This window comes from Delphinapterus leucas, chromosome 5 (genome assembly GCF_059928025.1).
Source record: "Delphinapterus leucas isolate spDelLeu-1000000601 "Yukka" chromosome 5, BTC_Dleu_Yukka2, whole genome shotgun sequence".
NCBI classification, from domain to species: domain Eukaryota; kingdom Metazoa; phylum Chordata; class Mammalia; order Artiodactyla; family Monodontidae; genus Delphinapterus; species Delphinapterus leucas.
In genome coordinates this window covers 71,826,265-71,954,701 of record NC_143133.1, presented here as the reverse complement: position 1 = coordinate 71,954,701, position 128,437 = coordinate 71,826,265, and the positions used below count along the sequence as shown (strand labels likewise).

At 42.1% G+C, this 128,437-nt stretch overlaps 1 protein-coding gene across 6 annotated transcripts; it reads right to left on the bottom strand.

Moving 5' to 3' along the window:
• Positions 1 to 24,040: 24,040 nt before the first annotated feature.
• DCUN1D4 (defective in cullin neddylation 1 domain containing 4) lies at positions 24,041 to 92,766 on the bottom strand. 6 transcript variants are annotated; one of them, XM_022564507.3, is made up of 13 exons: positions 92,615 to 92,766; positions 78,774 to 78,892; positions 73,829 to 73,899; positions 73,614 to 73,653; positions 65,309 to 65,331; positions 65,099 to 65,213; positions 62,137 to 62,228; positions 54,173 to 54,243; positions 48,848 to 48,939; positions 42,244 to 42,352; positions 29,720 to 29,824; positions 27,443 to 27,545; positions 24,041 to 27,337 (listed from the first exon to the last, which is right to left on the bottom strand). In XM_022564507.3, the coding sequence occupies exons 6-13, from the start codon at positions 65,167 to 65,169 to the stop codon at positions 27,282 to 27,284; spliced, it is 699 nt and encodes a 232-aa protein (XP_022420215.1). In that variant the 5' UTR covers positions 65,170 to 65,213; positions 65,309 to 65,331; positions 73,614 to 73,653; positions 73,829 to 73,899; positions 78,774 to 78,892; positions 92,615 to 92,766; the 3' UTR covers positions 24,041 to 27,281. The 6 variants fall into 6 exon arrangements, with proteins under 6 accessions (XP_022420215.1, XP_022420197.1, XP_089768037.1 ...); XM_022564489.3 differs by lacking the exon at positions 65,309 to 65,331 and having other exon boundaries at positions 92,615 to 92,765; XM_089911911.1 differs by lacking the exons at positions 65,309 to 65,331; positions 78,774 to 78,892; positions 92,615 to 92,766 and adding an exon at positions 92,149 to 92,177 and having other exon boundaries at positions 24,041 to 26,255; positions 27,243 to 27,337.
• Positions 92,767 to 128,437: the final 35,671 nt, after the last annotated feature.

The following is a 128,437-nucleotide window of genomic DNA, read 5'->3' as shown; positions in this document are numbered from 1 at the left end:
ATACAAAATCATCAGAATTGTGTTATCATTACCGGGCATGTTCTGGAGCCCAACTTCTCGAGTCTGAAGCCCAGCTCGGCCACTTTTCTACTTGTTTGGCCTTCAGATTACTTCACCTCTCTGTGCCTCAGGACTCAAAGCAACTCAAGTTATCATCCCCAACCGAAAAATAGGGATATAGTGATAGTAGCTCCTGCACAGGGTTATTGTGAGCTTAAAATGAGAATGAGGTGGATAGACCTAGAGTCTGTCATACAGAGTGAAGTAAGTCAGAAAGAGAAAGACAAATACCATATGCTAACACATATATATGGAATTTAAGAAAAAAAAATGTCATGAAGAACCTAGGGGTAAGACAGGAATAAAGACACAGACCTACTAGAGAATGAACTTGAGGATATGGGGAGGGGGAAGGGTAAGCTGTGACAAAGTGAGAGAGTGGCATGGACATATATACACTACCAAATGTAAAATAGATAGCTAGTGGGAAGCAGCCGCATAGCACAGGGAGATCAGCTCGGTGCTTTGTGACCACCTAGAGGGGTGGGATAGGGAGGGTGGGAGGGAGGGAGACGCAAGAAGGAGGAGATATGGCGATATATGTATATGTATAACTGATTCACTTTGTTATAAAGCAGAAACTAACACACCATTGTAAAGCAATTATACTCTAATAAAGAAGTAAAAAAAAAAAAAATGAGATCATCTATTTGCCTCAGTAAATGTAAGCTATTACCTGGGAACACCACACCCTCCTTTCTGTGGGAGTCGAGGAGTGGCTGCCTGTTCATACGGGCCAAACATACTCCAGTTCACACAGTTCCCATCGGGTCCTCTTCACCCATTTCATTACCTGCCTGGCCCCTGTGGGCACCTGCAGTCTGCAACCTCTGCCTTAGAACCACGGATCTGGCCAAACAGCCACATTTCAAGATAAGAAAGAATGACCTCCCAATCACGAAGTTAGTGAACAGCAGTGCTGGCCAGCTGTCTGCCCATCCAGGGCCACTTCTGATGTTCCTTAGACCTATAATCTTGGCTCTCACCTAGTACTCCCGTGAATTATAGCAGGCCCACAAAATCACTCAAAAGCCACGCAGACTTGGAGAGTAAATGTGCTTTCTTTCCTTCGTCTGTAACTGATATTCTTCTGGGCTAGCAGGAACAACTTAGATTTGCCAATTCAAAAATATTTCTATCTCTTCCAATCTAAATTGTCTTCTTTCTGAATAAAATTTTAGTCTGTTGAAAAGTAATTGAACTGTCAGGACTGGCTTGAGCAGCCTCGTTAGAATGACTTCATCTCTCTGATTTTTGTCTCCTCTCTGTTCTTTTCCTCCTGTCAGTGCCTGGGTATATGAGGGACACGCTCTGTCTTTGGGGCTTTTGGGAGAAAGGGTTCTCAAATTGGGCTTTGCAGAAGGTGTCCCTTGACTGCCCAGTGGCTGCACATCTTATTGTCATTCTCTGGCTGTCCCTTCCTTGGCTTTGTCAAGGTCTGTCCCTCACAGGCCAATCCTCACCCAGGCTCTCACAAACAGAGGTCGGCCTGACTTGCCTGCGCTTCTAGCCCTAAAGCCCTCCACCGAGGGCCACCCAGCCCAACGTCTATGATCTGCTTTGGGGCGAGATCCCCAGGAAAAACCTTAACCAACCTCTACACTTGCTGCCTGAGCCTGGGGTCCCTAAAAAAAACAGGTATGCAGGAAAACTTAAAAGCCAGTGTATTATTGGCAGGGAGGGATGGGGTTGGAGAACAATCCGCGGGATAACAGAGTGAGAGGAAAAGGTCACTGAAGCAAGGGACAGGGAATGTAAATATCAGACAATGCTCACGGAAACACAGCTGGCTGCCCAGGCACATGGACATCTCCAGAGTGGCTGCTTAGATCTTGGAGTCATGAACTAGTCAAGAGGTGGGATGGGGAGGGGGTGGGTTGAGGGGAAAGGAGGAAAGGCAAGGAATGCATCCGCTGGCTCCTTCCACTTCCTGCCCCTCCCTGTTCAAACTCTACCTCACAAGCCAAGACTCTCCTGCGCTTCTGTGTTGTGTTCCAGGCCCCTCGGTTCAGCACTCAGGGAAGCCAAATCCCTGTCAAATCATGCTGCATCTGGACTTGAAAATGGTGGGGCCCTGGCGTCAGCCACAATGGCTCCCATGGGGCCCACATTTCAACAGTTACGGGGTGAGGTCAGTAACAGGTCACTAACAATAACAGGCTTGCTGGAGCTGTGCATTACTGGCGCAGGCTGCCTACCACGAGAAAAGAGCAGCAGAGGGTGGAAAGGGTCCAGCACGGCTGGCAGCAGCCCCATGGCTGGGCCCAGGAGCACGTGGCCAAAGCAATCCGGGGAGGACGTAAGTTAGGTCCAGTGCACCCCCTTCTGGGTCGTTGCGGGATTGCCTGGTCTGAGCCCCAGCACAGTGGTACAGAGAGCAGCTCTGGAAAGCTACCTTCCAGCTCCCTCCTCCTGGCCTGGCTGAGGCAGTTTGGTTCTGGTGGACCCAGGTCGGTGGGAGGGGGTAGTGTCTGAGGCAACCCCCTCCCAGAATCCTACCTGATGCCCTCAGTGTCCCCTGGTCTCGTGTAACCCAAATCCCTCCCTCCACACCTCTCTTTTCTCCTCCTTCTTCGTCTCTTATCCCCTCCTACAATCCTTCAAGGCTAGAGGGGCAGGTTCTGACCTTTCATTTCCACTATTTCACATCGTCCTGTTCAAACAGTAAGCCCGTGGCCCAGGCCTGGTGGGCAGGAAAGCGATCTTCCCCATTCAACGGAAGAACTCTCTGGGCCGGGTCCTCTGAGACTGGTTCTTGACCTTGTCGGGAGAGGTGCTCGGCCATGTGGGTGCCTGCAAGTTCCTACTGCGTGTACCAAGAATGCAAGCTCTCAGCCCCTTTCCCAGGGCACTTCTCAGGGTTGTGTCTGCTGGGAGCAGCTCAAGGAATGAGGCGATGCCTCCTCGAAGACAAAGAGCAGGCTTGCTCTGAAGGAGGTGACTCCCTAAACTCAGTGTTCCTGGCCGTGATCCAAACCATCGTCACTGTCCTGTCCCCAGCCTTTCTGTGAGCACCTGGTGAGCTCCAGTGAAGAACCTGCAAATCGGTGCAAATTCTGTAGCTCCAAGGAGTTTCATATTTTTATGCTAGTCACATTCAGCCCTTAGCAATTCATTAAAAATCTTAGTTGAATTCTTCTTACCAACTTGTACTGTATCTAGAAGCATCTGCCCTGGCCAAGTAAGTGCTCACAGCCCATTCCTCCTTGGAGGTGCCTGTCTTTCCTTAGATTTCTTTTTTGGCCGTGCTGCACAGCTTGCGGGATCTTAGTTCTCCGACCAGGGATTGAACCCAGGCCATGTCAGTGCAAGCACGGAGTCCTAACCACTGGACCACCAGGGAATTCCCTAGATTTCAAGATAGTTGGTTGACCTGCAACCTCAGCTCTCTGATAGGTTCAAGGAAAGGGAATTTGCAGATTTTCTGCCAGGTCATCACGTATTTGATTAAGGCCCAAAACATTAAAGAGAAAGATATGATAAACCAACTGAATAACATGACTCAGTAGTAAACAGAGAAATTGGAGAACAAACCATCAAACAGCAAGAGAAAACTCTTGCATATTAACTCTTGTATATTAAGCTGTTAAGCACATTCTTGCATTTGCAAAGTTTCACAGTTTGGCTTGAACTGAGCTGGGAATGAATGAGTGATGCAGGTGACTGTTGGTTTTCATTAGGATCCTCTCTGAATTATATAATTCATAACTATGCTCACTTATTATTTTAAAAAAAATTAAATTTAGGTAAGGGACAAAGCATTTTATCACTAGGTCATAAGCAATAAGCAAAGCATCCCAGTCGTATGTTCTTGGTTGCTGCTGCAATCTGGGGACGCAACAGGAAAACAACAGAATCCAAATTCTGTTCCACTGAGAACACTGGAATCAGCTCTTCTCCAAGAAACAGAAACTAGAATCTGGGAAGGGCTGGCTCATAGTAAACTTGTCATTCTATGCCTCTTCTTTTTTTTTTCTCAATAAATTTATTTACTTATTTATTTATTTTTGGCTGCATTGGGTCTTCGTTGCTGCACACGGGTTTTCTCTTGTTGCGGCGAGCGGGGGGCTACTCTTAGTTGCGGTGCGCGCGCTTCTCATTGCGGTGGCATCTCTTGCTGTGGAGCACGGGCTCTAGGCGCACGAGCTTCAGTAGTTGTGGCGCACGGGCTTAGTTGCTCCGCGGCACGTGGGATCTTTCTGGACCAGGGATCGAACCCGTGCCCCCTGCATTGGCAGGTGGATTCTTAACCACTGTGCCCCCAGGGAAGTCCTCTATGCCTCTTTTTTTTTTTTTTTTTTATGCCTCTTCTTAAACTATTTGATGACATTTGAGTTGTTTGTGGCACCAAGTAGGCATCTAAGAGAATCCATACAATTAGTATTCATATAATGAAGTTGCATGAAATGAGCCAGACTAGCAGGTCTCACATATTGAGATCGCTGCCCAGACAAGCAGAAACACCGCAGCAGTTACAATTCACATTGGCTTCGGTCAGACTTTATCCCGGCAAACACTTTGCCATCTGCTGACACCCAACAGTTACCTGGGCTGGAATCAGACTTCCCAGACAGCCCGGCACCCCTAAACAATCTGAGCTGTGTCAGGGTTGACTTATCTTCTCTTAAGTCACTTTCTTTAATCAACTATTTCCAGAAACACATTTCCAGAAAGAAATGAGTCATAAGGACATGATGCATAATATTTTAGCTATTAGTGTATCCTTGGACACTTACTTGCTTAGAACTTAATTTGAAGTAACTAGCTTTCAGTTACTATAAGATAAAGTCAGATCAAGCCAAAATGTGAAACTTTAGAAACGCAGAATGTTTTTAACAGCTTAAAGGAGGAGGGAAAGTGTCAAAATCTGGATTTCTGGTCCCTACATTGGCCCAGTTGCTCATCAGAGAAACAAAAAACAGATTCACAGAATTTCATGTATCTTCAAATAAAGAGATAAATAAAAACCAAAAAAGCCCAGAACAAAAAAACCCAAAACACTTAAACGGTGTTCCACTGAGGAAAGTCTGATGTTACAAAATGATTCACAGTCTATAATCTCTTTTCTTCCTGAAGAATCAGGGTTTGAACTGGACAGGCGGCTGAGCAGAACAGGGCTTTGTAAAGAGAGGGTTTCTATTGCTTCCAGAAACGGGTAGAGTTACTCACTGTCACAGCCAAGCTCTCCTGAGGTCAGAAGCTTCTAGTGGGTCAGCAGCCTCCCCTAATCGCAAGCCTCCCCCTCGACTAGGCAGGAAGATGAGTTTTCTATTGTAAAGCTTGCTAAAGCAAGGGCTTTCCACGCAGATGAGTTTCTAACCACAGCCAACAGAGGAAAAAATATATCATATGTTCTTTGGGAGGGAAAAACATTCTACCAGTGCATAAAAAAAATTGTATTCCTTCCATCCCATTACTGAGATGTGTGCAAGAGTAGTTTGTAAAGCTGCTAATTAGCCTGGAGCAGCTACGTGGATAGAAGTTAGGCATAGGGACCCTGTGGCCAGATTGGTGGGTTCAAACCTTGTCTCTTCACCCTGTGGGAATAGCTACACCAGTCTGTGCCTCTGATATTTTCATCCATGTCATGAGAATAATAAGGTTATAGTGAGGACTAAGAAAGTTATTGCCTGCAAAGTGGGCCTGGACCATAAAAAGAGCTCAGCAGATATCACGTGCCGTAATTTTGGCAGCAAGCTTTTCATGCCTCGATTGCTTGTGATCCATGACGACCAGTCAGCAGAGGAGGAGAGTGCCCATGGGATATTTGTTAACTGAGACTTCTTCGAAGCTCTTGGCGCATAAGGGATTTTCTTAAATCATCTTCTGGTCCTTGAGGTTCCTGGCAGCCCTGTGGCTCTGTTGTGACAGCCTAGGGATCTATCTGGATGCTTCACATTCCACATACATTGCAGCCACTGCCTTGATTCTTGGGCTATGTTAGGGTTTATATACTCACAGGATGAATTGTTGCTGCCTTTCAGAAAAAGAAGCCAGGGTAGGGACTTCCCTGGTGGCGCAGTGGTTAAGAATCCGCCTGCCAGGGCTTCCCCGGTGGCGCAGTGGTTGAGAGTCCGCCTGCCGATGCAGGGGATGCGGGTTCGTGCCCCGGTCCGGGAAGATCCCACATGCCGCGGAGCGGCTGGGTCTGTGAGCCATGGCCGCTGAGCCTGCGCGTCCGGAGCCTGTGCTCCGCAACGGAAGAGGCCACAGCAGTGAGAGGCCTGCGTACCGCCACAAAAACAAAAACAAAAACAAAAACAAAGAATCCGCCTGCCAATGCAGGGGACACGGTTCAATCCCTGGTCTGGGAAGATAATACCACATGCCGCGGAGCAACTAAGTCCGTGTGCCACAACTACTGAAGCCCGCGCATCTAGAGCCCGTGCTCTGCAACAAGAAAAGCCACCGCAATGAGAAGCCCGTGCACCGCAACGAAGAGTAGCCCCAGCTCGCCGCAACTAGAGAAAGCCCGCGCGCAGCAACAAAGACCCAACCCAGCCAAAAATAAATAAATTAATTAAAAAAAAAAAAGAAACCAAGATAGTATTTGTATGGCAATGCAAAGATTTTAGAACTTCAGTAAAATGGACAATTTCCTATGCTATTATGTTAATATAAATTATTTTATTGAAGCAGAATATAGATACCTAAAAAGGGCACAAATATTGTGTACATCTCCACGAGTTATTCCAAGTGAAAAAAGACAATCATCCTAAGACAAACAAGTCACTACCGGAACCTTAGAACTTCATCCCCGCCCACCACCTATTCTCTCTCTAAATGACGAGTCCTTCCCTCTTCCTCAGAGGTAACGACTGTCCTGACTTCTAACACTACAAATTAGTTTTTCTGGTTTTGAAGGGAATTACAGAGAGTGAGGTGCATCTTGTTTCTTTCACTTGGTAGTAGAATTGTGATAATCACCAATGCTGTTGCATGTAGGGGTGGTTTGCTCTGAACTTGCATTTCAGTATCATTTGGCACAGGTGCGTGAGCATGTCTGGTGAGTTATACCTGGGGGGGAAATGATGAATCACAGGGATTGTGTATGTTCAAGTTTAATTGATAATGACAAATGATTTTCCATGGCATTTGTACCAAGTTTACTCACACCAGCCATGGATAAGAGTTTCAGTTGTTCCATCTCCTCACTAACCTGGGGATTGTCAGTCATTTTATGTTTCATCGTAGCCACTCCAGGGTTTGAGTAAAAGCATCTCACTGGGTTCTAATTTGTATTTCTCAGATGATTAGCTGTATGAATCATCAGATACATAATTAATGAACCTCAGATGCTTGACTGAAATTTTTTTTAACTCTTGAGATTATTATATGATTTTCCCCTTCATGTTGTAAATATAGTAAATTGCATTGATTGATTTTCAAAAGTAACTTTTCACTCTTGGAATAAACCCAACTTTATACTCTTTATCAAATTTGATTTAATATTTTAAGATTTTGCACATATGCCACAAAAGAAGTTGACCTATAGTATACTTTCTTGTAAAGTTCTTAGATTACACTGATTATAAAACAAGATTCAAAATGTTAGTGTAATCTCTTCCTCAAATGTTGGGAAGAATTCATCGGTGGGTTATCCAAGCTTGAAGGTTTGCTTCATTTTTTTTTGTAGGAAGGTTTTTCTGTTGTTGACTTCTTATTAAGAAAAACATACAGGAAAGTGCACAAAAGGATACAGTACATTTTTTTTTTTTTTTTTGCGGTATGCGGGCCTTTCACTGTTGTGGCCTCTCCCGCTGTGGAGCACAGGCTCCGGACGCGCAGGCTCAGCGGCCATGGCCCACGGGCCCAGCCGCTCTGCGGCATGTGGGATCTTCCCGGACCGGGGCACGAACCCATATCCCCTGCATCGGCAGGCGGACCCTCAACCACTGCGCCACCAGGGAAGCCCTCAGTTTTGAATTTTTTTAATCCTAGAATTCTCATTTTGTTGTATTTACAAGATATTCTAATTTCTCTGTTGCGATTTCCTATCCTTTCCCTTATTATGACCACATTTTCTTTTATGTTGAGCTAGTTATAATATCCACTTTAAAATTCTTGTCTACTAATTCTAATATTTGGATCATCTCAGGACCAGTCTCTGCTGATAGTCATCTTTTGAGATTCCGTTATATTTTCTGGGTTCTTCATAAGTAATTTTAGACTGTATCCTGGATATTGTGACTGTTTTGTTGTGGAAACTCTGGGTTCTGTTAAGTTCCTCCATAGAGTGTTAACCTGCTTCCATTCAAATGGCAAACTCTATTGTGTGGCAACTCAAAATTCATTTTAGCAGTTTTATCTTGAGCTGGGCTCCTTGCAAACTGCACTGCACATGCATGGTTCAGGGATTAGGTGAAGATTTGGGCCGAGTTTATACTCAGAATTTGGGCTTTCTCCTTTTGGCTCTGTTTCTGGGATTCCTCTCTTACTTTCTAGGGGCTATGGTTGCCCTGAAATCTTTCCTCTGGTTATTTGAAAGATTGTAGGATTTCTAACAACGTTTTACTCATCCCACGTGGTACAGACTTTGGCATGCCCTAGACTAAACGCTCTAAAAAATGGCATCAACTTCCCTTCAGATTCTGCTTTTGCTTACTCTCCAGTGCCTCTGGTTGTTGTTTGTTTTTAATTTGTCTATAATATTTTACAGTTGCTACCTACAGGTGTGGCTACTTTTTAAAATTTTCTTTGTTTTTTCGGAAGTTTTCCTTGTATGTACTTAAGTCTGGTTCCTTTATATTTGTCCTGCTTGGGTGTTTGTAGGACTCTTTAATTGGGGCTTGTCATCTTTCATTATTTTTGGGAAATTATTGAACATTATTTCTTTAAATATTGTTTCTGCTTTCTCTCTCTTTTTCTAGGACTCAAATTATGTGTATTTTAGAGCTTTTCGCTGTGCCATAAATCTCTTGACTTGTCTCTATATTTTCTACATTTTTTTAAGTTTCTCTGTGCTTTCATCTAGATTTTTTCTGACATCATCTTCTAGTCACTAATTCTGTCTACGTCATGTTTAATCTTCTGTTAAATCCGATCCACTGAGTTGTCAGTTTCATCGAATTAAGTTTTCCAGTTTTAGAATTTCCATTTGATTCTTTTTTATAGTTTCCAGTTCTCTGCTGAAATTGTCTTATAAATATTCATTTACAGTTATTTAAATTCCATGTCAGATAACCCTAATATCTGAATCTCTGATGGATCTTTTTTCTATGGATTTTTCCCCCTTAAAAAAATCTTGTCCTTTTTGTAGGCCTGGTTATTTTTTACTGATTGCTAACACTGTGTACAAGAAATTGTAGACATAGCATGAGGTTCTGTATGATATTTTTTTAACTAATAAAAGACAGTTTATTTCAAGTCTTCAGTAGTCTTATGGATATTAAAAAGACATTGAAAAGCAGAACAAAGAGCTGGGAAAATGGGTTGTGGACCTGGAACTGTGGGAACAAAGCTGCCCCATCCGTCTCTCAGGCAATTGTACATCCCATACCTGCTTCTTACTGTTGCTCTTTGCTAAACGGCTTTTACTTCTGACTTATTGACATGTAAACAGTGTAAAATGTCAAGCTACCCCAAATCTTCATGATATTATAGGTCTCATACTCACCTATTTCCTCCTGACTGATTCAGTATATCTTAGTTCAAATTCCTGAGGAAAAGAATATGAAAGACTCAGCCAAGGCGGTGGATTGGTACCTGTCGGGACAGGTTTGTACCCAAGGTCCAGTCACCGTAGCTGGAGAGGTGTGAACTCACATGTTCCAAAAAGGCAGCAAGATCAAGCTTAGAAGTAAGTCTCAGCAGAAACCAAAGATACTCATATCTAGTATGAAAACACCAATGTCAGCATCACTAGATTTTGTGTTATTTTCTTCGTCTGTTAGCGCTCCTGAAGATAAATTACATCTCTTTGCTTTCCGTTTTAATTCTCTTTTCATGAGTGAATAGAATTTTACTTCATTTATGTATCACTGTGGATGACGTATTTTTTCCAGAGAAAATTTACTTCTGGTTCTGTCAGGCAGTTAGACTGAGGCAATTAACCTAATCCCATGAGGGACTGAATTGATTTGGAACTGAGCTCTAGTCCTGTGAGTACTGGTCTATTTCTAGCTCATCCTTACTCGTAGACCTCACCATGCCCCCAGCTTCTCAGGGTCCAAACCATAAGTCTGGTTACCAGAGCCCATCCTCCCTGGAACACTCCGAACTCTAGTTTTGTCCCCCTTGTCCCTGTGAAACCCCAAAAAGGTCTTCTGAGCCCCTCAGCCTCTGCTTTTGCTTTCAGAATTGACAGTTGTCTGAAAGGAAAAAGATGAGCCTCGGATACTAGGCTCATTTCTCTTGGCTTCTTTCTTCCTCTAGATCTTACCTAACAAATGTTCACTTCCTTAGTAGCTTTTCAATCCCTTCAAACAGATTTTTATTATTTTGCCTAACTTTTCTAGTTATTCTTAGCAGGAGGTTGTCCAAAACAACTTAGCCACTGCAGGAAGCCAAACTTCATATGATATCCACATACTTCCTAAGAGTGTTATCATTTTAGAATAAGAATTGGTCTTATTTCCCACGGTCTTTGGGCCCTCCGTATTATGAAAGGTCTTATAGCTAACTTTTACATTAATTGTTGCACCTGATGGTTTTTCTCAAGAGCTTTCTGAAAACATAGGCCAATATGGCACATTCTCTGCTCTTGTCCCATTGTCTCAAAGAGAGACCCCAAGTGCAGGAAGTGTTACCTAGTGTGAACACTTGAATGTGAAATATGGAATATGGACTATGAATATGAATGAATGAATATGGAAGTGTTATCTAGTGCGATATATACGTCCTCCTCTACACAACCACCACTTTTGTTTTTGATGAGGGCTGTCATTTCCTCCACTCTGCCTGCTGTATAGGTAATGACAAAGTGTTAAACTAATGGGACAGTTGAGGTAAGGTGAGAAGTTTTGAGTGGACCTGACCCACCATTATGACATGGATTTTCGTGTAAGAGAAGAAACTGTCACTCCCCCACTTGTTCCCTAATAGGGTCCACAATTCATGCTGGCTGGTCTCCCACAATCACAACCACCAAATAATGGGTTCTAGACAATCTGGCTCTTATGCAATGTGTCCTTCCAGCTTCTCATCAAATAGGAGACACATTTTGAAAATGACAGGAGTTATTCAGCTATCATTTGACTTCTCATATTGAAAAAAACCCCAGAATATGTTTCCAACCCCTCCACTTTACTAACACCTTGAAGGAGGTAGAGTCTCCTATCTTCTGATGGGCCTGATATTAGGACCACCTGGGTCCATGGAGCTCATCCAGCTAGGATTTGGCGAGTACAGGATGGGATAATGATGGAGAAGGTCAAGCTTTCCTTCTTCTTTCTATATTTCTTAAATGTGTTGTCATGCTTATGACGATGTCATAGTCCTGGGGTCAGGCCACCAGACCCATTCTTCCGTTTCCTCCCACTGACCGTCAGTTCCATTTCTAGATTGCTCCCCACCAGACTAATTGTCTCCTACCTAGTTAGAGTCTTGGTCTCCTACACTTCCTTCCTCCAGAACATCCTTCAAGATCTCCTAGATGCCAGGCAGGAATCTAGCCCTGGAGATGGCCCACTGGAGCACCACTGGATGAGTCCTCTTTACCTAAGCAGTCATTAATTGTCCTTCTACCTTAGTATCTCACTTGGAAAAATTGAGATAAAAAAATTTTTGCCTTGGAAAAATTTGACCTCCTCTGATGTTTGTTCCAAATTAGTAAGGAGTAGTCTGGTATTCCTGGAATTGTAATTCTGAGGCACAGCATGCCCCTTGTCCCACTTTTCCTTTTTAATCCACCAGCTGATCCCCTCCAGTGCCCCCAAATAATCACACAGATGCCATCTTCCATCGTGCCTGCAGCTCAAAAGCCACAGAAAGCCCTGGCTGGATTACAGCACTCCAGGAACTTGGGAAGTTTCTCATGCCTGCCTCAGTCTTTCCCTGCTAACTTCTTAGACTTGAGGTCATTCTGCCCCAGTCTTTTGGCCATTCAACAGGAACAGGGCTGACCACAGGGCTGGTCTGGATTTGAAGACTGGTAGGAATGGCAACCCAGCTATGGAAACTTCTACTTTGTTTCGCCGTCCCTTCACCCAGAAAACAATGCAAAGTATATGCAAGCCTTCAAGGATGTCAGGGGCCATGGCTTCACTGGGTCTCCCTTATTTCTCAAAAGGCACGTCCAGAGGCGGGTAGTCTCAGCAGTCTGCAAAGAGACAGGAGCTTCCCAGGTCAGAGGAGCCCAGCGTCCAAATCCTGCCGCCTTTTATATCAGTTCCAGCTGGGGGCTGGAGCCTGCTGGCCATGCCACCTGGACCTAATGTCCTGGACCCTTCACTTCTTCCTGTGCCACAGTTACAGAGCCTAGTCTTATTTTTACTTTTTATTTCTCTCAGGGCAATGAGGCCTATTCCTTAGTCATCTGTTCTCATTCTCCCCAGAGGCTCTTCCAAACTTTCATCTCTTTCCTTGAAACTCCTACCTCTTCTTTCTCCCTCTCAGGAGAAATCTCTGAGTCCGTCCCTGAGAAAATCAAGGCCGTAAGGCGAGAACTCTTTACTACGTCCTACCCATTTACAAACATCTGCTGTCTCGGGAAAACTGGTCCCTCTCCTAAACCTCCACCTGTGCTTTGGGGTCCTTCCTCCTTCTTCCTTCAGTCCTTCACTCCATCACCATCTCTTTTCTCCTCTTTATCTTGAAAATACTCCGAATTCGAAACAGGAGGGAAAAGTGGATTGTTCATTGGCCATAGGAACGTGTAACTGCTAGAACTCATTTTAAACTTGTCTCTATTGATCAGTGACAGCCTTGTATCAGGATCCACATATGATATTGGGATTTATAAGAAACATATATTTGGTCTTCATCCCAGTTCCTGACACAGAGCTCCTAAAATCCTTCGAATTTCTCTAGGTGGCTAGAAACTATGGTGTCTTTTGCTATGTTAATGAGATGGGTTTTAGAAAGCCCCTAGGTAACTTAAGGAGGGGCTGGTTGCCAAGGGAACCAGCCCTGTGATTAGAGGGTTGGAACTTTCAGACTTACCCCCTCATCTTCAGAGATGGTCTGGAGATTGAGTTCAATCACAAATAGCCAATGATTTAACTAATCAGGCCTATTATTATGAAGCCTCCTTAAAAACCCAAAAGGACAGAGTTCAGAGAGCTTTCAGGTTGATGAACACGTGAAGATTTGGGGACGGTGGTGCTCAGGAAGCATGGAAGCTCCCCGTGCCCCACATACCTTGTCCTAAGCATCTCTTCCATTTGGCTGTTCCTGAGTTATATTCTTTTACACTAAACTGGTAATGTAAGTAAGTGTTTCTCTACGTTGTATGAGCCACTCTAGCAAATTAATCGAACCTAAGGAAGCGGTGTGGAAAATTTAGCAAATTTATAGCCAGTTAACTAGAAGCCCAGGTGATAACCTGGATTTGGGATTAGCATCTGAAGTGCGGGTGCAGTCCTGTGGGACTGAGCCCTTAACCTGTGGGATCGGATGCTGTCTCTGGGTAGACAATGTCAGAATTAATTGCTTGGTGCTGTTGGCAAACAGCCACACATCACACCATGCCTCTGGAAGGCAGCCCCAAACTTCTGAAATCGGTCAGTCAGCAACAGCCTCGCTCCAGTGACTTCAATTCCGTGGCTGATGCTCACCCAATCCCTAAACATCCCCACTTCTGAAAAATTGGCCAAAACTCTCTATAAAGTTAGCAGGAGAGGGGCAACAGTAAGTCCATCAGAGAAACAAGCAGCACACGTAGGGCTTACACGCTTCCATCTGCCTCGTGGCCAACTTTCTCCACACCACGTGGGCACCCCGGCAAATTGCTGTCCTAAGCTATGTCACTTAGGACAAGTTACTCAGAGACTAACTGATCTCCTGGAAGATCAGTTAGTAGATCTTCAGTGTAGATCAGTGTAGAGCACATTGCCTGGCTGGCCGCCTTATCTTCTGAAAGGAGCTCCACGATGCTATTAAGCCAACAACTGGCCTTCTTTACTGCACCCCTCGAATCCATTACAGCCTGCTGGCAACCAACTCTCAAGACAAAATCCACGTGCATGCACTTGGTATCAGTGTGCTAAAGTCACGACGATGACCGCGATGAACCAGAAAGACGAAAAGGCTCATTTTCTCTTGTTCAGGATCCTGCACTGTCATCTCATGGTGGTCAGAATTTTAAAAATACTCTGCCTAAAAAGACCCATGGAAGTCTGCTCCCTTATCTCCGAATCTCCACCTCTGGAGCAAGAGATGGTTACAGGTGCCTTCAGCAACCTATTCTTTTATAATAGCAGGGAGGGTGGGGCTGGGGGGCAGGGGGAGTTCTCAGCAATGCAGCTGCCTAGCTGCAAAGATTTTGACACTCATTGCACAGAAAAACATATGCTGTATGAAAATTATGCCCTTTCTGATGAAGAGGGAAGAGCACAGGATCTCCGCTAGCCTGCATGCCCTCTCTGTAAATGAATGAGGGCAGTCAATGCCTCTGTGGGAGGTTTGACCCAAACACAATACAAGCTCTGGGTCTCAGGTGAACTTGCTGCTCGCCCAGCACTGGCCTCCCATTGCTCCCCACCTCTCCCCACGGAGGTGCCCTCCACTAAGCTGTGCTGTCTGACCCTTCTCACCTCCCAGCACCTCGGCTCCCCACTCCCCTTCCAGAACCTTTGGGGTCTTCCTCTCATGTGTGTCTTCCCCTCTATGAAATGCCTAGCAGCTGGGCCTGGGGAGGGTGCTCCCGGAGAACTGGCCTTCCACCCCCTCCTGCAGGGACCGTGCTGGGGTGTCCTGCATCAACTCCTCCCATCAGGTGGGTGGGCAGGCTTATGGCCAAAGGCTCCAGAGGACAGCAGACGGTTATGCACCCCCTGCCTCCCGTGAGAGGGCAAAGAGAGCATCTCGTGCCTGGTGGAATCCTTGCACTCAACTAGAGCTGGACATCCCCATGGTGAACTCTGGGGATCTGGGAAGCAGTTCCTCCACCAGGGACCACCAGGGAACATGCTTTATCATCTCTTGCTTTAGACGGCTGCCTCAGTACATTCCATATGCTTTACCATTAAAGGAGATTTCTTCTGTTGGCATCTTTTCATCAATTATATTGCTATCTCTTGGTGACAACCACAAACTCTTCAGTCAACCTCTCTGCCACCTCCATCGCTATCTTTGTGTGCACTGCTGCACCTCCCTAGGGACAGTCCTTGGATGAGTCCCCATCTGTCCCTATAATGCTCAACCCTCCAAAAGGAACTCTCAGCTCCAACTGAGTCAGTGTCTTTCTGGTCTACCATTTATAAGTGGTTGATGCCACTTATGCCCAATTAGCAGAAGACCACCCGTCAAGAGGTCCTTCCTAATTCTTCAGTCTGTTGATTTTCTATTTACCCTCGTCCTCTCTCTGCACGCTTATACATTTTAATGCTTATGGTCCCAATTTCACATAGGAATTCTGCCTAAACATACAATTAAAGTTAATAAAGATGATTATATTGAGAATCTGAAAATCAACCTTGATGGAGGAGGAATAAGGTTTGGAAGGATTTACGAGCACTTTAAGACATGCAGAGTAGGTTGTTAAAAGGTACCTATTATTTTACGCGGTGACTCTGGGAGTACATGCGAAGGATAACCCTTGTCCAAGTCCTACTCTTGAGACGGAACATGTAGGAGCCATGACAGGTAATGAAGCCAAAATAAATAATAAGCAATTAGAGACAAAATGCAGCGGCTTTCAATATACTTAAAAGTTGGTCCAAAGCTCTTTTTTTTTTTTTGGTCCAAAACTCTTTGGTGAGTTAGTTCATTGGTAACGAGTACAGCTGCAGCTCTCTTTAATCACCATACATTTATCCTAAGACTTCTAGAGAACAGTAGTTTGAATTTCAGATATTCAAATTTAGGCAATTCTGAGATGTCTCTGCTGGAAAGTGTCAGAGGAAAAACCAAACTGCTTCAGCTTACCTTCTCATGGCCAGGGTTCTTCACAATCCACATTCTTCAGAGTGATTACAAAAGAATTTCCTTCAATGGACTGAATACATTTCTTTGGGAGAAGAGATTTACATTTTAAACGGTGTTTTAAAAAAATTTCCATTTAATGACTAGAGTCATTTTTTTTCAGTTTCCCATTATTATTCTCAGCACATCCTACTTACCCACTCACCATAATTTCTAAGCAAGTACTTCTATACTTGGGATGATTTTTCGTTAAGACAATCGAAGATAAATGTTAGGAACAAATTCAGGGGGAAAAAAACCAAACTATTTTCTGCTGAACGTGCCAAAAGTGGCGAACGTGCCTTACTTTGGATAATCTTCTGCCCTGCAAGCTTAGCTAAGTAGGCAGGGCCAGAAAGCTTGATGTATTATTTCCTCACATGATAGTTTTTTTTTTCCCTTCTAGCTATAGCAAAGTTCCACAGGCAATTCTTTTCTAAAGGAATCACAAAAGCTTTTCTCTAAGCTTCTGCCTAAAAGCTATTTTTCACATCAGAATTTGGGGATAACATTCAAATGAGTCATTTCAGTATGATGTAACCCACCTTACAGCATCATGGAAAACAGGTCCTGCCTTCCCGTAGGTTCAGACATATGAAGAAAGTCCAGAAGTAGCTATTTTCCTCCTCACTTTTATAGCCCTGGAGCCGACTCAATGATCTTCCCTTTTCGGGGGGGGGGGGGGCGGGGGGTTATGTGGTTCATCTTTTGGTTCTCTTTCCTCTTTGTTCCATCATTTCAAAAAGCTATCTTTAAAAACACCCTTCCTTTAGAGTGACCTCCCTGTAAATTTTTCCCTTATAGGTCTGTCTGCAATGCACTTCACCTGGGTTTTTCATCTGGAGCAGGCATTAGTGACTTAATCTCTCTCCAGTCTACCTTGTTCCAAACACCTTGCTGGAGAACTTTATTTCAATTCCTGTTAATTTTTAGGTGGACCACTAGTATTGCCTGGAGAATACATCTCGTGTTCCTCTTTCCTATTAGTGGATAATTGCCTCATGACTTCCTACTGTTTGCTGTAGCCCAGGTTAAGAATTCCCTGTCTTAAGATTTGTTACCTCCCACTGCTTTCCAACAATTTAGGGTCAGAATTTTCCTTTATCTACATCTACCACCCATCCCCAATCTTTGTGGATGTCTGGAAGACCAGAGATTTTCCTGGTCTGACCCATAGCTTTTGGCCCAAGCTATAGTTGAACGAACCAGCTACATCACCAATTAAAAGACTGAGGACTTCCGGTCACGCCATCACTGCGTCGTGGCGTTTCTTCATCAAGCCGTGTGGCTGACAGGGACTTGGTGCTCCGGCCGGGTGTCAGGCCTAAGGCTCTGAGGTGGGAGAGCCGAGTTCAGGACACTGGACTACCAGAGACCTCCTGGCCCCACATAATATCAATCGGCAACAGCTCTCCCCAGAGATCTCCATCTCAACGCTAAGAGCCAGCTCCACTCAACGACCAGAGAGCTCCAGTGCTGAATACCCCATGCCAAACAACTAGCAAGACAGTAACACAACCCCACCCATTAGCAGAGAGGCTGCCTAAAATCATAAGTTCACAGACACCCCAAAACACAACACCGGACGTGGTCCTGCCCACCAGAAAGCCAAGATCCAGCCTCATCCACCAGACCACAGGCACCAGTCCCCTCCACCAGGAAGCATACACAATCCACTGAACCAACCTTACCCACTGGGGGCAGACACCAAAACAACGGGAATTACAAACCTGCAGCCTGCGAAAAGGAGACCTCAAATGCACTAAGTTAAGCAAAATGAGAAGACAGAGAAATATGCAGCAGATGAAGGAGCAAGGTAAAAACCCACCAGACCAAACAAATGAAGAGGAAATAGGCAGTTTACCTGAAAAAGAATTCAGAGTAATGACAGTAAAGATGATCCAAAATCATGTAAATAGAATGAAGAAAATACAAGAAACATTTAACAACGACCTAGAAGAACTAAAGAACAAACAAAAGACGAACAACACAATAAATGAAATTAAAAATTCTCTAGAAGGAATCAATAGCAGAATAACAAAGGCAGAAGAAAGGATAAGTGACCTGGAAGATAAAATAGTGGAAATAATTACCACAGAGCAGAATAAAGAAAAAAGAATGAAAAGAATTGAGGACAGTCTCAGAGACTTCTGGGACAACATTAAACACACCAACATTCGAATTATATGGGTCCCAGAAGAAGAAGAGAAAAAGAAAGGGACTGAGAAAATGTTTGAAGAGATTATAGTTGAAAACTTCCCTAATATGGGAAAGGAAACGCAGAGAGTCCCATACAGGAAAATCCAGGAGAAACATGCCAAGACACATATTAATCAAGTGATCAAAAATTAAACACAAAGAAAAAATATTAAAAGCAGCAAGTTGGAAAAGCAACAAATAACATACAAGGGAATCCCCATAAGGTTAACAGCTGATCTTTCAGCAGAAACTCTGCAAGCCAGAAGGGAGTGGCAGGGCATATTTAAAGTGATGAAAGGGAAAAACCTACAACCAAGATTACTCTACCCAGCAAGGATCTCATTCAGATTTGACAGAGAAATTAAAACCTTTACAGACAAGCAAAAGCTAAGAGAATTCAGCACCACCAAACCAGCTCTACAACAAATGCTAAAGGAACTTCTCTAGGCAGGAAACACAAGAGAAGGAAAAGACCTACAATAAAAAACCCAAAACAATTAAGAAAATGGTAAAAGGAACATACATAATTACCTTAAATGTAAATGGATTAAATGCTCCAACCAAAAGACATAGACTGGCTGAATGGATACAAAAACAAGACCCGCATATATGCTGTCTACAAGACACCCACTTCAGACCTAGGGACACATACAGACTGAAAGTGAGGGGATGGAAAAAGATATTCCATGCAAATGGAAGTAAAAAGAAAGCTGGAGTAGCATTCTCATATCAGACAAAATAGACTTTAAAATAAAGACTATTAAAAGAGACAAAGAAGGACACTACATAATGATCAAGGGATCAATCCAAGAAGAAGATATAACAATTGTAAATATTTATGCACCCAACATAGGAGGACCTCAATACATAAGGCAGATGCTAACAGCCATAAAAGGGGAAATTGAGAGTAACACAATCATAGTTGGGGACTTTAACACCCCACTCTCACCAATGGACAGATCATCCAAAATGAAAATAAATAAGGAAACACAAGCTTTAAATGATACATTAAACAAGATGGACTTAATTGATATTTATAGGACATTCCATCCAAACACAACAGAATACACTTTCTTTTCAAGTGCTCATGGAACGTTCTCCAGGACAGATCATGTCTTGGGTCACAAATCAAGCCTTGGTACATTTAAGAAAACTGAAATCATATCAAGTATCTTTTCGAACCACAACGCTATGAGACTAGATATCAATTACAGTAAAAAAACTGTAAAAAATACAAACACATGGAGGCTAAACAATACACTACTTAATAACCAAGAGATTACCGAAGAAATCAAAGAGGAAAACAAAAAATACCTAGAAACAAATGACAATGAAAACACGATGACCGAAAACCTATGGGATGCAGCAAAAGCAGCTCTAAGAGGGAAGTTTATAGCAATACAATCCTACCTTAAGAAACAAGAAACATCTCAAATAAACAACCTAACCTTACACCTAAAGCAATTAAAGAAACAAGAACAAAAAAACCGCAAAGTTAGCAGAAGGAAAGAAATCATAAAGATCAGATCAGAAATAAATGAAAAAGAAATGAAGGAAACAAGAGCAAAGATCAATAAAACTACAAGCTGGTTCTTTGAGAAGATAAACAAAATTGATAAACCATTAGCCAGACTCATCAAAGAAAAAAAGAAGACTCAAATCAATAGAATTAGAAATGAAAAAGGAAAAGTAATAACTGACACTGCAGAAATACAAAGGATCATGAGAGGTTACTACTACAAGCAACTATATGGCAATAAAATGGACAACCTGGAAGAAATGGACACATTCTCAGAAAAGCACAACCTTCTGAGACTGAACCAGGAAGAAATAGAAAATATAAACAGACCAATCACAAGCACTGTAATTGAAACTGTGATTAAAAATCTCCCAACAAACAAAAGTCCAGGACCAGACGGATTCACAGGCGAATTCTATCAAACATTTAGAGAAGAGCTAACACCTATCCTTCTCCAATTCTTCCAAAACACAGCAGAGGGAGGAACACTCCCAAACACATTCTACGAGGCCACCATCACCCTGATACCAAAACCACACAAAGACGTCACAAAAAAAGAAAACTACAAGCCAATATCACTGATGAACATAGATGCAAAAATCCTCAACAAAACACTAGCAAACAGAATCCAGCAGCACATTAAATGGATCATACACCAGGATCAAGTGGGGTTTATCCCAGGAATGCAAGGATTCTTCATTATACACAAATCAATCAATGTGATACACCATATTAACAAACTGAAGGATAAAAACCATATGGTAATCTCAATAGATGCAGAAAAAGCTTTCAACAAAATTCAACACCCATTTATGATAAAAATTCTCCAGAAAGTAGGCATAGAGGGAACTTACCTCAACATAATAAAGGCCATATATGACAAACCCACAGCCAACATCGTTCTCAATGGTGAAAAACTGAAACCATTTCCACTAAGATCAGGAACAAGACAAGGTTACCCACTCTCACCACTATTATTCAACATAGTTTTGGAAGTTTTAGCCACAGCAATCAGAGAAGAAGAAGAAATAAAAGGAATCCAAATCGAAAAAGAAGAAGTAAAACTGTCACTATTTGCAGAGGACATGATACTATACATAGAGAATCCTAAAGATGCTACCAGAAAACTACTAGAGCTAATCAATGAATTCGGTGAAGTAGCAGGATACAAAATTAATGCACAGAATTCTCTTGCATTCCTATACACTAATGATGAAAAATCTGAAAGACAAATTAAGGAAACACTCCCATTTACCACTGCAACAAAAAGATCAAATACCTAGGAATAAACCTACCTAAGGAGACAAAAGATCTGTATGCAGAAAACTATAAGACACTGATGAAAGAAATTAAAGATGATACAAACAGATGGAGAGATATACCATGTTCTTGAATTGGAAGAATCAACATTGTGAAAATGACTATGCCACCCAAAGCAATCAACAGAGTCAATGCAATCCCTATCAAACTACCAATGGCACTTTTCACAGAACTAGAACAAAAAATTTCACAATTTGTATGCAAACACAAAAGACCCCGAATAGCCAAAGCAATGTTGAGAAAAAAAAAAAAGAGCTGGAGGAATCAGGCTCCCTGACTTCAGACTATACTACAGAGCTACAGTAATCAAGATAGTATGGTATTGGCACAAAAACAGAAATATAGATCAATGGACCAGGACAGAAAGCCCAGAGATAAACCCATGTACATATGGTCACCTTATCTTTGATAAAGGAGGCAAGAGTATACAATAGAGAAAAGACAGACTCTTCAATAAGTGGTGCTGGGAAAACTGACAGCTACATGTAAAAGAATGAAATTAGAACACTTCTTAACACCATACACAGAAACAAACTCAAAATGGATTAAAGACCTACATGTAAAGCCAGACACTATAAAACTCTTAGAGGAAAACATAGGCATAACACTCTAGGACATAAATCACAGCAAGATCCTTTTTGACCCACCTCCTAGAGAAAGGGAAATAAAAACAAAAACAAACAAATGGGACCTAATGAAACTTAAAATCTTTTGCACATCAAAGGAAACCATAAACAAGACGAAAAGCCAACCCTCAGAATGGGAGAAAATATTTGCAAACGAAGCAACTGACAAAGGATTAATCTCCAAAATATACAAGCAGCTCATGCAGCTCAATATCAAAAAAACATACAACCCAATCCAAAAATGGGCAGAAGACCTAAACGGACATTTCTCCAAAGAAGATACACAGATTGCCAACAAACACATGAAAGGATGCTCAACATCACTAATCATTAGAGAAATGCAGATCAAAACTACAATGAGGTATCACCTCACACCGGTCAGAATGGCCATCATCAAAAAATCTACAAACAATAAATGCTGGAGAGGGTGTGGAGAAAAGGGAACCCTCTTGCACTGTTGGTGGGAATGTCAATTGATACAGCCACTATGGAGAACAGTATGGAGATTCCTTAAAAAACTAAAAGTAGAACTACCATACGACCCAGCAATCCCACTACTGGGCATATACCCTGAGAAAACCATAATTCAAAAAGAGTCATGTACCACAATGTTCACTGCAGCACTATTTACAATAGCCAGGACATAGAAGCAACCTAAGAGTCCATTGACAGATGCATGGATAAAGAAGATATGCCACATACATACAATGGAATATTACTCAGCCATCAAAAGAAACGAAATTGAGTTACTTGTAGTGAGGTGGATGGACCTACAGACTGTCATACAGAGTGAAGTAAGTCAGAAAGAGAAAAACAAATACTGTATGCTGACACATACATATGGATTCTAAAAAAAAAATGGTTCTGCAGAACCTAGGGGCAGGACAGGAATAAAGATGACGTAGAGAATGGACTTGAGGATATGGGGAGGGGGAAGGGTAAGCTGGGACTAAGTGAGAGAGTGGCATGGACATATATACACTACCAAACGTAAAATAGATAGCTAGTGGGAAGCAGCCACATAGCACAGGGAGATCAGCTCAGTGCTCTGTGACCACCTAGAGGGGTGGGATAGGGAGGATGGGAGGGAGATGCAAGAGGAAGGAGATATGGGGATACATGTGTATGTATAGCTGATTCACCTTGTTATACAGCAGAAACTAACACAACATTATAAAGCAACTATACTCCAATAAAGATGTTAAAGAAAATAAAATGGCCCCCAAGGAAAAAATAAACAAAAGCGTGTACCTGGATCCTGTTTTTTAGGAATCTTGTTCTCTACTTCCTCTCTTGCTTTCAAGCTTCTAAAAATCTTAACATCTGTATCAGTCCTTCCTGGATTCTCTGATCTCTACACGAGGTTTCTTAGGTCCTGACAATTCCTGGCCATGTGACTTGCTTCCTTCCTCATCCATTTTCTGGGCATCCACTCTGAGCTGGAGGCCCCACCACAGGGAAGTAAGATTCTAGTGTAGGACAGTTTTAGAAAGTGGTGACCAATGCTGACACACACTTACAAACTAAGTGGGTGGTAGCCTTGGAGATAGTAGCCAGGTCATTTCTACCTGGCTCCTGGCACATGGTAAGCACTAGGTTATTAGCTCGATATTTAGAAATACTCCACAGTAGTAAATTTTTAATTTTACTAAAAGAATTTTAATTTTTTTTCCTCTTTGGCTGAAGACTGTTTGTACTGTCTTATTAAAATACTGTATCTGGAACTATTCTAAGTTAAAGGAAACTGAAGATGCATGACGACTAAATGCATTGCTTATCCCTGGATTAAAAATAAAATAATTCTCAAGCCCATTCTTGGTACCAAGGGGGAGGTTTTCATCTGGACTGTATATTAGGTAATAGTATTGTATCAATGTTATATTTCTTGAGTGTGAGCAGTGTATTGTGGTTATAAGAATGCCCTTGTTTCAAAATACGGAGTGTCATAATGTAACTTACTTTAGGATAGTTCAGAAAAAATTCCATCTCTGTATCTATAGGGAGAAGTACACACATACACACACACACTCTCAGAGTGGCACAGAGAATGTGGCAAAATGTGAACGGAAAACGTAGGTGATAGGTATATGAGTGTTCATTATGTTATTCTTGCGTTTTTTCCGTAGCTTTGAAATTTTTCCATATAAAAAGTCGGGGAAAAGCAAAAGAGATTAAAAAACGAAATACGTTGAAACTACCGTAAGTGATTTTTAAAGAAAAATTCAGAGAAGAGAAGAAAGAATTGACAAATCAGTTCTGAAACCAAACACAAATACTTTTTATTTATGGGGTATCGTTTTACATCAATTCCATTAAAACCTAAAACCAGTTTGCTGTACTCAAGTTAGATGGCATAACAGTATTTCAGTTAAGCTGGGAGTCACAGGACTTGCACACGTTTATGAAGGTAATGCAAATACTGACGACACGAAGCATTCACAGTTACAGGTTAGCTGCTGTTCACTAACAGTAACCCCCAAGAGAAATGACTTCATGAAAAAAAGCAACCCACGTTTTGGTCTCATTTACAGACACCCAACCTTTCAGTTGGTCAATGAATTCTATACATATATTATACAATGTATGAAAGAATAAAAGATAAGGCGTACAGAGGTATTTTAGCAGTTGTAAGAATAAAAACCAAGGGCACACACTAACTTTTAAAGCTTTCTGTATAAACTTCAAAAGCACTGTTAAGATGGAGACTGAGAGGCAACAGAAGTTTGTTGTTAATCCAGAATCTAGAGGTCTGTCTAGTCAGATTTATAAAAACTTAATTCAGAGGTCATGCTTCAAATAAGCTGCATGTAATGTTATAGAAGGTGTTTATGGCAAATCAAATAAGGGAATTTCCAACCTACTGCAGCAGTAAACATCTAAAAGTTGCATTCTATTATGACAGAGTATTGCAACGTGGAGTTCAAAACATGATGGAAAGAGAAAGGGGGGAAACGTAGGTGAGAAAGAAAAACCAGAAAAAGGCACCCTCATTCACTTGGCATTCACCCATAAACAAGTGCTTATGTAACTGAGGGACATTTTTAAGAAAAAGTGTCTTATTACCCTGGCCCCTCTTCTTCCCCTTAAAAATAACTGCACAGAATCAAGAAAACCAAGGGCAAGCACTCTGCAGTCACAAAGATTTATTTTTCAAGGGAGTTCAAAGATTACTTGGACTTCTCTAAATACGCAAGATTATCCCTTTGGAATACTTATTTCCATATTAGGTACATCATGAAATAGTTTTTACTTGGCTCTTCCAAAACCCCTATCATCAAAATGTCCATTGTGGTTAAAATGTAACATCTTCCCTGTAACAATCCTTTTATTTTAGGATTAACTGTGCTTTAGTGTTTAAAAAAGTCTCCAGTTTCTAACAATACCTTTTAAACCAATTTCATCTATGATTTATATTTGCTTTAAACAAAACTAGAGTTGATCAAATTTAAGAACTGCTGCCTTTAAAGTGTAATTTTTTAACTTTATTGGATCCTTTTGAAAATGACTCAAGTTTTCAACAGATTGGAACCTGCCTATGGCCAATCGCCACTGGAGTAGCAGGCGCCCGTCAGAACGGAAGCCCTTTCAACGCGTTGGTCTCAGGAGCAGTGCTTGCTCAACATCTTCTATGCTTTGCAGATAGGAATTTGTGCAAACTGGTGCAAAATGGTGTGAATGTGTAAGGTAGAAGGGAGTCTACAACTTCTCAACAAGGAATGGTTAAGTATGCTTAATCACTACAGAGTTTTTCCAACTTCTGGTTTATTTCACAGCAAACCAAACCTTTCTATTCGGTAGAAAAAGGAAGTAATTTCATTCTACCATATCATGATTTTGTATATGCACACACACTGTATATACATACAAAATTCCTGTCTTCGGTGGTTCAGTTAGGGAAAAAAATAATATATGAAAATCTGAACACTGTTGGCAAAGAAACTGTGAAATCATGGTCAAGAGTAGCACTGTCCGTGTGCTTTGCTCATTTAGTGCCATTTAGAGGTTCACATTTGACCCAAAAGGTTTGGGGGCCAGATTTTGAAATAATCGGAACCTCTTCCAACCGCTGCACGTTCAATCATGGATTTTGCTCACAACTAGTGTTTAAATGCACCATTAGCTTTCACTTAGTTTAAGTCGTTAGACTTTTGTGTTTTCACGAAACTTTAGGGACTAAATTAGTCATTCAATAGCACCAGATAGTTGAGGGAGAAACATGTTATTTATACATTTCCTTGGGTAGGGTAAGACAAGGGGGAAAAAAAAAAGAAGACATAAAATACAAACCTAAAACTACCGTCCTGTTTACTCTTGTTTCCTCATCCACATAAATAATGGCTATCACCTCTCTGTACACATTACTCAGGTAATGATGAGCGGCCCCTCCAGGAAAGGTGTAATAGAGATTTTAGCTCAATGCTGGTGGTGTCGTGTCCACTGCCTGCAATGGACATTCTGCCAGTAAAAGCCTAGCGTGAAAGAAACAAAAATGGAAAACAAAACACCTCTCACTTATAGTATAGTTCTTTCCCCCTCAAAACTAGAGAACTAAACACCATGAAAGCTTAACTAAAAATTCAAGCCACAACTAAAGGTGCTCTGCAGTTACAAACTGCCAGCAAACCACTAGGTTATCGTGGAGGCGGCAAAATAAATTTTACTTAGAATGGCATAGAAAGCATCAGCAGACCAAACACTGGCTAGAAGAATGCACAAGAAAAAAAAAAAAAAAACACGCTAAAGTTGCTTACAAAAGTTTAAAACCAATGAAAAAGAAAAAGATGCAATTTTAATTTGTTCATCTGTACCTATAGGCAAACCACGCTAGCTTTCACATTAGAAAATCAAAACCTATACCCTGCATGGTGGAAATGATTTGTGGCATAGTATGTATCTGTATGTTCAATTATTCTAACTTCCATCATTTAAAAATGCTAATATTTAAGTAAACCAAATTATATTTGGCATATGCCTCTGAAAAGTTATGACTCCCCCCTCCTTCCAAAGTTGGCCTCTTAAACAATAAGGTTAATTCTGGCAACATTTGCATATGGTAACAGTTGTTCTGTCTTGTTTTCTGAAATGCTACATTTGAGACCAAATAAATGTATAATTGGTTCATCTGAAAAAAGGGACTAGAAATATGCCACAAAAATTATTTTACAATACATTTTTGCAGAAATAATCTCTAGGTGAAGCTTCTTCTTTTTATACACATATACAAAATTTAAACAGCAATATACACATAATCACAGTGAGGACGTTGGCAAATTCACCAATCTGTAGTGTAAATACAAACTGCAAAGCAGCCTTCCAAGAGGACAATGCTACACAGCAAGCAGAGCTGGCCCATTCAATAGCAAACACCAACACGTCCCTGCCAAAGGGAGACAGTGCAAGAAAAGCAGCATGCGCTTGGATACAAACAGCAATTTATGGCTAATGGTTGACATAACTGTGGTAACAGTGACTCTCTCGCTGCTATGCATAAAGTCCTAGGACATCTGTTTGTCTTTATACCATTCCACAAACTCGTCCAACAAAACTGGCCCTGAAGAGAGAGAGAGAACACGGCTATGAGGCTTCTCACAATGAGGCAGATGAGCAAATGTGCAGGGGCGGGGGGAGGGCGGGGGAACACCTGCCCCGTACTTACATGCTCCATCTTCATCGTAGTTGCTGAGGTCAAGGTTAATTGTTCTGCTAAACTCTAGCACATTGCACCACTGGTCTTTGTTAATAACTTTATATTTTGATTGCTGGTGGAGGGAAAAGTAGTATGAATTACTGACACACACAATTAACAAATGAGATGGTTTCAACTGCTGTAACAATCAACTTAATAAAGTTCACGAAGGTTAACTCTTTCCATCTGAGGTACGCTAAGCACCAATCTAACCACTGGACCACCAGGGAAGTCAGCACTAATCTAGGAGAAGGGTGAGAGAGGGCAAGAGGGGAGCTTCAGATGACAATTTTCATTACAAAAATATTATGGGGGCTCAACACAAAACAACAAATACATCAAAAAACACAATTTTACATCCCCCAGAAGTGAAATTTCTAAACTGGCAGAAACCCTTTTACGTAAAAGAGCGATAATTCCTATCCCACAGAGATGTGGCAAGGATTTAAAGAGATAACTTCTCTAATTCACGTAAAGTACTTTATTTAGTGCTTGGCACACAGTAAGTGCTAAATAAAGAGTTGCTCCCATTAATAGCCCCTGACATGAACGGCATGCTCACTGCCAACTGTTAGCTTACAGCGCACGCAGTGGTGGGCTGAGTCAACGAGACCTCGCCGAGTGCTGCAAGCGGTCTCAGGACCAGGCGGTCTAGCCACTGAAGGGTTACTCCTCTAATAATTCAGAACTTGAGTCTGATCATAAAAGAACTCAGAATAGCGATGAACTAGTTTTTCTCTTCCTCCCAGACAAGAAATATGCCACATGCATATTTTAAAATACAGTATTCCTGTATAAAGATTTAAAAATAAAACCCAGTCCAACAATGTTTAAAAATCCTCACCACTAAAATCAGGAACACTGGAAAACAAAACAAGTACTTAAAAGCAAAGAGAGCTGCACCAACGGTTTGGAGGATGCAAACACAAGAAAAGCTCAAATGAAAGGATTATTGTGCCCTTTTCAAAGAAAAATGCAAACTAATATAAGAGAGAGAACAAAGCACAGACCACAAGTTTAACTTTCTAAGCAACTAAAAGCAAAACCCAGTCACCGAAACAGTTGATGGTGCTCCTGGAACTGTGCGAAGTCAAATTTGCTGGCGGCAAGGTCTTCAGCTACAGAACCCTTCACACCCGGGCTCAAATTCTGCCCAACTCTCTGAGAACAGGAACCTGTTTCTACTCATTTTCCAAACAAAGCTAACACTTCTTAAGGCTGTCAGAGAAACTGGAACAGATCACCGGTAAATATGGGTTGTCACAAGTACAAGTAAACAAGTACTTCTTATATTAAAAACTAGTTTTTATACCTTTCTTTGGGAGTCCCAGTTAGTAATGCTAAAAGCAATTTTTAATAATATTTCCCAAAGAATCCTATCAGTTGGAAGTTTTTCTGGACCATTACACCAAGTAAGTTGTAAGGAAGATCATTTCAAGAGTGAAGCTGGAGTCAGGGGAAGGCCCAGGATCTTCTCAAAGATGCAACACCCTCATCCTTTCAAGCAGAAAGCATTTTTTAAAGGGGTCTGGGACTGGAGGGCAAGAAGGATGCTCTATATGACATGACAACCCATGTAGCTCAAATTTACATCTCAGATTCTTTCAGGTCCTGCAGAGTTATTACACTGCAACAAAGCCAGTTCTTAATAACCAACAGCTCAAAATTTCTATCGCTAATACTTAAAGCAAACGAACGACAATGAGAGAGGAAAGTGCTGGATTACTTCTAACACAAACGTGAAGAAAATTTTAACTGCAGGAGATGCTGCCTGAAGGAGTTTGCCACTTAGATTGATCTAGGTCCCCAAGTTACTTGGAGATAAGCGTAGATAAGAATACATTACAAACTTAATTTAGTGAGAAGGCAGGTGGCTGTTCCCTAACCTTTGCTTCAGAAAAGTAGAACTTCACCTAAAGCCACAAAAGAAAGTAAATCTTGTTTTACTCTTTTTATAAAGAGCAGGAAATCTAAACAAAAACTAGCTTTTAAAATGGGGACAAGAGAGGAAAGGACAGAGCCGCGCTGTCTCTGATATGTTTGTACTGGGGAGCGATGCGGCACATGCAATGCACACACGGGCACACTCAGAACACAGGGAAGTGCTCACTGACAGCAATTACATCACCACAGTTCCTACAGGCAGAAAAGTACAACAAACAGAAAATTACATAAAAGAGTTAAATAAAGTATACTTGGTTGTTCTAAGCAAGCAAACATACATTCCATAAAATAACAATTTAGTACCTCTAAGAATTGGTGAAAAACTGGAAAAAGGGGCCAGATTTTTCCTAATAACAGTCCCAACATGCACTTGGCAGTGTTTATGTCTAGGCTGCGCTGGTCCTTTTCCTGTTTAACAAACAAAAACAAGGATGAGCCAGGTGCCCCCAAATAATAAATCCCAATAATCCAAATTTCTGTTTTACTTCAACAAAAAATTAGTAAACAGCTCATTTATCATACACTATAAAAACCCTGAATTCAGACTAAGGTGGGGGAGGGGAGGTAGTCAGGACACAGTGGGAAGAGTAAACGGTTTTGTACTATATAATTTTACTGTGAGAAAGAGTCATGTCAACTGATTGATCACCCTAATGCAAAATACATTAGTTACATGGTAACAATCTCTATATGATTATTTCATGCGATAAATAAAAATCTGTAACTTGCTGTTTGACATTTATGATTATTATCAACATCATAATTACTGATCCCAAAGCCCATAACTTTGACTAAATGGAGTTTAAAGGTTTCTAATTCCATGCTTAGGAATCAGGTTTCCTTGATAAAAATCATTTTTCCACCAATTTTTATTTCTTTGGTAAATGTTTTTCTTGTAACCTAAAAATGTTGTTAAATTGAGCTCATAATGAATGCTGGGGCTCTGGAGGGTCTTCCCAAATCAGAGGATGCATTCACTCCCCCACTCTGGGAGAAAGCAGTCTGTCTACCCGTTACAGTCCTTACCTTGGAGTCGCTGGATGTGAAATCTAGCAGAACACCCCTAACTAACAGCCAAGTGAAAGACAACATTGCATAAGGAATCCAGAAAACACATTTACATAAACCTGAATATGGGCAGATTAAGCTCATTTTACTTATACTCGCAATTAAGAATCCTAATTTCTCACTGATCTTTCTCACAAAGTTCCATTCGGGAACTACAGGTGGGCAGTTTCTATGCAAAAGGACAGAGGACGTGGGGCCCTAGGTGGTAAACTTTATATATCCAGAGCTAGCCTCCTTGTGGTATCTCAACTTCAAAGAAAGTTTGCAAAAGTACTTTTCTACAAAGGGAAAAGGAAAAGTGCCTGGCTATCCCACATGGGGTGGAATCTAGATGTTCACCAAATTACGGGGTGATGCCATGACCACCACTGTCAGCCACATATGCAGGCTACACACACCTCCTCAAAAAATTGTTACCGCAAGGATTCTAACAGTGAAGTGCTCTTTAGTATACAGAGAATTTCTGGCCGTGACACTGAATTTTAAAGTGACGGACTTAAAACAATACAGCAAATGTAAGGGCCTAACTCAACAGCCAACAAAGTAGATGAAGATTCGGGAAGATGTGTGATGGGTCTGTCTTTTGGTCCTGGTGGTACAGCACAACGACCGTTCACCCACAGACCAGGTCAGATGGCTCCGAGTCAGCCTTCCCTGTTCTGGCCACACAACTGAAGTCTGAGGATGGCGGGGGACCCCCACTCCACAGTGCAGTGCCAATAGGGGCCTCCTCTCTACAGCCTGCTCTGCGGTCCCCGGCCACGCATATCATCCTGCTCAGGGCTGCAGTACTCACTCCGTGGAGAGGACGACGGCAGGAAAGGTGCCCTCGAGGGGGCCCACCTTCTGCCACCAAGCCTCACAGGTCTGTGGCACTGCACGGGCTCTTGCTTCTGCGGTGCACTGTGCAAGGAAACGGAAAGCTTCCTCTCACCGTGTCACGTGGGTGGGGCAGCAACGGCACACCCCGCTATGGAGCATCCACAAGGAAAACGAGGGGACTGTTGAAAACACACGCGGCACCACAGGACCGGGCCCCCAGGTCACCTGCTGAACAACAGCTCCGGCAGCACTGGGCTGAGGGCACGGGCGCTCTGGAAATGCTCTCCCTTGGAGGAGTTCGTAATCCTTCACTCAACCTAAAGGCGCTAGTCTCGCCCTGATAACATACTGTGCCTTCTTCCAACATCATCCATGTCCCCGTCACAATGGACATACACTAAGGTGACAAAAAAAAAAGATACAAAGGACCTGGACAGACTCTTTGAAACAGTGCAATCATCTGACAAACTGATGATCATGAAGGATTTCAATGCATGTGTTTGGCAGCGATGCCAAAACATGGATGAAAGGCATCAGACTCACAGGACTGGAAAGCTGAACAGCACTCACTTACTCCTGCTCTGCAAGGGTGCCAGCCAGCAGCTCGCAATCACTAACACCATCTTCTGCCTAGCAAATAAGAGAGAGATATTATGGATGCACTCTCGATCTCAACAGTGGCATCTCGCTGATAACCAACATTGCCTGTGGGTGGATGTGAGGCTACGTGCAAATGACCATGACTGGGGGCATTCCGAATTCCTGGGGACAGCACAGCTGAGAGACCCCAGAGCAAACAGCTACTGAACAGCAAAATGGAGACATGCCCAGGGGGTTCTCTGACAATGATCCTAATGGCATTCTCAAAGGGCTTCCCAATTAAAAGTGAAATGAATCTCCCAGAATGCTATGAAGCAGCCATCAACATTACAAGTATTAAAAAAAAAAAAAAATCACCTTAACAAATTCAAGGAATACAGCAAAGACATCTAGAAACCCCTCGCAGGAAATTCAAATAGTACACTGTCAACACCAACGCTGTGGACTCTGCTCGTGGAGCACCATGGAGCGAGAGGCAGATTTCTGCATCTCCAGGTCAGAATTTAAGCAGAAAGTACCTTGAGACAGGCTGTCCAGAGTCAATAAGCATCCCCAGAAGGCCCACCGAGGTTAAGGGAGAAGAAGTGAAACTTTTCTCCCTGCCTGCCTCTTAACCCAACTTTCATTTTCTAAGATAACAAAATAAAAAGCAATTTTATTTTTCAAATAATAATAGGAACTGAACAGGTTCTATGCACACACCAAAGATGTACTAACCCCCTACAATACACAACTAGATTCTGCCTTGTGGTCTTCCTTAAACACAGATTTTAAAATTCAGTTACAGATGAGATCAGTCCTCTTATTTGCAGCTGCAAGACCAAAGGATCCTTCTCTGAATATTCTATGAAGTTATGTTTCGTATATGGAATGCACTACTCAAGCTAAAGACTACTAACACCTAATGCAGAGTAGAGAATAATGAAGTTTTACCAAGTTCTGATTTGACGTTCAAAAATGAAAACAAATATTGCCTTTGTTTATGTAAGACTGTTCCAACACAGGTCTTCCTGCAAGATGTGAAAACTAAGCATTTTTTTTCTTAAATGGCACCAATGACACAAACTGAATCAAAGTAATTAAACAGTTAATTGTCAATATGCAAATATAAATATATTACAAAAATTAATCTTCAAACATCTAGGTATCCAGATATGCTGTATCATCGACCCTTGTGTCAAGTTATCTACTTCCAATTTTCACAGTTTTAATAGCTTAAAGACTTGCACTCGAAAAGGGGAATGTTGAATTACTAAAATTATAAAGAAAAAATCTTCAACATTAAAAAAGAAATCCTTAAGATTTTCGAGAGAGACTAGATGAACTTGAGAAACAGTATATAAATGCCCATGATCACAAACATTTTAAATGGCGACAACCAAGTCATAAATCAGTACATGAAATCAAAAGGTCTTCACTGAAGACCTGTAATATAGGTCACGGAACTCTCATTTGAGACCACAGGATTACAAAATAGAAAGAGAAAATGCAGTCTTCCTTACCACAGTTCAACAAACATAAGGCAAAAATAGCGCTAAAGAACTCAAATCTTAAAGTGGTTGTTTACAAAGCTGAAAATACAGCAAATCAGTTTTTTGAATGAGAGTTTTTTTTTTTTAATACACATTAAAAACGAGCAAAAAGGTCATAAAACCCATGAGTGCCCTCCCACTGGGAAAAGTGAAACTAAACCATGATGCTCTTAGAACTTACCCCAGCATAGTTTTCAAATAACAATGTTTGCAAGGCAATTACTTGATTAAGCTCAACTACTGACAATTCCTTTAAAACAAAAGAAAAAGAAAGATCTGCCAACAGGCATAGCCTCCACAGTGTTTTGTTTGGCATAGATTCTATTACTGTATGCACTACTCTTGGAAGGTAAATTATTATTTGAAACCTAAGTAATGTCGCGAAGAATAATTCAACAACCATTTCTAATTCTGTGGTTAACTTTTACTGAGAACTTAAACTGAGCCAGAAACTGTTTTAAGTGCCTCATACTTCAAACCCATTTAATACAACAACCGTGTTAGGATAGGCATTGTTATAATCCCCAATTTATAAATAAGGAAACTGAGGCACAGGAATGAAATGACAATCGATAAGAGCTGGGGCTTGAACCAGGAGTCTGATTCCAAGCCTGAGCATTTCATCGTGTACCACCAATCCACCTCCCCAAGAAGGAAGGGGGGAAGACAGCTCTCAATGTTAAGAGACACACAGCCCAATTCACTTTACAAACAACTGATGAGCAAATCTGGGCAATAACCAAACAGTAATCTTAAAGGTAAAGCTGACAAGATGTCCAGGGTAACAGACCTCAGATTAGATGACCGCATATTCTTCCTACTTCTGTCCTCGCCCAGGCCCACCTTCTGTTTTCCTCATAATTTACAATGAAAGTACAAGGTAGAAGCAGAGAGGAGTACGTACGTGTGTGTGTCTGGCGCGTTGGCGGTTGTGTGGAAAGGGAAATTAGACAAACACATCGGTTAAGAAGTAAGAAACTGACTCAGGTTAGAAGAGAAAATGAATCAAATGGTCAGAGCAGATGTCAGATTAGAGCCAGGCAGAGTTCTCTGATAACAGGGGGTGTTGAACACAAGACCCAGCAAAATATTCCTTCGCAAATTCTATGAGTAACATCCACAACCATTCCATTAAATGGAAGCGACGTAGACGTTGGCTTTCACCTGTGACCTCTTACACTTTCTTGAAACACCTCCTCAGAAACTAAATAAAAGCACTGGTACCTGGAAAAGTGGGTGCATCAAGGGACAGGCTGTGAGGACTGACTTGTAACAAGAGATTAACTGTCACAGGATCACCTCTCAGGAAGGGGGATTCCCACTGGTACCTTCGGCCTCCACAAAACCCTCCGTTACAACTTCTTCAAGCTTTACTGCAAGTAATGAAAAACAAGGACTTGCCCCTAGAGGAATCTCCCATTCTTCTCTTGCTCACTGCCCTTCCTCTCCTTCACCCTGAAGGCCTCCCTTCTCTCCATCCAACAATTCTCCACCTCAGTCACGTGGGAGGGCTCCACTCAGCCCCCATCTCCCCAACCCCACTTCCGAGCCCACTGAGGCCTTGCCTCAGTCCTCCCCATCATTCTCGCCTTCCTACACCAAGGCTGTCGGATGCAGCACTGCTGGAAGATCTCCGATAGCAGCATCACCGTCAATTCATGGTGTCCACTCTCAGCCAGATGCCAAGATTCTGCTGCTATCAGCACTTCACTCAGCCCAACATTCATCCTTCTCAGAACCCCAAGAGGCAACTCTCTGTGGCTTTCAGCACAGTGCCCTGTCTCTGCCCCAGAGAATGTAGAAAAAACAAATTTAACTCATATTTAATAACTAGTCCCAGATTAACCAAAAAATTCACTATATTTAGTCTTTTTATCTCATTCTATTTGTCCAATCTTATTCTCACTAGGTCCTTTTAAAGGAGTCAAGGCAAAAATGGCTGTTTTACTTAAGGAATTCACACAACCATATTTGTTTATACAATAAATAAAATCTACATTAGGGGGAAAACGCTAAGCATAAAAGTACTCAGACAAAATTCCACTTGTAGAAGGAACTGGCCATTTCAGCTCTATGAGTCTCTACCCCACCATCTTCGTGGAACAGGACACCACAGGACGGTGGACAGTCTGAGTCAGGAAGGTGGTGTGGCTCCATGGAGAGGACACGGTCTGCACTCAGGGGCAGAGCCCAGGCCCTCGTGTTGTCCCCTCCCCTCTGGCCCTCAGCCTTGTTGTCTGCATTGTGACAAGACTGGACCAAGTATCCTCTTGTGGTTTCTTTCAACTCTCAAGTTTCATGATTCTCTGCCATCCCTAAGACTACACATAAGTTCAAGTCAAAGTAAAATCAGGAGAAAAATAATATAACTTTACAACCAAGTACTATTTTTAATTGCCTACAAGGTTCTAAGGTGAGGGGAAAACAATCACACTCTTAGGATTATAATTTTGGTGGAGAGATGTTAAAAGGGGCATTTTATCACTTTCTGGTACTACAGTTTCTTTCCTGGTAATATTAAAGGGTAATTCAGAATATTTAACATATGTCATTGTTATTTCCAATAGAGAGTACTTAGGATATTAAAACTATAACAGGGATTCTCTGGTGGCGCAGTGGTTGGGAGTCCGCCTGCCGGTGCAGGGGATGTGGGTTCGTGCCCCGGTCCGGGAGGATCCCGCGTGCCGCGGAGTGGCTGGGCCCGTGAGCCATGGCCGCTGGGCCTGCGCGTCCGGAGCCTGTGCTCCGCAATGGGAGGGGCCGCAGCAGTGAGAGGCCTGCGTACCGCAAAACAAACAAACAAACAAACAAAAACTATAACAAAGTTCAGTTCTTACTAAAAGTTTAATTTTAAAAGGTCTGCTGTGTAATTATGTGTTATTACCTCTACGAGTCATTTTTCTAGTAGGAAAAGAAAAGGATTGGAGGGAAGAAGGGGGTGGGGGGTTGAATTCTGCTTCCAACCAAGACAGAGTTAGAGAAACCAGATTCCCACCCCCCGTGCACGTCAAATGACCAGAAAACTGAACAAAATACATGAGACAATGGCTCTCACGCACTGGTCAGTGTGAAGAACAGGAGTGGCCCCTGAGAAAAAGGATAAGTCCCCAGTGACAACAGCATACTGTGCGGGGGTGGCTTTCAGGCCACAACACAGGAGGGGGACCTAGCCCCAGCCCAGTGGAACCCCAACCGACTGAGTTGGAAAGGACAGAGTTGGTGGAGTTCAGGGAGGTATATAATTGGTGGGGCAAAATACCAGCAAGCGGGGAGCTGCACAGAGAGACCTGGAGACCCACAGAATGTCTCCCCAGCCGCTGGATGAGGACTTGTCTGTGCACATGTGAGAGGAAACTACCTGAGTCTGGGAAAGAATCACTGCAGAAGAGTACACAGAAGTTGCCAGAGCTCACATGGGGCTGGGAATAGTTTCTATTTCCACCAGCCACAGTGGAAAAAATCTCATAATACATAGGGCCTTGGATAGGATCCTCAGAAGGGTATTATTGTCTTACTAGTGGGGCTAAGTCATCCCTAGGCTGAGGCTGCTCTGCACCAGTCCTTTCAAAGGATCAATCTGATTCCAAGTAACTTAACTATATACCAGAAAAAAATTTAAATCCAACATTATTTAAAGGAATACAACAAACCCCAGCAACCAACAACATAAAACTCACAATACCCAGCATCCAACAAAAACAGAAAAAAAAACTACTAGGAATGCAAAGAAGCGGTAACATATCGCCCACAACCAAGATAAAAATTTTAACCAAGAGAAAGAGATATAGAAATGACAGATATGATGGAACCAGAAGACAATGCTGTTAAAACAGCTGTTATAAACACATTCTAGATGTTCAAGAAGGTAGAAGAAAATATTATTATGATTAGAGAAATGGATATAAAAAGATACAAATGGAATTTCTAGAGATGAAAAATATAGTATCTGAAATGAAAAATATACTGGGGCTACTACGATTAGCAGAAGAAAAGATTAGTATTAGAAGATATAGTAATAAATATTATCCAAAGGGAAAACAAAAACAAAAAAATTGAACACAGTATCAGTAGCTTGCGGGACAATATAAAGCATCTAACATAGGTACAACTGTAGTCCCAGAAGGAAGAGAGAGGGAGAACAGAAGAAATATTTGAAGAAATAACAGCTGAGAAATTTCCTGATTTAATACAAACTATAAGTCCAAAGACCTAAAAAACTTAACAAACCTTAACCAGAATAAACATAAGGAAAATTACGCCAAGGCACACCACAGTCAACTTGCTGAAAAGCAGTGAAAAGAGAATAAAAGCAGTCAGAAAACAAAACAAGACAGTATGCTCAAAGGAATAATGAATGACACCAGACTTATCATCAGAAACTCCACAAGACAGAAGACAATGGAGAACTATCACTAAAGTACTACAAGAATAAATGGTCCATCTAGAATCTTTTATCCAGAGAAGTAGCTTCTAAATTGAAGGCAAAATAAAAGCTTAGAGATTCATCACCAGAAAATCTGTACTATGAGAAATGCTGCAGGAATTTTTTTAGGCAGAAGGTAAATGATACCAGATAGAAATCTGGATCCACACAAAAGGAAGAAAGAGCACACAAGTGGTGTATATGTGGGTAAATATAAAAGATATTTTTGCCTATTTAAAGCAAAAATGATATTAATATATACTATGATCTGAATGTGTCTGCCCCCCCACTAATTCATATGTTGAAACCCTGATCGCCAAGATGATGGTAATAGGAGGTGGGGTCCTCAGCTGCAGAGAGCTCCCTCCTCCCTTCCACCATGTGAGCTTATGGCAGAAAGACACCTATCCTGCTGGCACTGTGATCGTGGACTTTCCAGCCTCCTGAATTATGAGAAATAAATTTCCATTATTTATAAGCTACTGAGTCTCTTGTATTTTGTTACAGCAGCCTGAACAGACTAAAACAATAGATTGTGAGATGTATAATACATGTATAAGTAAAATGTATGACAGCAGCAAAAAGTAAGGAAGGGCAAGATGAAAGTGCACTATTGTAAAGGCTCCTGCATTATACATGAAGTGGTATAATATTATCGGAAGATGGACTGTGAAAATTTAAAGATGTACACTGTAAAGCCTAGAGCAATCACACAAAAAAAATGAAACAGAGACACAACTAATAAGACAATAGTGGAAAAGAATGATTAAAATGGAATCTAAAAAAAACCCCTCAATCCAAAAGAAGTCATGGAAAGAGGAAAAAAGGAGCAAAAACAAATGGGACAGGGCTTCCCTGGTGGTGCAGTGGTTGAGAGTCTGCCTGCTGATGCAGGGGACATGGGTTTGTGCCCCGGTCCGGGAAGATCCCACATGCCGTGCAGCGGCTAGGCCTGTGAGCCATGGCCGCTGAGCCTGAATGTCCAGAGCCTGTGCTCCACAACAGTGAGAGGCCCGTGTACCGCAAAAAAAAAAAAAAAAAGGGACAGGGCTTCCCTGGTGGCGCAGTGGTTGAGAGTCCACCTGCCGATGCAGGGGACACGGGTTCGTGCCCCGGTCCGGGAAGATCCCACATGGCGCGGAGCGGCTAAGCCCGTGAGCCATGGCCACTGAGCCTGCGCGTCCGGAGCCTGTGCTCCTCAACAGTGAGAAGCCCGCGTACCATGAAAAAAAAAAAAAAAAAAAAGGGACAAAAAGAGAAATGAATAGCAGTTTAGGAGATGTAAACTTAACCATATCAATAAATACATTAAATGTAAATGGTTTAAGCATCCCAAGACATATACTGTCAGACCCAACTATGCATATGCTATATATAAGAAACCCACTTTAAATATAAAGGCACAAACAGGTTTTTAAAGAGGATGGAAGAAGATATATCATACAGACTTTAATAAAAAAAAGCAGAAATGGCTATATTTGTGTCAAAGTAGACTTCAGAACAAGGAATATTAACAAGGAATATTATCTTTATCAAGATAAAAAACATTTCATAATGCTAGAGGGTCAATTCTTCAAGAGGACATAATAATACTAAGTCTATCTAAACCTAATGCCTGAGCTTCAAAATACATGAAACAAGAAATGATACAAATGGCAGAAGTAATTATAGTCGGACAGTCCAACATTCCTCCCTCAGTAAATGATAGAACAGTAGGCAGAAATCAATAAGGATACAGAAGACCTCAACAACACTATCAACCAACTTGACCTAACTGATATTTATAAAACATTTCACCAAACAGCAGCAAAATATTCATTCTTTTCAGGTACACATAAAACATTCATCACAGCAGACCATATTCTGGACCACAGATCAAGCCTCCCTGCATTTTAAGTGGACTGAAACTGTCCAGAGTATGTTCTCTGACCACAGCAGAATTAACGACAGAAAGATTACTTGGAAAGTCCTAATAGTTGGCAAATAACACAAGCAACACACTTCTAAATAACCAATGAGTCCAAAACAACCACAAGGGAAACTGGAAAATATTCTGAACTGAATGCAAATGAATACACAACACCTCGACACTTGTGGGATACAGCTAAACCAAACAAAACAAAGGATTCAATAACAAACTCATCTTAGAGCATATTTTAGCTAAACTGAAATCTATTTGGTAATGATTAAATACGGGTGGTTGTTATTCATCATTACATAAAGGAGCTTAATTTGCTGATATTTACTGATACTCTCTTTAAACGGCAAAGATCTCTGTGGGCTGCTCCCAGGGACATGACGAAAGAAAACACGCACTCCCTTAACCTGTCAGAAAAAATGTGGGCCTGTACCCAAACTCCAAGGCCAAGCTAGAGGGATACGAGGGCCATGTAAGTGAGGGCACGTGTTCTCTCCGGGGCAGGATGATTCTGTGTGACAGCGGAGGCACGTGGCTTGGGCCCAGAAGCCCGACGCTGCAGAGAGCAGTCGGGGGGGGAGAGACGTGGCTCCAAGCAGAGCCTTGGCGGCACAAAAGGCAGGGAGCAGAGAGGCGGGGGCAGACGGCAGGTTCAGCGAACTGCTCGTTCGACGTCAGCACAACACAGGCGTCTCGTGGGAGAGGAAGCCTGGGACTGGACTACGAGGGCCTGGAGGGAGCCGCAGACGCGACCTGGAGCCAGAGCCTGAGTCTGAGTCCTGAACCTACTGCTGAGCAACGAGGCAGCCCTGCTCCAAGTTCCCTGCTCCCCTGTGAAGGAGGACAAAACCAGCCCGTCTGTCCCTCAGCTGCGGGGGGCGCAACCGTACCACCCACATGGTGGGTGAAGCACTACATTCACACGGAGACGACGGGTGTAGTGGCTTGGTGAGCTGAAGGTGCCCGAGTGGTCCCAGGATGAAGGAAGATGGAGGACACCCCACCGGGGTGAGTGTGGGTGAGAAGGGAGAGAATGTGGACACAAGGCCACGGCAGCAGTACAGGCGAGGAGCACGGCCTCAACCCCAAGGCTGTGGTGGAAGCACCAAGAAAGAGGCAACAGAAGGGGCCTCGGTGACCAGCAGAGAAGGGGATGGAAAGCCAGGGAGGAGGAAAATGGAACCCGGTTCTAAAGCAGTGGATACGTGGGAAAATTTGACCCTCAAACAAGGAAGTTAGAAAATATTTTCGTGAAAAGGCGTGATGCTTCTAAACAAACTTTTGCCCATACAATAGGACACTGCTGACTTTGGAAGGAAAAAAATCTCATGAAACAAAACATTTAATCCTAAAAACTATGCATCTATTCTAAAAAGCATCTGGCAAACAAATTCTATATACAACTACACAAACGCTGTTTAGTAAAACACTGCAACTGAATTTCACCATGTTACTTTTCTAACATCTATACATTTACATGCATGTCCTGATTTTACTTGAAGGCTGCAAAAATTCACAAGTGAGGACATCACAGTGAACTACTAATGTGTTATTATAGATGCACCAGATGTACAGATGCACAGATGTAATAATGTATTATTACAGATGCTCATCAGCAAATAAACCTTTGGCTGAGCTAACAGAGCCAAAGCGACGAAAAAGTGAAAAGATCAACACGGAGGTAAGAAATAAGAATTGTCACTGAGTTCTCTGCTTAAAAAAAAAAAAAAAAAGATTAAAAAGAAATCAGCAATCAAGAAAGCCTAGTCACCTGAACCCACCAAACACACAAACATAACAGAAACCACCATTCTGCAATAAAGTGTAATCGTACATATGGGCCGTGGACAGTGAATGAACACAACGCCAACTTATACCTCAGAATTCGCTACCTTACAGTGACCAGGCTGAAAAATACAGCTTTATGTCACTCCAGTAGAACCACCTATTCACCTACTTGGAATGGCTCACTGCGTGACAAACGAGATGATCACTTTTCAAAATGATGACTAGAAACTATGTTTGAATAACGTCCACTGAAATTAGCTTACGTTTGAAATTCAAACGATTTTCAGACACGATATAGCACCCAAAATGAAACTGGCTTTGATCTGACTAATTTATTCCAGTAAACTCAATGGGTGAAGCTTTGCTGTTTCGTGAGAAGGAAAAGATTTGTCAAGCTTACCTAAGAGACATTTAGAACAGTGTCTATTACATGCCCATTTACAAGTTACTTCTAAGCCAATCTCAAGAGCTATTAATAGTCTGTCACTAGAGCTTTTTGCTGACATACTACATTCTTGCCCAGAATCAGTTAGTGTAGAAAGGGTACACATAGAGAGAAATTCTAACTAGCATCCTGGGAGTAGCTTATTCAACTTCCTTGCTGTAGTACGTAAAACAAACCTCAAAAGGGGAGGGAGAGAGAGGGAAACATCTGGATAGGCTCCAGAGAACTCACCCGTGCAAAGTCAAACGCATATCTGTAAATAAGTTTAAAGTTTGTAGAATCATTTAATAATGATCTTAAGTAATCCAAAGTATTTCTGAGTTTTTCTGTTGTATCACATCTAGAAAAACAGAATAAAGGCAAATTATAACCCGAGTTTTTTTTTTTTAACGTGGGGCAGTAATATAAAACACAATACCAAAAGACAATAAAAACCCTGGAGTTGGAACATGTCCACGATGAGCTATTTTCTTCCTACATTTTTTATTTTAAGAAATTTCAAATGTACAGAAAAACTGAAGGCCTAGTAAATACACACCCATATACCCATCCCCTGGGCTCACCATGAGCACTGTCACATTTGTGCTCACTCTCTCACATACATGCACTTTTTTCTGTACCATTTGAAAGTAAGTTGCCAACATAATGCCACTTTACTCCTAAACACTTCAATGCCATTATCACTCTTAATATCCTAGAAATGTTAACTTTCTGAGCTAATATATGACCCAGGCGCAAATTTCCCAATTTTCCCCCAGCTGTTCCTTTTCATCCGGGATCCAATCAAGGCTCGTGCACTGCTTTCAGGTATCTATCTCCTTAGCATCTAGAAGGTGTCCTGCCTTTTTTCTGTCTTTCTTGACAATGTCATTTTTTAAAAGACCGGACTAGTTGTTTTGCAGAATCTCAGTCTGTCAGATAAATTCCCTATGATTATATTAAGTACTCATGATAAGAACTCTCCACGTGATGTCCTTCTCAGTATACCCCGTGAGGAGGCTCATAACGTCAGTCTGTCCCATTACTGGTGATATTAAGTTGATTCATTTGGTGAAGGTAGCATCCACCAGATTCTCCACTTAAACGGTACTCTTCGCCCTTCTGAAATGGTGTGTAATCTGGGGGATGATACCTTGAGACTGACAATCCTGTTCCTCAACAACATTTCACCAGGTGAAACATTTTAACATCTGTTGATGAGCCCTGCCTGAATCAGTTTTACATCTGAAGGTACAAAATGGTGATTTTCCTAATTCTATCATGCTTTTACACTTACAGGCTGGAATTGTTCTATAAAGAGTTCTACTCACCATCTTTCTTACTTTCTGGACTTAAGGATGTTTGCCTTTTACTCAGTGTTATAATCTGCTACTGTCTTCATTCTTTTTGATGCATAAATTGTCCGTGTTTGGGCACTGGCCCCTTCAAGCTGGCTCCAGTGTCCTTCTGACATGTCCCCGTCAGTCTCTGAGCACGTACGGCCTCACTTTCTGGCACAAGATATTCTAGTTCACCTTGTACTCTCTCTACCCTAAACTTGAAATCAGCTGTTTCTCCAGGGAGCCCCTAGTGATAACCATCTATTTGCACAGGTAAGAGACACACTGTTTAGTTTTCTTAAGTAGACTGATTGGTTATTTTTACAAACTAATTTTCTGTTCATAACATCTAGCCCTTAAAAATGAGAACAAAGAGTCATCATTTTCACTGACAATATTAAAGCTTTTCAACGCTGCATGTGTACCCTTGTGTTTCTCTGTAGAACTTTTACCTCCTACTAAGTATAGACAATACATATTACAAGTATTATCAATGTAAATATTTTACATACTTTATAAACTAAAATATGGTTCATAATAGAGCATACCAATGTTATTTTTAGCAATAAATTTGTGAAAGCTTTTTTTTTTTTTTTTTGTAGCTATCTACAGAAAACTCCCCAGGATCTACTGAGATGATAAAATATCTAAAAGTCAAAAGCTACAGTAAATATTTCATTTCTATGAGTCTACAACAATTTAGAATGTGCTTTATTCCTTCCTGATGTTTTTGAAAACTAGAAAAGATTAAAATTAGACTATTTTAGAAGTCAGAAAACCCTTCTTTAAGGGACTGACATGTAAGCTGAGAGCTGAAAGACAGGTGGAAACTAGATGTTTTTGGAGGGGAGGGCTTTCCACATTAAAGGAACGGTATGTGCAAAGGCCCAGTGGCAGAAGGGAGCATGCTAAGTCCAAAGACTAAAAGAAAACCACTGTGACTAGACTGGGTAGAGTAAGAGGGTAAGTGGTCCAAGATGAAGCTGAAAGGGAGGTAGGGCCAGACTACAAAGGGTTTTTGTGGTCCACAGTGGGTTTTTTTGTTTGTTTGTTTTGGGAGGTTTTTTTTGAATCCTAGAAACAATGGAAGCCACCTCCTATCATGGGAGAGACCGTGATCAGGCTTCCATCTTGAAAAGCCCACTCTGGATCTCTGTGGAGAAAGGTTAGGGAAGGGAAAAAAGAGACACTGATTGATAGCCTAGTTATAGAGATTTACTGCCAGAACCCAAATGAAGGTTGCTGGAGGCTAAAAGGATGCACAAGAAAGCAGTAAGCAGAGCCTGCGAGGCAGGAGTGGGAACAGGGCTTACCTTGCACTGGGCACTCTACTGTATGGCTTGATTTTCTTACCAGGTATATAAATAACGAATAATATTTTATTAGTAACAATATGGGGGAGGATCAAAGAGGAGGGAAACCAGCTAACCCCAAAACATCTAAGGCCAAGGTTCCCCTCTTCATTTGGAAAGAAGGTTAAGGATGAAAACCACAGGAAACTGGCCAGATTTGGGCCAGTGGTTTAGTTTAGTTAGTCCTGCCCAATGAAAGGAATAAGAGCAGTTGTTTGTTTCAACAGATTCTAGAGCAGGAACCACTCATTTAGATGACCACTGCATAGCTAAAAGAAAATAAAGTCGCTATGAGGCGAATATGACATTCTGCAGCGTGCCTGGAAGCAAGTCCAGCCACACTGGCAAGGACGTCCCTATGTCTGCAAGATGCTCAGAGAGCTCATCTGGAGTGTCAAGCATAAAATGCCCAAAGTAAAATTTTCACTTCATGTATCTATTAAGGATGGGTTAGAGACGATACTGTCAATAAAGGGTTTAATCTGCTTTAAAAGGGGTCCTGTCCTGCGGAGACTGTGGACTAACCCCCATCAGGGAGACAGGCCGTTGAGTCACCCTGTCTGAACCGCAGGTTGCCATCTAGTGGCCAGTCAACAAGGCCATCTGCAGAGGGGCTCAGTTCAAACAGAGGGCCTGTGAAGAAACAGGCTTGGCCTGAGACTTTTCAGAAAGCAGCCACATCATTCAACACACTTCCCCCTGCTTTTCTGTGTACCACGTATAAGAAAACTTGTAGTAGTCATACAGTGACAGTGCCACACCGCTAAGGGGCATCTTTTCCCATGAGAAAATATGCATATACTGTGGAATGAAATCATTGCTTATTTGAACTTTGCTGCTGTAACACAGTCCAAAGCAACAGGAATCAGGATAATAATCCTCAAAGGTTATAAAATCAAAGGTAGCTCTCTCCCATTACCCTGGGACAGCCTTTGCCCCTTCACTTGGTCAGCCCAAAGGTATTTTTCCAGCCCATCATCAGTTCTCTGCAAAGTTAGCTACAACTCTAACACACTTTTTTGGGGTTTTGTTTTGTTTAGCTTAAACACTCTATAAGCTTAATTCATCAGAGGTAACCTTAAACCACATGTTGGAACAAGGCAATAAAAAAAAACAGTCAATTAAAACAAGAGTTGGGAATTCCCTGGCAGTCCAGTGGTTAGGACTCGGCGCTCTCACTGACAAGTGCACGGGCTCAATCCCTGGCCGGAGAACTAAGATCCCACAAGCCATGTGGCCAATAAATAAATACATAAATCAATCAATCAAGAGCTGTGCCTTCTCTGAGAACGACTGCGGGAACTTGGGGATAGATGTTCCCTACCAGCTGCTGTCACTGCTTCCAAGAGTCACAAAACATGGCCCTGGAGAGGCCAAGCACACAACTCCAGATGGCATCCAGAAGACTGGCTTCTGGGTGCCCTGGGGAAAGCCACATTTCATCACTTCAACGTTCCTGGTTTTAGGGACATTACCAGGGACACCCAGGAAGTGGCAGAACCGATTCAAAACTCTCTGGTTCCAAAACCCATGGGTTTCCTATTGCTAGCATGTGCTCAATGTACAGTTACAATTTTTTTAGAAGAGGTTTTGTTATATACACTTTAATTCCAGCTTGAGTCCGTAAAACTTCACTGGACAGGTTTAATAAAGCCAAAAATGAGAAAAAAACCAAATAGAAGACAAAATAGATCATTCAAAAGATGGACTACTTTCCATCTTTAGAGCATATAAAGGATTAGCCTCTGAGTTTTCTTATTTATTGGGTGCAAATACCTTATAAATACAAGTAGCATAAAGAGAAGTGACCTTATTACTTTTGGATATTTTGCCTGAACACTGCTTCCAAGCTCCTGCCCCAAATGGACTTTGTCTTGTTCATGGCTTTTGTTTCCCCAGGACCTAGAATTCTGTGCTTGGCACACCACTGCCACTCAAATATTTGCTGAACAAATGACGAATCTAGGGAGGCAGGAGGGAAAGGGGGAGGAAGTTCTTAAAACTTGAAATTGTACTATTTTTGAACTACAAAGAACCTTAAAGGTTATTGTGAGTAATCATCTTCACCTCACTGATGAGGAAACTAATCTCAGAATTTCATCTCACAAAAGAAAGCAGATTCCTCAACTCCTTTACAGTGGATCAGGTTTGTTACTATACTGTAAATTGCGAGGGCCAAGTGGCAGCATTCTATGGGAATCCACCTGCCACTACCCGTGTCACACAAAGTGGCGAGCAGAGTTCCCCACAAAGAGCTTGTGGAGCACCCCCCAGCCCATGAACATACGCGTAGGCCTCTTCCAGGAAACTGTGTATTTCAATTCCCAGACGACGCAATCCTCAAAACATGGGCAAGGCCTGGCATGGGTAATATTCTTTTGTAAAGGCAAATGTAAAAACGAATCTAGAACTGTCCAAAAATGGATACTACACCCTCTTAAGACATATGAAACTGTGCCTGAAGAAATGCTGATGGTGCCTTCTCTAAAGCCATGAATAAAATCTTGATTTGGCAGTGCATTCATCATTACAAGGATACTTAAAAAGGAGCAGTCATCACGTGCTCTATCCGGAAAGCAACAAAGGGAGGCAGCACGGAAAACAATGCAGGAGACAGTAGGCTGAAAATTGTAAGGAGGTGTTTCCCTACATGACATACACAATTTTAGGAGATTCCAGACACTTAACCCTAAAATTCTAGAGCAGGCTGAGAGGAAAGCGTACCTGTAAAAGGGTGATTTGGCTTTTACCTAAAACGCACTTGTCATCAGACAATAGTTGTCAGAGGAAGAATGTGACTGAAGAATCAGAAGTCTTAGGTTTTCCTCCCATCCTACCACTTTCTTTCACAAATCACATACCCCTTCTAAGCCTCAGTTTCCCCATCTGTAAAATGTGCAGGGTAAATAAAGCCTGATCTGCCTAGGTAGCCATGAGGCGCAAATGAAAGAACAGTGAACAGGCCTCATAAAACTACTAAAGCACAATGAAAATGAAGCACTGTTACCAATGACAAAGGGACAATGATATTGAAAGTTGACAAATTACAAAATTATTTAAATAAAACCATAAAACCATTTCAATTCCAATTTTAATCCAGTAAAAACTTAAGCCTATCATTCCTAGTTAAAGGAAAAAGAGAAGCCATTCAAGTACTGTAGATCAGTTACTATATTAAGAATTAGCACTTCCTCTTCAAATATCATTTGAAATGTTTCATCATCCACCTCAAGTGTATCTTTCAATGAGTAACAGAGAATGACAATTTGTTTTCTTGAGTGAAACTCTTAGCAAGCACACACATGTAAACACACACGCACAGACACACATGCATGTAAGCACGAAGTGAACACATAAAACCAGTGATTTTTTTTCCCCTCAATTCTGGCCCAGGTAACATAAACAGAATCTTTATTATTATTATTTTTTAATCACTAGAGTAATGAAGTTCTAACTTTGCCCAAAGCTAATAACAGAATATATCAAATAAAAGATATTGAATATCTTTACTTACAAGTTATACTTCACTCAACTTTTCTCACGAATTATAAACCAGATGATAATACTTTGATTTTAAACCTGCGCTGTCCAATACAGTAGCCACTAGGCACATGTGGCTACTGGGCACCTGAAATGCAGCTAATGAAGATTGAGATGTACCATAAATGTAAAATATACACCAGATTTTCAAGATTCAATATGAAAAAGAAGGTAAAACAGCTTTTAAAAATATTGGTTACATGTTGGAATGATAATATTTTGGATATTCTGGATTAAGTACAATATATTAAAATAAATTTTACCTGTTTCTTTTTACTTTTTTAAATGTGGGTATTAGAAAACTTTAAATTATATACATGGCTCACATATGTGAGAAAAGGATGGCCTATTTCTATTGAGCTGCTCTAGAAGAATACTAAAATAAACGATATACATTATATAAAAACTTTAATTTCTAGAATTCATCCGTTATAGCCCTCCTCATCATAGGAATATGGGGCTTGGTCTTCACACCTATGCACAGGTGAAGCCTGCCCAGATCCCCTGGCGGTCCTCCAGTCACCCAAGCCAGGCTCGAGGAGGCCCCAGGGGGGAGGCAGGCAGCCAGGGGAGGGCAAGGACACCCACCCCCCACCCTTGCCCCAGGGTAGCCTCAGGACTTACTGTAGAGACGTCATTCCTTTTAACCATTCCTGTAGAGTAAAATAACCCATGTTTTGTGCATCCAATTTCCAAGCTAGGACAAGCATAACTACCTGTTTAAAACAAAAACAAAACAAAGCAGAAAGACCAATCAATTAAGGAGGACAGACTTCAGTAATTAAATACATTAACATCAGCCAAATGCTTCGGTTCACAGTAGTTTAGTCACTGAAATATGAACAAGGTAACTTCAAAAATAAGTTCTAGTTTGGCAAACATCTAAAAGTTTGATAATTCAGTCTGCTGACAAGGGTTTGGAGAAACATGACTTTTTATGCCTGATGGTGGAAGTGTAAAGCCATTAACCTCTCCCAAGGGCAGTTCTGCAGTATGTATCAAAACTGAAACCAGCAGTTCCACCTATGGAAAGTTATCTCATAGATACACCTGCACATATACACAAAGCTGTATAGTCAACAAGACTGACTACAGTACTATTTGTAGTAGCAAAAGACTGAAAATAACCAAACAGCTACTAATAAGGGACTACTTAAATACTTCTTTGCTAAACACATTCCGTACGAAAGAATACTATGTCACCACTGAGACAAATGAAGTGGAGCCATCGGTACAAATACGGAACAGTTTCCAAGATTTATTAAGTGAAAATGAAAAAAGTGAGGTGCAGAACAGGGTGTTAAAAACCCAAACAGTAGGTGGTGGGACACGGACAGTGGATTCGATGTTTGTGAGTTCAACTACATACACTGGGGAAATGATTTTAAAGTAGTCCAACACTCCACTTCGATAGCACTGTGCCTGCAATGAGCGCAGGATGAGCGGACAATCACTCAATCACTTCTCAGCGGGGCGCCATCCTTGCTTTCAGTGCACCTTCTGAAACTGGGCAGACATGAGGAACTGTGACAACTCGGGTTTTTGGCACCGCTCGTCACTTTTTCACTCAGTTGCTTTACAGAAAAGGTGGCACCGAGGCAGTGATGGTGAGTTTAATAAATACCTAAAGGTATAAAAGACAAAATTACATTTCCAAGATGCCTCCAACTGCAAACTCTCCAGGGCTCTTACACAGGGACAGAGCTGAGGCCACCTGGATTGGGGGATGAGGAGGAAGCTCTCCCATCCTGTCTACCTCAAAGACCCAAGACAAGGTGAGGGGTAACTAAAAAAGAAAGTATGCCACTCCTAGAGAGGTAAAGAAGAGGGACACGGCCTTCCTAGGACCGTCCTAGGAAGCTTTGCCACTCTGCAAGGCTGGCTATCTCTGGACAGTCATTCACACAAAAGGGAACCCGAGTACAAAAGAGGAGCTCACACATACACTGCTGAATGGCTATACGTCCATTTGTTGTAATAAAAAAAAGAAGGCAATGGGAAGGAAATAAATGTTTCTGCATACAGTTGGCCGGGGACTAGCATACTCTGCATTTGGCAGTTAATCTGATTTCTTTACCCAGGACCTAAATGCTTCATTTCATCTAACAGAAGAACTGCCCCAAACCATTAAACTATAATCCACGTGCCCAAATGGGTCAGAGGGTGGTGACGGTGAAAGGAATCCGGGTGACATAACATAAAAAATTGAGGCAAGCCAAGACATGGAAGCAACCTAAATGTCCATCGACAGATGAATGGAGAAAGAAGATGTGGTACATATAGATAATGGAATACTACTCAGTCATAAAAAAGAATGAAATAATGCCATTTGCAGCAACATGGATGGACCTGGAGATCATCATACTAAGTGAAGTAAGTCAGACAGAGAAAGACAAATACTATGTGATATCACTTATATATGGAATCTAAAGTATGACACCAATGAACCTATCTATGAAGCAGAAACAGATTCACAGACACAGAGAGCAGACTTACGGCTACCAAAGGGGAAAGGCGGGGGCAGGGAGGGATAAATTAGGAGTTTGGGATTAACATATACACACTACTATATATAAAATAGATCATCAACAAGGACCTACTATATAGCACAGGGAACTCTACTCAATATTCTGTAATAACCTACATGGGAAAAGAATCTGAAAAAGAATAGATACATGTATGTGTACAACTGAATCACTCTGCTGTACACCTGAAACTAACACAATGTTGTAAATCAACTATACTCCAATATAAAATAAAAATAAAAAAAAAAAGAGCATCAACATATTTTTAGGCTGTTACCCCTGAAAATGAATCAAAAAGTACAATTTCACACCCGCCTTATATTACTTTTTGTAATAGAACCAAAGTTTTTAAAATCCCAAACAACAACAGAAGGCAAAATAAAAGCATAACACTCCCCACCATAATGAGGCAAGCAGCCACTCAGACATCACTTTAGATGATTTAATTAGGCCATGAGAGCCAAAGGACACATGAAGGACTCCAGAATAACAGCATTCAGGAGGTTCAGAAGGTCTGTCCTTTCAACTGCCAATGCGCTCGTTTGTAGACTAAAAATCTCCAGCTTTGTTTAATTTATAACTCGAAGATTAATGCAAAGCTTTCTCTTGGTGCTGACTTTATGGTTTTCTACTTTGGAGATTAATATCAGTGAGAACCCAGTAAATCTCTAGGATCTATCAATCAAATATCAATTCAATCAGTACTTACCCATTTTTTTTAAGTCACTAGGTTTTTTAGATTTTAAAAATCTAGATTACTAGGTAGATAACCAGAACTGGTAAGTGAACCAATTTTTCTACGTATTATGCACATCACCATAAAACATGATTGTTAAATTGGTCAGAAAATGGTGACTTAAGAGACCAGGGGCCTACTAGGAAGGATTTTCCAAAAAGAAGGCGTTACATGTTCTTCAAACTATTCACACATTAGTGGATTTTCTCCTCATCCCTCAGCTTTTCTTGGAATTCTGACTCCTATGTATCTATTTACATATTTTCTAATTCAAACTTTGTATGTTCTCAAACATTATCTATACTCAATCCTCTATTAGAAGGATTAAAAATTCCACATAAATACTTAAGTTTTAAAAAAAAACAAAAAACGGTTATGATAAAGGAACACACATACAAGCATGCATGTAATGTGGCCAAACAGCCACAGCAGATATTCACAATGGGTACTTCTTTACACAAACAGACCTTTCCCTAGCACAGCGAATAAGGAAGCTAGCTACTTAAAGGATTTTTCTGTTACCTTAGTAAATGGAAGTTGAACTGAATTTTACAAGCCTGCTTAAATTTCATAAGCTATAAATATCAGGCAAGGTGAGCGTTTTTAATACTTTAAAGTGCTCACTCATCAATGCAGACAAGCCTCTAAAAAACTATTTTTGTGCTGGTTGTTCAAACAATTTCTGAAATTGGGAAGTATCCACAATTGATGGCTTATCAGAATTTACTTAACATTTTTCCTTTTTAATGATGAATAAAATAATAAAAATTCTATTAGTGGCATCTTAGGCTTGAAGTACAGGAATCAATACTTTGGAATAATAGTCTGAATTCAGCCGTTCAATCTTCTATGTGATTCAACATTTCAAGACTATTTCTACTGCTACAGAAATAGAAAACTAAAGACTCATAATTGCCAAAAAACGATAATAACAGTAGCTATTTTTTACTGAGTACTGGTATTTGGAGCTGAGGAACTTTAAAGAGCTGGGCCTCCCTGTTTTCTCGGTTAGAATCGGTGTCAGCACTCCTCCCACCCGACAGGCCTTTCTGGCCCTGAGAGTAGATGCCCACCTGATCCCTCTCACACTGGCGGCCCGATGCCTCCCAGCCTCCCTACCATTGGGCCCTGCTACCCACCCCTCTGATCACATGCTGATTACTGTCCCCTGGGTGGAACCTCTGGATCTCCTCTCAGGCCCAGCTCACTCTCACTGCTTTTATACTACTGTCCAGAAAACACTGCCAACCTTGGCCCAGCCCCTGTCAGAAAACTTCCTTCTTAAAGTCCGTGAAATGTTTTTGTCTGTCTATGACCAGGCTATGGACTAGATCAGGCAAAATACTACTGACCCAGCTGTCCCCAAACCTCTGTACCAAACTCAATAATTTATCAAGACACCTGAACTAGATTACATTAAAATAAAAATACAAGACTAAAATACATGTAGTAAGTTAAAGACAGTCCAAAGGCTCTTTAGAAAATTTACAGTGTTACTGGGGGTGGGGGAGTGGGGAGACAAAAAAAAATTTTTTTTAATTAATTAATTTGTTTGTTTTTATTTTTGGCTGCGTTGGGTCTTCATTGCTGCGCACGGGCTTTCTCTAGTTGTGGTGAGCAGGGGCTACTCTTCGTTGCGGTGCGCGGGCTCCTCTTGCTGCGGAGCACGGGCTCTAGGCACACGGGCTTCAGTAGTTGTGGCTCGCGGGCTCTAGAGCACAGGCTCAGTAGTTGTGGCGTGTGGGCTTAGTTGCTCCGTGGCATGTGGGATCTTCCCGGGCCAGGGGTCGAACCCACGTCCCCTGCATTGGCAGGCGGATTCTTAACCACTGCGTCACCAGGGAAGCCCAACAAAATTTTTTTAAAGAAAAAAGTGTGAAGTCTCGAAGAGCATGATATGCATGGGTACCAGATATCTCACCAACAGTCTGAATGAAAGGGATGATCCCTTGAGAGCTCTTCCAGAGCATAAATTCATTTAGGATATAAGAGGTATTTGTTAAATTGGAGGCTGATGTAATATTAAGCTGCATAGTTAATGAGTCAGAGCATTTGTATGTTTCATTTTGCAGTAAGACAAATGTGAGAATAGGAAAAAATATTCAAAAATAACATGATGATAAGAATTATGCAAAAATAATGAAGCATATAAAAAAACTTCTAATTAAATGTTTTAAAGGAAATACTTAGGGGCTTTACAATAAAAAGCAATCACTTTCTGAGCTAAATTCAACTGGAAGTGAAGGAGCTGTGAAAAAACCTTTTTAATTATAACCTATTCAAAACCCTTATGAATAATTAATTATTCAAAGTCCTGGACAAATTCTACATTAGGCTGGAACAACTACGGAGGGGGACAAAGATACACAAAGCCCTCAGTCCCCCAGTCCCCAGTTATCCGTCATGGTAGGCACACATTCCCACACCACTTTTTAAACATCTAGTTTAATTACTTTATTACTATACCTTTTAGAGACAAGAAATTAAATGAGAGAATAAAATGACTGACTGTAGTTACACCATACCAATTGCAAAAAAACTTTTGCTTACAAACCAATTTAGAATTGGAACTTATTTCTTAGATTGCCTCATAAAAACTAATGCACCCTTACTTCTTCACTGTTGCTTTATTTGCCAAGAGACAAAATCAGATCAACTGATCTACCCAAATTAGTAAGTTAGACTTACATTTTCTGGCTCGACACCAATGTCTTCACAAAATTTCTCCATGCCTTCGGGACCTACAACATCATCAGTACCTGTGATGAAATGCAATTTATAGAAATTAAATCTAACCATGTACATACACTATTACTACTATAGTAGTAGTATACTGTTAAAATACTTATTATTAAAGTAAACTTAGATCAAATAACACTTAAAGACCATAAATCCTTTCTGAAGGAAGAAATCACCAAGAATATATTGAAAAATGCTCTAGAATTTCAGTTCTATCTTTAAAGGATTCTGTTCTGCACATTTAAGTCAGTTTACGGCCAAGTCCTTCAACCTGTGGACAGATGGACACATAATTTATGTCTAAAGATAAGGCTACAGGCATTCAATTCCTGTTCTTTAAAGTAGCTTAAATCTCTATTCTTATTTTGGTAATAATTTCAACACATACAATAATTTTTGGAAACACAGCAAAGAACCACCTAATATTCTTTTTAAAATTAATTGGGAGATAACATAATTGTTTCTTTTACACAGAAAAAAAAAGCAAGCAGTCTTTTTGTTCTAGACAAGGCAACCCCTTCCTTCACATTCCACGTTATCTCTGTTTCTTCCTGAAAGAACTGTCCACATGTCCCAGCTCTACTGTAGCCCCCATTCATTCTTCAACCACTGCAATCTCCCTCCCCTGCAACTCTTCTTGCCAAGGTCACCAATAAACTCCTAATCGCCACATCCAGTAGACACAGGCAATCTTTATTTTATGTGGCTTCTCTGTGGTAGCTGAGATTATCCTCCTGTAGCATCTCAACGGGGGCACCACCACAAATAGAAACTGAGGCATCATCCTGGAGTCCCCCCTTCTCCTACATTCTCCAGAGCCAATCAGTTACCAAGTGCGCTGCCAATTTTACTTTCCAAATATTTCTTAACTGCACTGACCTGTTCAGATGTCATTCTCTCACTTAGATGACCACAGCAGTCCCCTCAGGATCTCCCTAATTCCAGAGCCTCATCCCCCTCGGACCCATCCCTTACAAAGCCACCTGGAGGGTCCACACCCCAAACACAAACTCCTTCGATTTTAAGTTCCCTACTACCTACGGATAAAGTCCAAAGTCTCTGGAATATCAAATAAGGTTCTCTATGATCTACTGCGTCCCTTCCTCTTCAGCCTCATAGCTTTCCACCTTCATATCAAGTTTCTTGGAAATAAAAGAATCAAATAGATATTGCTGAATGAACAAAAATTAAGATCCAGAAACACCTACCCATTGTTTGCTATGCACACACATCCTGACACATACCCAACGCAGTACTAACTCTTTGTGGGCTCAGCCCATCTCCCTCTCCCCTCCCCCCATCTTCCCATGCCAGCTTCTTCAATCTTTAAGACAGGAACCATACAGGCAGTCCTCCCAATCTCCCCACCCCCAGCAGCACAGGCTGGGTCAGGCAGTCTTGTGTGACCCCGTGCAATGCTAGGAATGCTTTTCTCACATTTGCATTAAGTCCCAACTCATCTACCTTTCCTTCTAAATTCCTCAAGTGTAAGAACTATTTATTCTTTAAAAAAAAAATTATTTATTTGGCTGCGTTGGGTCTGAGTTGTGGCACACGGGATCTTTTACTTGCGGCATGCGGGATCTTTAGTTGCGGCATGTGGGATCTTTAGTTGCGGCATGTGGGATCTAGTTCCCTGACCAGGGATCGAACCTGGGCCCCCCTGCACTGGGAGCACAGAGTCTTAGCCACTGGACCACACAAGAATCACTCTACAATCTTCCACAGCCTTCAGATCTAGCAAGCTGCCAAGACCAGCAGGATCCACCATCTGAAAATGTCTCAGTTTCATTCAAATATTATCTACTGGGCACACCCTGGAGCGATGCACTGTAGAAGTGGCTAAAGAGGAGTAATCCATGGTCCTTGCCCTCCAGGAAGGGAGACAAAGCATAAGAGTAATTAATTTCAATACAGTAATAACTAGATCACAATAAAAGTGTAAGGTGGTTGTTCTCAACAAAGGATGACCATTAAAATCACCTTGGACAGTCTTGTGTCACTTTTCTGCTTCTAATCCTTGGCTCCCCCTGAAGTCCAAACTCAGGCTCTTCCATATAATCTAGCCAGAGCAAATACTTTTTCTGCATGTGTTGTTTTCCTTTTAATCAGAAATGTGCTACTTTGTTACAAAGAGTTTTATTTCACATATTCAAATCTGTTACCTTTTTCTGGGACTTTCTTTTTTCTCCTTTTATTTTACATGTTTTTCTATGAATTCTTAAATTTTTTATCTTGATTATGGAGGGAAAATCAAAGTTTACTTAGTTTTTTGGGCAACATTAATACATGAACATGATATAAAATTTCATTTAAAGGTAAAACTGAAAATAAAAATGTTAAAAAAGCAAAAGTTTCCTCCTAACTTCTCTCTACTCCCCAGAGACGACCACTTATTAAAGAATTTCTGGGACTTCCCTGGTGGTCCAGTGGTAAAGAATCCGCTTTCCAACGCAGGGGACACGGGTTCGATCCCTGGTCAGGGAACTGAAATCCCACATGCCGCGGAGCAACTAAGCCAGCACGCCACAACTACCGAGCCCATGCGCCTCAACCAGACGGCCCACGTGCCGCAAACTACAGAGCCCATAAATAAATAAAAGAATTTCTTTAAGAACCCTTCCCCAAATAAGCCATTTTATAAATTCTACCTGCAGAATATATATACATATTTATTTAGTTTTTCAGGCAATTCTCTTTGGCTTTCCAGGTACACAACAATTCAATCATTTCACCTTCAACGAATGATCATTTTTGCCTCCTCCTTTCCTGTATTCACGCCCCTTCTTTCTTCCTCTTACCTAACAGCATTAGTTAATAACTCCCAAAACAATGGCAAATAAGAAGAGTGAGAGTGGGCATCTTTATCTCATTCCTGACTCAAATGAAAATACAGTTAGCATTTTATCACTTGGGTTTGAGTGTGCACAGTCCCGCATGTGGGCACTCATGTGTATATTACACACAAACAATATATGAAGACATTCACCCGATGAAATGTTCAAATAAAGAAGCCCAAGAAAATAGAGTAAAAAGAGAAAGCCTGCCTTCTTCCTTTCCTTACGAGACAGGCATGTATCCTCCCAGACCTTTTTGCTGTGTTTTTATGTATGTGCAAATATACGGTGAAATGTACCCCTGAATTTGTTTATCTATACACTTGGGTTCATACTGTACCTATAAATTCTACACCTTGCTTTTTTCACCAACTGTGTCTGATAATCTTCCTGTGAGAGCACCTAGCTGACATACTTACTTTACATTACCCCCCTGTAGGTGACTGTGTGTGTGTGTATACCATGTTTCATCGTTCTTTTCCTCATTCCACTACTGTAAAGTATTTAGGCTGTGACATTAAAGAGTAATTATTCTCATATGGAAGTATCCATCTATTACTATTTTGCTAAGAGGTTTGGTTGTAGGAACAGATGACTCTTTGCTATCTACTGATGGGACTCGTTGGCAGTTGGTTGCACAGAGCTGAGAAAAAAAAAAGGTACTTATAATCTTAAAAAAATTTTTGTCTTTGGCTTCTATTCTTCGTGATTTAAAAAAGCTCTTTTACTGCAACCTATTCTTGAGCCTGGCAAGTCACCTGCCCTTCCCCTGCCTGTGCACAGGGCCCTGGGGTCTCCCAGCTGGCTGTCCCACTCACACCCCCTCCAACCTGGCCTCCTCTCCCTGTCAGTGCTCATTACAATGACGCTGCTTCTCATTTGTTTGTCTGTTTGCCACACCAGAAAATAAGCTCTGAGTACAGTGCTTCTGTCATCCACACACCAGAGCCTGGCACGTAGCAGGCCCTCAAAGGTTGGCTGAGGTACACTGGGCAGTGGTAAACATTAAGTTAGCCATGCTTTTTTCTTTTTTCCACATTTTATGCAATGCCATTGTCAGGTTACTTATATACACATGCACCTGTGTATTTGAAAAGAGCAAGGTTTTAACAATATGATCTGCAACGGCATGACTCATGTTACTTTAATATTTTATCCTAAAAATATTAAATATAGCTTATCAGTCAACATTACTTAAAGGCTACCCATAATCCTGATATCTACAACAACTTTTCCTTTTTTCTCATTATCATTCCCTTGTACACATTTAGATCTATTTGTAATCACATTGCTCATTGGGATTATGGGTATATTTACACTAGATCTATCCTTTTACCTGTAGAACTGAACAATCTTAATCTAATAAATAGGCCACTGGTTAACACAAAGTGGATTAAAAGTGGGTTTGAGGGAGATGGTTTAAAAGCTATAGAATGCCCTGGTGAAAGATACTAGAGATACATTTACAAGGTGGATATACTGACAATAATCTAGAAAAAAGTGGTCCTCCCACTTTCACTGCCATTTTAAGCAGGGGCCCCTAACTAAATATACTTTATACTAACTAAACCCTTTCATGAGAGCCCAAGATGCTCATGGCAGAGTTTCCATGCACCATGCTGCATCTCTGGGGCAAACGGGGCCACGCTGTCTCCTTTGCCAAGAAACCTCGTCAGCAAAACTTCTGTCTCCTTTGTCACTTAGCACCTACTCCTGGTCCCAAATCTCACTTTGGTAAACCAAGAAACAATTCTGCTATAGAACCTAATCGAAAGTAGAGATGAAGGGCCTACAGTCAGAATTTGTAGAGCTTTTATGACCTACGCGTGTGAGCTTCAGTGTGACTCTGAAATGCTGGCACTTGTGTATCTGGCCTCATCTCTTACTCTTAGATATATCTCAGAAAGTGGAAGTTATTAGATAAATCATTTATGTAAAACTGGTTATTTTAATGAAAAGAAATGGGATTCCAGTTTCAGACGGAGGTCTAAATAAGACACTCCCCCAATCTTACCCCCAGCAATCCTTTCTAAAGTCACAGAGGACTCAAGTACCAAAGTACAAAAGGGAGTAAGCCTATAACCACAGAGAACAGGACAAGAGCCCCAGTGGAGAGCATTTCATTTATTAAATCTCTGAGAATCAGAAACTGAGTTGACAGGGATTTAAAAAGGTGAGAGGCTGCAGCCCAGGATGTGCAAAGAGGGCTGGGACTAACTGGCCAGGCAGGATCTGGGAGGAGCTGGGCTCAGGCTAAAGGAGTGCAGAGGACAGGGCAAGCGTGGAACTGAGGACTCTGGGAAGAACTAAGGTCCATCTGTGTAGCACAACTGCAGCACCAAGGCCCCTACCACCCTCCACTGCACTCCGGATTCAGTGCAGGGAGTCAACCAAAAGCAGATGGCTCTCTCCGAGGGAACAGGAGCACAGTGAGGGGGGACAGGCCCTCACTCTAGCACAGGGGGCCCACGGCCTCACTGTCTGCTCCCACAGACTTGCCCAGAGCACAACCTTCCAGGGACTTCTCGCCATGCATTTTTCTTGAATAATACTTATCTTCAGTTTTTATTCATGTAGTTGGGATATTAAAAAATGAGGACTTCCCTGGTGGCGCAGTGGTTAAGAATCCTCCTGTCAATGCAGGAGACACAGGTTCGAGTCCTGGTCCGGGAAGATCCCACATGTCGCGGAGCAACTAAGCCCGTGCATCACAACTACTGAGCCTGCGCTCTACAGCCCGCGCGCCACAGCTACCTAGAGCCAGTGCTCCACAACAAAGAGAAGCCACCACAATGAGAAGCCTGCGCACCGCAAAGAAGAGTAGCCCCCCCGCTCACCGCAGCTAGAGAAAAGCCCACGCCCAGCAACGAAGACCCAATGCAGTCAAAAATAAATTAATTTAAAAAAAAAGAAAGCAGGTGCCAGTTGTTCTCAATTTCAAGCTATCTTCCCTGATAAAATACAAAAAAAGCAAAAAATAAAAAGGGGGGGCATTAATAAAAATAGGGATAGCCACACCCACATAAACTTCTCGCAGTGATGAAATCCCAAGGAACCACCTGGCAGGGGCCTCAAGGAACCTAAAGAATGTGGCTTAATCTTTATCCCAAATGTCACCTTTCTGAGCCAGAGAAAAGCAAACAAGTAGGAAAACTGTACCTTGTTTCCTTTTAAAAGAAAACAGAAGTGTGGCTTTTACTATGGAAAAATTCATATTTGCTTATAAAGGAAGACACAAAAAATATCAAAATAGCTGTGCTATGGTGGTGGGATTAAGTATACTTTTTCTGTTTAAACTTTCCTTTTTATAATATATTTCATAACAATAAATGTGAACCAATATGAGAAAGCAAAAGATCTTCATAATCAAAGTGATATGAACATGAGAAAACGTTCCATCATTCAGACCCAAGTACTGAACACCTGGAAACGTGCTAACCACTTTCACAAAACGTCTTCAAGAGATTCATGTTCTCAAGACCTAAAAACAGATAAATTCTAATACTATAGAAGTGTCTGTACCATGTGTCTGTGCCCTGCAAACAAAATCCAGCTCAAACTAGTTCAAATAATGAAAGAGAATTCACTAGAAGGATATTGGGGTAGCTCACAAAAATCCAAAAAACTACAGGACTCAGGATCGCATCCTTTCAAGTCTACCACCAGAAGAGAAAGATGCTCTTCTCCTCCAGTCTGAAAACCCTAGGAAATTTTATCTGATTGTCCTGACCTGGGTTACCTGGCAGCCCCTGGAACAATCTCTGTGGCCAAAGGGGCAAGATTTTTATCAGAAAAAGGGTAAGGTAGGGGTAGGAGTAAAACACTGGCCCCAGGAGGAATCCTTATTTTGATACCCAATAAAAGGGTATCAAAACCAGCTATGGGGCTTCCCTGGTGGCGCAGTGGCTGGGAGTCCGCCTGCCGATGCAGGGGACGCGGGTTTGTGCCCGGGTCCGGGAGGATCCCACATGCCGCGGAGCAGCTGCGCCCGTGACCCATGGCCGCTGAGCCTGCGTGTCCGGAGCCTGTTGCTCCACGGCGAGAGAGGCCACAACAGTGAGAGGCCCGCGTGCCGCCAAAAAAAAAAACAGTTATGAATGATGTCCTTCCTTTAAGAGTACAAAGAAGGCTATTAAGCTAAGTAAGCTAAGAGATGCATAGCAGCTTGTCATATGGAAAAGTGGAGAAAGACACTCCAGGCAAAGGGATGGCACTGAGTTAGTTGTCTTTTATCCTGTAGGTAGCAGGGATTTTTAAGTGGGGGGCAAGGGTGCAGCGGATTGTTAGGGAATGACATGTATGATCTGTTCCGTTTATTTATTTTTTTTTTCAAATAATACAACAGGAAACACATAGAACCTGACTGGGAGTAGAGACTGATGTCAAGAAAATTAGTTTGAAGGTCACTGGAAATGTCAAGTTGGTAAGTTATGATAGGGCCAGAAATATGGTGGGGAAGAGGAAAGGTAAAAGAGCCTTCAGTTCAAACTTGTCTGAAAATTTTTCTTTCCCCCTTTTTTACACATACACAGCCACAAAAACAAACAAACCCTTTATTTCAGTATTACATTATCCAACCAATTATAATAAGTTGCAAAAATGGGATTGGATTCAAGACATTTTAAATGACAAAACAAACACTGTCTGCTAAATGATCTTTCAAACTAGAGACACAATATAAGAAATTCCATTGCGCTACATAAAGGTTCAAAGCAGCAAAGCTTATTTTAACTTGGATGCATAAACCAAATAGTCACCCATTACCAGCATTCTCAAGAGGTTTCCTAGCAATCCAAAGTATTTCTCCCAAGTACATTTCATCTTTTCAGTTCCCTTCTAGTGTTCTGAATTCTTTGGCTTAGCTGCTGGCTATAAATAGGACATTTGGTGATTTGTTTCAACGGTGTTCCCTCCCGAAAACAGGGAGACGGACATGGACACACACACACACACACACACACACACACACACACACACACAAATTCGAAAAGTACTCCTTTTTAATTCTTTAATCTCCTCTAAGGCACTCCTTATTTTTATGAGGCTCAGTCTCAGATGATATAAATGATTACCTACCTGCATATTCATAGAACCATTCTAAGCACCTCTTACTTGAAAAGGCTTCTTCTTCAGTCTTTATTCTAGTTGTATCATATTTTCTATACATGCTAGAAATCAAGAAAGGGGTTTTAAGTTATTTAAAGTAAAGATACTGAGTTTTTTTAAGTAGCAAATAGTTTTTATTCTTTTACCCAACCAAACATCTATTCTGTCAGTATTTCATGTATATTTAAAGTATTTCACTTCTTGCATTTGGAAGCTTCAGCTTTTATAACTATAGTTTTAAACACAGTCACACCCAGTATAAAATTAAATGGTAAGCACTTAATACAGGTTTTTCTCTGATGAACAAATAATCAGTAAAAACTGAAGAGAACAAGTATTTAATATACTCCTTTCTACCTCTCTAGCCAGAACTAACTACAGAACACTAGTGATACAACAAGAAATGTGGATGGTGTTTCTTCAACTGGTGACCCTAGGACTCACTCATGTCTCTGCATCAAGTTCTCCTGACTCCCGTGCCATACGAGTCAGGCTGGGCGACACATGGTCTAAGGAAGAACCTGGCAGTATTAGACACCTCCAAGGAACTTGTCAAGCAAATAAAAAGAAACATCAAATTATGTCCAAGCCTCCAGGAAAAAAACCTCAGGAAAACGAAGTACAGAGAATCCTTGGCTTCTGCCCTTCTCCTATCATGCCCTAGCATTGTGGAAACAGACACATAAGCTGGAGAACTGAGTCAGCAAGCACAGCAGCCTCCTCCTGCCAGCACTGTGACCCTTGGCAGGGATTCCTTATTTCATGATGACATGGGGCTGAGAACCAAGATAGGCCCTACTTGGGGAGGGGAGAAGCAGCAGTAATTTTAAAATAGTGATTCTGATAGAAAAATTATGAGTATTTATACATAAATTGTCTAAATAGTTATATAAACATTTATGAATACAGTTTTTATTTACATAGCATATAATATAAAATCACGTATAATTCTTTTTAAAAGAGCATTTATTCATGATCAAGACTTTCACCAGAATATCTGTATATACCGCTGATCAGAGATTCTGGGTTTCAATACCCAGAAAACCCCCAAAACATGGTTATAAAGTATTAAGATACTGAAACCACAAACCACCAGTTTTGTATTTCTTCTATAAAAAGTAGCCATCCCACCTGGAAACAAAGGTGGATACTGTCCAGGGGTTCAAACAGATTTGCTCCAACCCTGGGCCTGGACATCCTATCTCAGCTCAAAGTCTGTAACTAGTCAATATCCTGGAGACCTCTATATGACACTGTAATGACTGAATCACTTAAAAATACTCTACCTAAAAAAGGACAATGGAATAACATTACAAAAAAAAAAAAGATACCAATACATGCTATTACATGGATGAACCTCAAAAAAATTATGCTAAGTGAAAGAAGCAAGGCACAAAAAGACCATGGACATGAACTGTTCAGAAAAGGCAAATAGCAGGGACAGAAAGTGAATCTGTGGTTTCCTGGGGCTGAGAATAAGCACAGGGATGGACTGTGAATGGGCGTCAAGGCTCCAACTGGGGTGATGGGAATCTTCTAACATTGGTTTGCAGTGATGGCTGCACAGCTCCAACAACTCCGTAATGATCACTAAACTGTACACTTAAAATCGTATACATTGTGGTATGTAAATGAAGTTGTTTTTCAAAAAAGACCAAGAATGAAACTCGGATAACGTTACAGCTCCCCATCCCCTAGCTGACCGATGAAATGCTATTAATGAGAGTACCTCGCACCCTTCTGCAACTCAATTACCAGTTTTTAAACTGGCTTCAGGGCTTCCCTGGTGGCGCAGTGGTTAAGAATCCACCACGGGTTCGAGCCCTGGTCCGGGAAGATCCCACATGCCACGGAGCAACTAAGCCCGTGCGCCACAGCTCCTGAGCCTGCGATCTAGAGCCCGCGGGCCACAACTACTGAGCCCGCGTGCCACAGCTACTGAAGCCCGCCCGCCTAGAGCCCGTGCTCCACAACAAGAGAAGCCACCGCAATGAGAAGCCCACGCACCACAACGAAGAGTAGCCCCCACTCGCTGCAACTAGAGAAAAGCCCGCGCAGCAATGAAGACCAAACGCAGCCAAAAATAAATAAATAAATTTATTTTTAAAAAAAGAAAGAAGCAGAAAAATCTCATCTAATTCCCTTGATTTATCGATGTGGCAATTCAGGCCACATAAGTGAAGTGAAGTGACCTACAGAGCCAGAATGGAGGCAGATGGGAAAAGGCAGAAAAGATTAAAACTATGATGTTTATTCATTGTATTTTTTTAAAAAAGAAAAGAGAGAGAGAGAAAGAACCAAAAGATGTCTAATAAAATCTGGTTGAAATAGTAAAGATGCCTAAAATAAGCAAGTCTAATGGACCTTGGGAGTTACCAAAATTAACAGTTCACTTGTCTGAAAGAGAAGTGGTTTCAACAGTCTTGTTTTTCATGGTTTCTAACAAATGCTCACTCTTTTGAGAAGAAATGTCAGCTCAGCTAATATTCCAGGCAGGCTTAGAGCACTTGGTGCAGGCAGCTCTCTCCAGCCACGCAACCCAGGTCCTGGCAAAGGCAGCTACAGGATTCCTGTGGTTGTAGGTAGTGAGTGAGACCCCCTTAAAGAGATAACTACCAATCCTGAGGTCCTCAACAGGCACAGAGGGCAAGCTCTTAAAAGCAAAGAAAGAAACACTACACCAGTTCTGGTGGATCAATGGACTGAGATAAAATTTGAATTTCTATGAACTCAGGTTACCTAACTTGTTTTTGTTTCATGAGCCCACACGTTAAGTATCACAAAAAATTACACTTTGAAGGTTTCCTGGCAGAACCAAAACAATAGTCCGGTTGGCATATGTACGCTTATAAGACCCACTCTGGGCTTGGGTAGAAAGGTGCCTCTTCAACACATATGCCATCAATGTGGTTCCACTGTCTCTGCGACGTACCTATCGTGTCTACTTTTCTTGGCAGATAAATCATCTCCAGAGGCAGGTCTTCTCTTTTTCCTCGGCGGCATCACTTTACTAAAGCAATCCGAAGAACGGCAAGACCGCAGACTTCCTACAAAACAGAGTGAAGAGCACAAAAGTAAGGAATGCCACATTGAAACCCTTCCAAAGAATATCAGCGCTAAATGAAGAGCTTTCACAACTTACATTGCAAAGGGTTTAGATGTTCTCTGTAAACATGAAAAAATGAAAAGTGAAAAACTGGTTTTCAGTTCTTCTTTGAGAAAATGTTAGAGTCAAGAAATAAACCTAGCAATGACACAAATTAGTTAATAGTCCCCCCAAAACACACACCAGAAATGAAGTTATCATAACTTCAGTTTACTCTCCAAAAATACTAATATAAATCATCTAAGCTTCCAGCTTCCTTTACACGTCAATGTTCCTTCAGAAGGAATTGCACTGCTATCTCATTTCTGTACTTCATTAGGCAAGGCCAGCTCGACTGGTGACCTTGGGTCTAAAATACATACAAGTACATCAGTCCCAACACTCTTAAGCTTCAAGGAATATCTGATTAAAAAAAAAACAAAAAACAGAATTTGGATTTTTGGGGCAAAAGCCTGACATGATCTTGAGCAAAACTTCCATAAATATTTTTAATTTGTTTCTGCCACTTTCAGTGAGGGTTTTTGGAAGCATTAACTTTCATTTGGTAAAAGATATTAAAATGTAACAACAACATGGAACACCTATGGAAACCTTATGGTGAGCCAGGCCCTGCTCTTAACACTTACATGTACGACACCTCACTTAACCTCACAACAAGCTTACGAAAAAAGAATAATCATTACTGCTTATGCAGATAAGAAAACGGAGGCAGAGAGGGGTCAGGTAAGGGGCAAAATTGGAATTCAAACCCAGACAAGTCTCACTTCAGACTGTCTTAAACCATTATAAATTACAAGACAATTATAACATAATTAAAATACCCATCTTGGCACAAGTACTATCAGAGATATTATGTCATTTGGTTCCCACAATAACCCTGAACGACAGGCAGGGCAGAGTTAATTATCTCTAGTGACTGATGGTAAAAAGTAAGGCTTAGGCATTCAAGAGACTTTCCAAGGTCTCAGAAGTGCTAAGTGGTGAAATCTGGACTGCATGTCCTCCTCCTTGCACTGGTGCCTTGGTGGGAGGGCCCAGGGCCCTCAGTGAGCTGCTGGGACAAGGCAGCACCGGGTGATAGGGTCTGAGTGCTCTACATTCAGTGGATGAGCTCCAGCTCCTCAGCTAGTCATGTGGCTCAGTTAGTCAGTGACCTATTCTGGGTCTCTGGTTCATCATCTGAAGAATGAGAACTGTGAGATCTACCTCTCCGGAGTTTTATGTGGGAAAAATATCCATTCAACACGTGCTCACGTGCCCAAGTGTTGCAAGTAGACAGATGTTGGGATCTGAGTGCCACCAGGGAGGTGCGTGCTCAGGCTGGACCTCCGCGTTGACCCAAGCCTCACAACCACCCCATTCTTACGAATGAGGAAACTTGGGCAGAGAGATGAAGCAGCAGCTGGAAGGCAGCAGGTGAAGTCAAGGATGGAACCCAAGCAGCTCGGCGACGAGGCCAAGCTCCCCACCACCACTCACTGCCGCCTCCACGCGGCCTCAGCAGCAGAGACTGAGAAGCTGGGGACTAAGGCCAGAGCCCAGGGAGTGTGGATATTCGGGGGCTGGGAAAAGAGGGTGAAGACCTGGGTGGGGAGAAAACCTGGGCGAGTGTACACTCCAGGAAGCCAAAGCAGGAGGAGTGCACAGGGCGGTGGCAGCAGTCAGATGCAGAAGCAAGAGGCTGGGGACAGGGCTGCAACAGGCTGGGGAAGGACGTGAGCGGAGGGTGTGATCTCAGTGAATGTGGACAGTTCTCTCTAGAAAGCTGTTCAGAAGGCAGGGAGAGAGTTGTCAGTAGCTAACAGTCCCAACCTGGTAAGCGCAATGGTCGGGACTGGAACCTCAATCTCAGGACATACTCAGGCTTCCACCACCACGCTAAGTTCCTGGGCAATGCGCTTCAGGAACAGAATAGCCGAAACCACCTCTTCTGCCACAAAACAGGACAACAGCGCGAACGAGGCGTGGGCCCAGCACCGGGTACTGGACCCTGCCTGCTCCTTCAGCCAGAGGCAGCGCCCACCAGGCTGAAAAGACAACGATCCTCAACCACCCTTCCCAGAGCCCAACAACGGAGGGAGTAGGAGGTTCTTCAGAGACACAAGGCACGCCCATATCTCTCTCCCCACAACAGCAGCAAAATCAGGAAGAGAAAGAGCCAGAGAACGTGCTGCCCACCACACACGCCCCACTCGTCCTCCTGGTGAAACGGCAGTCCTGTTTACACTGAAGCACGCAGAAAGGTCTGAAGAGGTGCACGGAGACCCAAGCTTTTGCAGACTGCCAACGATCAAGATTTATTCTTGTCCGTTAATGCCTCGGGGTGGAGCTTGCAGAATGAAAAAGTGGATCCCGCCTTGCCGGAAAGCCTGCCACGCTGCTCAGAAACGAGTCTGCCTTCAACCTCGAGGCTTGCTTCTCCCACCTTGGACGTGCACGTCTGAAGGAAAGACACTGTCTCCTGGTACTGGTCACGGTCGGGTTCTGAGCATCTGTTCCGGGAGGAACCTCTCCCTCCCACCAGCGTTTGCAGAACACAGAGGAAATGCACTCATCTCCTCAGCACGTGGGAAGATGAACACCATTTAAAATAATGTCTTCACCAATATTCACCAATAAAGATAAATCCACCGGCTCCTCTGCTATTTGCCTCTTCATGGAAACACTGGCATAATGTCTTGCTTTCACGGATTCCTACTTGACAGGAGTATCATGTTTCTGGTAAACATACAAACATCATAAAGTAACTTTTTCAACTTTATTTTTTTTCTTACTGTTGAAGTTCCACAAATCACTTTTCCTGGTGTAAAACTTACTCATATTTTAGTCCAAAAGCATCCCAAATTTGGCGTTTTGTTCTTTCACTTATTCCCATGGCGTTCGTTCAGACCTCTCTGCTCCAATCATCGGCATAAGCGAGTGACTGTTAGGGGCCACCCTTCACAATGAAACGGCATCTGTTCATCCCCGGTGCCCATTACAGCCCAGGCACCCACTGGCTCACTAAGCCTCTCGCCACCCACCCCCACCTCACAGGAAGGACGAGTCCAACTCGCACGACGCAGCACAGCTCCACAGGTAGAACCCTGGAACCCATGATGACAGTGAAAAGTTCCAAGCTATCTCAAAAGCAATTTTTTTTTTTTTTTTTTTTTTTTTTTGCGGTACACGGGCCTCTCACTGTTGTGGCCTCTCCCGTTGCGGAGCACGGGCTCCAGACACGCAGGCTCAGCGGCCATGGCTCACGGGCCCAGCCGCTCCACGGCATATGGGATCTTCCCGGACCGAGGCACGAACCCGTGTCCCCTGCATCGGCAGGCGGACTCTCAACCACTGTGCCACCAGGGAAGCCCAAAAGTAATTTTTTAACGCTGAGGAAAACAAGTTTACCTAAAATAATTTGCCAACATGAACCAAGTCAACAAAAATACACGAAGAGCACACAACTCACGGCTCGGTGGCCCCAAAGCTGCTCCCCCAACCCCGCATGGCTCCAGGGATCCTACCTGAGCAAGAGCAACAACTCAGGTTTTTAGGTTCATGCACAAAAGTACACCTTGGTTTGCAGGGTTCTGCTTTGTTCACCTGTGCAGACACAGCAGCTAATATATCATCTTAGTACAGTAGTAATACAGTATATACAGTACTGAGAGTCCCACAGTAGACTTGCAAATATTTGTTGAATAAATGTGTTCCTAAAACAAGCGTAAATCAAATTCTGCTTAGAGATCAGTATGTTTCCAGAAATTTGAAACATCTATGAATAGATAATACACCACCATTTCAGATTTTCTTTCCCATTTGTCAGTTAAGAAAAGCACTTGATTCTAAGTTTCCTGGCAGGTCGGATTTTTTTTAAACACAAATATTCTAGAATGTCTGCTTCTTAAAATAACTCTGTGATGTCTTTTTATAATAAAAACACTTAAACCTAAATGAATGTTTTACAAATTTGTATTTACTCGTATCATTAAATTTAGACTTTACTGCTTTAGAACTTATATCACTTTATCTACCTTAATTAAACTTTATTTTTAGAGTAAAAAGAAAATTCAGTAAGCAAATACTGTAAACAACAATGTTATGGAATGTTTATGTTTCAAAGAAGCTTTAGCTATTTTAACCTGCTACAAGTATCTACTTAGGTATAAACGATCTGATATTACAGGTAGAGGCAAAATATTAAGGTTGAAGTTTTAAATTAGTAACTACAAATCACTTTCAAATTTATCTTCACAAATCTGAGAGGTATTATTATCACCCCAATTCTACAGATATTATTACCACCCTAATTCTACAGATAAGACAACGGGCCAATAAGTGGAGCACCTGAAGGTTCCTATTCAATAAATAGTTAACAAATTAAAGCGACTTAACCCATAAACTGATTTGAAATGATCAGAGCTGCAAGTTTTCAATATCTGCCAATCACCCAAGAAAAAACAGTGATGAAAAAGATTTTAAGGATCCATCTTAAATCTCATTAGAAACGTCTGGCAGGTACTTATGAAAGAGAAAAAGCCTTTTTATTACAATAATAAAGAAGTAGGAAGAGATGAATAATCTCAACTAGTAATCCCAAACTATGGTTCAGGCTCCTTCACATTATCGTGATAGATATTCTGGTGTTCAGTCTATAATATTTCTTCATTGTGACAGTGACTCTGAAATTGCCTCTCCCATCGTTAGAAGCTCTTTCTTGATGCTGAAGTGTTTAAGTGATCCTTAGGAAGGCAATAAAAATTGTTTCTATTTTTTAACCAAAGGTTATGATTTGAGTTCAGGGTCATTTCTTTTTGGTTCAATTTTTAAGAGGAACAAATAAATTATTCTATTAACTGACCATATTTTCAAATAAATCAGGAGGTCAATGAATATAGCTATTCTTCTTACGTTAAACAACTAGAAATACCACCAACATTTTTAACATATCTATTCCAATATTTGGTCCCAGAAAAATCAATTTTAAAGAGCAATTTAAGTTCACCTGGATCAAACCAAAGGCCTTTTAATGCCTATGCAGCTGGCTGTTTTGATAATAATTTAATCTTCCTGCTGTGGGCCTCAAGTGAAAAAAGGTCCTGTTCAGGATTCATTTTTTGTAAGACATATTAAACTGTGTGCCCAGTTTCTAGTCATCCTCAAAGAGGTTTATACAATTAGAGAATTTTTCTGACTTTTCCAAACTTAGTATAAATGCATGTTCCAATACAAAAATCTCACTGTCTAATTTTCATTATAATGAGTTTGTTGTATCATATAGCCTTGACTCACTTAATAACATTTTACATGTTCATTCCCCCATTTCAATACTTTTCATATAGCCATTTCACCTCACTTTTCACTGAATAATGTCACAAAGGTATAGTAATTTAAGTTGGTAAATAGGATGCATTTTAAGCATCTTACCAGTACCTAAATATTTTATTTCATTTTCTTGAACAGAGCATTGAACTACTTGCTTGCTTCAGTAAAACTAGTAGTGTCCAAATGCGCAAGTTTTATCCTACTATTTAAGACCAAAAAATTTCCTTTCCTTTCTCTCTAAACAATACTGACTTTTGACATCTATCATCCTCCATCATTTTTTTGGGGTCCTCTCTGGTTTTTTAAATTCACTCCTAGTATTTTGTGCTGCTTCTCCAATTTTAACATACACACTCTCTCTCCTTTTTTTTTTCTTTCTTCTTTTTCTGGTGGAAGACTGAAAGCACCAAAGAAAAGTGTTAAAGGAAACAGAGCAGGAAGATACAGGCCTCTTTTGCACTTAGTTTGGCTCTTCCATATACAGTTGTTATAGAAATGGCTCAGACTACTGATGGGCCAAGAAATTCAAAGAGGCACTACAAAGAGGCACTATAGTGATTAACTTTCTCAGGTTTCCAAACACTACGGATTTTATGTTACTTAATTTTTAAAGTATACTCTGTCAGGTATGGTAATCACAAGTGATGCTATAACCAGATGGGGAAATGGACCACTCTGAGAAATTACTAATGTTAATTGACATTGACTGGCACGTATGAGGTACCAGGCACTGCACCAGCAAGTCATATACCAAATATCAGGCACATCTACTGTCCCCAAGGGCGAAAGAGGAGGCATGAGGCCAAACACACTCTCCACTTTCGTTTTCCTTAATTATAGCTTATAGTTATTAAATTGCCATATTCAGGTTAAATATTTAAATGTGAAATTACCACGGTAACAGTACTCATTCAAATCCAAAGTTCAACTTTAACTACAGAATGTACAAGACTCAGCACTTAGATGTTTTATTACCTTAGCCAAGGGAAAGACAACTTAAAGGCTTTACAAACACAAAATTCAGTTTTAAAAAATCAAAACTACACTAACTCTTAAGTTTAAAAAATCTCTGATGTCTACCAATATATTGTTCCAGAATAGTAGAGAGAAATGTGGTTTTTTTTTTAACTTTTAAAACTGGCCCTGAAAATTAGCTAAAAGTTAAACACACTTAAATGTGTATCAATAGAAACATATTATGATATATCCATGAAACAGAAAATCATGCAGTCATTGAAAAATAAAGCTTTATAAATGTGCTGCAATGAAAAGATCCCCAAGATATACTGAGTGACAAAAACAAGAGGCACATACAAAGGTATACTTGTATTTGGGGAAAAACATATATCATCGTCATTTGGGAAACAAATACAAGAATATAAGAGTTATCTCTGGAGAGTCAAGGGTGTAGTACTAGTGGGGATGGGAGCTAGGGCTCATAAAATGGGCCAGCAACCTTCGCTTCTTTACACCTTTCTGACATTTCTTTTAAAACCATGTGCATACACTGCTTCTAAAATTAAGGAGCTATAATCAATCAATCAATAAAATTATTAAGCAAACTGTTTTTGACTGCCTTGAGTTGACCTATATTTACTAAAACAGAAAGATCAGGTGAAGGGACCCTCCGTGGCCTGGCCTTCTAGAATACATTCCCCCTTCTCTCATTCCTTCCTCTGGAAGAAGGAATGTCTGATCTAACTGGTGATTGGGGCAGGGAGGAACTGAGCAGAGGGGCCCAGCCCCTTCTGAACTCGCTTTCAGATCAACCTGCCAGCAGAAGCTGATACCCTTCCACCATAAGTGGTGGGTTAGAGAGGGGCCGGGAGGTGTGCTGTGCTTAACTAGCTGTGGCAGTGATTGCGTGTAAGGCTATCTAATTAAGTTGAAATACTGAAAAGCCTCTGCATTTTTGTTGCTCTTCTAAGCTGTGCTTTCCAACACAACTGTTACTTCAATCTCCATCTTGTGCCTAATTTTCAATTGGTCCTGAACCAATCTGGAGGGGAAGGGTGGGGAGAGTTCTAAATCCCAACAACCTCCAAGATACACCATTAAGTTAAAAAATTAAATGAAAAAAGAACGATGCTATATAGTATGTAGAGTATGAGCTCATCAATGATAAATTAAAAAAAAAACCACTACTATAAAAATATATGCAGGTTCAAAAATGTCTGAAAGAACAAACATTAAGCGGCAAACTGGGGGAAGGCTGGACTGGGAGACGTGAAGGAGGATTGTGGCTTTTTACTTCATTTGCTTCTGTGCTATTCATAATTCTCTAACAATCATGTATTACTGTGGTAATTTTCAAAAACTTTAAAATATATTTTAATCATTTTTCCTGGAAGTTTTCATAACTACAGATCAAGTGCAAGTTTCTGAACTTTATGATCATTACAGTTTAGAGAAGTGGTTCTCAAGGTGTGGTCTCCAGACCAGCTGCATCAGCATCATCTGGGAGCTGGTTAGAAATGCAAACTCTAGGGCCCCACCCCGAACCTACAGAATCAAAAACTCTGGGGGTGGAGCCCAGCAATCCATTGGAACTACCCCCCACCTCCGTGATTATAATGCCAGCTACAGTTTGAGAACCACAGGGCTAGAGAACTGTTTACAATTATCAACTTTCAGTTTTCCCATTCATAAATCCTCAAGACCTATACAACACATACACACACAAGCCCCTACCGACCTATCAACTCATTTTACATCTCAAGTCAACAAATATTTATGCAATACCTTCCAAACTGCACAAGTGTAGCAACTTTTTAGTATAAACTAAACACTTCAGTAGAGAAATGATTATTTTGAAACCACTGGGGAGACTCCCCAGCCCCTTTAAAGGAACTGAAGTACTCTGTAAACCAGAGCCCTAGAACAGATTTCCTCCAGGGAAGGAGCTGTGAGATGGCTACCTCCATACACCCTGAAGAACAATCCTCAACCAAGTAACAACTTGCTAGTGGAATGCATTATAACTTTATATTAGGAGGTTTATTTAAAATTAAGTAGTGTTAGCATTTATAGATACCTGTTTGGTGATCGTCTTGGCCAACGTCTTCTGTTAGATTCTGCAAGAAATATGTTCATCATTACCAAGAAATCACATACCATACAGCAAGCTTTAAAATTCAATATTTTCATAAACAGCTGATATCTTAATATCCATAATCCAAATTTTATCAAATCCACTTAAAACTACTACTTTAAACGGCTGGTAGTTTTGTCTTTAAAAGATTGACTTACTAGCTTATTAAGGGTGTGGTAGATCTTATGAATATTTGCCAGTGTTGAGAGATGAGAGTTCAGCTGAAAGTCTTTAAAAGAAAAGGGGAAAATTCAGTGTCATTTACTTCTTATATTGCAAAAAGACTATTAAAAAAGAAAGCTCAGAAGTGAAGATAAACAAATGTTTTGATACAACTGAATTCTATCTCCATTAATTTGATACTTATTAAATAAGATACAACATGCAACTACCAACCTATCTGCTAGAAATAAAGTCTGACAATTAAATTCCCAACCACATGTTAAAATAAAGTTCATGACATTTTCATGTGAATTGTAAGGTAAAACAAAAATACTTCAGTAGTTATAATAGCCTATCAGCAATAAACTTGAGCTTAAAAGAAAAATATCAATAATGCTAGCAAATTAAACAAGTCACAAAAATAGAAGACAGATCTCAAATGAACCTTGTTCACTTTCTCTTTCTCTTCCCCAGAATTACTAGCACAATATCAAGCTCCTGGCAAGAAAATAATAGGAAAGCATCTCAACCATTCGGCATTTCTTACAATATACTTATTTTGTTGGCTCTTATATAACATAGAGCAGAAATGGAATCTAAGCCCCTCCCCTTCCTAATTTAACAAACACAGACAGATCAAAGGACTATCCTGCAAGCTCCCAGTCTGAAAGGCCAGGGCTCTGGGATGTAGTCTATAGTTACCTGCATGGCAACAGTAAAATGTGCCACAGAACCAGAAACACAGAGGCAGAGCTCACACTCACAGAGAAACATGGCCAAATCAAAGACTGTCTCCACATGCCATCTCTAATAACTGCACAATGAATCATACACACAAGACGAATTAAGTTGCTCCACCATACAATCCTGCACAACATAAAACTTTAAGTTAAACTGTTAGGCTTTTGAATCTCCAATTTCAAATGTTTTTTATAAAGTTAAGTATGCTTGCCTACATATTAGGCTATGCAAATATGGGTTAAAAGTCTCTGAATGATTTCATATTTGAACAAGCAATAGAAGTATTTTCATAAAATATCAAGATTTACAGTAGTTCCTTTTCTTTACTATCATAAAGACTAGTAAAGGTTAGTCTGAAAATAACCTTGAAAAGATACTGTAACTTTCCAAGTTATGCCATTCGGATAAAAAAGAAAATAATCTCCCTTCACTGGAATTTTATGTGGGACACATATCAGATGCAAAGCGCAGACACTACAACACGAATTGTCTCTGCTGGGGCTGGACTCTCTGGGCTGCTGCTCCGAATCTGGAAAGCAAGCAGACTTGTCAGCATTTAGAAAGCTTCACTCTCTTTTCTAAATTGTGCCAGGAATCCAGGTCTAGGCTGGCCTGGAGGGCAGAGGGGCCAGCAGGCAGCGGAGACCATAGCATGCACACGCCGCTGCCGGGAGCAGCGGGCTGCACGTGTACATGCGCACATGCACGGCTCTGGCACATGCACGCCGCAGGCACAGCCACCGAGAATGGTCCAAAGAATCAGAGTTCTTGGCTGAGAGGCAACCAGAGCAGGGCCTCAAATATAGACATGTGTTAACTATTTTGCATTATTAATTATTTGGCATCTGAATGGTTTAGCCACATTTAAGGTAAATGATGACATAATGTGCACAGACCTTGATTTTCCGTCTTAATTAGTGCGACTGCACAGAAAAAGATTAAAAACCATTTGGGGTATCCGAGTGTCTATATGTGTGTGTATTTATTTACTTATGCTTCTATTTCATAAAGCTGTGTAGGGGGCTCTAAAACTAGAAGCAACAGCCTCCTCCTGACCTGCAAAGGCTTTGGGGAGCTTAATCTTACACTGCCCCCCTCCCCTGGCACCTACGACCAAGCCATAAACCCCCTTTTTGTACTCTCTCAATTTAAAATTTGGAAGACAAATGATATACTACATTAACATCCTGAAATATTAATTAAGCTCCTGGGCCCCCCCAAAAAAAAAACCAGAAAACTTAAGGGTCTAGATTCTCTCTCACTGAGGCCACACAGAAAGGGCTTGCCAAAGATCATTGCAGCAATGAGGTCTCCAAAACTCATGCCATACCACCCTGATGTTAATTCAACTGTCAACATTCACACAGGAGAATCTAAACAAAACTGCTAAATCCTTCTATATACGTGCGCGCGTGCACGCGCGCACACACACACACACACACACACACACACACACACACACGGTTTCTGCCAAAACACCACTCACTGAGCTTTACAACCTGACTCTGGAGTCTAACAGTCAATTTGAATCTCAGGCCTACCAGTTATTTAAACCTAAATTTCAACGTCCTCAGTTGTGAAGTGAGATTACAATGCCTAGATGTGGCAGACAGCCAATGTAATGCCTGGATCACAGTGAGTGCCGAATAAAAGACACCAATTATCACACTATTCGATTATACCATTTTCCACACCACACAGCTATCTACAATGGTTTCTACTTTCTGTAGGTCCAAGTCAAGCCCCACATCAAAGATCTCAAAGTTGGAGCTCCCTCTGTGACTGAGGCATGTGGCCTGATACATCTCTACTGTGTATGATGGCATTTCTATCTATATTCATATACCACCAACTGACGTTCATAATGATGGTGGAAAAAAATATACAAAAGCATTTAAGATCAGGTTCTATACATGAAGCTTCACTTTACAGATAACACAAGCAACAAGGTTCATTTCACAAGTCACATAATATATGTCAGCAATTCTCTATTTCCATATCCAGCGTCTACTACCATAACCACCTTATCATCGCTTCACCAAAAAGAAAGGGAAAAAGAAAAGGAACAGCAGCATGAACAGAATAGTTCTTCTTTAGTTTCACCAAGGTAAGAAGCTGGGGAGTAGACACAAATTCAGGAAAAAAAGACCAAAATGGCATTAAAAGATAAACCCACAAAGGTTAACACATATTGAATTTACGGTTCATCTGTTCAGTGCTCAGGGCAAGTAAGAGACCTTGAAATCTAAAATAGATTTCACATCCTTTAGGAATAGATGTTAAGGATAAAGATCAAATGCTTTACAGAGAACATATTTAGGAAAGTACTAACTCATTCATAAAATCTCCTTCTGCTCATATTTTAATTCCAAAGTATAAATGCTTGGTTAAGTCAACTTTAGTCCATGATCAAAAGGCCCTCCACAGTAGTCCCTGGGTTTGACTCTCCTGTGTGACATGCAAACCCTACATTCTGTATTAAAAGCGACAAATGGCTCTGCAGAAAGGCATAGCCTGCTTGATAAATGGTCTGCCTAAATTATCTTCTGGGCATGCTTAAAAATGATCAACAACTGCTGACTGGGCATAAAGTTTTCCAGGGGGTTTTTTTTTTTGGTTGGTTGGTTTGGGTTTTTACATAATTACCATTTGCTGTGACCTACATAATGGAAGAAAGTGAACGCCAATGAGAGTCAAAATTCACTTCCCCCAAACTACTCTTGGTATAGAATCCCACAACATAGGCAGAGACATAAATATTAGGAATAAAACAATTATTGGTAAGTTCAGACAATGACCATCAACCAAAAGAATCAAATTTCAGAATTAACAGTCCTAAGAGGAGTTTACTTCCATAAGAGGGTGAGAAACAAATAAATAAAAATCCAAACCTTTCTTTTATGACATAAATAGTCACTTGTTAAATATAGCTGGGAGGTGATCTTAATTACAACAGCAATGAAAAGCAATAATACACATAGGAATAAACTTAAACATGCAACAGCCAAATGAAGAAACAATGAAAGTTTCCTGAAAGACAAAAATGTAGAGGTATTATATTCCTGGAATAGAAAGACCCAGTATTGTAAGGCGGTCACTTCACCCTTTACTAAAGTATTAATTAAATGCAGTCAAATTCCTATTCTCCCTGCCTCCCACTTCCCTACCCCAAAAAAGAGGTGGGGGAAAAGGAAGGGAGTCAGGCAAGCTTGGCAGATCGATTCTAAAGTTCATCTGAAAAGAACAAACGTGCTTGACTTGCCAAAAAATTGTTGAAAAAGAAGAATGAGGAAGAACTTGCCCTATCAGACAATACATAATATAAAGCAGAGGTTGGTAAATTCTCTGCAGAGGGCCAAATCTTAAATATTTTAGGCTTTGTGAGCCATCCAACCTCTGTTATAACTACCCTGCCATTGTAGCTCAAAAGCAGCCATAAACAATACACAAGCAAATGAGTGTGGCTGTGTTCCAATAAAACTTTATTTATAAAACTTTATTTATAAAAACTTGGTGGTGGGCCTGACTGGGGCCATGGGCTGTAGTTTGCCAATGCCTGGTATAGAGGTAATTATAATTATAATACAAATCAACGGAAGAGAGCTAATAAACATATGTCTGTATGTTTGTAAGTATGTATAAACACATATAATTAATATGATTAACTGGCATTTCAAATCAATGTAATACTCTGGTTTCTCTTCAGATCGAATAAATCTTTTGCCTTTTTTTTTTTTTAAACCAATGGGCAAGAGATAATTATTCAGCAAACTGAGGGGCAACCAACTACCATGTGGAACAAATTAATTTCAACCTCACCCAAAGCACGGAAGGGGAAGGCATCCAAAGCAAAAGAAAAGTCCTCTGTATCATGGACTCAGGGCTCTCTCTGCACATTCCGCCTCTACCCATGTATCCAATCTCGTCTCTTACTCATCTTCCCCTTGCTCACTCTTCTCAGTTGCAGTGAGCTTCCTGCTATTCTGTGAACACTCCAAACATGCTCCTACCTCAGGGCCTTTGCACGTGCTATTCTCGTTGCATTGAGCACTCTTTCCTCCAATAATAACATGGCTTGCTCTCACAATCAGGTGGCCACTAAAATATCACCTTCTTACAGAACCTTGCCAGACCCAACAAACAGGACCCCTTCTTCACTATCAATTTACCATGCTTTACTTCTCTTTATGGCATTAGTACCTCGTCATATATGTCATATTTGTGTGTCATCTTCCTCTTGCATTAGAATGTAAGCTTCACAAAGGCCAGAACTTGCTTGCTCTTGTCCACTGCTGTATCCCTCGTACCTAAAGCAATACCTGGGAAACATCAGGTGCTCAATAAATACTCAAGGAATAAATGAATGCAGGTACAGAGGCATCAAGATTTAAATTCAATATGTTCAGGGTACTTCAGTGCATTCACACCATTAGATCTTCATATATGAGAAGCAGCATGGTATCAGGAGACTCAAAAGGCAGGCAAGGTCAGAAAAAGGCAGCTCTGAATCCTGCTTGAGAGTTTAATCTCCCAAGGACTTGTATTTCCAATTGGACCATCAGAGGGTATGCAAATGTAACAGATAAACATGGCACATTCAAGCAGCATCAGTCCTACTCAAAGGTAATCCATGTACAAGTGTTTCACATGAAAACAAAAAAATGACTATGGCACAAAATTTGAAAGAAATTTCACCAGACCAAGTTACGCTCCCAGAATCCAGAGAGTCCTTAATTCTGCCATAGCAGAACGCTGGCGGAGAAGCCTGAGAAGCACTGCTGTGAGCCTGGGTGCCATGAAAGTGTTTTAATCCGTTTTTTAGATAAATTTCCCTACGGCGGGTGTGTGGCCTGGATTTAGAGCCGCCTTTCATGAAGACTACTGGAAGTGGCTGAGGTGGGAAATGATTAGGGTCTTAAGGTAGACTGTGGCAGCAAAAGTGGAGGGAAGACATCCTGAGTACAACGGGATTGCAGGACATCCACATTCAACTCACACAAATTCAACTCAATTGCTTGGCAAAATGAAGAGGGAGAGAGAAGAAAAGTCAATTGTCCCAGTAACTGCCCTCAAGGCCTCTACTTAATGAGTGGGAGCTGGGCAACAGGAATCTGAAGGTCACTGGGTCAGCTCAGTTTCCACTGGATCTCACAACCTTGTATGAGTCAAGTATTTAAAGAAATGTATTCTTCATAAAACACAGTCCCTAAACATAAGCCAGCTGCTGCAACTGTGCTCAGCTGAAGAGCCTGCGACCTGTCCTAACGCTAGAGGAAAGAACTGCTGTGTTGGAGACAACCTCTGATGAGGGGCACCTTCTGAAAGTATTTCCAGTGATATTTTTAATACAGGTGATTTTCACCTTACATGTGGACTTTAGAACTAACCTCTACACAAAATGTGATGATGGTACTGGGAGGAAAACCAACAAGATTGCTTTTAGGTGCTGAGAGGGAAGCTCAACATTTCATGTCCTTTTGTCCAAGTCTCAAAAATTCTCCTTGAGCTACGAAAATTAGCCCAAGCAGGGTCAGGTAACTAGTTGTGGCCAAGCTGGGGATAATTCACATCTTCTAATTCCCAATCCAAAGCCCCTTCCTCCATTCTAGCTTATTTCTGATGGGAGCAAGTGTCCATGTATCTTCACACTCCATCAGGGGTAAAAAGCATTTCCCACCCAAGGTTGTTAATAAGCAAGCACACAAAGTTAGAGAACTTTAATATTAAATAAAAAGATACTGAAGCTGGTAAAATCTAAAACAACCTACCAACTTCTTTTTTTCCTTTTTGGAGAAAAGATGGTGCAGAAAAGATACATAACGCCTATATTATTTCTATTAAATACACCTCTTTCCTCTTGTCACTAAAGATTCACAAAAGTATTTTATTATTAGCTAAACTCCAGGTGGCCAATCAGTGAGCAATGCTCTCGGGTATAAAAATTTTTAATAAGCACTATGCACAGATATGTACTAATAAATACATTCTGATGAAAATGAAGAACTAAATCAGTGATGGCTTTTGGGGTGTGGGTGGGGGACTGAGGGACTGCTGAGTTTGGGCTTTACGATGGCGAGACTGGAGCACGTTTAAAATGCTGAGATTCGATTTGCTTAGTACCCTGGAAGGTTACAGAAGCCAGAGTGTAAAGAGGGTGTCAGCTTACAAGTCAGGGAGGATCTATACACGAGCTCAAGCATACAGAGTATAAGTCATTTTACAAGACAAGTACAAAATGCAATTTTAAGTAAAAAAGGTCATTAGAAATGAGTTTTATCTCCAAATAACTTGACAGACAAAATCTACCATAAAATGAAGTCTACTTTTGACGCTGTAAAAAGTAGTATTTTCAACTGGGATTACAGACACCACTTTACACTTCTGCATACCAACTGATCGTCATTTAGCTATGTGAGATGGCACAAGTACACATCTCATTCGTTAAAACAAACATATTCACATGTGAGGCCAAATTATTAAAACACAAAGGTCCGAAACGAGTTTTCCACAGCTAGGAAAAAACCAAAAGCCAGGCTGTGGGTCAGCTTCATACCACACGCCTGTCTAACTTGTCAGAAGTAGGAATTTCTTGGTCTATAAAATGGATGGTAATAGTGCTTGCCTCCTAAGGACGCTGTGAGGATCAAACTAACCCGTGCCGCAAGGTGCCCAGCACGGTGCCTGGCACACGGCAGGCGCCACCTGAGAGGCAGCTCCACGGCACTCTGCTTCACTTGCACGGCGAGCGGGGTGGCCTGTGCTCTCCGCCCAGGGCAGGGCCCGAGGGGGGCAGCCGCAGCTTTGGAGTCCTCTGCCCCCCAGCCCAAACCAAACCCCAAGCACCCAGGAAGCTCCTGAGCATTAATCCAGTCGCTGCACATCAGAGTCACCTGGGCAGTGCGAATGCTGCCAGGGCCCGGGCCCCAATCCAGACCAACTAAATAAAAACAGGAGTGGGGTTGTCAAAGGCTTCTCAAGCAGTCCAGGTGCCTCTACAGTGCAACCAGAGAGGAGAGTTCCGTCCCCACCCTCGCCTCGATCCCCAGCCTGCCGCAGCCAATCCATATCCACATCACAATCTCAGCATGGGCCAGAGGGGAGTTCAACTCATTCACTGCAAGCCTTGCAGCGTGAAGAAAAGATCAAGATCCAGGCTTTTCAAGGTCGAAAAGCTAGGTGAAAACTAAATGAAGCAAAGTAGCAGTGAGGAAGGTGTTAATATCATTCTCCTCATCAATAAATATTTGCTATTTATAAGGTACAAAGCCAAAAAGGTGAGCATGGAAAGGGGAAAACTGACAAGGAAAGGGAGCAGGTCATCACAGGTGACTCGGCGCTTTCATGCAACACAAGATCTGAAGTTAAAACCAACCAAGCACACCACTGCTGCTGGCTTTTTCCTCCTAACTCTCACAGGACCTGTAGAAGCGGCTGGGAGAGAAGCCACCCGCCCAAGACAGGCGGCGTGCCACCTAGCACCCATCATCCACTGCACAGCCTGTGCCTGCTGGTGGTGCCATCTCAACGGAGTCGGCCGCTCCAGGACAGCCGGTCTGGCTGCTCTCCCACCGTGACAAGGTACACAGGGCCCTAGATTCACCCTCTTCACCCTACCCTACCCACGGAAGAACGGAGATCCGTCCACTCCATTGCTCAGAGTAAAAATCACCCTCTCATCTCACTAATGTCAGAAGAGGCCAGATTTACGGTAAAGAGTGCAGCTCTGGCCTCGGAAAGCCCTGGGTTAGAGTCCCTGCTCTGCGGCGTCCTAGCTGAGGGCCCTGCCTATAACCCAACCTCACTAGACCAGAACAGCAGGCCCCTCCTCACAAGGGCTTGTGAGGACTCCTGAGACGGTGCATGCCAAGCACTCAGCACAGTGCTGGCCCATACTGGGCACTAATGAAGGTTTATTATTTTAATCCCTATTATTATTCAACATAGAAGAGACTAAGACAGACTGAACCCAGAAGATCAAAGAGTAAAGACGGGGCAGAAGGGATGACAAGAGGACAGGTCTTTAAAACTCTCACTTCAATAGCCAGTTGCCTGGACTTGAATGTACAACACTCCTTCTCAGCTTCCTGTTTAATTAAGAACAAGTAATCTGCGGTCTAATAATTTTGGGAATGGAATCTGTACAAAGAGATCTTAAAGGGGAAAAAGACTTAAACTCACCCTCAACTACAGGAAAAGGAAAGAGAATCATTTCAAAGATGTTACGCAAAAACTACATTAGTAGCTCTACTGAAAGATAAGCTTTCTGGCTTTTCTGCAATCTTGTTAGGTATCTCCTATATATAAAAATTATGTGTTTAAAAAGTGCTTAATACAAATGTCTGTTTAAAATAAAATCTAAGACTAAAAATGACTATTTCATTAGTGAGTAAAGAAAAAGTATGGAAATACTCTTCTTTGCCACAATCAGTTGCCCAGCGAGAATCCATTTTTAAACACCCACTGTCACTGTGAGATGGCAGAAATGAGGGGAAGAAGAGCAGTAGGAAAGGAGGAATTCATCCTACACCTTATTCTGTTGGGACCCATTCCAAGAAGAAAAGAACCAACTGCAAAACAAAGATAACAGTGACAAAATATGGAATTCCAATATACCTGCCAGGTTACCATAAGGATTAAATGAAAAGCACAGATAAAACAGTGAGTATTATTTCATAGGCAGTGGAGGGAACCTAAACCCCAGAGTCAGAATGCCTGAGTTAGAATCTCAGTTCACCACCTATCAGCTGTGTGACCTTGAGAAGGTTAGTTAACCTTTCTGTACCTCAGCTTCCTCATCTGGAAAGTGGGGATGGTAACAGTACCTACATAACGTACTTCAGAGCGCTGTGGTGAGGATCACATGAGTTAACGCAGGCACCGCAGCTGGAGCAGCCCAAGAATAATCACTGCGTATAAACATGTGTCACTCCCTCCCCTCCTCATCCCACTTTGTTCCTCTTCTCTCCCCACGCCTCACCTCCTCTAACTTCTCTCTCTCCCCTCACTTCCTTTCCACTCATAAACCCTCCCTGGTGCCTCTTTTCAGCCCTTCCCACGTGGCTCCTGACCATCCCTCCACCTCGCCTCCCTTCGCTCTGGCCTATCCAACACCCATGCTATTGCCAGGCTGTTCCCTCTGCTTGGAAAGCACCCTCCCACCTCACCCCTCAGGCACACACCCATCTTTTTCTTCACATAATAAAACTTCAAAAGCTAAACCCACATGACAATAGCTAACCCTTCCCTGAAGTATAATTTTAATGACTCCCTATTTGTTCCCAAAGCACCCTAGGCATCCAAATAACCTTGCCCTGCCCCATACTTCAACTGTGCAGGACCTCTCTGCATCCACCACTAAGCCTGCTGGAAGGAAGCTCCTTAAACACGAGGACCAGGCTCAGTCATGCTGTTACAGCAGCACCCAGCAGCAAGAAAAGGTTTGGTGAGTGACTAAGTGAGGGAACGCTTCACTTGCTTCTTTTCTTTCTTATAACCTGTTTTCCTCTCAAGGGTCTCCTTTTAAAGCCTAATGAAGGAATTGTCATTACACAGTAATCATTAGAAAAGGGCCAAGCGTTTCTCTAAATACTTTGTGTTCTATCTAATTCAATGCTCAGGATCACTTCTGATCTTGCCTCCTACTTCTTTCTCTCTGCCCAGTCCCCAACTCTATTCCTAGCACACCAGCCTCTTTGCTGTTCCTCATTTACAGCCTTGCTCCCCTCCTCAGTCTCCGAATTTGTGTCCCCTCTCCCTGGAATGCCCCCTCACCTCTACCAGGGCTTGCCCGACAACCCTCTTAGTGAGGCCTTCCCTGACCGAGCCTCGTACAATTACAACGTCCCTGCTCTTGCTCCTCTGCCCCCTGCACACACAGGGGCACCTGTGCACTGCCCTTCCCTGCTTGAGTTTTCTCAAATGAACTGCTCACCATCTGACATACTACATGATTTACCTGCTTGTTATCTGCATCTTCCCCCACACTGGAAGGGGAACTTCATGACAGATGAAGAAGACGGCCTGGTACCTAGTAGGTGTTCAATAAACACTGTTGACTGAACAACTCCATACCATACAGGAGGTATTCTTTATGCATGAGGAATCTGAAGCTTATACAGAGTAGTTGAGTAATTTATCCACGGTCACACAACTGACAGAGGCAGAACCCAGAACCAGGGCCCACGCTTAACTACTATGCTTTCCTGCCTCTCAGCCTGACCCAGATAACAATTAAAAGAAATCGCGGTAACCAAGGAGCAAATCCTAGCATTGTATGCCTTTGGCCCACAGAGAAGCAAGAAAAGCCATCCACCAGAAAATCTTTCAAGGGAACAAGTCATCTAATTCAAGACCATTCTATGTGGTAAAGTATTAATTACCAGATTTATAATTTATACAGCACTGATAGTTTTTCTTTGGATTTAACAGTTCAGTAAAAAGACAGAGAGAGATTATTACACCTTTTTATACTGTACTATCCCCATGAACAGCAAAATGACAAATCATCAACTAACACGGAGGAGGCCTAAGATGATATATATTAAATGCCAAAAATTGTGGTGGGGGACTTCCCTGGCGGTCCAGGGGTTGAGACTTCACCTCCCAATGCAAGGGGTGCGGGTTTGATCCCTGGTTGGGGAGCTAAGATCCCACATGCCTCTGTGGCCAAAAAACCAAAACATAAAACAGAGGCAATACTGTAACAAATTCCATAAAGACTTTAAAAAAAAAATGGTCCACATCAAAAAAATCTTTAAAAAAACTGTGGTGGGAGGTAGAGAAGTACAGACTGCAAGGGGATACAAGGGAACTTTAAGGGGTTATGAAACCATTCTATATCTTAATTATAGTAGTGGTTACACACACACGTATTTATCAAATGGGTACAATTTCACAGAATGTAAATTATACTCAATAAAGTCAATTAAAAAGCCATTAAGACTGTCAGATATAATTTTGGATAAACAAAATAAATATTCTACCAATATTATTTCCATACCTAATATTCTCAAGAATTTTGGGGAGGGGGTGGGGGGACAAAGATGGAATCAGGCACAGACAGCAGTAGGAGCTCCATAGAGTGTGATCGGTGGGGTGACTGATGCGTGCCTCAGAGTCCTGCCTGACCACTGGCAAAGGCAGCTCCGACTGACACTGCCTGTGTCCCCCTTTAGCCTTTTGGGTCACCTCGAGCCAGTACTCTTGGACTCTGAACAGAGACCAACCAGGGTGGAAAGGCAGACCACTGCTCTTCTCCACAAGGGCCTCGGCCAAGTACCAACCCATGACGGGTCTGGATGTTGGATTTGTCCGAATTCTTAGTTGTGCGCATCAGAAACCAACTAGCTATATGAACAGCGGTTTTTTTTTTTAAAGGTTATTGGGTAGTTCACAGAATCTCTAGGAAAACCAGAGGACCAAGCACATCAGCTGTACAACCAAAACAATGCCTAAGGGCATACTGCAGAGCGCACCATTGACACAGCCTGGACCTGCCTGGACTGCAGCTCCCACGGCCTCTAGAGACAGCGGTCACCACTGTCTATCCTCTTTAAATGGCCCCCTGGCACTTCCAATTTCTTCCCATGTCTTGCCTTCAGCTTCAGATTCACACCCTGGTGTGGGTGTATCTGGGCAGCTCTGCCTTTGATGGTAAGAATTCCCCAATCAGAGGAAGAGCCTGGGCCCCGAAGACTGGCAAAGGCCATCATGGACACAGACGGATGACACACCATCTCTGCAAGTACTACTGATACAGCCAGCAAGTAATGAAAGGTTTTCAAAAAATATTCACAAGGAAAATATCTTTAAAGATGGAACCAAAAAAAATCATACCCAGAGGTAATGTTATTTGGGAAGGGTGGGGATCTTCCTCTGCATCATTTAGTGTTTTACTCAATATATTAATTAGTAGTTTCAAAAACTACAAGCCTACCTTCCTAGATGGAAAATAACTCATTAACGGCATCCTCTGATTAAAAGAAAAACAATTAAAATCTAAAGCAGCAGTCACTTTGTCTACTAGAATACTGAACATGATAGAAAAAAGATCCTTAGATCTGAAACAGTCATGCAACAATTGCTAAAATATATGATTCTATTTAAAATTTCAATACTTTTTCTATTTAAAACATAAGCCACAAATTATAGCCTCTTTTATAGCCACAAATATTTTTAAATGTACATTCTGCTTAACAGAATAACTCTCAAGAGGTACTTCTCCTAACTTGAATCTCAGAATAAGAAAAAAGAATAAGCTGTGAAAAGCTATTAACTCTAATTTAAGCTGACCACCTACGAAGAGATGTTAGCATTAACATCAGAGGCTCAGAAACTTCACCTCCAACTAACATAGTTCACTTTCTAAAGAAAGCAAGCCTTTAGTGAGCCTCAATGTATTGTTAACATTAAGAAATAAGCCCTTTGGACCAGAATCTGGTCATAAAACAAGAAGAGGGGAAAAACAGACACATCCAGGCCGTCCAAGCCCTGCCCAAGCCTTCCCCACCTCGGCGGCCTGTTACACACCAGGTCAGAAGCAGACGCGCGTACTCTCACACGCACGCTCTCGGGCCCCTCAGCATATCACCAGCACTCCACTCCCTCTCTGAGAAATGCTCCATGCCACAGACATTCTTCAAAACTGGTATCTGCATGTATTTAAACATATATATTACTTAAATTGGTTTGTACAGGACAACTTTGTCAAAAAAGGGTATAGAATGAATAAGCATAAGTTTGTATGCCCGGAAGATAAATCTAAAGACAATGAAAGACACCTCGGAAGCATGCAGGATAGCAGGAGGAAACATTAAAATTTTCCAGATAATTCACCAACTGCTCAAGAGTTGACCATTTAAGTTCAATTCATTACATATTTGAGGTCCTAAGCGAAGCATTCTGCTGGACCATAAAGTGGTTACTAAGTAAGACATAGTCCCAGATCTCAGGGGGCTTATCATCTAATTGGGGAGGGGACAAATAAATGAACAAGCAGCTACTGTTAAATAAGATAAAACTGAGAACAGAAGTAAACAGTCTTTGGAGATTCAATGGAAGGAGAGAGCCTTCGAGAGAGGGAACAAGGAACACAAAACTCCCACTGAAGTAGCACTGAAGGCAGTGGGGAGGGAGCAGTGCTGGGGGAATTCAAAACTGAGCTTAAACTACAGAACAGGTTCAACCCCAGCTTCTGAGGAGTCTTATTTCAGTAAGCAACTAGGAGCCTCTGAGGTTTGGGGGTAGGGGGATCGTAAGGACAAAGATATTCAACTGGTGATGGAGAGGATAAAAAGGAGGCTGAGCCTGGCAAAAGGATTACTGGTTATTACAATATAAGAAAGAATGGATCAGACCTAGGGCAATGGCAATAGGTATGGAAAAGAAAGGACAGGCATGGGAAGAGATACAGCCTCTCTCTCGCTACTGACCAGGGAAAGAGGATGAGAAATGTCTAAGCTTCCAGCTTGGGTTATTAAATGAACTGCAGTTTCATTAACCAAATGAATAAAATTAATTGGTCTTGTTTTCCTCTTTATTTTGGCTACTAGGAAGCTCAGAACCAAATATATGGCCCATTTCTAACATACGGCAAGCATTTATGTGTAGCCTGTAAATCTGTATTTTCTTTCTCTCGACAGAATTTTATCTATATTTAGTAAGTCACCTCTATTTTAGAATGAAACAGAAAATAAATCAACAGATTAAAAAAACTGAGTCCAAGCCAGAGACAACTGGACAAAGTAGCTGATTCAGGGAAATAACTGCAGGCTACTAACCCAGAGCATTCTCCTCACCCTTCTTCCACCCTAGCAAAGTCCACATCCCACAACAGAAGCTGAAAATGCCAGACTTTCACTTTCTCCACCTCCCTCACAACTAGCAGTGGCATGAGGTCAATTCTACCCAGTGAGACTAAAGAGGAAGTCACTAAGGTGAGAAAAAGACTCCACTCTGTTAAGAGGGAACTGTAAGGATGTTCCTTCCCTCCTTTTCTTACATAGGCATGATGTCTGGTGCTGCAGCAACCATATTGCAAACATGAGGCAATGAGCCTGAGGCTCTTGATAAACCAAATACTAAGAGAGGAAAAAAGTATACAAAGAGCCTAGATTCTTAAGACATCATTAGGACTCTGCACCAGCCTTAGAACCATCTATCACTAAACTTCTTGCTAACAATAATAAGTTCTACTACTTAAGCCATGCTTGATTGAGTACTGTTATTTGCCAGAGGCATCCTAACTGATACAACAAAAGTCATTATGAGGTCAGTTTCTAAAACCATGATTTTTACACTGCTGACTAAGCAAGATTGTTATTATCGAGATGAGAAAAATGCAAGCATATATTATTGTCAGGAAGCAAGCAATAAGCTAATAAGAGCTTCTGGGAGCAGTTAAAGATGAAAAGAGAAAAGGATATAATGATAAAAATATTTGAAAAAAATGTGATCAAGTGTTAATAGGGGTAATTCTTGGAGGCAAGATCTGAGGAAGAAAAGAGTACAAGTACAGAAATCCTCTGAAGTGGAGAAAATGAGGGGCTTTCTTTCCTGGCAACGTTATTGACAAGATAACCTGAAAATTCTTACCAGTACAGATCCTCCTCCACTTACCCTGAGTAAGACCACTGCAAACTGAAAATATCCTAGGTCGAAAATGCATTTAATATGCCTAACCTACAGATAACCGCTTAGCCTACCCTATCTTAAACATGATCAGAACTCTTATTACCTTAGCATATACTCGGGTAAAATCATCTCACTCAAAGCCTATTTTATAATAAAATGTTGAATATCTCAGGTAATTTATTGAAAACTGTATTGAAAGTGAAAAACAGGAGGGTTGTCTGGGTACAAAATGGTAATAAGCGTATTGTGTCTGACTGGGAGCTGCTGTGTCTGACGGGATGCCGCCTGCTGCCCAGCATCAAGAGAGTTATCATACATCACCAGTCTGGGAAAAGATCAAAATCCAAAATTCGAGGTACAGCTTTTATCAAATGCATATTGCTTTAGCACCAGTGTAAAGTCGAACCATCATTAAGTTGGAACCATCTGTTTAAAACAGTCAAAAAATTTTGTTCATAAGAAAACATAGAACCTCCCCAAAGGCCAAAAATCAAAGAGGAACCTAAAAACCAGAGCAGAAAGTATAAGGTGATTATGTACAGGAACCCAGGGTTTGGGGCTGGGGGAGAGGGAGTGTCATGTGTGTGTATAGGGCACCTGCCCTTTGGGATGAAATTGAAAAAAAAGAAAAGGGAAAAAAATGACTAGCCTAATATTTTCTTTAAAAACACCATCTTGTACAGCCCTTGTTTTCAACCTCATACACTTCACCCTTTACAAGAGCAAATTCCAGTGATACATGCACATTAAAACAAACAAACAAACATGACCATGTTACATATCACAAAGGATTTCCTGGGTATTTCACCATAAGCTTAAGTAAAATATAAAATAGATATAAATTTTTTCCTGATAAAATCACACAAGTACTCAAGTTCAGTTCATTTGTAACCATACCAGTTTCCAAATCTTTGGACTTCTTGGTAAAATTTTTATCATTAGGGTCATCATAATACTCTTCTAGTGACCATGCTACCAACAGTTTCAAAATACCCTATACAACACATAAAAATACTCTGTCATCTCTGAGTTAATCATTACAGGTTTTGGAGTCATCGCATATAAATGGTAAAGAAAACTTGGCAAAGGATGTGATGTTTGGAGAGTCTACAGTCTAAATGGATGGTTTCTAATATTAAAGAACAGAAACGAAAAAACATGGAAACCTCTTAAGGTCCTGCACTGAGTTTACCTTCCTCTAGTCTCATTTGCTTCCCATGCTTCTTTGAAAACTGAAGACATCAAATATTCCCTTCGCTCATCTTCACATTTTCACGCTGGCTTAAATGAATGGGACCATGTCCACCCTCAATTCCATTAAGCCGCCTCCAACAGTCATTCATTTCAAGCCCATCCTTTTTCCAAAAGTCCCCTTCTCCTTTGTCAATCCAAACAGCCCAAGAACTACAAACACATAATTTATACTATCTTCACAAGGTTTACATGTGTCTCCACTGCATTCCCAGATTTGTCTAAGATGGAACATTTTAACCTAGTGTTTATATACACTGGATGCCACAAATATACACCATCCTAAACGCTGCTTTAGATTGTGTTGCATCTTGAACGTTTTTCCACAACCTATGGACTAGATGGTTCAAAACCAAGCATTTATTCTGCAAGTAAGGCCACCAAACGCAAAGGGAAATAATCAACTCGGGGATCAAGAGCCTAAGTGCGAAAGGACTGCGTCTGCCTTGGTTCTCTCCCCCAGCCGCTGACACAGGGCGAAGGTCCCAAGGGACAGGAGCACCTCCCTATAACGCGCTCGAGTCCGCGGGGAATAAAGCACGAGTTAGCAGAGCTGGGAAGCTCTGAGGGGCGCGCTGCATTCTGGGACTCGTTTCCACAGTTACCCACGTGCACCCAACCCAACCGCGGCCCGGACTACAAGTCCCAGAATGCCGCAGGACTGCTTTTCCCCTTTCCGCGGGACTGCCTTTCGCCTCACACCCGGCGACTGGAGCCAGACCCTAAGGGAAACCCCTAAAGCGCCTTCTCCGCAAGGCTGGGAGAGGTCGCGACCCGCGGGCGCTGCGTGAGGCCTGTGGTCCGGCCCTCCCGACAGGGAAGCGGGTCCCGAGGCACCAGCCTCCACACCTGACGACCAGAAATTAGACAACTGCGTCACAGACTGCCAAATCCACGGACCGCCAGGGACCACCCTCCGCCCCACGCTCCTGGCCTCCAGGGCCGACCCCTCCGGCTCCCGCCACGGAAAACCCGCAGCCCGCTCCCCTGCCCCGCCTCCCACTCCCGCAGCCAGAGCCCGCGCCAGCGCTGACCTCGCTTCCCGCCGCTCGGGGGAAACCGCGGCCAGCGCCAACCTCTGGGCACTTCCCCCGCCCCCTCCACCTCAGCCCCGCCCCCTCCTTTCCAAGCACCCCAAACCTCAGAGCTCCCCCTCAAGGAACCCGGCGCTAATCCGGGGGAGGATACACCTCCCCCAAACGCGTAGTCTGACACCTTCCCCCCAGCCCCACGCGGACCGAATCTGGACAAGACAGTTTTACTCCTGCCCCGGCCCCTCCCAACCTCCCTTCCCTCCCAACCAGCTCTTCACCCCCACTGCACCTCCTCTACCCCTACCTCCAACCCGTCACCCCAAACCCTCCCCACCTTCTTCCTCTCCACTCCCAATTACCCTACCTTCCCAACACCTGCTCCATCCTATTACCCCGACGTCTGCCTCCTCTCACCACTCCCAGTTACCCCTCCACGCTTCCTAAGGCCCTACCGCCCGCCGGACTCCCCAACTATCCCATCACACCCCAATCCCTCCCACCATTCGCTTTCCCATTACATCAGCCCTCATCTCCTCGCCCGCCCTCCTGCCCCGCACGGCCGCTGCCCCAAATCCCCCACCCCATTGTTTCCCCCCCCGACCCCCGCCATCCAGCCCTTCTTCCCATTGTCCCCGCCCCCGCGCTCCCCTAGCACTCACCCGCCTTTCTCACGGAGCCGCCCGCACCGCTCGGCCCCTAGGAAATCCTCACCCCTGCGCCCCGCTCGCTCGCTTCCCTCTCTCTCCTCCGCCGCCGGTGCCAACCCCCAGCCCTGCTCGCTAGCGCCCGCCGCCGCCTCCACCTCCATTCACCCGGGACACTCTGGTCCCGGCCCTTCATCGCACGTCCCGCCCCCCCTTCCCCCAACACTGAAATGGAGCCAGTCCCCACCCCCCTCACCTCCGCCCTCCCCCGGCAGGCCGGCCCCTTCCCCCCACGCCCGCCCCCGCCCCGCGCCGCCCGCAGCGTCACCGCCCGCCCTGGCCCCGGGAGGGGAAGGGGTGGCTCCCGGGCAGGGTCTCCCGGTGCGTTTTGGGACTGGAGGCGCAGACCGGGGACTGTGGGAGATGAGCAGAGAGTGTTGGCAGCCGCCCTCTCCCGGCCGGCTAGCTCTCTGTTACTCACTGACAGCGGCGGCATCCGAGTGCATTTTCGGGTAGCTCACACCGCGCTCGCCGCCCAGGCTCCCGCGCTCGCCTCGCGGTCCCCCCACCGGCTCGCCGCACCTCGGCTGGGAGCTGAGGACCCGCCGCCAGGCACTCCCGACCCGCCCACCTCTCCTCCTCCACTGGCTGAACCTTGACTGAACGACCGCCCCTCCTCATCTCTCATTTGGCAAAGGGAGTGCGGAGAGCGCCGGTCTGGAGCTGGCAAAGAGGCCCCGCCCCCCGAGGTCCAATGCGATTGGTTCCGGCGCCTCGTTCCCTAACGCCCCTGGCGGAGGCCACGTTCTGGGAGAGCAGGTTGGACCCGACCACTGTCACTCAGCCCCGGGGGTCCGAAAGCGCGTGTAGGGGCGAGGCTGGGGAATTGGTCCACCTTGACCCTGAAGCCCCGCCCTGGGCGGGCGGGATTGGTGGAGCTGTAGACCAACCGAGAAAGATGGGTTGGCGTCTGAAACAAAGCACGCGAAGTGTTTCCCGAAGAACCGAACAGGGGAAGAGCAGTTGGGGCGGCTTGCATCCCGCTGCACAGAGTAGGGGAATCAGCTCTTCCCTTGCGCCTGGCGCGACGCGTCGGAGTCTCCTGCTTGTCTCCACGCCTCCGAGCGGCTCTCTGCAGGAGCCCAGTCCGCGCCGAACTTGGACTGGGACTTCTCTTGCTAGCCGTTTCGTACAGCTAGAAACTGGATAAAGCATCGCCGCGTCTTCATTTCCAGCAAACTCTCTGGTGAGGAACAAATTCTTTCTTGTACAACAACCCATCCTCTCCTCGTTTTCGAAATGCACTTCTTTTCCAGAGACAGCACATTTCTTCCTCCTTCGTCACAAATGGGCTCTTCTTAAAGGCTTCAAATGCTGCGTTGTCGGTGATACACAATGTGCGCTCCCCCAGACAGCGTGCAGGAAACCCAGGGCCACCCTCTGAGCTTCGGGCTCAGTCTGGCACGTCGGCGAGTCCAGGGGCCAAGTAACCAGCCCTCAAAGGACAATTAGCCTAAGTGCATAAGTCAGTAACGCCAAGAAACTGTCCAGAAAACAAAACTGGCTGTTATTTGGCAGAGGAAGGCGTTAATTTAGGTGACTTCTGACCATTTGAGTTTCCTAAGTCAAGAATTCGCACCATTTTCATGAGTTCCGACCAGTTTTTCTTAAGGCTTTCAAACCAACTTATCACACTCAACCATATTATTGTAGCGGAATGATATTTTGAGATATTAACGGAGGGCTGCCCCCCTCCTATCCCAGCCACAACACACAAACACCGCTTCTCTATATGCAGAAGCCCTGCGCCATCCTGCAGCTGGGCCAATCCACCCTCCTGCCTCAGAGGATGGATGACACTAAGAACGACCAGTAACAAAACAGTCGTTTTTGTTTTAGACTTATACAGCCAAGGCTTTTGACTTTCAGGGTTCTGAAATTTAAGTTTCAAATCAGGGCATAAATATTACGGCTAAAAGCAACATATTTGAAAGAACAAGATGAAACCAGTTCCTCTGTCCCACACTACTCCCCTTGTAATATACTCCATCCCTCTTAATCCCTAATGTCTCATTAATAAGTTACATCCTTATAATTTTATATCTATCATGTTTCTGTCATTCAAACACTTATGGATCACTTCATCAAATCATAGATTCTCAGAATTGAACCTGATTTATCCACTTCAGGTTTAGTTCAGACAAGACAAAAATCTCATCTCATCATTGGTGACCTTTAACCTGACAGAGCGTCAGCTGGGCCCTGCAGAGGTGGGTAGGTGCCTCTGGACTCTGAAATACTTGCCTGTTTCAATGATATTGCAGTAGGTGCAGTATGCTGAAGGTGGATCATTCACAGAATCAGAAGATACTTTACATCATGACAGTAGGATGTCCGGCACCATACTGAAGGCTAGGAATAGGAACTAAAATGTTAAATCATGTCTTAAACATCTGTGAAAAAGATGGCACTTTTGACAACATCTATCTGCATGTCCAGATCAGCAATGAGTTGCAATTGACTTATACATCTAAAATTACACCTTACAGTCAACATTCAGTTCACTTTGAGGAAGAGTTAACTAGTGCCTACTATTTGAAAGCCCTGTACTAGGTGCTAGGGACGTAAAGATAAATACAACAAGCTTCCTACCCTCAAAGGTTTATAATCTTATAGATTATTAAAATGACAGGGTAATAGTTGCAGAATATTATGCAGTCATTTAATTATACCTGTTTTATTACTCATAACACATGTGGGGCAGGGAGGCTTAGAAGACTATGAGCTTTGTCTCTCAATCCTCAGGCTATAGCCAACTCACTAGAAAGATCTGAGTAAATTACTTTCTACATCGGTTCTTTTCTTTGAAAATAATCATACTGACCCTGAAAGTGATGCTGGAAAATAACAAAAGTTGTATATTCTATACATTTTTATGGACCACATGGGCCAGAGGAGTTTTGGGTGCTGGGGCAAAACAGCTGGCAGGTACCTCATGTAGATTAACCATTATATACATTATTATACAGTTTGCTGCAAATAAATCAATATAGCAAATGACTACCTAAAATTAATTGTGGATCTCGAAGGAACTTTGGAGATTATCAAATCCAACTTCCTCATTTTAGGAATATGAAACTTGAGGTCCAAAAGAGTTAAACATGTAGTCGAAGTCACTCAGCTAGTTAATAGCAAAGCATTAATTAAACTCAAGTATCCCAACTCCTAGACCAGGTCTTTCCCCTGCACCACACTGTCCAATTAGCAAGGCTTCAAATTCCAAAGGTGGGGAAACAACTCTCCGTCTCCATTTGAAAGTTATTATATCAGTCTACTTCAAATTCTGTACTTCAGAGCTGGAATATTGCCTTCTTTTTTATGAAGTTCAGTACGGAATTTTTTTAATATATAATACATTTCTATTTTTTCTCATTGGTAGCATTCCCAAATCACTCAATCCCTGTGGGGATGTCTACTGAGATAATAATGTTACACTTCTGTGCATTTATATTCATATCCTTGGAGAAAAAAGTTAATAATTGTCTTGGGACTGTGGTGGGTAGAGATATTTGGGAATGCAGTCTCTATGCCATTTTGCTTCACCCAGTTGCTGCTTTAAGGTAATATTAAAGCAAGTTACTTTGTGTCAACTGATACCTAATTTAATTGGAATCTTTCCATATTATTTGTTGCCCAACATTAATTTTAATCATATATTTTTAAATACCTTAAGCCTAGATTGAAATTTGATATGGAAGAGTCTAGTGAGAAAAAATAGCAGTGCTCTTTAATAAAATTTTAGAACTTTCCCCCAAATTCCACAAATTCCATTATAGCTTGCTTTTCCTGCATGTATTAGGGTTGGGGTTACAGAATGGAGAATGGCACAGTCCTTAAGACTGAAATAAAGTTGGGCCTGCTCAGACAAATAGATAAATGTGCCCCGTGGAGATGTGAAGAGAATGAGAAAACAAACTGCAGGAAGGAATTAATTCAGCCTCAGATTACAGTGAGAGAGTGTGTAGAACTCCACTAGTTACAAAAAGTCCAGCTAAGTGGGTTTCCAGGATATGGGGGGTGGGGGGAGGAGTAAATATATCCATAGAGATCAGGATGGTTTATTTCTCCAAACTCATAACCAACTGACAATTTGCTGACCCAAAGGATGACGGCTTTTTTTAATGTTTCCAGTGTGATAAGCTCTACTCTTACAGTGCTTTGCTTGTTAATTATTCCACCTAACTTCACAACACCCCCAATGGAGTACTAATATTATCCTCAAATTACAGATAAGTTAACTGAGGCTTAGAGAACTTCAATATCTTGCCACTCACCTAGTAAGTAATAGTGCCCCCTAAGTAGCCAAACTCCCTGTGTTATATAGTGTCCTCAAGCTGGGCTTCAGTTCTCACTCTTCATAATCAGGTTAATATATGCCCTACATACGTGAGAGATTTATTTATAAGGATATAATAATATGGATATGAATGTGCTTTTAAAAGATAGTGTGTGAAACCTGGCCTTTTTCTGGAGTTGAATATCTAGCCACTCAAGCTGTCTTTGTAGATATATATTACGAAAAATATGAGTCAGAAAGATTATTTCCAGGTTACTTCACCTTTCTTATATTTTATCCTTTTGATCTTATTTCAGAAGCAGCTGTCTACTTCATGGTATATTATTATTGAGGTTATTTATCCAGAGTATCTAATGCGGTCCTACTGAATGTAATAAATATATATCAGTGAGAGGGGGCAGCCTCTTCAGCCTACTGGAATTAACCTTTTAACCACTGAGGCCTGTGTTATTGGGAACCAGTTTCAGCTCTTAATTTAATTATGTATGTCACTATAACATATGTTGCTTTTCACATATATACATAGAACAGTTTTGCAAATAGCCACTTGCCAGATGCTACTAGGGTAATAAAAATGTTGGTTTCATTTCTCAACACCTGCATATAGTCGGGTCCCAATTATCAGGTTAAAGGAAAAAGCATAGAAGTAGACATTTTCCTCATTGTTACCAAAAAGGACAATCTCTGCTCTTACACTAGAGGTCAGAACACTGACTATTAAACAAACAAGTAACAGTCACTACTGGTTACTTCATAAAATTGATATGCTTCTGTCATGTGGGCTTATAATGCACATTCAAGAGACTTCCAGTTTTTTCATCTGCCTCCACTGGGGCTCTAACGTGTGTCCCAGTATAAAAAAACCTGAACAGATGGAACTTTCTGGAACCACCTCTACACTGGACACTTTTTAGCCTTGGAGCACTTTTGCCATTTTTTTCTGAAGCAGAATTTAGGCTTTCTGGAGCTAGATGGCCTGGATTAAAATCGTATTGGTTCTTCATCAACAAAATAGTGAAAATAGTAGGACCTACTTCATAGGAATGTTGTGAGGATTAAATGAATGAGTAAATACAAGTAAAGCTCTTAAAAGTGCCTGGCACATAGTAATGCTCAATAAATGATAGCTGGGTTTCCCTGGTGGCGCAGTGGTTGAGAGTCCGCCTGCCGATGCAGGGGACGCGGGTTCGTGCCTGCTCCGGGAAGATCCCACGTGCCGCGGAGCAGCTGGGCCCGTGAGCCATGGCCGCTGAGCCTGCGCGTCCGGAGCCTGTGCTCCGCAACGGGAGAGGCCACAACAGTGAGAGGCCCATACACCGCAAAAAAATAAAAAATAAAATAAATAAAAAATAAAATAAATGATAGCTGCTGTGGTCTGTGTGACACTCTCTGGGACTCAGCACATTCTGGAATATACTCTTCCCCCTCGCAGTCAGCTTGTCATCCCAAATCTGTCTTTTCCTCTGAGCTAGTCCCTGACTCCGCAGTCACTATGTTCTGTTAGCTGGGCTTCTTTCCTCCCTTCTGGAGTTTACGGTGAACATTGAATTAGCATACAAGAGCGTCCTTCACTAGGACATGCCACCAGTGTGAAATTAGTCTAGTTTGGAACCGACATGTGAGACTTTATACATTAAAAAAAAAAATGAATACCCAATATCAATGCCTGTCATTCAACCTCTTTAAAAACTTGCTTAATGAAAATTGATACTGGAAGTTCAAATGGATATAGGAAATTCCTGCGACTATAGAAAGATGGTATCCCAAACGAGTAAACAGATCGTAATAAATTACAGGGGATTCTACCTGAATAGACACATATTGTGTTCCCATAACGAATAATTTCTCTTCCTTGTACTTTGATGTAATACATTTCCCTGAAAGCCACAGTTACTGGTATAAAAGATTTTAAATCTGCTATACTAGAGACAAAGGCAAAAAGTATTACCCTTGGGCCAGCCTGAATTAAGACTCAAGCCTCGCCTACACTTAAACCCTAGAACCGGCATTAAACTTGTCTGGGCCTCAGTTCCTTCATCTATAAAAAAATGGGAGTAATACCTTCAAGGGATAAATAAGATAAAATATATAAAAGCATTTATAAAAGTAGGAGGGGAGCAGGAATGACTGCTTGAGCACCAATTATGTGATGGCACCACATATTTCTGTGTGAACCTAATGCAATCTTGTGAGATGCAGTAGGCTAATTTTTATGCTTGGGACTATTTCGGGTAAAAATGAGTCTGTATGTTTAAATATCTAGAAGATCCTAGTTTCTTCCTTTATGAAGCAGCCATCTTAGGGATCTCTCAGAAAAGCTAAGAATTTTTCAATTACACTGAGATTTGACATCAGTGTTTAAATTTCAATTTCATTTAGCAACGAATTTTTTTTTTTTGCCTCTCCTAGATGTAGAGAAAATTTCATTTATTTTTGAAACTATTTCTAACCTTCAAGATTTCTTGACACGTGACTATTAGGGTAGCATTAATAAGCCTTTTTTTTTTTTAACTAATCTTTTCTCCAGCACAACTATAAGATGCCTAAACCGACACCTCTCTTTTTTATCCAGGGCCTTTTATTTTATGGAAATCACACCTGTCTAGGGATTTAACGGAATATTTGAATTAAAATGTATTCATTCATTACCACATGTTCTTCTCTGAATTGGGTGTTTCCACCTTAACCGCATTGAGCTAATCAAGTCCTAATGATGTCACATTAAATTCAATCTCAGAAGGTATAATTTTCCAATAGAATCTAAACAATCCATGACCTTTAGAGTGACTTTCATAAGTACAGCATCGCTTCAGCTACCCCAGCTAGCAGGGCATAGACAGAAGGAAAAACCATTTTATTCCAGCATCGGCTCCTGTGTGTTGTTGAAATGAGCCTCTTCATTTCTCCTCGCCTTTTCTAGCCTGCTTCCATGAATACAGTATCTTTAACATCCCTCTCAGGGCAGTACAGGAGGCCCCATCCATCTCCAGACGTCGTGGCTGCCGAGCATCTCATTATGGCAAAGGGAAGCATTCTGGGAGAGTGGGTGGAGCGGCAGACAGCAATAGGAAATGGGGGAGGGAAGAGGGGCACGCGCGCTGCGGAAATATATGCCCACTTCCTTGGTGATGACAGCATGCTGTGGAAGTATGAACTTCCTGTTTTAGAGAGGAAGATGATGTAGGATGTCGAAAACCCGTGACTAAGCGGATTCCAGGCCCTACAACCTAGTTACACCTGCCTCAGCTACCCCATACCTCCCAACAGTCGCGCCTGAACCCCAGTTGAAGCTACCCCCGGAGCCACGTTGGTGGGAGGAAAGCAGTGAATCCAAGCATTTAAGGAAAACATCTATGGTTCCAAAACAGAAACAGAAAAGCATTTGGAGACACACGTGCGCGAACACACAACACACACACACACCACTAACTTACAGAATTGAAAACTCTTTTCTTCCCACTAAGCTGAATGCTTACGTTTTACTTTATTCCTCTGCCTCAGCCCAAATAGGTCAAAGCAAATGCCTTTAACATTTGGGGAATCACAGACTCTCTTTAAGAATCATTGAAAATGATGACTTGTCTGTCAAAGGCCAGAAACCTACCAACGCCCACCCTATCACCCCCTAAATTACGAATTCCTAGATTAGAAATTCGTTTTAGTTTACGAGTTTAAACTTTTTAAAATCAAGGCACCTTAGGGACTAGTCCGTGGCTATCAGTAATTTTGTTAGTGAGAGACTAGTTCCACTCTTAGCTTTCCTCGAGGCAGGCTGACTTGGGAGCCTGCGCTCAAATAATGGGAGGTTTGTGAGGGCAGTGGAGGGGGAGAGGAGCAGTTTCAGGTGGGGACGGGGGAGGCTTGGCTCTGGAGGGCAGCATTTTCAAGGCAGTGTGGAGGTATCAGACATAGAGCAAAAGACGAGCAGTGTCCTCTGGAGAGGAGATGCCAAAAATAAACTTCATTTCTTTCCAGATTTTGCTCACCTCCAGTTCCAAACTGGTTGCAGTCAAAACTGCTATTTCTGCAGTCAGCCACACCCAGACCCTGTGCCCTACCCTGCCCACAATCGTCCAGTGCCTTGTGTCTCCTTTAATTGTTTCTTCCCCTCCTCCCGGACCCTAGGCCCTCATCAGCCCCTGCTGAGCTCTAGGCCTCCCAGCCACCCTGCCCACCCCCGCCCCTGCCCCGCATGGTCTGGTGGGTTTACCCTGAAAGTCCAGCCTCGAGCCCTTGCAACGGCTTCCATTTTATTCTCCATCCCTCCATCCTCACAGTCACTTTTTCTGGCTTCCAAGCTCCATCACCACAACCTTAGTCTGTTCTAAACCTCCATTCAAAGTTTATAACTTCAGCTTTGGGAAACATTTCAAACCCACAGACAATTTTGGGGGGACTATAAATATTGGTAAACACTTAAGTACCACTCACTTGGCACCAGGTACTGTTCTAGCACCTGTATGAACTCATTTAACCCTCCCAGCAATGCCACAAGGTAGAAACTTGTGTTAAACTCATTTTACAGATGAGGGCACAGAGGCACAAGTAGGTAAAGTAACTTGCCCAAAGTCTTAACGGCTAGTGAGAGGCAGGACCAGGAAACTTAAACCCTCGCAGACTGGCTTCGGATCTGTATTTTCAGTCACTGCTGTATTGCATCTTTGTAGAGCATTTTACAGAGGGCTGCTTACCCACCCATTCCCCTCCCCCGACACACACTCCAGGGCCTCTAATGTGGAAGCTGGACCGATTTTTCTAGTACCAGTAGGTAGTCACATCTTGCATGGTTCTAGGGGTCCAGGCAATGTCCTGTGTTCTCTCTGTCCATCATTAGTGGTAACATGAAACACAGTTTCCCCAGTTCCAGGGTATGGAATTTTATTCTCTTACTTGTGAAACAGATCCAAGGGTGCGGCAACAGGACTATGTGTTGGGGTGTGTGAGAGCAGGGCCCAAAGTAGCAGAGTGTTGTTATAGGATTGCCACTGAACCCAGCTCCAAACTGTGCCACTTGTCCCCCCTCCCCTTGGAAGCCTTCTCCCCCTCTTGCAGCCCCACTCCCAGGTTCCCAGAACTTCCATTGTGGTGCCTGGTGGATGGCCCTCTTGGACAGACTGCTCCCACTTTCAGGGCAAGGCCCATCCTTAGGGAGTGAAGGCAAACCTCGCTGTTCCCCAATAGGAACAAGATTGACAAAGATTGAAGTGAGCTTAAACAGTATCCTTAAGGAAAACCAGAGGGGTTGCTTGAAAAACTAGAAGGGGAACAGACAGGCACCGAGAGGTTATTGTACTTAATGATCATGGGAAGGGTTTAGGGCTAGTTGTGTATGTAAGAGCCTCATGCATTTTAAGCTTCATGAAAGGGGGACACTTCTTTTCTTCCTGCCCCCCTGAGTCCCCTCTCCCACTATTGGAGCAAAGCTATCCTCCACCCCCAACCAGCACACGTACAAAGCACAGTTATCCTTTGAACTACTGGGGGTGGGGTCGGTTGGGGGCACCAAAAATTTGCATATAACTTTTGACTCCCCCAAAACTTAGTTGCCAATAGCTTCCTGTTGACTGGAAGCCTTACTGATAAACAGTTGGCTAACATATATTGCACATATATTGCATATTATATGTAACATATACTGTATTCTTACAATAAAGTAAGCTAGAGAAAGGAAAATGTTATTTAGAACATCATAAGGACGAGAAAATACATTTACAGTACTGTATTTATCTATACTATAAGTTTACACCATCTGTTTACAAGTCGTCTGTCAGCACCTACGTCAATATTGTCATATAATACAAAACACTGTAGATGTTATGTGTATTACTAACACTAGGCATCAAAAATGAAGAGATAATGTGAAAAAGAAGTTTGTATATATTTACAGGTATAACGATTCATGCACTGATAATGAAGAAGCAGCATTATGATTGCTTTATGGTAGCCTAGTGTAATTGACAGGATGGCTTCCCAGTAGCCTAGCCCATGCACTAATGAATGAATCATTGTAAAATTTTTATGGCATATGGTGTCATATTCATAACACAGTGCTAGAAACACTGTTACATGTTTTTTAAAAACCACTTACCTGTGATGATAGGCTGATACATAGTGTCTCCAATTATGAGAGAGAGAAGCATACTGTACAGTAATGTAATTCTTTGAGAGCAGAGTTATAAAACAGTAAGAAAACTAACACATTATGAATTTTATACTATCACTCACCTCGTGCCTGTGTAAGGATAGGCTGTCCACTTCAATACAAGTCTTGCACACAATATTCTACATGTATATTTTTGTATATCTATTGAAAACCACATAAAAATGGACCCGTGTAGTTCAAACCATGTTGTTCAAGGCTCAGCTGTATACATCAACCCCACGGTGATCAGCCTAATTCATACATGTGAGAAATGCTTGTACTCAGGACCTATTTTGATGATCAAAACTTACCTGTTCAATGTCTCATTCCCTCAGATCCTTGTGGATGACCGGCTTGCTGTTCTTGGATAAGCTAATTCAGGAGAAAATATAGTTGAGATAACATGGTACCCCTTACAAAGATATTTACTCTTAAAAAAAAAAAAAGACTTCTAGCAAACAAATGGCTCAACACCAGTCCCTAACAGACTTCTCCCAGCCAGCCTCTCACCCTGAAAAACCTCCCCTCCTCCCTCTCTCTCCATATACAACTCCCCTGCCCTTCCCACTCAGCGTAAAGCTCACCTCCATTAAGCCTTCCTTGACTGAGGCTGCCCACAGTCATGTTTTTTTCCGCTTGACACACGCAGCACTAGAACAGAATTTGGCAGGAGGAAACAGAACCAAAACCAGAAGCAGAACAAAAGGAAGAGAACATTGGGCTGGATGATCTCAGAGATGAGCTCAGCTCATTCCCTCATTTCACAGGTGAGGAAACAAAGACAGAAGTGACCAGCCCATGGCAAGTCAATGGCAGTATGGGGGCCATCAGGGTTGTTTCTGCCCAGCCTTCCCCTCTTTTGCCAGGAAGAGTCTCCTCTTCTTTTGGGGTACTGCTCACCCTACCATTCACCAAAAAGAGCTTTGATAGGAATTGCCAGTCAGGGTGCCTACCACTCCCAGTGGACATATGATCTCAAATGGGCCACTTAGCATCCTTCCCTGGAATTTTAAAAATCAGAATTAAGAAGAAGCAGCCTTCTCTGTGGGCTTATAAGCTGCCCTCAGCCATGGCTCCCCCCTCATTAAAAAAGCCAGTCTCAGAGGAATAAACACACACTCATTCATTTGCTCATTCATTTATTCATGAAACAAACTATTTATTAAGGGCTTTCCATGTGCAAGACACTTCTGCGCCCTAGGAATAACATGTTGGGCAAAAACAGGCCCAACTGCTGTCCTTGTGGGGCTTACAAGTTTGCAGGGGAGACATTCCTTAAATAATCATGCAAGCAAAGTAAAACTCCTATTTTAACAAGTAGTGAGAAAAGGTAGTCTTCTGAGAATATACAATAGACTACAGGGTTTTTTTGTGAGCAGCACATCACTTTATTTCTTTGGTTTTCCAACTTCTTTCTTTGACAATGCAAATTCAGTCTCTCGCCTGCCACTGTGTGGTCCCTCACTGAGACGGGCACAGGCTCTGAGGAGAGGCTCAACAGAAAGACTAGGGTCTCCAAGAGCCATTCAGGCTAGCTGAGAACTGCAGGGTCCACAGTTGATAAGCCAGTGTGTACACTGCGCAAAGCAGCACAGCCAAGGGGACAAGTGGGCTGAAATTCCATCTAGAGTCTTCTCACCAAGCCATGAGGCCTGGTGTGAAGCTGTATGTGCCCAGAGGAAGGGGGGCCCTATTCTTCACACCCTGGTGCTGTCCATGCAAAAGGGTCACCTTTTTCTAATTTGCCCCAAAGGCTTGAAGAGACCAACCAGGTCTCTGGGTGAGATTCAGTCAGGGAGCTGAGTCAGGGGAGGGGAGGCTTTCCTGAGGAAGTGACTGGACACAAGAATAATGAGTAGCTGATAAACTAAGTGGGAGGGAAGAGCTCTCCAGACATAGCCAGTGCAGTGACCTTGTCTTGATGGCTATCTAGTCCCAATTGCTTCTGAAGCCTGGCAGATCCCCTTCCTCCCAGGGGATTGGTTTCATGACAATACATTCCCTCTTTGTAATTCAAATTAGGTTTCTATCACTTGCAATCAGAGCAAAGCTGATCCAGCTCTCCTTCCTCCCAAGTCCAGTGGGCCTCCCCACTCTGCCAGGCCCCACCCTCCTGTGTGAGAAACCTCTGCTCTGTATGGCCGCCTTACCTTCAGAACAGGATGGCCGCCTTACCTTCAGAACAGGAGCTTTGTCTTTGATGATCTAGCGCTGTCTCCAGCATGCAACAAAAACTCAGTAAACACTTCAAGAGTAGATTTCTGTACTTTTCGCATCACCCACCAAGCTCCTCCATGGTTTCTGCTGGCCCTGAGCATACACAGTCTCCAGTTTATACTTATGTTACTAGATGGCTCTGATTTGTCTAGAATTTGGCTGTAGGTAGCCAGCGGGATTGATTTCACAAGGAAGAATCAGCGGCTTTTATTCTGTCTCTGCGTGCTACATGCCAGTGGGCCACCTTTAAGACGAAGCACAGTCCAGATCTGAAAGTCTATAGCTGAATGTTAAAGATGTTTTTCACTCTGTGCTTAATATTTACTAGGGCCCTGTCTAGAGGTGTCGGGAAACTTGAAATCCTCCATGGTTTTATCAGCCGGGAACAGTCTGCTTTCCCACTTGGTCTTCGTATTATTCCTAAATTAAGGGCAATCACTCCTTGGTGCATATCCTTCCCTTCCAACTCCAGTATCTGAACAATTTCAGCTTCATGCTACATCTCATGCTGCTGCTGCTGCTGCTATTAATTATGTGTGTTTTTTTTTTTAAAATAAAAAGCTGGTATTTGAGGCTTTGTGAGACTCATGTCCCCTTTTAATAAGCCAAATTCTAATGGCTCGAGCTGCACTCTGTTCTATGGAGGCTGCTGAATGAGCCAACGTTGGGAATAAGAATCATGGAATTACCTTGCTTTGTCGTCACTCTGTCTCAAGATCCAAGGGTTGAGGAACGGCAAGGTTGGTGTGGCTGAGGAGACTTCATATATGTCACGTTAGTTGGTGTCCCTCGTGCTTTTGTTTCACACCTCTGAACCAGTTTTTGGTATGCAGGAGTCAGGAATACATCATCCTATTCTCGAATCTGGAACCTTGGTCTAAAAAAGCAATTTTCAATCTTTTTTTTTTTTTTTGCCATGATACTCCTGAAAAATATGTTCCCATGAGCAACTTGTTCCCACAAGCTTATTAAGATTAGGAGCGAGGCAATATATACCACAGATTTATATGTATTCACATGGTCCTAACTAGGTCTTCCACTCAAGAAAGCACATCAGAACACAAGGGAGTGAAACTTATGTTAGTATAAAGATAACTGTTAGTCAATTCAACTAATCTTTTTAAAAAACAATACAGCCTACAGAATGGAGAGAGATTTTTGAATCACACATCTGATAAGAGCTTGGTATCCAGAGTATATTTTTAAAAACTCTTATAACTCAACAACAAAAAGGCAATCAACCAAATTTTTAAATGGGCAAAGAATTTGAATAGACGTTTTTCCAAATAAGATATACAAATGACCAACAAGTGCATGAAGAGATGCTCCACATCATTGGTCATTAGGGAAATGCAAATCAAAGCCACCATGATATATCACTTTATATCCACTGGGATGGCTGTAGCAAAAAATAAATAAATAAAAACTGTGGGTGATGATGTGGGGAAATTGGAACGCTCATCTTTTTCTGGTGGAGGTGTAAAATGGTTCAGCCATGGCAGGAAATAGTTTGGCAGTTCCTCAAAAGTCTAAACATAGAATTATCACGTGAACCAACAATTCCACTCCTATGCATATACCTAAAATAAGCAGGTATACTTGTACACAAACAGCAGCACTATTCACGGTAGCAAAAAGGTGAAAACAACAACCCAGATGTCCATGGACAGATGAATGAATAAACAAATTGGGGTATATGCATACAGTGGAATATTCTTAGCCATTAAAAGGAATGAAGTACTGATACCTGCTACCACATGGATGAATCTTGGACACGTTATGCTAAGTAAAAGAAGCCAGACACAAAAAGGCCACATATTGCATGATTCCATTTATGCAAAACACCCAGAATAGGTAAATCTATAGAGACAGAGTAGATCTGCATTTGCCAGGAGCTGGGGAGGGGTGGGGCGGGGGTGGGCGGAGGGATTGGGGAATAACTGCTTAATGGATACATGGTTTTACTGCTGGGTGATGAAAATGTTTCAGAACTAGAGAGAGGTGGTGGTTGCACAACACTGTGAATGAACTGAATGCCACTGAATCGTTCACTCTAAAATGTTTAATTTAATGTTATGTTAATTTCACCTCAATGAAAAGCATAATAAAGCATTCTAATTTAGGCATTTTATTATCAATAAGAAATAACCTAGTAACACAGCTCTGTCAAGACACTGTAATCTGACATGCTCTACCATGACAATATCGCTTCTATTTCTGTTTTCTTTAATTCTCAACTAAGTGTTCACCACTGTGTATCACATAAAAATCCATAGATTTTGGTGGGAAGGAGGGAGATGCAAGAGGGAAGAGATATGGGGATATACGTATATGCATAGCTGATTCACTTTGTTATAAAGCAGAAACTAACACACCTTTGAAAAGCAATTATACTCCAATAAAGATGTTAAAAAAGAAAATAGAAAAAATAAAAAGGAGTTGAAAGAGGTTAGCTCTGGGTAACAAAAATGTGCAGTAAATAAATCAAAGGATTGCTATTCATTTAAAAAAATGCATAGATTTTTAGGTAGGTATGTACTTATACCGTTCATTGTGCTTCCTTTTCTATCAGCTGGCTTATTTTGAAAGGGACATAACTCTTGATTTCTTCAGTTAAATTATCAATCCTGTTTAACCAAGTCTCAAAGATACCTATAAGGTCTTATTTCCTTCCACATGTTAACATCTCAAGCCGTACATAACCATGCCACTATGTTAGTGTTTCTCAAAAGTGAAATCTGTGGACCACTTGCATCAGAATCACCTAGCCCCAAATCCAGACCTACTTAATTACACTATCTGGGGGGGTGACCCCAGGAATCTGCATTTTTATTAAGCACCACTGCCAGATGCTTTTGTGTGTAGATACTTGGACCATTAGTTTTGTTCTCGATTTACCTTTAATAATTAATTTACTAATTCATTCAAACAAACATTTATTGAGTGCCCACGAGGGCACTATGCAAGATACTACAGTGAGAAAAGAAATGGAAACCACAGTTTGCAAAAAAACAAAAAACAACCTGCGTTGTGATTTGCAAAATAGATTAACTATGCCAGAATATAGTGTGTAACATAAACTATCTAAATTCAAATTATTTTAACACCTGCTCATTCGGACCCATATAACCCAATATAAGACCACAGTAACAATAACTCCACATGGATTTATGTGTTCCAAAGACCACGGACAGTTCTAGCAACTTGCCAGATTTACAAATTTTGTCAATCCCTGACCTAAACTGCCCTATGACTAATTCCAGCCCTCCAAACTCTACAAGTACCCTTCTCTAACTTCCCCCTTTGGACACCCTGCCGAGACTCCAGAAAAGGTTGTTTTCCTTGCTCTGCAATTGCAGTAGACTCAGCTTGTATAAGCAGTAAGTTTCCCTGGTGCACTTTCTGTGGGACTTCAACAGCAGGTACAGATATAAAAGTTATTTTGCTCTATGAATGATTGTTTACCTACCTTACTGTTATTTTGCATTCTGTTGTATGTGATGCTATTCCTAGAATCTAAGTGTATAATGTTTCTGACATTTTCCTCTTTTTCTTTTTTTTAAATTTATTGAGGTTTGTTTTGTGGCCTAGCATGTGATCTATCCCGGAGAATATTTCATGTGCATTTGTAAAGAATGTGTATTCTACTCTTTGGGGATGGAAAGTTCTGTAGGTATTAAGTCCATCTGATCTAATGTGTCATTTAAGGTCAGTGTTTCTTTATTGATTTTCTGTCTGGATGATCTATCCATTGATGTAAGTGGGGTATTAAAGTCCCCTACTATTATTATATTACTGTCAGTTTCTCCCTTCATGCCTGTTAATATTTTCTTTAGATATTTAGGTGCTTCTGTGTTAGGTGTGTATATGTTTATGAGTGTTACACCCTCTTCTTGGATTGACCCCTTTATCATTATTGCAGTGCCCTTCTTTGTCTTTTGTTATAGACTTTGTTTTAAAATCAATTTTATCTGATGTGAGTATTGCTACCTCTGCTTTCTTTTAGTTTCTGTTTGCATGGACTATCTTTCCATCCCTTCACTTTCAATCTCTCTGTGTCTTTCACTCTGAAGTGAGTCTCTTGTAGGCCATGTATAGATGAGTCTTGTTTTTTTAATCCATTCAGCCACTCTGTCTTTTGATTGGGGCGTTCAGTACATTTACATTTAAAGTGATTACTGGGGTTTCCCTGGTGGTGCAGTGGTTGAGAGTCCGCCTGCCGAGGCAGGGGACACGGGTTCATGCCCCGGTCCGGGAAGATCCCACATGCCGCAGAGCGGCTGGGCCCTTGAGCCATGGCTGCTGAGCCTGCACGTCCGGATCCTGTGCTCCGCAACGGGAGAGACCACAACAGTGAGAGGCCCGCGTACCGCAAAAAAAAAAAAAGTGATTACTGATAGGTACATACTTAATGCCATTTTGTTACTTGCTTTCTGTTTGTTTTTGTGGTTCTTTTCTGTTCTCTTCTTCTTTTGGTCTCTTCCCTTGTAGTTTGATGATTTTCTTTAGTGTTACGTTTAGGTTCCTCTTTTGCTTTTTGTGTATCTATTGTAGGTTTTTGGTTTATTGTTACCATGAGATAGATAGAATGGATAGGTAGGTAGATAGATAAATTTGTTTTAAGATGATAGTTGTTTAAGACATTCTAAAAGCTCTATATTTTTCATCTCCCCCCACCCCATTTTACATTTTTGATGTCATATTTTACATCTTTTTGTGTCTCTCTTAACTATTTATCATAACTATAGTTGATTTTACAACTTTTAACCTTGATAGTAGCTTTTTAAGTTGTTGATCCACTGCCTTTACTATAAATTTGCCTTTACCAGTGAGATTTGTTTTTCCTTCATATATTTTCTTATTTCTTGTTATGGCCTTTCCTTTTTCACTTAAAGATGGCCCTTTAACATTTCTTATAAGGTCAGTTTAGTGGTGATGGATTGTTTTCTTGTTTGCTGGCCTAGGAAACTCTTTATCTCTCCTTCAGTTCTGAATGATAACCTTGTTCGGTAGAGTATCCTTGGTTGTAGATTTTTTCCTTTCAGCACTTTAAATATATCATGCTACTCCCTTCCGGTCTACAAAAGTTTCTGCTGAAAAAATCTTATGGGAGTTCCCTTGTATGTGACTCTCTGCTTTTCTCTTGCTGCCTTAAAATTTTCTCTTTAACTTGTGCCATTTTAATTATGATATATCCTGATGTGGACCTCTTTGTCCTCAATTTGTTTGGGACTCTCTGTGCTTTCTGGACCTGAATATCTGCTTCTTTCCATAGGTTTGGGAATTTTTTAGCCATTATTTAATCAGATACATTTTCTGCCACCCTCTTTCTTTCTTCTCCTTCTGGGACCCCTATAATGTGAATGCTAGTATGCTTGATGTTGTCCTAGAGGTCTCTTAAACTATCCTTGTTTTTTTAAATTCTTTTTTCTCTTCTGATTGGGTGATTTCCACTATTCTGTGTTATGCATTCTTCTATATCACCTAGTCTGCTGTTGATTCCCTCTAGTGCATTTTTCATCTCGGTTATTGTATTCTTCAGCTCTGACTGGTTCTTTTTTATATTTTGTAATTCTTTGTTGAAGTTATCACTGTGTTCCTCCATTCGTCTCTGGAGTTTGTTGAGCATTTTTATGACTGTTGCTTTGAACTCTTTATCAGGTAAATTACTCATTTTCCATTTCATTAGGGTTTTTTCCTGTGGTTTCATCTTGTTCTTTCATTTGGAACGTATCCCTCGGTCTTCTCATTTTGTTTGACTTTCTGTGTTTGTCTCTATGAATTAGGCAAAACAGTTACCTCTCCCAGTCTTAAAGGCATGTCCTTGCGTAGGAACGTCCCTTTGCAGATTGAATGTGCCAGTGGCTTTGATGGGAGGGCTGGACCTGAAGTGGGCACAGGACAAGGCTTCTCCTGGGGCATGTTAGGGGTCACCACCTTGGTGGGTGGGGCTGTAGCCAGAGCCTGGTGCTGACAGGAACTTCTCCTGGGGCCCACTGAGGGCTGCTCTATACCTTGGCAACAGTATAGGGGCAGTTATTTCAAGATTCAAGGTGCTGAAGCAACAACTCACAATCCCACAGTCTTAAGCCATTTGAAACCTCTCTGGATCCTGCGGCAACAAGGGCTGTGGTTTCTGAAATGGTGCCCGTGTGTCTCTTGATATTGATTTCGCCTCCTTCAACCTGTTCAGGATTTGGAGGATATGTTCAGTCAGAAGATTCCACCTTTTCTCAGCCTTGGACATTTTTCTTTCTATTATTTCTCTGATTATTTCTTCCCCTCTCGTTGGTTCTTTCCTCTGCCACCTTCAACACATACTTTCCTCATCATAGTCCAAGACGGCTGCTTTAACTTTCACCTCCCATTCCAGCCACAGAAAGGAGGAGAGGCATGCCCTCCCTTTAAGGACACTGCCTGGAAGTCTCACACACTAATTCCTCTTATATCCTATTGTCAGAAACTTAGGCCCATGATTATTCATAGCTGCAAGGGAGGTTGGGAAATGTAGCCATCTTTTCTTCAGTGTCCATGTGCCCAGCTAAAATGTGGAGGTTCTTACAGAGCACAGGGGAAAAGAAGTATCAGGAGACAACTAGCAGACCCTGCCACAAGGGCGTGTCTCAACTGTGATCTGTATCACCAGGAAATCTGTTACTGATAAAGTATTCAAAATTACTAATGACTTATTTCTAAAATGGGAGTAGATTCAAGATCATCTCTGTATTAACACTTTTTCTCTCTCCCTCATATTTTGATAAGTTTTCTTGAGAGGTACTGTTAAATTCCACAGTAGGGAATTGAGTAAAACACAGTCTTATCAATGCCTCGGTCTGCTGTGAATTACTGCTGCTAATAGTTGTGGCATGTTTTAGTCTTCCCCAAACTTTGTGGTTTTGTCAAATGTGAATATATTAATGAGAAAGTGTCATGCATTTATCTTAATGGCAATCATCTTGGCTTTCATGAAGGGAAAAAGGTTAAGAAATATTACACCAAATGAGCTCTAAAGTGCTCATCAGCTCTAAAACCTCTGTGATTCAGGGCATATAAAATCTGCTGTGCATGGACCACTTGCAATAGAATCACGTGGGAAGCTTGTTAACAATACAGATTCTTAGGCCCGCCTCATACCGATAGAATAAAAATCTCTGGGGATGAGGCCCAGAAATGCGCCAATTGCACAAGCTCTCCAGGTGATTCTTATGAACACAAAAGGTTCGGCACATTTCCCGGGTCTTGCAGAGAAAAACCTTTGGCTAATACTTTTCATCATCTCCCACAAACTAACCCAGCTGTGTCTGGCTGCCAGGCTGAAGCATGCACAGCTTGAGTCAGAGGCTACTTGCTCTAGAGGATAATCAGTAATGGGTTTTACTAGCTGTTCCTCACGACAGCATGATGTTGAACTGCTACGGTCTGTAGCATCACTGACACTGCTATTCTTTGCAGCTTGGAATGTCAATGGAAAATTACATACAACTCTCGGAAAGGGTAACTATGTTAAATAAACTCATTTACTGCCCTCTCCATCTGTCTGTATTGGCATGGTGTCACAAAGTGTAATAGACAAGGTTATAGTCTGTAGACCGTAAGAGATTTTTTTTTTAGCTTCCATACATAAGCTAATGTGTTTGGGGACTAATAGATCTACCAGAGCAGGCAGAAGAACTTACACTGCTGATGCTGTGGCATCCACAGCTATATGGGAAAAGAGGAACCAAGCATCTATTTTGTGCTCAAGGTTCACTACATGCTTCTGGTATACACGAGCTTACTTAACTCTCCTCAACAGTCCTGTGAGATAAAACATCTCATTTTCCAGAGTGATTAAGTAACCTGTTTAAATTCACCTAGAAAGTACAATAAGAGGCTAAATGATACCTCCCCCCGATCCCAGGGTTAATTAGCAAAATAGAAAAAAAGGGAAGAGTATGTTCTTGAGTCAGCAGGTTTCCATCACTGCATCATCTTCCAGCATTTTTGTTTGAGCATCCCATCAGTAAAAACGTCTGAGTGCATCTCCCATGTGTATTTATTTATAAACATATACACTAAAAACCAGTTTGCTCTTCAAAGTCTCCTGGTTATCAGAACCACCTAGAGAGCTTTTTCAAGCACAGCCCATGGGGTCCCAACCCCAGAGCAGCAGAGATTCAGTAGGTTTGAGATGGGACCCAAGGAGTTGTATTTCTGACAGGCTTCCAGGTGACAGCGATGCTGCCTGCGATGGATCTCACTTTCAATAGCATTGCTATAAACATATCCCCCAAATCAAGATTTAAAACACTAGAATACTATGGAATAAAATAGTAATTCTAATTAATATTTTTCCTGCACCCCAGGAGCGAAAGATCCCATTTTGCAAACCACTGCACTAAACTGAGCCACAGCGGCTTTCCTTGCCAGAGACGCAAGCTTGGTGGCACTTCATAAATCACAGAAATTTCCCAAGCCTCAGACATTGTGGATAAAGGATATAATAAAGGCACACATCAGATGGGCACAGCTCATGGTCCCACTAATATTCCCAGGTAGTGCTCAAGCACTCTGCCTTTCATTTTCAGCGAACTCTACTCCTATCATCTTTCCTCTGCTTTAATTTTTTTTTCCTTTGTGATAACAGCCACCATTGCTTTTAGGTAATGCAATCTAGCTCTCCTGTTGTTCCTTTTATGGAAATTCTAGCCACTGCAAGTACATGTGGTACTTGATATCCACAAAGCAAAAATGTTCCGAGTGAAGGATGCTTTGATTGAACTTTAATTTTGCTGTTACTTTGAAGTCCTGGGCTACGGGTATGCAATACGCTGTCCAGCATGGTTACATTCAGGTGTACTTGGAAGGGAATTTTTCCCTGCTTACATCTGATGTAGATTTCCAAAGTGCTTTTGTAGATTTCTTTAGTGCTTTTGCTGTCTGGTAAAAAACAGGGCAGGTTTCTTTTCAGTAAATAAAACAAATTCCAGCACTTTGGAAGAGGAGAGAGGAGGTATTTGCAAAGACTTGGTGCACAAATTTAAATCTAAAGGATACTATAGCAGTAGGCTATAGTAGCCATAGCAATAGGCTATAATTATAAATAAAATATTACATAATTAATAATATAAAATAATATTGGATAATATAACAATAGGCTCTGCTATAATAAAAAAGGAGAGGGTTAGTATAGCCATTGCTTCACTGAGAGAGGAAAAGAAGCATCTTTTGACATTTTAAGATAAAGAAAAGTGAAAGCATTGCTTATTAGTAAAGACAAAGTGCCTTCTACCAGAGAGAACCCCAGGATTTCCTGTGACCAAATCTGAGCAATAGAGCAAATGTCATGTACTGGGCGGTGCTTTTCAAAAAAGCCATTTATACTGTACAGGAAAACTGCTGTGAAGCATGCTCTGGCTTTTGTTAAGCAATGTCTCGATTTTAAAGCCAGATTCCAGAGGACTGATTTTTTTTTTTTTTTTTTTTTTTGCGGTACAAGGGCCCCTCACTGTTGCCTCTCCCGTTGCGGAGCACAGGCTCCGGATGCGCAGGCTCAGCGGCCATGGCTCACGGGCCCAGCCACTCCGCGGCATGTGGGATCTTCCCAAACCGGGGCACGAACCCGTGTCCCCTGCATCGGCAGGCGGACTCTCAACCACTGCACCACCAGGGAAGCCCCAGGGGACTGATTCTTAATGGTCAATGAAATAGCTCATACTTATTTCGTTGTCCCCCAGCTATTTGTTTCCTAATTTCCCACCCACATTAATCTCAGATAAATGGTGCTTCTTGCATGAGTGAAGCCCCTTGCTTGCTGAGAACTCAAGGTAATGGAACCAGCAGCCAATGCTAAGGGCAGCATCTGGCGCTACTAAATAGAATTATCCCGACCCCCATTTCTTACAGAAAAACTTCCACCTTTTCCCTCTTGGCCCTTGCCTCATTCCTGCCTCAGGAAGAAAACAGGTCAAATGGGAAAAAAGAGCCACTGGGCACAGGTACCATCAGAAACACAGACACTTAAGGGCTTGTCTGAGCCCTCAAATGCCCTGAATTCCCCCAATAAATTTTAAAAGCTAAGAAGCCAGAAGAAGAGGGAGGGGGGAGGGGGGAGGGGGAGGGGGAGGGGAGGGGAGGGGAGGGGAGGGGGAGGGGAGGGGAGGAGGATGAGAAGAAGCACTGTTGCATATTATGTTCTTCAGAAGATATTTATTTGAGCCCAGCAGGGTCTCCAGCAATATAGGTATACTGGCCTCGGAATCAGCAGTCCTGGGCAGTGTCCCACCTTTCCCACCTACTAGATATGCCCTTCTGGGCAAGTCAACTCAATTAGCCTAAGTATTAGTTTCCTCATCTAGAAAATGCAAAGAACACCTCCTGAAATCTAGCTGTGGCAGATTAAAGATGGTCACATACGTTTCGATACCTGTCCTATTGAGAGGTGGGGACCTGGTGCCCTGTCCTTGAATTGAGCAACTACTTTGATGGATAGGATATGGCAGAAGTGACTGTTCCATCTGAGCCTATGTCTTAGTCTTCTGGAAGCTTCCATATTCTGACTGTTCCATCTAAGCCTATGTCTTAGTCTTCTGGAAGCTTCCATATTCTAACTCCTGGAATACTCACTTGGGAGCCCTGAGCCACCATATACAAAGTCTAACTACCCAACAGCATAGAGAAGACAGCTAAGGGACTCAGATGAGTCCTCCTCTCCAGCCTTCCTCATCAAGACACAGTCACATGGGTAAAGCCAGCTAGGACCCTCTGGTCCACCCAGCCACCATCCACATGCCAGCAAGTGACCCAGGCAATGCCACAAGGAAGAGAAGGATTGCCCCGCCGAGTGCTGCCCAAATTTCTAGCCCACTGTAAAAAACTAATAAACAAACCTCAATTAAATAAAGTCAGGAGACCAGAAGGGAGAGCTGTCACACCCCGTGATGAGAGCAGAGCCCAACAGGAAGAAGAAAGACTCCTCTTCTTTCCTGGCAAGGACTCAGCCTTGGACTCTTTGTTTACTGTAGCCCTCCCAAGTTCCTTTTCTCTGCTATACAAGTGGTCTCCTTCCCGTGCCTTATTGGGACTTGCACGTGGCTTGTCGTGGTCACAGACACCAAACTGCAATCCTCTGCTAATCCAGAATAAACCCATCTTTGCTGGAGAAATATCTGGCAGTCTATTTGTTTTAGGTCAACACCACAAAATCATGAGACATGTTTATTATACAATAATAGATAATCAGGACATCAGCTAAAAAAGATGACTATGATGATCAAAAAGAAATTGTAAATGCAAAAGGACTTGCAGACTGCAAAGCAGCATGTTTTGTCAATATTAAAGAACAGATAGTCTCTGAACACAGGTGTTTACAATGATTAATTTTTGTGACATTTGCCATTACTGTTTAGGGATGCAAAGTCACTTGCCATCAGGAATCTGTGATAGAAATGAACAAAAATACATTCAACTTCTAGTTCTTTACTGTGATGGGCTCCAGGGCTTTGTGAGTAAGGGATATTAATGTTATCTCCAGCTGGGAAAGAGTATGTCATCAGGTTTGAAGTTATTTATTTCATTAAGAAATTTGGGGAAATTATTTCTTTTCCTATGACTCTATTCACCTGAGAGTATTTTGAAGCAGTAATCTCAGTTAACCAGAATATTCAAAGAACATGGTACTCTAATTACCTGAAAATTTCATCAGTGCTTCTTGTTGATCTTTCTAAAATGCTATAATAACTTTGTTTAAGTATGTTGTTCGGGAAATCCAAACTCTTGAAAATATTGTGAAAAGTTAATTTATTAAAAAGTTAGTTTATAAGTTGAGTGTTTGAAACTTAGAATGCATTTTCCCATTGAAATAATGCTATAAATGATAAGATTCCAAGACTCAGAGCTAACAGAATTCCAAATGTGCTACAATACTGCATAATTATACATTTTAAGGTTTAAAACAATTCCTACAACAATTCCATGCTGTGAACTTTTTTTTTTTTAAGCCTCAGAAGATATACTCAACCTGATCAAACCCTTTTCAGTCAGATCTAGGGAGCTCCCCAGGACATCAGAGCCCAGTAGGATGGCAGTCTTACAAGGGCAGAGGCTGCGTCCCTGTTCTCTGTGTGTGTCCAGGTCTCAGCACAGTGCTTAGTCCTCAATTGCTTGCTGTCATCCCTGAAGCAGTACAGCACAGTGACTAAGACGTGCTTCAAGTCAGAAGAGACCTGGCTTTGATTCTGCCCTGCTTCTTGCTAGTGGCAACTGTGGGCAAAGCTTAGCATCTCTGAGCCTCAGTTCTTCAACAATAAAATAAGAATCAAGAGTGCCTACCACATGGAGCTCCTACAAAACTTCAGTGGAACATTTTATGTAAAGACATGGTATCATGCCTGATACACAGTTAGGGCTCAAAACGTGGCAGCAATCATTATTACTGTTACTGAACCCAGACTTATTCCATGTGTGGCTCCCAGAGCATCTACTGCCCAATTCGGCAGTTCTGGGGTGTGCGGGGGAGGGGGGAGGAGGATGTACAAAGAGAATTTGTGACAATTTATATTTCTTCTTACCCCCAAGATATTGGAAATAAATTAAGCTTTACTTATATTTAACATATGGATTAATAGTAGTACATGTATGTCAGTTATAAGTAAATATGTTGACAGTACATGCTCTTTTTTTTTTTTTTTTTTTACTGTTAGGGCTGCGTACATCAAAACATTTGGAGAGCATTGACCTAATTCTTCAAATAAGTCACTAGATCTGAAGCAGGGCAAATAATTCACTGGATCTGAAGCGGGGCAGATAAGTCACTGGAACTGAAGCCGGGCAGAGGTGAACATTTGCCTCAAAGAAGGAGCCCAGCCGTGAGCAGAGGGAGCTGAATGTCCTTGATGACAAGAAAGATCTTGAGTCTCTATCTTCCAGCCTCCAGCGAAGACAAAGGGCCTGCCTTCTTATGAAGGGAATGACCTTGGAGGAGTAGGAGAGGGAGGGAGAGGAAGAGAGGAAGGGAAGAACCCTAACAGCCAACCAGCCAGCCAGGCAAAGCATCAGTGACAAAGTTAGCCAGCGAGTGGGCTTGGGGTCCCTTTGGTCCGAGCATCTCACAAAATGGGAGGAAGCAGAGTTTCCACGGAGCTGCTGACAGCAGGGTGAACAAAGTGAAGGGAAGAAATGAGGTCAAAAAGGTGGTTCGGAAAGCAATCTCCTCCACCGGAGATAAGGGCCCTCTACTGGTGCCGTGGGGAAGGGGGAAAGGAAGGAGAAGCAGAAGTAGAGGGTCAGCGTCTGTCCCTATAGGGTGGTGAGTGAATCCAGGGCTGGGGCACCATCTGTGATTAGAGACGTGTGTAAGACAGACAGACATAACTCAATTTGGAGCATCAGTTTTTATGGTGTAGAAGCATGACTGTATCAGATCCTCATGATATACCCTGGAAATGTTTCCCACCCACCCACCCTGCCAAATTTTATGAGGCAATACTGTAGGGAATGTAGAATTCTGGACCAGGGAGTCAAGAAAACTGTGTTCTTGTTTCAGCTTTTCTGTTATTCAGCTACGTCCTTGTGTAGGCACCTAGCTTCTGAATTCATTTTGTCATCTGCAGAACAAGAGAGCTAATTTACATGATCTCTAGATTCCCTTCCAGCCCTGTGATTATTGAATTTCAGGATTCTGAAAGGGGCATATTCTCTGAGGAATTGCCTCTTATGCCTACACATTGAGTGCAGAGAAAAGCTATAGTTTATTAAGGGTGTCTGGTTATTTGCATTATCAATCAATGCTTGACTAGGTGGTTCCCATTCTAGAGTCTTCTTTAATGTCTTTACTCTGAAATTACTTGACTATGTTTCTGCTCCTACTAGCTGCTCACGTAATGAAAGCAGCTAATGGCATTGACTCAGAGCTTCTTGGTATAGATTAAAGTGATTTAAATAAGAGAGAAAGTGGGAGAGAGATTGTATTATTAGCTCATAAGAAGCTATGGCTAAAATAATCAGATGCTTCCCAAATACACTGAAATCAAAATAACTACTGACCCAACTGTACAAAGTAAGATAAATTCACCACTCCACAATACAGCAGATCAGCACTCTCCTTTTTTCTTGTCTCTTCCATTGTCCCCAGAATCCATATAATCATTTTTAAAGTGTACTAGTATTCAAACAACAAATGAGAAATGAATGGAAATCAAGAGGACACATCTCTGAACTGTCAGATTCCACTAAGTAGAAAATTGGTTGGAGAGCAAGCAGGGAAGAAAGGAGAGCCTGGTCTCCAGAATGGAGGAGACAGTGGCTGTTAAGAATATGTCCACTATAAGAAAAGGGAACCCTCTTGCACTGTTGGTGGGAATGTAAATGGATACAGCCACGGTGGAGAACAGTATGGAGGTTCCTTAAAAAACTACAAAGAGAACTACCATATAACCCAGCAATCCCACTACTGGGCATATACCCTAAGAAAACCATAATTCAAAAAGAGTCATGTACCAAAATGTTCATTGCAGCTCTATTTACAATAGCCTGGAGATGGAAACAACCTAAGTGTCCATCATCAAATGAATGGATAAAGAAGATGTGGCACACATATACAATGGAATATTACTCAGCCATAAAAAGAAATGAAATTGAGCTATTTGTAATGAGATGGATAGACCTAGAGTCTGTCATACAGAGTGAAGTCAGAAAGAGAAAGACAAATACCGTATGCTAACACATATATATGGAATTTAAGATAAAAAATGTCATGAAGAACCTAGGGGTAAGACAGGAATAAAAACACAGACCTACTAGAGAATGGACTTGAGGATATGGGGAGGGGGAATGGTAAGCTGTGACAAAGCGATAGAGAGGCATGGACATATATATACTACCAAACGTAAGGTAGATAGCTAGTGGGAAGCAGCTGCATAGCACAGGGAGATCAGCTCAGTGCTTTGTGACCGCCTGGAGGGGTGGGATGGGGGGGGGAGACGCAAGAGGGAAGAGATATGGGTACATATGTATATGTATAACTGATTCACTTTGTTATAAAGCAGAAACTAACACACCATTGTAAAGCAATTATACTCCAATAAAGATGTAAAAATAAATAAATAAATAAAATAAAACTAAAAAAAAAAAGAATATGTCCACTATAAAGTAGGGGGAGAGATTTGGATGTTTCCATTTCCCCCATGGGACTCTGCCTTCTTCAATCTACAGATCACCCCCACCCCAGGTTGAGACTCACTGGATGATCAGATCTGTTCTCTTGGTCAGTTCATGATGCTATAACAAATTACTGTGGACTGGGTGGCTTAAACAACAAACGTTTCTCACAGTTCTGGAGACTGGGAAGTACAAGATGAAGGTGCCAGCAGATCCAGTGTCTGGTGAAAGCCCTCTTCCTGATTTGCAGGTGGCCTTTTTCTCCTTGTATCCTCACATGGTGGAGGCCAGAGAGAGAGAAAGCTCTTTTGTCTCTTCTTATAAGGGCACTAATCCCATTCATGGGGGCTCCACCTGCAGGACTTAATTACCTCTTAAAGACTCCACCTCCTAATACCATTACATCGGGGGTTAGGATTTCAACATATGAATTTGGGGGAGACAAAAACATTCAATCCATAATACCTGTCCCACTAAGGGTGTATTCAAGAAATAAGTGTATTCTCATCTTAAGTTTAAAAGGAATCTGGGGGGAAAGAAAAGCATATTTGATACCTTGCTTGCTAGCTCAGTTTTTAAAAGAAAAAAAAAAATCTAAGTGGAAAACTGCCAGAAATGTTACAAAATGTTTATAAAGATACTCTTTGAGAGTTTCTGTTATTGCAAAAAAACAAATTAAAAAGAGAAAGAAACTTTTATATAGTGTTTTACTCTGCTAGGCAGCGGTGCAAACATAAGGAACCCGCATACCTTACTTCTCTACAAAGCAAGCTGGAATTGAAGAGGAATTAGGTCTATAGATTTCCTCAGAAACCTTAAAAGGAGAGCTAAGAACATATTGTATTTTGCTGGGTTGACAGATTATACCAGTTTACCAGTCATTTCAAGTGCAGCCACATTATCAGTCTCCAAAGCAGTCTCGTTGATTCCCAGGATGGCAACCTTCCCTCCTAGCGATTTACAGCGGGCTGATATCAGCCTCCTACTCCTAGGCAAGTCTTCTCAGAAGGGCCCAGCAATCAGAGAAACTGTGGTCAGCCACACCCTCACCCCACCCAAAACATCAGGGCCCTTATGATTTTACCCCAGGACTCGGCAACAGCAAGCATCTGCAAGGCTGGGCTGGTTAGAGGTGCTCTGAGTTCCCGGACTTGAATTGGAATAATCGTCACCCGGTTAAAGGGGATTACATAATACCAGGGCTCTGTGACCTTTCTGTTAAAACTAGTGGAAGGTGTATACTTTGACTTGAACAAAGCACACTACTGTATGAAGGTATAAAGGGATTATTAAATATGTGTTTATTTATATGGAGAACAAGGATAGTGTCTTTGCAAATATTAAACAGATGCATTTGAATTTTCCCCTTACCCCTATTCCTTGGGACCTATTCCCTAGCCCTGTTCCACCTGTGGACCTGAGTGTCTTCTGACCTATCCTCCAGTTCTTCAGTTACTTGCCTATTCTGATGTTAAAGCAGTCCAATGAATTCTTTTTTTTTTTTTTTTTTTTTTTTGCTGTACACGGGCCTCTCACTGTTGTGGCCTCTCCCGCTACAGAGCACAGGATCCGGATGCGCAGGCTCAGCGGCCATGGCTCACAGGCCCAGCCGCTCCGCAGCATGCGGTATCTTCCCGGACCAGGGCACGAACCCGTGTCCCCTGCATCGGCAGGCGGACTCTCAACCACTGCGTCACCAGGGAAGCCCTAAAGTTGTGGGTTTATTTTTTTTCTTTTTTTGCGGTACGCGGGCCTCACACTGTTGTGGCCTCTCCCATTGCGGAGCACAGGCTCCGGACGCGCAGGCTGAGCGGCCATGGCTCACGGGCCCAGCCGCTCCGTGGCATGTGGGATCTTCCCGGACCGGGGCACGAACCCGTGTCCCCTGCATTGGCAGGCGGACTCTCAATCACTGCGCCACCAGGGAAGCCCCTGAATTCTTAATTTCAATTATAGTATTTTTGAGAGTTCTAGAATTTTTCTTTTTTTTTCAAATCTGCTGTGTCACTTTGTATAGTTTTACAAAAGTGTAATTTTCCTGCTGGAATGTTCCAGTTTGGCTTTTAGGCCCTTGAACACAGCAAGCATAGCTGTTTTATAGTCTATATCTGATAACTCCCATACCTAAAGCCTCAGTAAGTCTGTTTCCCTTGTCTGTTATTTCTGCTGATTGTGGTTTATGGGTGTCTTATCTCCTTGTGTGCTCTGTCATCTTTGATTGTGGACTGGACATTGTATATGAAAGAATTATTTACAAAAATGATTTGAGATCTATTATCTTCCTCATAAGAGGATTGTTAATTGTATTTTATTTTATGTTATTTACTTATTTTGCCAGGTGTCTAGGGACACGAGCCATCCAGAATCACCTTCATTTCAGTTCAGGGCTTGAGATTTTGGGGACAACTAAAATCAGGGCTTCTCAAACTTTAATGTCCACACATACCACCTGTGGATCTTGTTAAAGTGAAAATTCTGATTTAGTAGAATTTGGGCAAGCCTTGAGACTCCACAATTTAAAAAGAAAACCCAGGGCTTCCCTGGTGGCGCAGTGGTTGGGAGTCCACCTGCTGATTCAGGGGACGCGGGTTCGTGTCCCGGTCCGGGAGGATCCCGCATGCCGCGGAGCGGCTGGGCCCGTGAGCCATGCCGCTGAACCTGCGCGTCTGGAGCCTGTGTTCCACGGCGGGAGGGGCCACGGTAGTGAGAGGACTTCGTACCGCAAAAAAAAATTTTTTTAAATAAAAAGAAAACCCAGGTGATGTCAGCGTGATGGTTAATTTTAAGTGTTGACTGGCCACAAGGTACCCAGATTACATAATTTCTGGACGTGCCTATGAGGGTTTTCTGGATGAGATTAGCATTTGAATCCGTGGACTCAGTAAAGTAGATGGCCCTCCCCAGTATGGGTGGTCATCATACAATCCGTTGAGGGCCTAAATAGAACAAAAGGTGGAGGAAGGAGGAATTCACCGTTTTTTTTCCTGCCTGATTGCTTGAGCTGGGACATTGGCCTTTTCCTGCGCTCAGCACTCCTGGTTCTAGGGCCTTCCGACCCAGTCTGGAATCTACAACATTGGCTTCCCTGGTTCAGGCCTTGGGACTTGGACTGAATTACACCACCAAGTTTGCTGGGTCTCAAGCTTACAGACAGCAGATTGCAGGACTTCTCAGCCTCCATAATTGCATGAGTCAATTTCATATAATACATCTCTTCCTATATACATATATCCTATTGGTTCTGTTTCTCTGGGCAAGCCGGACTAATCCAGTGCCGATGGTCCATGGGCCACACTTTAAGAAACAGGACTTAGATGATCTGAAGCAGGCTTGCAGTTCTTTTCAATGCTAGTTTTTTCCAGTTCATCCTAATGTGTGTGTTTTCCACTTGATTTATGCTTCCAGTAATTCTAAAAGTTTACCTGTAGATTCTGATGGGTTTTTCTCACAAAAACAATCATGTAGTCTGAAATAATGACAATTTTATTTTTCTTTTTAAATTCTTATACCCTTTATTTGTCTTTCTAGCCTTATTGCACTGGCTAGGACCTCTGGTATCAAAAACAGTGATCATAGCAGGCATTCATGCCTCATGCCCCATCTCAAGAAGACAGCATTCAATAATTCACTGTTGTTCTGGTCACTGTAAGATTTTGTACATACACTTCATTGGATCAAGAAACTTTTCTTCTATTTCTAGTTTGCTAAGAGGTTATTTTTTTAAAATAATAAATGGGTATTTAAGTTTTATCAAATGCTTTTTTGTATATATCTTTACATTTATACATTGTTGTGGTACTTCTGGTTTTATATTCTGAATTATATTGGTTTATTTTCACGTGTTAAACTAACCTTGAATTCCTGGAATAAACCTAACTTGTCATAATATATTATCTTTCTATACAATGCTGGATTTGATTTACCAATATTTTGCTTAGGAATTTTATATCTATGTACATGATCAAGATTGGCCTATGATTTTCCATTTAACATTCTTTTCAGTTTTGATATCATATAAAGCCTGTCTCTACAGAGAAACAGAACCAATAGGAGATGGACATATATATATATATATATATATATATATATACACACATACATACATGTAGATATATATGGATATAGAGATATATATGTACATATATATCCATCTCCTATTGGTTCTATATATACAGCCTATAGATATATAGATGTATATATATCCATATATGTGTGTGCATATATATCTATAAAGATACATGTCTCCTATTGGTTCTATTTCTCTTGATGTCATATTTTCATTAATATTTAGTTCAAAATATTTTCTAGTTTTTATGTTGATCTCTTCTTTGACTCATGGACTACTTAGAAATTTATTATCCAATTCCAATATTTAGGGATTTCTCATTATCTTTTTGTTATTTAAGCTTAGTTTCATTGTCACTAGAGAATATACTCTGTATTAATTCAATAATTGACGTTTGTTAAATCTTGCTTTTTGCTCCAGCATATGGTCAGTTTTGGTAAACGTCCCATGTACACTTGAATGAGTAATTTGAAGTTACTTGGGACACTCATTGTTCTATACATGTCAGTTAGGTTAAGTTCATTGTGTTGTTTAAACTTTCTGCTTGCTCTGTCATTTACTGACAGAGGTGTATCGAAATCTCCACCTCAGATAAGCCATGTGAGATGGAAAGTAAGGTCCTGAGCGCTTGATGAACAAGCGAGAGACTGAGAAAAAGAGCTAGTGTCTACTTTTCATTAGAAATGAACAGAAATTTGGGGGAGCTATGGGAAACCAGAGAAGATGAGAGGGAGATTCCTAAACTTCATGATGTGGAAGAGACAAAAGATTTGTAAAACAAGGGAATATCTAATTCTACTTGAAGAGGTTTTGAGTTTTTATAACTTAAACCCTTCTGTCTTTCCAAATCTTATGCTACCACTAAAACACAAGGTAAGAGCAGTTTTGCTTTACTTGGTTTGTTTTGAGGAACTCAAGGAAAGAACAGAGTCCTCCGTTGGCTTGGCACAGTCAGAAGCAGCCCTTGCCTCTGTGTATGTGCCTCCCCAGAACTTTGGGAAATTCTGAGTACCTGCTGAGTGCCAGGCACCGCTAGGTGCATTAAGTGCATCCTCTCCTTGTACTGCAGCATAATCAAAGTGTTACAAATGCAAGCGCGGGGCTTCCCTGGTGGCGCAGTGGTTGAGAGTCCGCCTGCCGATGCAGGGGACACGGGTTTGTGCCCCGGTCCGGGAGGATCCCACATGCCGCGGAGCGGCTGGGCCCGTGAGCCATGGCTGCTGGGCCTGCGCGTCCGGAGACTGTGCTCTGCAACGGGAGAGGCCACAACAGCGAGAGGCCCGCATACCTCAAAAAAAAAAAAAAGAAATGCAAGCGCAAGACCATCTATGAACTGAACTATGACAGTAGAAGGAGATCTGTGTGAGGGGTGATCACAAAAATGTCACTTGCCCCTTAACTTCCCACAACTGACAGAAGTTTGGGAGAGGACACTGTCTTCTGGAGGGAGTGGTATGAGGGTTCTGTCCATCTTATCCAGAGCTAAAAGGTAAAGTGACCCCAGTTGTCATCTGGATTACATGACCTTGCAGTATTGTTGTTAGGAGATAATGTTGGTAAAGCACTTGGCTCAATAGAGAGTCAACAGTCAATAGTTACCATTCAAGATGTCTCTGTATCTTTTTGTTTCCCAAACTTGGTGATGAGGTACCAGAGAAAAGGGCAGTGTCTTTTTCACTTAAGTGATACCTCCTATCACCATCACGTGCCCAGTGCCGTACTATGGATATAATAGATGCTAAGTAAATATGTTTGTTGTTGCCAGGTTCCCAGAGTTCCCTAAATGTGAATAGTTTCAAGGGCTGTGTTAGTTATCTACTGATGCAGAGCAAATTACCCAAATACAGATGGTCCCCGACTTACCATGGCTCCACTTAGGATTTTTTGACTTTACAATGATTCAAAAGCAATATGCATCCAGTAGAAACCACACTTGGAATTTTGGATTTTGATCTTTTCCCAGGCTAGTGATATGCAGTACAAATACTCTCTCATGATGCTGGGCAGGGCAGTAAGCCACAGCTCCCAGTCAACCACACGATCACAGGGTAACCCACACTTACAACCACTCTGTACCCAGATGACCATTCTGTTTTTCACTTTCACTACAGTATTCCGTAAATTACATGAGATTTTTCAGCACTCTTTATAAAATAGGCTTTGTGTTAGATGATTTTGCACAACTGTAGCTAATGTAAGTGTTCTGAGCACCTTTAAGGTAGGCTAGGCTAAGCTATGATGTTTGGTAGGTTAGATGTATTGAACGCATTTTCAACTTACAATATTTTCTATTTACATGGGTTTTTCAGGACATAACTCCATCATAAGTTGAGGAAGATTTGAACACAGATGGCTTAAAACAACAGTTATTATCTGTTAAGGATTTAGGAGCAGCTAAGCCAGGTGGTTGGACTTGGGTCTCTCATGAGTGGCAGTCAAGATGTGAGCTAGGGCTGAAGTACAATCTGAAGCTTGGCTGAGGCTGGAGGTTCCGCATCTAAGGTAGCTCACTCCCATGGCTGTTGGCAAGAGGCCTCAGTCCCTCCCCACCTTTCCACAGGGCGGCTCATGATGTGGCACCTGGCTTCTCTCAGATCCAAGAGGATGAGACTGAGGCAGAAGAAGCCACAATCTTTTAAAACCCAAGCTTAGAAGTCACATGCCCTCTCTTTCACATTATTCTCTTCATCAAAAGTGAGTCACTAAGTCTAGCCCACACTCAGAAAGAGGCCAGTCTGGCCCCACCTTTTTTTTTTTTTTGTGGTACGCGGGCCTCTCACTGTTGTGGCCTCTCCCGTTGCGGAGCACAGGCTCCGGACACGCAGGCTCAGCGGCCATGGCTCACGGGCCCAGCCGCTCTGCGGCACGTGGGATCTTCCCGGACCGGGGCACGAACCTGCGTCCCCTGCATCAGCAGGCAGACTCTCAACCACTGCGCCACCAGGGGAGCCCCAGGCCCCACCTTTTGAAGGAAGTGCCAAATCACTTGTGGACATGTTTAAAACCACCACAGTATGACATCGTGTTTTGCAGATGGTGATGTGCTCAACACGTTTTTATTAAATAGATCCCAGGAACCTCCTTAGATTGTGACATTAAAACCTTTGGAAATTCTCTTAGAATTTTTATCTCTGCCCCAAGAGATCAAACAACATTCAGGGCCCTTCTAGCTCGAAGATGTAATGTGTGGCCCCCTGAACAACATTCAAGCCACTATTCCTCGCAGAGATAATGCTTTTGGGCTGAATTCTCCCCATCACCTACCTGCTTGGTTCTAGGGAAGAATTCTCTCTGTGGGACCTCTCTGTGTGCAGAGGTATGTTGCCTGACAACTGGTCGCCTGACTGACTGGAGACATCAACAGAGCGTGTCCTGTACAGCCAGGGAGTGATGCAAACCCGGAGAAGAGACGCGATGCTATCATAGCTCAAGGGGAGGATGGCAACGGGCGTGCTGCAGCTGCCGAGTCAACAACAGTTATACGTACACATTATTCTTCTAACAATTAGACTTAATCTTGAAACATTTTTTTCCCCTGCTTTGTTCCAAGAGGGATGTAAGGCTGCTTGATTTCTGTAAGTGATCCTTCCAGCTTGTCAAAAAATCCATTTCCTATTTTTAAGCATTAAAAAGGTAAGACATGGGCTTCCCTGGTGGCGCAGTGGTTGAGAGTCCGCCTGCTGATGCAGGGGACACGGGTTCGTGCCCCGGTCCGGGAAGATCCCACATGCCGCGGAGCGGCTGGGCCCGTGAGCCATGGCCGCCGAGCCTGCGCGTCCGGAGCCTGTGCTCCGCAACGGGAGAGGCCACAACAGTGAGAGGCCCGCGTACTGCAAAAAAAAAAAAAAAAAAAAAAAAAGGTAAGACGTTTTTGTTATTTTCTCTCTCATAGTAAAGCTTTCTTAGGTTACCCCACATTCTATTTTTTATCAAATATTTAAGAAAAACAATTTGGAGAAATGCTTGTATTTAGCAATATATGTTATAAATTGATAGAATTTCCCACTGCATTCTAAAAAGACTGTTGCTGCTATTGCAGCTCCTGGCTCTGGAGGATTTACCATGCCCTATTTTAAGAACTTTGTGTGTCATTCAAACCCCGAAAAAACTTAGGAGTCAGGCACTACTATTTTTCCCATTTTGTAGATGAGATTTGAAGCTTAGAGAGGTTAAGCAACTTGCTCACAGTTGTGCAGCTGTTCACTGGCAAAAAGTGAAGGTCTGAACTGGGCAGCTTTTCCACAGAGCCCATGCTCTTCATAGCCACACTGCAGTTACAAAGGGCAAGATCAAATACAGTGACTGAAGCCGATCAAGACTTGGCTATAGCTCTCCTTACGTTTGCTGCCTACACTTTGATACAGTTTTTTCTTGTAGGGAGAGACAA

Bases quoted from the DNA above. Each gene is read 5' to 3' on its own strand.
- DCUN1D4 (XM_022564472.3), bottom strand. From the start codon at position 92,639: ATGCACTCGGATGCCGCCGCTGTCA. The intron at 62,229-65,098 runs GTACGTCGCAGA...CTTGATTTCTAG, and splicing joins AAGAAAAGTAGACACGATAG to CATGTATAGAAAATATGATA. The intron at 42,353-48,847 runs GTAAGTCCTGAG...CTGTTTTTCTAG, and splicing joins AAAGGAATGACGTCTCTACA to ATGTGATACAACAGAAAAAC.